General features: G+C 34.7%; 8 protein-coding genes and 1 pseudogene across 15 annotated transcripts in view; 4 read left to right on the forward strand and 5 right to left on the reverse strand.

Moving 5' to 3' along the window:
- Nucleotides 1-10,580, reverse strand: part of LOC127789254 (uncharacterized) — an 18,942-nt gene extending 8,362 nt beyond the window's left edge. The window contains exons 1-3 of the mRNA XM_052318111.1: nt 10,250-10,580; nt 9,542-9,630; nt 7,458-9,359 (exon numbers count right to left, since the gene is read on the reverse strand). Coding sequence (XP_052174071.1) covers nt 7,458-9,359; nt 9,542-9,630; nt 10,250-10,298 — 2,040 coding nt within the window. The 5' untranslated portion in view covers nt 10,299-10,580. The remainder of the gene's footprint in view (nt 1-7,457; nt 9,360-9,541; nt 9,631-10,249) is intronic.
- Nucleotides 10,581-24,542: 13,962 nt separating this feature from the next.
- LOC127788870 (uncharacterized) lies at nt 24,543-25,936 on the reverse strand. The gene is made up of 3 exons (XM_052317523.1): nt 25,626-25,936; nt 25,404-25,509; nt 24,543-25,003 (listed from the first exon to the last, which is right to left on the reverse strand). Exons 1-3 carry the CDS (start codon nt 25,656-25,658, stop codon nt 24,882-24,884), a joined length of 261 nt encoding a protein of 86 aa, XP_052173483.1. The 5' UTR covers nt 25,659-25,936; the 3' UTR covers nt 24,543-24,881.
- Nucleotides 25,937-31,819: 5,883 nt separating this feature from the next.
- On the reverse strand, nt 31,820-68,905 carry LOC127788570 (serine/threonine-protein kinase AFC1). Of its 7 annotated transcripts, none has more exons than XM_052317019.1 (15): nt 68,534-68,905; nt 68,040-68,078; nt 66,380-66,551; nt 65,169-65,195; nt 64,768-64,921; nt 64,637-64,685; nt 64,407-64,521; nt 64,003-64,094; nt 62,834-62,990; nt 62,683-62,747; nt 55,347-55,433; nt 34,698-34,795; nt 34,504-34,609; nt 32,704-32,843; nt 31,820-32,313 (listed from the first exon to the last, which is right to left on the reverse strand). In XM_052317019.1, the coding sequence occupies exons 1-15, from the start codon at nt 68,642-68,644 to the stop codon at nt 32,244-32,246; spliced, it is 1,482 nt and encodes a 493-aa protein (XP_052172979.1). In that variant the 5' UTR covers nt 68,645-68,905; the 3' UTR covers nt 31,820-32,243. The 7 variants fall into 7 exon arrangements, 6 of the variants coding, with proteins under 6 accessions (XP_052172979.1, XP_052172980.1, XP_052172981.1 ...); XM_052317020.1 differs by having other exon boundaries at nt 31,820-32,321; XM_052317021.1 differs by lacking the exon at nt 68,040-68,078.
- A 2,129-nt stretch (nt 68,906-71,034) lies between these two features.
- On the forward strand, nt 71,035-73,470 carry LOC127789180 (60S ribosomal protein L23a). Its single transcript, XM_052317992.1, has 4 exons — nt 71,035-71,094; nt 71,235-71,297; nt 72,602-72,965; nt 73,115-73,470. The coding sequence occupies exons 2-4, from the start codon at nt 71,282-71,284 to the stop codon at nt 73,197-73,199; spliced, it is 465 nt and encodes a 154-aa protein (XP_052173952.1). The 5' UTR covers nt 71,035-71,094; nt 71,235-71,281; the 3' UTR covers nt 73,200-73,470.
- A 1,049-nt stretch (nt 73,471-74,519) lies between these two features.
- On the reverse strand, nt 74,520-76,439 carry LOC127789179 (pentatricopeptide repeat-containing protein At5g42450, mitochondrial). The gene has a single exon (XM_052317990.1). It carries the CDS (start codon nt 76,293-76,295, stop codon nt 74,628-74,630), a length of 1,668 nt encoding a protein of 555 aa, XP_052173950.1. The 5' UTR covers nt 76,296-76,439; the 3' UTR covers nt 74,520-74,627.
- A 10,819-nt stretch (nt 76,440-87,258) lies between these two features.
- On the forward strand, nt 87,259-89,726 carry LOC127788307 (F-box protein At2g39490-like). The gene is made up of 3 exons (XM_052316441.1): nt 87,259-88,293; nt 88,631-88,789; nt 89,216-89,726. The coding sequence occupies exons 1-3, from the start codon at nt 87,493-87,495 to the stop codon at nt 89,573-89,575; spliced, it is 1,320 nt and encodes a 439-aa protein (XP_052172401.1). The 5' UTR covers nt 87,259-87,492; the 3' UTR covers nt 89,576-89,726.
- A 26,944-nt stretch (nt 89,727-116,670) lies between these two features.
- On the forward strand, nt 116,671-118,688 carry LOC127788421 (F-box protein At2g39490-like). Of its 2 annotated transcripts, XM_052316656.1 has the most exons (5): nt 116,671-117,602; nt 117,756-117,914; nt 117,992-118,230; nt 118,399-118,466; nt 118,568-118,688. In XM_052316656.1, exons 1-4 carry the CDS (start codon nt 116,799-116,801, stop codon nt 118,424-118,426), a joined length of 1,230 nt encoding a protein of 409 aa, XP_052172616.1. In that variant the 5' UTR covers nt 116,671-116,798; the 3' UTR covers nt 118,427-118,466; nt 118,568-118,688. The 2 variants fall into 2 exon arrangements, with proteins under 2 accessions (XP_052172616.1, XP_052172614.1); XM_052316654.1 differs by having other exon boundaries at nt 116,672-117,602; nt 118,399-118,688.
- A 900-nt stretch (nt 118,689-119,588) lies between these two features.
- LOC127788834 (granule-bound starch synthase 2, chloroplastic/amyloplastic-like) lies at nt 119,589-121,399 on the reverse strand (annotated as a pseudogene).
- Nucleotides 121,400-123,124: 1,725 nt separating this feature from the next.
- LOC127788420 (kinesin-like protein KIN-5B) lies at nt 123,125-136,763 on the forward strand. Its single transcript, XM_052316653.1, has 24 exons — nt 123,125-123,259; nt 123,358-123,547; nt 124,297-124,426; nt 124,525-124,680; nt 124,779-125,116; nt 125,195-125,333; nt 126,756-126,853; nt 126,942-127,098; nt 127,186-127,255; nt 127,338-127,414; nt 127,941-127,994; nt 128,083-128,163; nt 128,251-128,362; nt 128,456-128,542; nt 128,777-128,952; nt 129,043-129,204; nt 129,305-129,412; nt 129,504-129,662; nt 129,748-129,831; nt 129,918-130,123; nt 135,394-135,495; nt 135,581-135,690; nt 135,778-135,929; nt 136,225-136,763. The coding sequence occupies exons 2-24, from the start codon at nt 123,369-123,371 to the stop codon at nt 136,438-136,440; spliced, it is 3,153 nt and encodes a 1,050-aa protein (XP_052172613.1). The 5' UTR covers nt 123,125-123,259; nt 123,358-123,368; the 3' UTR covers nt 136,441-136,763.
- The last annotated feature ends 7,416 nt before the right edge of the window (nt 136,764-144,179 follow it).

Here is a 144,179-nt window from a genome sequence, read left to right on the forward strand (position 1 = left end):
AAGGCAACCTACGTGCATAGGATCCTATTTGTGGGATATAGGAATAAAGAGATCTACATAGATTTTGCCCTTAATTCAAACCCTCAAAATATCTACACTTGAACTAAAATGATTTTGACCCAAAAAAAAAACGTTGTTCTACATTATTTTCTTTACAACAATAATAATCACAAGCCTTAATCCCATTAGATAGGGTCAAGTACATGAAATCCAAACCTCTAGACATCTCTATCCACGACTATATCCTCAACAAGGCCATTATATCCAATTTCAAATCTAAAGGTCTTTCACTAAGTTTTCCTTGATCTCCCTCCTCATCTTTTACAACAAATTACCTCCACTTCATCCACTTGCTTCATAAATGTTTCTATTAATCCTCTTCTTGTATCTAATCTTTAATAGGGGCCACTCCAACCTACTTACACGTGATCTCATTCCTTATTTTCTTTAAAATGAAATACTCTCATGTGTGCATAAACAATAGGCACATATACCCCATAATGGACTCACTTGCTCTTTAGTGTCCAATTTGTAAAAAAATTAATAAATAATAAGGTTATTTAGTTGTTGAGGAGGATCCAACGAGTGTCCAATTTGTAAAAAAATTAATAAATAATAAGGTTATTTAGTTGTTGAGGAGGATCCAACGAGTGCCATTGTCACGTACATGTCTTACCACAAACACTAAACCTTTCCACAAGTTTATGCTACTTTGCAATGATGGTATATAGTGATCAAGAAACATGCATGGCTTGGTTCTACCTTATTCAGAGGGAACCATACTGGACTAAATGGGGTTTCACATCATGAACACATTTAGTGCAAGGATGACTCGACGATTGACTACTAACTTAGTGCTCAAGATGTTTAGCAAGGACAATTGCCAAATCTACAAAAGAACTAAAGGCTTATAACAGGTTTCGACCTTAGCTAGTTGATGTGGATGAGCATTAAAATATGTGATGCAAAAAAGGGCAAGACAGGATTTATCTAAATGTAATTATAAAGACATGCATAACTAATAATTTTAGTATTTCATACCTTCTAAATTAGAGAAAAATAACAAATTATGCAAAAAAGCTTGTTATAAGAGGAATCCTTCATGTATAGGGAATTGCAAGCTTCAAATCAAAAACAAGGGAGGAAAAGAAATATAGTATAAGAAAATATACATCAATTTAAGGGAAAATCATATAGGCTCACCCATTTACATAAGGTATGTGATGATTAGTTTGCATGCATAGAATCTTCTTCCAAATGTTATTCGGGTTAGAATGTTGGACTATAATTATTGGGATGAGAATTTCAAAGAGTTTACCTTTTTTTAACCCATGTATATAAAATATTTGATTAATCTAGATTAACAGCAAACAACGATTACCACCATTTACACATTTGGATCAAAATGCAATAGATTTTTAGTGAAAAACATCAAATTTAGCAATTAAAAAATATCTAGACCTTTTTTTTATTTAATTTGTTTCCAAGAAACAAAACCCATCATCATTTAGCACCTTATACTAAATAAGTTAGGGTCAATGGCACAACAAATCGGTGAGATCAAGCTTACACACAGTTGCAAAGTTTGAGATTTTGGTTATTAGAGCTTCTAGCTAAAGATCAAGTGATAGGTTAACTCTTGATGATATCTCTTAATTAAGAAGTGAGTGGTGTCAAATATTCCTTGTAACTGAGAATAGGGATTGTGCCACAAAGGACATTTTAGCCATTTTGGGGCAATTATAAATGATAAAATGCATGAAATTTTTTAGCTTAGCCATCCTAGAAATCTCAGGCTCGACTACCAATGAGTAAAAGAAGAAAAGAGGAAAACAAGGGCAAAGAGAGTTAAAGAAGAACGAGAGTGAAGGAGGAGGGGCAAAGGTCACTTGGCTCTCACAAGGCAAGTTAGTCCTTTAGTTACTTAGTTCATTTGATTAGTTTATATCAAGCCAAAGTGAGAAAGAAATAGTCTAAAGTTGGTATGTCTTTCCAATAGGGAAAACAACCAACTTATGATTGTCAAGAAGGAGATCTAGCAACAGTCATAGTACACTACAAGGATAAGGGTTCATTTTCAAGTTTTAAAGGTGCATGAATCTTGCATGTTCCATTGTTTAAGCATGTTACAATGCTTTTTTATACTTGGGCAGAAGCAATAACCCTTATAACAAAAATAAGATAAAGCCACCATATAGGCTAAAGCAGCAACCTCCAGAAAAATAAAAACTTTCCATTCCTGTTGTTTAACTCATCTGTGGCAAGCAAACTTTTTTAAAAACTCTGAGGTTTTCTTGGCTAAGTCCGTGTGAATCACCTTCTCAGGATCTTTGGCGAGGTCGGCAACAACGCAGTGATTGCAAGGGCGATTGCTAGTGCTATCATCGAATGATGACCGTCTGGCCAATGAATCGACCTTCTCTAGTGCGACCATTTTCCTTCTCCGTGAGTTCACCTGCAGCCAACATCTACCATCTTCAATGCCAAAGTGTAGCTCTGTGCTACGTCTTTTTATCTTCTCCGATGACTATTCGGGTTATGTGCTGCAAACCCTTTTGTCTTACCCATCAATCTCCATTTTGCAACCCTTCTTTTTCTTTGATGCATTTTCATGATTGTGGTCGGTTATCCCTTCAATGGTAATGGTTGTGATTGCGATTAAGGGCAACAACGATGGTGACAGTTGTGGCTGGGGCTACGGGCTATGGTAGATGAAGTTAAAGGAGATGACCAAAGATGAAGGAGATGTGTAGTGGCTGACGACGACAAAGAACTTCACCATCTCCTGACGACGACAAAGAACTTCACCATCTCCGTCGCTCTCTCCCTCCCTCTGAACTCTCCATCTCACTACTCTGATACCATGTAGTTATTTGGACAAAAATAACTTCTCTTATTTTATTATTTAGATTGAATAAATTTATACAAAAATGGTAACTGCTCATATAGTGGCAGTTACACAAAAAAAACTGTCACTTAGAAAATAAATAACTGTATAATAAATGAAAAATTGTCCGTATAATTTACCTAACTACTTAACAGTTTCTATTTCTTGTACATGGTTTTCTACAGTAATGAAGAAGGAAAACAAAACTAAGCAGTTTATTTCCTCAAATACTAAGTTCCTAAGATTAAAGGCTTCTCTCTAATGACCCTTATTCTACCATTTACAATAGGTTATAAAGGAAGAAAAACCATTAAACTTAAGCCTACCCTAAACCCACACTTTGATTTCATAGTAAATCGACCCATAGCTAGATCTCAAACTCAGGGTCATATCAAGTTGTCGGTTGCATCATTGTGCATTCCTGATACATTCTACTACATTTCTCTTTTTTTCTTCTAATTTCTTTTTCAATTTAGAAGAAACTAATTCTTTGCTATAATTGTTTTTCGCTACGTGTTCTACTATAATTTCTATTGCAATTTAAAAGAAACTAATTGCCAAAGAAACAAATTGTTTTCTATAATTGCTTTTCACTATGTGCTCTAATCATTTGTTTTCTCTTCTAATTTATTTTGCAATTTAAAAAAAAAAACTAATTGTTTTTGCTTGGTGTTCTGTTATAATTTTTTTCTTTCTTCTAATTGCAAAAGAAAATAGAATAAACTAATTGTTTTTCTGTAATTGTTTTTAGCTATGTGTTTTGTAATTTGTTCTTTCCTTTAATTTCTCTTGCAAATAGAAGAAACTCATTGATTTCAACAATAATATTAGTTGTTATTATAGGGTTGGTTATCTTTCATTTATGATTTTAAGAGTTTGCACCTACCTCTTTGTAAATACATATTGAAACAAACGGTGCATAAGTATTTTGTAAGCATTTTAATAAATGTGTACCTCATGTGCAGGAGGCTTGCACTTCACCTCACACCTCGTCCCCAAGCACTCTTATGTGCCTTAATGCACCTCTAGCAACTATGGTCATCACCTCTTTTTATAATTGTGACTTAAACACCCCCCCCCCCCCCTCCACCACCACCAACACCAAACAAAAAAAAAAAAGAATATAAAAGAAACATTTAAAGAGGATTTAGGATCTTATCGATGGTTAATATAACAATTTTTTGTATTGGTCTAACTAATAACAAAATTTGTTTTAAAATAGATTAATATTCATTAATACAAGATTTGTTAAGAATAGAAAGAAAAATATGAGCAATTGTACAAAAAAAAAAAATAAACATAAACTTTCCAAGTAGGAGAAATGTGCATGATGGGACATTGTTGAGAAATGATTCCTCATCATGCAAATTAAATACAGTTATCAAAACTGCTTCAGAAACACATTGAGTTGGAAGATTAATCAAAACTTGCCAACATCTAACTCAAGACTACAGAATTAACAACTCACTTCCACGCCAAATATCTTGCATTTTCCAAAAGAACTGCAGTCAAATTCACAGGCAGCTACCAATTTATAGCCAAAATGTCATCATGCAACTTAGTGACTTCAAAAGCAAACAAACACCATTAAATCTCTTGTTTCTAATATAACAATCAATAGTTTCATCAATTCACATTCAGAAATACCAATCATATAATAGGTTATTAAGCTCCTATAAACATGGACCAATATGTACAAAACAGTCAAATTTTAAATTAAAACCACCAGAAGCATTTAAGCCTATTTATTAAAATTACAGTTCCAAACGTAATGTGGATTGGATCATCCATCGAAAGTGGTGTTTGCATCTGAAATAGAAGAGCAATTACAGTCACAGACAGCCCCCATAGTCTTATGACTTTGACATGGACAAGCAAGATTACATTCAAGAGAGTACTAATTCCTGCACCAAATTTGAGCAGCACCCAATAACTTACAGTAATTATTTGGTGGCCTAATAAAAGAATCCCAGTCTTACACCAATCTTTATTTTCCAATCCTGCTGTATTATGTGCTACTCAAGTAATTTATCATACCAAGTCTTTCCCAATTTATTTGAACTCCACCATTAAGAATGTGTCATGCTTCCTGGTATAAACCAGTTTCACAGCCTCAGTCAATCTAAGAAGCACAAACTTGAACACAAGACACAGATATCACACACTAGGGCATTCGGCAGGTAAATTTTTGAAAAGATTGTATGAGACAAAACAATATATATAACTCAAAAATTAAAATAACTATGTTTTTTGTTTTTTGAGGGGGGGGGGGGGGCTTTTTTGTTGTCAGTGCCAGCACATGTTTTCTTACATACATCTTTCTCCAAAATAGATTTAGTTTCTCTGTGCAGACACACAAAGTTTTGTCAACATTTTAGTCTATATTGACAATAAACCGTTATGTAGGCACCTCCTCCCTTCCTATGTCTCTCTTGCTTCATTTTGATCACCAATCAACCAAATCTGAAAGTTAGTTGTCCAAGTCAAAGAACATAACCGTATTTTATTTTCCTTCAATTAAGACCTACAAATTCATCATTTTGATCACCAATCAACCAAATCTTAAAGTTAGTTGTCCAAGTAAAAGAACATAACCTTATTTTATTTTCCTTCAATTAAGACCTACAAATTCATTTCTTACACAATGATGCTTTGTTTGTCTCCCTAACTTACTCACTGATGCATGGTTAGAAAAGGAAATAAGAAATAGAACGCAATTATTAATAAGAAAATACAGAGGTATTAGGTTCCAGCATATGTAAGAATCATGTGCATTCCCAAAGAATTCGGCATGCTTCATATATTTTAATATATTAATTAGTTCCCGCTGTCAAACTCTCCCTTTTAAAATAACTACCACCTTAAAATCATCATCTCTTCCCTTACTGACTCAAAATGTTGTCATTATCACCTTCTGTCTTTCAAAATCAAGTTGTTCTCTCCTCAATCTGCTAAATGACTTATGATCAAGCAAGAGTACTGAAACTTAGGGTTTACTTTATAGTTTCTCCATGATTGATACAGGACTTGAAAAGATTTCCAATGTCAGGATCAACAATATACTGAATCTGCCTCAGGTAAAAGGAGGTGTCATCCAACAATGGAAGCGACAGGAGGAGAGTCCCCAACAAAAATCCACCTAGTTTATGTTCTTTCAGTACATCACTTCTTCAATCCAGAATAGATTTTTTTTTTTTTTTCTTGAGCTCAACCTGCATGAACTTTTCTTCCCATGGTTTCTCAGACAATAAAAATTTATCAACATCTGAAAATGACAATTCATGGAAACCACACAAGTAACTTGATTGGTGGTTGCCAACATTTTTCTAAAGAGCAAAAAGTTAGATTTATTTTAATTAGGCTCAAGGTTGACTTTAATACCAAAAAGTCAACACAAAAATGAACAGTGAGATTTCTTTGACCCATTCAGAGGGAACAAAAGTAGTTTCTGTAGATGCGAAAAGCATCAACAACCACTTAAAAGTACCTTCTGTAGGAGAAAAAAAAAAAGGACCATCACCCTAAAGAATAAAGAAATCAGTAAGCAAGCAGGACAACAAATAACACATACATTCAGGGAAAAAAGTCCATGCTAGGTACCATCAGAGTTAAGTAAGGTTGCTATGAGACAAGAATAAAAGTTTCCTGTAGACATGAAAACTATCAACTACCACTTAAAATTACCTTGCGGAACAAAAAGACTAACACCTTAAAGAAAAAACAATTCCCAAAACAAAGAGAACAAAAAATAATATATAAGTTCAGGAAAAGAAATATTTATGCTAGGTTCCATTAGTGTCAAGTGATGCAGTCAATTATCAGCAAGCATTACCTCATCAAATACAGTTTCCTTAAGCAGTTGCATGAACACTCATTTCAAAAATTGATCACATAAACCTAGAAGACTTAAAAATGGCATCCCCAATGCAAGGCACCCGGCTTTGTGAGGGTCAGGAGAGGGTCATCTTTGTAAGCAGCCTTACCATTGCTTTGCAAAGAGACTGCTCCCAAACATCAAACCCATAACCTTTTACAAAGGAGCAATGTTAATAACACATTGAAATATTGTTGATTGTCCCTGAACCCACCCAATATGGTCTGTGTTCAGATTCAGGTTGAATCCTCTCCATCCAAGGGTACCACTGGAAGTGGTGGAACAAGACACCGATGTGGTCTGTGTCTAGATTCAGCCATTCAGGCTGAATCCTTACTATCCAAAGTAACACTGGAGGGGGTGGAGCAACACAAACCTACCCAATTCATTCTCAGAGAGGACAAGAAAAACTTTAAACATTCTCTTCAATATTAACATATATTTTGAAGTTAAAAGAAATAGTAGATTAAATTTCTCAAGCAAAAAGTGAACTCCGGTAAGTAATTATTAAGAGATATTGAAGGCTATATGAAAATTAAATAATAAATAAATAAAGCCATTAAAGGCCACAGTTAAATCAAATCATGTCAGTTCATAGTATATGGAAAAGGAAACTACAGCCACCAAGACCACCATAATTACCAAATTTATGTTATCTAACAAATAGTGAGAGATTATTAAACAAGTGAATCTGACCTGTATGTTTAAATTGTTGGGAACCTGAATAGAGGAACCACCATTTCCTGACAACCAACTTGAAGGATCTGAAAGCAACTCATTAGAAGATTGAGAATACATAATCATATAGTCATGTCCATCACCTTCCTCAGCATCAGTGTTCAAACTTTTGCCAATATCATTATTAGCTGGTGCCTCAGACATCAAATACTTCTGGTCAGATGGTTCTTTCTTTTGAAGAACGATCTCTATTTGAGATTTGCTAGATTGCTTTGCATCTGAACAATACATATCATCACTGCAGGAGTGGAGAGAGGAGTGACATTTCTTATTGTCAGATCTTAAATTTCTGGATAAAGAATCCTTTTTCTTGTTAAAATTACCCTTTATTGACTTATTTCTACCCCTATTCATGGCTTCTCCTGGTATCAGGAAACAGCCCGGTTCAAGCATCTCCCGTTCCATGCTTGCTTTTGGACCACCATAGCCAACAGATGAAGCAGGAATAGATCTTGATCCGGATGATTTCCTGAGACCTCCATCCTTCCAGCCATCCCTACTACTAATACCCAAAGGACTATTTCCCAATGTAGTTCCATTATTGCAAACACATCCATCATCAGACCCATCCAGATTAATCACTGTATCCAAATTCTGTGACCTCATTTCCCAATCAGGAATAGTAAGCATTTCACCAAGAGTACTGCCTTTACCAATTGTTCCAACATCTTTATACCTTTGGGACATCTTCCACCTTTCTGAGAGTCTCTTCTTCGCCTCAATGCTTACATGCAACTCCGCAGAATGCAATGAAGACTTCTGGCGGTTACCACAGCGAAATGACTTTCTAGAAATTGGCCTTGCTACCTCTGATGCACTTCCAGAATCACTTTCAGACACATCACATGAGCTCTCATCCCCATTATATCCCCAAAATATGGAGGATGAACATATTGGCTCTCTGCATGAACTCTCCTTCATTCTCCTGGTAATTTCCTTTGCTATTTCTCTTGGTTCTCCAGACTTTGGCCTTGAAAAACAAGCATCATCATGCATTTTTTTCTTAATCCATGCTCCTGTCTCACCAGTGCCAATACCCTGATATTCCACATACTTCCCACAATCTGACAGATTACCATGTGAGGTACAGGGTGATGAAACAGATTTAGTAGCATTCTGCAACTTTACAATATTTGGTTTCAAGATAACAATCTTTGTTGGGGTGATGTCCTTCTCATGTTTCAGTTCTAAATGAACTTCAGATGTCTTACAAGGTTTCTGGATACCATGATGATTGGAGGACCGGGTAGAAAAACCATCCTGACGCTTCTGAGGATAACCAGATTCACATTGCAAACTCTTTTTCTCTGACTTCCGACTAATTGCATTGCTTTCAAACGCTTCAGAATTTGATGGCTTTGTAACTGCTAGATGCCTGCATCCTGATTCAGAAGCAGAACCTTGGAGGTCAATAAGATGCTTAATAAATAAGGGATCTTGATGCTGAAGCAAATTTATCTCCTTGTTGGTGTCTAGCTTGTCAAGTGTATCAAAGAATTCTTTTGCATTATAAAACTTTTCATCTGTGCCACCGTCAACCACTGTTGCTTCCAAAACTTCATACACATCCTTAAATTCTTGCTGCACTGTTGAGTGTTTTCTGTTCAGCAGGTATTCGTATGGCTGTATTTCCCTTTGACATGCCACTGACGCAGTCCTCAACTGGTACGTTTCTGAGAACCCCTTGTGTTTCCCATGAACAGGCTGCCGAGGTGGCAGCCCATCAAGACCCATCAATCTGGCAATAACATTAGGTGACCTCATGGAGTCTGTTTCCTTTGACATTTCATCTGCTAACAGCTTCCTTATCGGGGTTTCATTAACTCGCCCAGTCAGACTCCTCCCTATCTCAGATGTGAACTACATATGGAAAATAAGTTTTAAGTACACAGATTCAGTATAAACAGAGGGATAAAAATCTACATTGACATATGGCAGCAGCAATTTGTTTTCTCAATGACTATCCAGAACTAGGAGTGAATATTAGGAATAACTCAAAATCATGTAGCTCGAATATAAATACAAACAAGAAATCAGCGCACCAGAATTTCCTTGGAGGTACCGCACAAGCAAGGACTAGAATCTGATGCCAATTTTGATTGACTTCTTTGACCTTGAAGCTGCCTGTTTCCTGAAATGAAAATGCATGACAGGATCATGTGATACAGAGATATTATAAATATGACTCAGTAAACAGATGACTCTAGAAGCTCCAGATCACCTAACAAAGTCACGGATGAGTGACGGAAAACATGTACTAGAAAGAACAAAATTATGAATCTGATCTAAAATGCTAAATTCATTTGCAAGTATTATGCAGCCCAACTCCAAATTCAACACTCAATAAAGACAGATGAAATCGAAAAAGTAGTTTTTTATCTCACGAAAGGAAAAAAAAAAATACAAAGGAAATGCGTTGATACAAAATGGCATCCAGATATAAAAGCAAGATATCAATATTCTCAAAACTTCTAATCAAAATCCCCCGCCTTCCCAAATATATTAAAGATAAAGAACTTCCCAAGCGCTAGAGCCTACAATTATGTTTCTATCCATGATTAACCTTAATCCCGCCATAAATACTAAAGAACAAACGAAGAAAAACAAGTAACGTATTGATACAACTACAGAGAAAGAATTAGTCAATTTCACGCAAAAACAAGGCTTACTTCACGAAAATAACAAGCAAACACGGACTAATTCTGAGATTTATGCTTTAGAGAGAGAGAGAGAGAGAGAGAGAGACTGACCTTCAGCGAGGGCAGGATCCTTGGAATTCTTCTGCCGAACTCTCTTCATTCTCACTCATTCACACACACACACACAAAAAGCAGCAGAAGAAGAAAGAAAGAAATTAGACAGAAAGAAAAACGATGAATTTTCTGAGAAAATCTTCGAAAGAAAAGGAAAGAAAACACGAGACTATTCGAAGCATCACAAAACCCTATAAGATTTTCAGCTCCAAATTCAAATAAAAAAGAAATCCGCCAGAAATCTCCAAAATACACTCATTCAAGTAGAGAGAGAGAGAGAGACCAAAATGTAGGTGGAAGCAGCGAGAGAGAAGAGAGGGAAAGAGCAAGGCAGTAAATGAGGGAGATTTAAATCTATAGGAGGAGACGCTTAAGTTAAGAGGGAAGGGGGCCCCACTGGAGCCGCTGATTTGGAAGCTGATTTTTGAACTGAACTTTCAAAAAACACCGATCAGACTGACAGCGAGACTTCTGTAGCCGCTGTCCAATTGCTTTTTCCTTAAAATAATAATGCTGTTCATACTGCCCCTTTTCTAGAACTATAAAAAGCCTTCCAAATCGTACCTACCCAACACCCATATTGCGTTTATAAACTCTTGTTGGTAACTATACTGTTATAAAACTTTAAATATGAGAAATTGCATATTTTCAAAAAATAAAAAAAGCTCCATAAATTGAAATTATTTTTAAAATGTGTTAATCGATACTGTGTTTTTCCAAAAATAGACATTTCCATTTCAAAAACAAAAATTAGAATATTGAAAAATGTTTAAAGATGGAAAATATTTGAAAAATGTGTTATTTTTGTTACACAAATTTGAAATCTCAAAAACTCCAAAATTGAAATTTTAATTATTGTGTTTTGAATGAATGGAGTGGTTGGATGACACTAGATTCGAGTAAAAGTTTTGTATTTGAGTGTCTTATATCTTACTTAAACCCCTTCAAGTCCCAGTTTAATTCTCTTATGGTGGGTATATCCTAATTTATAGGATTAATTATGAAAATAATTTAATATTTTTGATAAATTTGTATTTTTTTTAATTTTAACAATTAACTTAATTGAATGTAATTTTATCTAACATATAAAATTAATTTAAAGAAAACGTGTTCATATTAATTACGCATGTCAAATGAATAAAATTATACCCAATTAAGTTAATTAGAATATAATTGTTAAAATTAAAACAATTAAATAAAGTTACAAATTCACGAAAATGTTTGAATTTTTTTTTTAATTTCCCTTTCTATTATTGATTACTTTTGTGTGTAGGGACAATTGGCTAATTAGATAAATAATATAACAAAATAAAATTATCCTTAACTTTGGGTCATTTTTTAATTTTATCTCATCTTAAGAATTATTTCAATTTAGTCCTCATACATAGTTTGTAGCAAGAGCAAAACAAAACGATATCATTTTGTTGATGTGTCAATTATTAGACACGTCAGTACACCACCTCGTTGCAACGTTAGTTGGGCCACACGTCTTGTCCATCAAGAATAAAATTGACATCAATCTTAAAATATGATGAACAAATTGAAACAATTATTAAAATGAGATAAAATTAAAAAATGACCCAAAATTAGAAGATAAATCAAGCTATTAACCATTTTTCCTATGAATGATGATGAAAGTCACAACAAAAGTATGCATGAAGGCAACTATGTTTTTCATTTATAAAGCAATTTTAATCTAGTTAGTATTTGTTTTTTATATTTTGTTATTATCACTATTGTAACCTTAATAGTTTAGGAGTGGCAATTCGTTAGATTATCATAAATTCAGTTTCGATAGATTTGTACAGTTAGAGATGTGTATTTTGTTATATTATTTATCTGTTGGGCCAATTGTCCCTACACACATGAGTAATCAATAATAGAAAGGGCAAATACCCCCCCCAAAAAAAAAAAAAAAATCAATCATTTTTATGAATTTATAACTTTATTCAATTATTTTAATTTTAGTAATTATATTCTAATTAACTTAATTAGGTATAATTTTATCCAATACACAAAATTATTTTATGACACATGTGCCATTAGTAACGTGACACATCACATGTCATAAATATAAAAATATGAATGGGACCTATAATTACACATTTGAGGTCTTTTGAAACTCTACCCAATTAACTCTAGTTAGCAATTTTATTTTATTTTTTATTTTTTTTCTAATGTGAATATGTGGGTTCCACTTATATTTTTATTTTTATAACACGTGACGTGCCATGTCAGCATTAACGCACGTCTCTCAAATTAATTTTAAATGTTAAATAAAATTATACTCAATTAAATTAATTATAATATAATTATTAAAATTGAAACAATTGTAAATTCGCAAAAATATTTAATTTTTTTTTACTATTTGAGCTAATAGAAATTATCATGGTTATATACATGAATCTTAGTTATTGTACTTAATATTTTAATTAACTTTTTTAATAATATAAGAGTATATAATCAATTATATTTATTTTGTAGAGAATATTTTAAAAAAGAAATCAACTGTTTTGTATTTTATTTTTAAATATATATATAATATTAATTTCAGAAAACAAAAAACTTTTACTTTGATGAGTTATTAAAAGGTAATATGATCAAATTATTTATCTAATTCCTTTTTCATTTTGTTCCAAACATAAAAATTAGAATTAATTTTTAATTTCGAGAGAATTTGAACTCTAATTATGTTAGAATTTACAAATATTGAATTTTGATTCTCTTAGAATTGATTCAAATGAGCTATGAATTTAACTAAATGTCTTAGTTGTTTTATTAGAATTATACACAATAATAAATCTATTTGGTAGGGAATTCGTCTTCAAGCTTTTAAAATTTTACAAAAAAAAAAAAAACCAACAAAAGATACAAGATAAAATATTTTAATGCTTGACTTTTCCAAACTCTATATGATAAATTAGATAAAAACAGCAATTAGATCGTCTAAATACTACAATAAAACAAAAATTTCAAGTTAATTGGAGTGTGATTTTGTTGGCCCCCTTAACGGATAAACATAACCTCAGTCAAATAATTAACGACACCTCTCCTCTCTCTCTCGTCTTTCCTTTTCTTTTTCAGCAAGTCTTTTGGTGCTTTTCTCTCACCGTCATCGCCTCTTGCATGTCGACTGTATCGGAGAGGGCAAAAAATATGGTATCGAGAAGAAGGCGGCAAGAGGTTTGCTGAAGAAGAAGTGGGAAAGGGAGAGAGAATGAGAAAGAAATTTGGTATTCAAAACATTGAGCCCTACAAAATTGATGGGTGCGTTCACCCTGTTAAAGAAGGTGTGCGCCGCACAAAATTATATGCCTATCTCTGGAAATGGATAGAATAATCTTTATAATTACTCAAATATGAACTTAATTATAAAAAAGAGAAGTATCTTCGACACTAAAATTTACAGAAATGTGAAGATGACACTTTAATTATTCTGGTGGGAAGATACATGGAATCGTGACTTGGATGCACCAGAAAACATATTGTTTGTGGTAACCCAGCAAGTAGACTATATATAGACTCGACAAACAACATCGAGTAATAAATTAAGAGATTAAAACCCTTTCGTAGAAGTTAAAGAAATATGGCACTACGCCAACAAAGTCAAGAATCTTCGCGCTTTTAAATTTCACCTAACGCGGTAGGTTGGTTCAAGTGGCTGGCATCTCTGCGTTTGATTTTGTTTTGGTTTGGTTGACAGCTTAATTAGTTTGATGCCTCTTGTTCTGTAGTGAATTAGAGGACATTTTTTCCATTTTTCACAGATAGAGAAATTAACATGATAGTCTCTATTTTTATAATTGGGAGAGGAAGATTCTCATTCACATGTTGACTAGAGATATAATGACACAAACTTATAAAATCTTAAATTAATCATACTCAACAATAATTAGTTTTAATATATATATATATATACATGCATGATACTTAGTTGATGGGTTGAAAAACATGGATATTATATGATGACTACAATATGTCACTTCAAAAATATTACATATAAAATATGAAATTTAATTTAAGGGTGTATTTGATAGCATTTAGGTGGAAAGAAAAGTATTTTCTAACTCATATAGAAAACAAAAATCACCTTCCCCTGGAAGGAATTTTTCATAAAAAATAAGTAAAAATATGCTTTAATGATTGTATCATGAAATTGAATTTCATAAAAAATATAGTGTGTCAAACACCAACGATGAAATTCAATTTTTTAGATGAGACATTTTTTATACTTTTTTTATATTATCAAACACACCCTAATTGTTGAATGGATACGAATAAAGAGTCGATTTGCAATATAGGTGGATTTTTCCGACTGCTTTTTAAGCTGAATGATGTTAAAAAACAAAGAGAGAGAGGAGTGGAAATAGACATGTACAAGGCCTGCATGCATTGCCATGGCATGGACCCATCACTTTCAAGCCTTAAAAACAGACAAAATTGACAGTGAAAAACTGAGGAATCTTGAATCTGAGGGTAGGCATTCTAATGTTGGCAGCGGCCCTTTTGGCCTATTATAATTAACAACTGGATTAAATGTACAACAGTTAGACGAGATTCTATTTTGACAATGACTTATGATGTATCTAGATTGGTATTGTAAAAAAAATATTAGGACCACTCATCAGGTGAGTCATAGAATTGAAGTGCATATGACATTCATTTTCAGTCATAGTGGACAATCAAGGGTTAGTCTCTCGTCAAATTTATAGTCGAATGCAAGGATAAGAAAGAACTTTCAGAAGATGACACACTTGAATGAAGATTGTTTATGGATGGGGCATTCAACTCACAAGGAAGTGGAGCTAAAGTGGTGTTTATATCTGTTGAAGGAGGGACTTTAGAATAATTGTTGCGCTTTACCATCCCAAGTTTAAACAACATAGCAGAATATGAGACTCTAATTGTGAGAATGAACTTGGCAAGGGAGTTACAAGCAAAAAAGCTAACGGGCCATAGTGACTCACAATTAATAGTACAGCAATTTCAGGGCCAACATGAAGCTAGAGAGTCATTGATGGCACAATACTTGAAAAAGGTACAAGCATTATCAAAATTGCTCAAGAACTTTGTCTATTGTAGATCTACAAATTATTGAACAATCATGCTGATGCTCTATCTAAGTTAGCATCATCAAAAGATATGACAGGAAAAATGGTGCATGTAGAGGTCTTTTAGTGACCAAGTATCAAGAAAAATAAAGTGATCACCATTAACACTCAATTACTGATAATGGGAGAAGTATTCCCACGGATCTAATAAGCCAAGGCAGATGAAGGTTCGACGAGCATGATTTACCCTTGTTGAAATATTATACAAGAAAGCCTTTAACATACCCCTACTCAAATGTTTGAGTCCCTGAGAAGTTGAGTATGCTTTGGCTTTTCCATGAAGGAATTAGTGGAGAGTACTTAGGGTTAAGAGCACTAGTTGCCAAGGTGCTCAAAGCAGGTTTTTATTGGCCAATGCTAAAGCAAGATGTTTTGGAGAAGGTTTAGATGTGTGATAAATGCAAGGGACATGTTTTGATCCAATCAACCAATACCTACCCTCTAAACATTTTTCAACCAACTTAGTTTGCACATTAAGGATTAGATATTTTGGGTCCCTTCCCACAAATGACAAGCCAACGAAACTTTCTTCTCGTAGCTACAAATTACTTCACAAGATAGGTGGAGGCAAAGCCTTTAGCTACTAATATTGATAAGAAAATGGAATCAATGGTATAAAAGGACATTATATGCATATTTGGCTTTCCGAAGGTCCACAACACAAATCATAGGAAGCAATTTGACTATGAAGCCTTCAAATCTTTCTATGAAATTTTGGGGACATAGTTAAGAATCACCTCAATAGCTTACCCTCGGGCTAACAGGCAAGAAGAAGTCAATAATAGAACCATTCTACACGAATTGAAGACTGCCTTAGAAAAAGCTAAAGGAGCTTTCGTAGATGACTTACCCAATACCCTATGGGCATGGAGGACAACTAGCAAAGTTTTTACTACCAAAACACAATTCAACCTAGTTTATGGGACAAAGGCGTTTATTCCCATCAAGATAGGGGCCAAATCCCCTAGATTGGGTGAATTCAATAAGGAAGCAAACTTTGAGGCCCTAAAAGAGAACCTAGACTTATTAAAAGAGTAAAGAGACCAAGCGTGGTAGGTAGAAGAGTGGCAAGTTGTTTTAATTCTAAAGTAGGAAACAAGCCACTAAAAGATGGGGATCTTATCTTGAAAAAGTTAGCGATGACCAACACCCTTAAAGAAGAAGGCAAGCTTCGGGCTAATTGGGAAGGCCTTATAGATTTCATAAGCTAATTGGGCACAACACCTGTATAGTATAGACATTTCAGGCAATGTAGTTAAAATTGAGATTTTAAGTGGGATCGAAAAATGATCCATAAAATTGGATCGTAAAATCGTAAGATTTTAGAGATAATTAAAAATACTTTTTAATTTTTATAAATATATGTTTATAACAACATAATTTCATAAAAAAGAATTAATATTATTTAATAATCTAATTTTTTCTTATTACTTTATCTATTAATTTAAAAAATACTAAATAATATGAAATTTTTAAATATTAAGTCCATCATTTATTATCATTCATCCATCCATAATCAAAACATGGTTAAAGTTATCACAAATCAAATGTTAGTTTGTATAATTTATTCAATTTTAAAGTTATCACAAATCAATTGTTAGTTTACATCAAAACATGGTGTTCAAAATTTAAAGCATAAATAAAATCCTGATTTTATGCAATTTTACTCCAATTCCAATTTTACATGCGATTTGAATCGTTTGGGGATCTTCGACACGTAAAATCGTACTTGTTGAATCGAGATTTTAACAACAATAATTTTAGGGAAGTAAAATAAGCAAAACTTAAAAAACTAATCATTTGAAACTATATTTACCTTCTGATGTATGATGTACTTTCAATTGCCTAAATAAAGTTGTTTTCACTATGTTACAATCTTTTCTTTTCTTTTTTGTATTTTGTTTTTGAAAACAATGAATGCATAAAAAAGATCGAAAAGATGGATGGACAAGAAAACCTAGCATCAAAAGCGAAAAATGTACGAGAATGATCTAGGAACTATCATTCGAGATAGATAGTAAACTAGGGTTTTGAAGGGAAACACTAGGGTTCATTATGGATATAGACAGTAAAAGGCTTGAAGAACTACAAGACCAAGCGTAAAAACCTTGAACAAGTTTAATGTGACTTAGGATTGCTTCTATCTTAGCTAGAAAGAAACACATGAAGAACTCTTAAAACACACAAGGGTCATAAAAACTTGAGTTTTTTTTAAACCAACGGGTCATAGAAACTGAGAACTCATCGTGGATGCACATAGTTGCCTGAAAAACAAACAATACAAGAATCCTTAAGAGATAAAAATAACCTCACGATAGTGCACGCGAACACCCTTAAGATGAGGCACTCAAACCACATGCATCTCCCACTTTTCATCCCAAAACTATTATAGAGGTGCATACCATCTCATCGAAGAATTCACCATGAACCATTTGGCTTCAAAGCCGTCTATTTTGTTATGGAGATCAGGCAAAGAGTTTGCTAACTCTCAGTAAACCTAGGAAAGTGAAAATCTTGATACGCTAATCTAATCCTCAAACTTGGTAGAAACAACTAAATAGCTCAAAAGTGGGCACCACACCTTTCTAGTGGCACAAGATAGAGAATGCAACTAATTAGGCCCATTCGCTTAGGTGAAGTTGGGTCGAGACTAGGCAACTCACCCTTGAGAAGTTTATCCTGAATTTAAGAAAGGGGAATCGAAGGCCAGTTGCTAACGAAGTCTCGTGTACTCTTATACAAGTTCCATCAACATGGGCAGTACACGTATTCTCTCTTCCAAGGAGTTTCATCTCGTAATCCTCTAGGAAAAGGAAACAAGTTTGAACACTCCCAAGATTTGTTGCTGTGTATCAAGACCGACTACCTAAAATGTGAGGAGTGGTGAGTCCTGTTATGTGCTTTATTCTCGCCATTAAAGGTTTAGAAAAAAGAATTTCCTAACTCACCAGACTTACCAAAGACTCAGAAGCCATTGGAAGAGTCTATGAAAGACTAGCTACCACGCGAAAAAGTCTATGGCTGACTAGGTGTCATGTGCAAGAGTCTTTCAAGAACACCAAGAGAGTTTTCTGGGGTTAGAAAGAAAGTTCCTAGGGAGCTATAGGGAAGAGTTTCAAGATTTACAAGCTTTGTAAGAAAGTAAAAGTCAAAAATTGACTGCGGTCCCTTTATATAGGGAAAGCCTCAAAAAACGTAGTGTCATAACATATCTTATCCTAGAGACAATAGCCATCGGATTGCCTAAAAAGGAGAAACAAATCCCACGTGATAGTTTTGACCCTAGACACTTCCTAGGTGAAGAAAGAATACTCTTCCTTTTAGGAAACTTTAAGGTAAGAGTGAAAATGAGGAGTATAGAGCTATTGATATACCCAAATCCGTTAATGATAAAGCCTAGAGGGCCAGCTCACTAATGAGAAAACATGAAGCCCCAAAAGGAAAGAATGCCTCACATAATAGGCTTTGGAAGACCTTCTCGAGGTCTATATAAACCCTTTCGGAAGGCTTTAGCGAGAGAGGCAAAACATCTCTACAAGGGAGGTTTTAGGTATCTAGGAGCGCCCCTAGGGTCTCTTGAAGAAACCCTCAGTAGGTAGGGGTGAGCAAGAGTACGGGTAAATAGAACCGAACTTATCAGTTTGGTTCGATTTTTTACCAGTAGCAGTTCGGTTCAGTTTTTTTCCTCAAGATTTTCGGTTATTTAGTTCAGTTCGATTATTAGTTTCGGTTCAATTTGGTTATTTTTTTCAAGAATTTCGATTATTCAGTTCGATTTTTTTGGCATTATTAACTGAAAAATCGAACTGAACTGACAACCCAACCCTCTTTTATTAGGTTCTGTTCATTTTTTTTTATAAGAATTTTGGTTCAGTTACAACAGTTTAACATTCGGTTAGTTCAATTTCAATAAGTTTAGATGACTTGGTCGGTTCAATTAGTGATTTTTGTTCAATTCAATTCGGTTATAACCGATTGCATATCCCTACCAACAGGGCACTTCTATGGAAGAAACATGCAAATCTATCTTCGTGATTTCTTTTGACGATCGTGTAACTAAGATTAATATCAACCCAAGAAATTAGGAACCTTCCATAACTATAACTTCTTAGCTCAGCTAAGCTCTCATTTTACGAGATACGACACTTCTACCCCCGTCAAGACCTTTGCAATTTTTATGTGGTTTCATCTAAGAACCTAAGTTTAGCATCAAAGTATTTGCATAGCAAATACCATGTGCCTTTTGATAATTTATTTTTTGCAAATTATTTAAAAATTTTAGATAATTTTTTCTAATAAATAAATTCATTATTACGTGTGAGTGACAACAATTCATGTTCTAGATTACCCAAGCTTAATTCAATTCAAGTAACAAAGTTGTGCTGCCCGCATGGGCAGCCCAATTAGTCAAGAAGGGGGCACAAAGTGTCTTCGGTGGTGAATCTTGGACCAAGACCAATGATCGAATCTCACAAGCGGCAGTGTGTGGTACCTCTTTCCAAAGTGAGGGGGGCCCCTTGTGTGCGGTGAGTCCGGGTCTAGCTACTACGTCCGACTGGGTCACCATGATTAATCTCCTCTCACGTTCTATTGTGCTGGGTTGTGGGAGCGCCTGAAACGAACGATTTCACCTCTTGGACCAAGTATCAAAGTTGTGCAAATGAGGAATTTATTCCCCTTAACATTGAATCAACTAATTGATCCATGATTACACAAGGCATCCATTTTCACCAACCCTGCTCGCATGTGATAAGGTACAGGCAGGGAGGGTACTGACTCCTCTCAATTTGAGCAATGGGGCCCATCATTATTATAAGCTAGACTATCTCATTATTGTATAATGGTTACAATCACCTGGCTATTGCTGGGGCGATTCTTATTATATATAAAATTTATGGGTTTTAAGTAAAAAAATCAATAATAATATTATTAAAATTCTTAAAATATAAAATTAACTAATTGCATTTGAAAGACAAAATACAATACTTTTAGGCTGCGTTCTCTTTACTTTTTAATTTTTAATTTTAAGTTTTAAATTTATTTTCAATTTTTTATTTTGGTAGTTTATTTTTAAAAAATTAAAAAAGCATTCTTTTTGTCATTTTGAAAAACTATTGCTCAAAATAGAAAAGTAGAAAACGTGTTCTCTTTTGAAATTTTGAAAATAAGTTTTTAATTATATTTTATTCAATAAATTTGATTATTCAATAAATTAAAAATATTTAATGATAATATATTATTAAAAAATATATACATTTTAAAGTTAATGAATTTTATAATATTTTTTTCCATTGTAATAATAAAATATGAATAAATAAATTTATTTTGAGTTTTAAGTTTATTTTCCTTGAAAACACTCAAAACAACTTTTTTTATTTTGAGTTTTCTTTATATTTTTTTTATTTTTAAAAACAATAAAAAGAACGCGTTTTCATTATTTTAAAAAATTAAAAACTAAAAATGACTTCAAAACAGTAAAGAGAACGCAGCCTTAATTTTTCTAGTTCTTAAATAAAGTAGCCTTTTAAGAGTCAACTTACTTTCTTTTTTTCATCTATGCCAGAGGAATAAATCAATCAACTAAAAAGGCCCTTCATTTTGGAGGGCTAATTAAGTTGATATTATTGTGTTATGTTATGCTTTTTTGTATTCTACTATAGAAGTAATGTTAAAAATTAGTGTTTGATAATTGAGTTTAATATTTTACTTATTAATGTTAAAAGTAAGTAATAAAATATAAGTCCTGTTATAGGTTGAATTAGTTGTTTTAGAGAAGCAACATCGATTTAAGAATAATATTGTACTTATAACAATACAAAATAGAGAGGAATGATATGTTGTCGCATCGAGCAACATAATGATACAGATATACTTTAAATGAAAAGAATCAAAAGAGAGTTAGATTAGTAAGGACATTTGCTACCTTCAATGTTGTTCTTTCTCTAATACGGTTAGAGAGACAAACTCACTTAAAACAGTAATTTTATATTTAAACATCATTTGATTTGACACTCCCTCTACTCTTATCTCTCACGTACAGTTTACAACTCTATAAAAATCTAATATCTTATGCTTGAATAGTGGTTATTTAGGTAAAATGAACATAGGAATATATTCATGATCATATGTTATCATTCTTATATTGTTTTATTGGTTGCTTCTCAAACAAGCCATCCATAATTTGCTCCATTCAAGCACAGAAAAAGGACAAGTCTGAGCTGTGGATGGAGTGGAGCCACTTGGCAAATTTAACCTAAAGCTCACGTCCAGGAAAAAAAAAAATAGAAGACAAAAGCTGTAAACGCAAATTGGCTAAGCTAAAATGACTTGCAGGTCCGAATCCACAATTATGGCTTTTCAACAGCCATAGTTAAAGGGGCGTCTGTTTGTCTGTTGTTTCTAGAAACAATTATTGACATGCTTAAGCTTGAACAAATCTTGCACAGAGCCAAACAAGGAATACCAAATGCTTGGTCTGTCTGTTGTTTATTGAAACAATTATTGACACGCTTAAGCTTGAACAAATCTTGCAGAGAGCCAAACAAGGAATACCACATGCTAGGTCTAGTTGAACCCATCAACAGACAAATCAAGGGTTGGTAATGGACAATGATATAATATAATCAATAAAAATTTGAAAACTTTTACACAGAATGATCTGATTCATTAATGATAAGGGTGTGTTTGGTTATACTTTCACAATTTTTTTTTTATTTCAGAATTAAGCAGTTTAGAAAAATGTATAAAATGAACTTTAATTGCAGGAAAAATTTGAAACATTTTTATCAGTTCTAAAAATTATATATCGTTATCCTTATATATATAAAAATAGCATAGTCTGAAAAAAAAAAAAATCTCCCCAAAACTTGCATTAATAATTTGTATTTAATACTTATTGCATTAATAATTTAAAATTTTCAATTGCTTTAAAATAATAAGTACTAATTATTGTAAAATTAATAATGAATTTAAATACTTAATTTTTCAATATTAATCATGGATTTTTCAATATATTATTATGTGAATATTAAATATTTAATTAACCTGTCAATCAATCAAAAATAAATACTATTTATGAGGAATATGAATAGACATTTAAAATATTAATTAAGTCACAAAAAATTGTCCATTAAATAAAATCTTATCTTTATATAATATAATAATATATAATATATTATATTAAAGTATAATAGTTTGCAATTTTTTTTCCCTCTAAAAATCTACCAAGCTATTTTTGCCTCTAAAATGTATATTAAATTTGCATGGGTTCTCTGAGAAATATTAATAGACAATTTGAATTATTAATTAAATCATAGAAAATTGTCTATTTATTTAAAATCTTATATTTATATCTTTATTCTATATATATAATATTAAAATAGAATAGTCAGGCAAAGTATTTTGTCAAGTGTCAATCAATAGTGAATTTTTTTCCTCAAAAACTTACATTAAATCAAAGGTAGTGATTAATTAATTATTAATTATACTTTAATAATTATATTATAGTCTTGAAAATGTGATATCTTAACAAATTCATAAAAAAATATTTAAGGTTGTCAAATGCTTGAGTTTTTTAATGCTAATTAATATTTAAGATATCACATTTTTAAGATTATGGAAGAAATCAAAATTCATATTTTTAAAGTTTTATTATTATCAAAAAACTTATTCTTACTCACATTTAAGAATTTTAATTTATATTTATAATATAATAAATATAAAATAACGAATGTCGAGCGGATATATTATAAATTTTATAATAAATATAAAATAACGAATGTCGAGTGGATATATTATAAATTTTATAATATTTATTTATAAATAAATATAATATAATAAATAAATAAATTTATAAGTATTTTACCAAGTGACCTATTTAATGTGTTAATTATTCTTTAGCACATAGAATGATGGTACATTGAATTAAGAGGGTTCTCTATTAATATATTGAATAACGAATAATTAATTAAACTTAATTTTTCATAAAACACTGAGTATTAAAAGAAAAAAAAGACTATAATTATCAATTCTCTTAGAATTATTTAAAATAACCAATTTAATAATTCTAGTTATCATATAAAAGCATTTTAAAAACAGTTGTGTTGGGCCTATATATGGGCCCACAAAATACCTTCGTTGGACAAAAGAAATGCGCTGTATATGGGCCTCATTCTTGGGCTTAGAAAGAACTTGGACTCGAGGAAATCATCGATGACAGCAAACGAAGATCTTTGGGTAAGCATCTCAGAAAATATTTATTATAAAGATGGTATCATATAATTTTCTTAAGCTATTATCGCGAATAATTATATTATTATAATACATGTATTATTAATTAAATTATTCAAATACAATACAAGAATTAGGGGTTATAATGCATGTATTATTGGCTCAATATGCAACAACAACTAACTTATTTAATATTTTATATAAAATTTGATTAAAAAATCATTTAATAATTGCTTCCTATGAAAACCATATGGGAAGTTCAAATGACAACTAGCTGCATGTGTTGGAGACAAATTTTAGGGAAGCTGCAGTACTGGAGAGCGATGAATGAACGGAATGGCTCAGATTGAGTCACATGCATGGCTACATGAGCAAGACCCTATGGAGGGGCAGATGGCTGCAGGTCTGATCGATATTGTTATATCAGTATCTATTAGTCTTGTTTCAGATGTTTTTTGTGAAATAGGTTCAGATGAATGAACCCAAATACGTTCAATTTGGGTTTATCATTGTGAAATTTGGCCTCATCGTAGAATCAAAGGGAGGGAAAGAGCGAGAGAAAGAGAGGGACAATAGAACAAATGTTGACACCATCCTTAGAGAGAAGGGACCCCATCGCCATGAACTGTTGTCATCACCGTTACTGTTGCTATATGCCATGGCAAACCAACAGAGAAAGAGAGAATTAATAGATGGAGAGAGAGAGAGAGAGAGAGAGAGAGAGAGTTTAAGGAGAGAGAACGAAAAATGAAAAAGGAGAAAAACAATTTAAAATATAAGAGTGCTCTAATTAATTTCAAATATTTAACCGAGCTTAATTAACGGAAGAGAGAGAAATTGTAACATAATATTAATTTTAAAGGTATTTGTTATATTTTATTAAATATAAAAATGAAAAAGCCAACAAATATATGGAATTGGGAGATAAATATAATTAAGGGGTACAGAAATCTCACAATTGGGCCCTCATCACTTCGCCGTTCCGGCCATATGAATCATGCAAGGCTCCAGAAACACAAAACAACACCAACTATAAGCAGGATCTCAAATTATGTACATGTACACACATATATATACATACAATACACAGCACCTCCCTGCGCCGCCGGAGAGTCTCGCCGCGGGCTCCGCTACGTGTCTGATTCTGTCACCCGGCAGCCGGCGGCTCAGTCCTATTCTTCAAAATTTATTTTATATTTCTTTTTTCTGCTGTTACACGATCAAGTACTAATTCTAGTCGCCCTAGCTAGCTAGCAAGGGCAACGAAAACGCCGCTGTTTGGATTTGATCTAGTGACGGAGGCGGTTGTTGGCGTCATCTTTGTCGCCTCTTCCGGCGGAGCCCCTCTCCTCCCTGCTTTTGGCATAGGCCTCGAAGAACTCCTTGTTTTCCTTCTCCAGCTCCTTCCACACTGTTCCACAATCAAACCAAAATCACCATTATCGCAAATGTCAATGGTTTTTTTTTTCTTTTTAATATATATATATATAGGATTTTAATCTCTTAAACACATACTAAGCAACACTAATTCAAATATAATGATTACATAAGAGTCACCTATTTAATTCGTTTGACACAACAATATTATATTTAATTTATTACATCAACTTACTTAATATAAATTAAGTAACTTTGTTTAAAAAATTAAAATTATATATATATCTATAGAGAGAGAGAGAGAGAGAGAGAGAGAGAGGAAGCCACAGGATAAGAAGCGTGTATTTAACAGGAAAAATATTAATATATGCGTATGGTCAACTTCAAGTTGTTTGTATGATTTCATTCTCTGCTAATTAATAATAGATGATCACCTGTGGAGGTGATGAGAGGCTCAATCTTTGCATGCTTCGAGAGAGCCTCCATGCACTCTTCCCTGCTCATGTTGAAGATGATGCACTCTTCTATAAGGTGGTGAACCTGCATCACCCATAATCATTATCATCATCATCATCATCATATGTCTTGATCGATCAATATATGTATTTATATACATACGACGAAGAATATAGGGGGGGAGAGAGAGAGAGAGATACCATACGGATGTATGAAGCAGAAGATTCACCCATGATCGATCCCGTCTAATGAGAATCGCAGAAGAGCCCAGATCGATGCAGAAGAGACTGGATTTTCCCGAGAAAATCAGAATCAGAAGAGAAAGAAAGCGGGGTACAGAAAAAGGTTAACTAGAGGAGAGGGAAAGCAAGAGAAAAGGGGAGGCGAGGTGTGATATTCAAGAAAGCTAAATTGCTTCTCCGTATATTTTACACGTTTCCAAGATGGGTTGGGTTTGGGAAGGTCGATCCAGATGAGCATACACGAATGTCAAAGGGTCTATCAGCCTATGCCCTTCATACTGATGATATAATTTATTAATGTTTATATATATATATATATTGGAGGAATAGATTATAATCCTTAAAATATTTAAATATTCAATCTTTTATAATCATGTTTGGATACATATATAAATCAGAACATTTGATTTTGTCCCCAAATTACAATTCTTTTTAAAAAAATAAAATATCATTCAAAATATTTCTATCAAAAATGATTTCTTTACTATTAAGTCTCGCAAAATTAGGAATGTCAATAAACAATTCTTTTTTTTTTTTTTGTTCATATATATAAACGCAGCCTCATTAAAACTATATATGTCATTTTCCCATGCCATGCCAACGTGATTATATATTACTGGAATAAAAATAAAAATAAAAAAAGGGGAAAAAGGGAGTGATGGGTGACCTAAGCGGGGGGTGGTGGGGCCAGGAGTCCCACGTGGGAGGAGAAAGATGATTGGCGGGGAGGAGATGAGGACAGATTCTACGGAATTGCCCGAATTTTGTTGGGACGTGGCCACTGCGTCACTCTCCACGTGACAACTGGGCCCCGCCATCCTCCAAGGCGGCATCCCCTCTCGGGTCGGGTCAGCCTGTCCAGCAAATAACGGAGGCAGATGGACCCCGCTGACTGACGGGAGTAACTCCCGGACTACTTGCCGTTTACTTCTCCTGCCGTCAAATGAGACAAAATCTTGAAACGGTTTGCACTTGTGCAGCGGCCTGTCACTCCTTGTATAGCGGACCCAATTCTTTAAACTTAATAAATTATATTATTGTTAAAATTTGAGTTGAATTAATCGAATAAATTAATTAATTTAAAAAATTGAAAAAACTTGAACCCATCGAAAAGAAAAAAAAAAACCAAAGTGCAATAATCAAGTGATCAATACGAATTAACAACAATTACTGAAGACCCTCAATCTAAATTTATTTTAAGCCATTGATCAATATGAATTAACAATAACCAAGCGATCAATACAAATTAAAAAATCAAAATTATTTTAAGCCATTGACCATTATTTTGAAAACCCTCAATCCAAAGGTTGCCATCATTTCCTCCATTTGCGTATAAAGACATCCTAATTGGTAAATCGAGTAGCATACGAACAGAAGAAGAAAAGCGCAAGAACAGTGAAGTTGTTACGAGAGAGAAAGCGAAATAAAGGAAAGATCAAAACCCTAATCCAACAATTAGGTATTGATCTTTCATTGTTTTTATGGATTGAATGTGAGATGTATAGAAGATAGTGGTGAGAGTGTTGTAATTTCTTGGTTGATTAAGCGTTATATTCTTTGTTTCTTCTTACTTCTGTTATTGGTTCTGATTTCGTTGTAATCGTTGTAAATCTCTATAAATTTATTGTCTATTATTGGTGGATTGACTATAATAAAGCCCTGTCGTAAATATAATTGTTTTGATTCGAATACGTAAAGGTTATGTTCATTTTTCTGTTTGCATTGTGTGTGTAATTTTTGTTTCTTTGATTTTGTTTGAAAAATTTGTGGATCTTGGTATTGTCGTGGTTTAGTTGTGTGTGTTTATTTCATATGTATTAACAATCCAAGTTCTAATACAAACTATCTCTAGGGTTTCTTTCTCCAAAAATAACTAGTCCGGAAAAGTTGAGGATTTATGGGAAAGCTAATATAGCAACCAAAGGGCTTAGTTTTGACAATAAGCATCGTACGTCGAGACTCAAAATAATTACAGAGGTGACAGGCCATTTTGTTTGGGCTAAAAAATAAATGAATAAGATCGAATAACAACCAAGAGGTTCAAAATAAATGGGTGAGTTGCTAGTTTTTTTTTTATATATATCTTTTGACTTGAGTTAAATTTATTTTTTTATATTTAAAAATTAAAAATATGTATGAAGTGTCAAGATGATCCTTGTACTTGCATGGGTATTAGATTGATCCTCATAATTTTGAAAGGGTCACATTCACTTTTTATAATGACATTGAGAATCATCTAAATATCTTCAATAGATAAAAGGAATATAAACTTAAAAAAAAAAATGGGGGGTTAACGTGGCTCTTAATTTGTTAGGAAGGTCAATCTAGGACTCATGCCAAACTGTTGGGTGCTACCCCACACTTCACCCTAAACAAATAAATAATGTAAACAAGAAAATGTTTAGTGTAAATTACAATAGGTAGTCTTGAGGTTCAGTGTAAATATAAAAAATGGTACTTTTTAACATCTTGAAAATTATACCCATTTTTCTTGACTTTACAAAACTCCTATAGATCCCCCCCTCCTGCCCCCCTTAATAGAAAACTATTTTTAAAAATAAATACTTTTATAGCTCTATCTCCTTTCTCTTTTTATAAACCCCATGGTTTTTTTTTTCTTTTTTTCTCCGACACCAAAGGTGATGACCCATTTGCTCTACCAATACGCAACCACTCCCAACCACTCTCTAGTTAGATCCTAGCACTCTAGCCAACAATTGCTAATATTTAATTAATGCTACATCTTAGTGATAAGGTTCTTATCTAAAGAGAAATAAAAAAATAAGTGCGATATATATTCGTACAGTTAAATTAGTTTGTTCTTAGATAAACCCAATTATGATCTAATGGTCTCCAAAAAATGAAACAGATGCCATTATCTTAACCAATAAGTGGGGTTCCAAATAGCTAAAATTTGGCAAAAAGAAAGAAGTGAAAAAGAAGGAAAGAAAAATAATATAAAAATAAAATATCTATTTTACTCTATTTTTTTTTTTTTTACAATATACGAGGTTTTTGTCATTTCTAAAAGCACAAAAATACACGACAGATGCTACAATCCAATCATATAATAATTGTGTTGTACGGACTTAGAAACTAAAATTGACTATCATATTTGACAATTTAAACATATAGCATCGTTTAATAAGACTATATAATATCGTATATTCAATAATTTCTGTGGCGATGCAAAGGCCAAGGAAGCCCCAACTCATGGGCAACGTGCGAGTGCCGGCAGCCGTGGAGATGGATAATTCATAGTTGGGAAAAGTCTAGACAGCCTGACGAGCTTATCGATCGAATTATAAAAAAGAGATAAAAAGATAAATTTGTCTCCACGCCTTGCTTTTTTTTCTCATGGATTGCCCCACCCCTACTCTCTCATCTTCCTTCCCCTCCCATGGCCATTGTCTCGTCGCTGCCTTCGCCTCATTGTCGCGTCTCGCTAGCATCACCTCGTCTCGTTGTCATCGCCGCCTCGCCTCGTAGATAGTTGTTACCTCGTCGACAATCATTGCCTCGTCGACAGTCGTTGTATTGACTATTGACGAGGCGAGGGGACAGCAATAGCGAGATAATAGTCATGAGAGGAGAGATGAGAGAGCAAGGGCGGAGACAATGACCTATTTTGTAAATTTACAAAATGGATGGAGACAAATTCATCATTTTATCCCATTGATATATACCCACTGCAGTTAGTTACTCTTTGCACGGCGCTATTCTCAAGTGTCTATGTCTCTCTTGCCGCTTTCTCGTTCGCCTTCGTACCAAAATAGAGAAAGATAAATTTTGTTATCGTGAGAAGATGATTTTAATGTTGATTAATTAAAGACCATTAAAAATACTGCCAAATGGGTACTTAAAAGTGCATGTTTGTCTTAAACCCCACCTTGATAACGTCCTATAACTCTTGCGTTCAGTGGCCTGCAAGAGGACTGCACCATTTGATTATATTTTGGTTAGACTTGTGAATGGTCCAAGGATGAAGGCTTGATGAATCCTACTTAAAAGCGAAAAATGATTTTTCTTATCTGGAAGAGTATGAAAAATGGATGTATAATAGTAAGGGATTATGATATTTTTCTCTTAATAAGAAAGTGAGGTATAAGCTCTAATTTGGTGATTATTGTGACTATGTTTCTCACGGTAGTTGTTAAAGATTTGACCTTATGGGGGGATACGGACTTGTCAAAATTTTGTTGGTTTACCCATCTGCCATCATGTGCACTTGATACTTACGCAGTCTATACTTGAAGAAAGACAATGGTTCTAGGTTTCTTGTGATAAAAAATTGATGTGTGATGGGTTAAATTTCACCAATAAATTAAGGTTTTAAGTCCGTAAAAGAAAATGGGTTAAATTTCACCAATAAATTAAGGTTCTAAGTCCGCAAAAGAAAAGACTCAAAAATGGGCTATCGCACCAGAGCTTGGAAGACCTAAAGTTCTCTTGGAGACTCTTGCAAAGCAATTTTGCAAAAGAGAGAGAAAAAAAAAAAGAGGTCTCCCAAAAACCCTCCCACAGGTATTCCCCTTAAAATAGCACAAACAGGTAACTTCAAAAATTCATCTAGTAATCTTATAAAGGATAACCTTTATCTATATAAAGAGTTCAAATCTTAGTTAATCTCTCAATATCATATATACTTATCTTCAATTCTTAAATTCTTCTATAAATAAACAAGACATCATTACTCAAAATAAGTTAGTTCTACTTGTGAAAAGATTCTACTAACTCTTCTAAATTCGAGAATTTAACTAAGTATCAGAGTGTTTGTACAGAAAATGTCTCACACCTTTTAATCGATTTCTTTCTTATAAAGTCTTGGCAACATGAACACGGATTTCTCAATAAATAAATTTATTGTTGTTTTTAGGAAACAACAAAAACATATATCTATACTATATAAACAAACATCAAATTTTAGTTTTATAAAACTTTATCAAATAACGTGTTCTCAAAAAATACTCTTTTATGTATTTTCAATAAAAAAAAAACAAAAATTTAACAAGATTTCAACTCATCACTTTTAAATAATAATTAATTTCTTAAAACAATTTTATCACTATAGCAAAACTCATTTTGTTTAAAAAAAATAAAATTGAACAATTACTGCAAAACGTGGTCTAATAAATTTTTACTTTAAAATTTTTTATTTTTTTTATATGTACATAACACGAATCATTCTTTCAATACAAGAAAATTTAAGCTCTTAATCAATACATCAAAATTAAGTTTCTTACACAATTCTCCCCAATTTCAATTCTCCCCAATTTAGGAGGAATGGAAAAAAAAAAAGACTTTAAAAAGGAATAATTAAAAATATTTCCATTCTAATCCATTTTACCATAAATATTTTTCCTCTGTAAACGAGTACCCCTTAATATCAATAACACTGTTAGGTTGCATTATTGTAAGGGGGCAAAAGTACAAATATGATAAATTAGATTACCATCATTGTTAGGTCGCATTACCGTCTGAGTGTATGGTTAAAATATTAATTTAGTCATGTCACAATAGTTAATATATTGTTTGCGGGTGCGATTACAGCTAGAGATGATGATGGCAGGGTTCATTGTTACTTACTGCCAATTTTTAAGAATTTTTTAAGGCGACACCCATCCCATGAAGGGCCACCAAGCTTGAGATCGGGTACAAATTTCCAATCGCACGTCTCGACAATTTGTTTGTACCTACCCACACCACACCACACCACAAAAGTTAGTGGTATATTAAATTGGATTTTTTGCACTTTCTTTCTTTCGGTCACGAGTGCCCAACTCTTCCTATTGCACCATCAAGTTTCTTTCACCTAGCTTGTAAGCTATGGTTAAAAACAAAAGAGCAGGAAAATAAAGGTACAGATAATTATGAGTTTAAATTCTGAAAATAATCCCAACAAATTAAGAGAAATGTTGCGTGCAGAAAATAACCTCCTGGCCTTACAAAAGAGCTTCAGCACTAAAAACTACTTGCTGGAAATGTTTTTCTTTTTACTTTTTTAAGAAAAAAGCCAAGGGCAAAGGGTAAGACCTTTTAAGGAACGAAAAGGATGAGGGATGATGAATCTCCAAGGGTTGGTCTAATGATGGTAAGAAATTATAATAACTTCCCCTATGATTATGCTTTAAATTTCTTTGAAAATGAACTCAAAAACACAAATGTCTTGATGCTTACTTGATTTTTAAATTATTATGCGTGCCCGATAAGTTCATTGTGAAAAAAATATATTAAAAAAAAAAAAGTCAAGGACGACTCGGAACATTTTTACATGTACACAAGGCTTTCTTTTACTGCCACGATCCTTGGGCTTTCCCTAAAATTCCTCCTCTTTGAAGGTTCAATGACTCGAATAATGTAACTTGAGCAGGTGAGGATCAACAAAAGCAATGGCCTCAGTACCCCTTCATTTATGTGATTCCAGCAACCTGTACATAGCAACTGCATAACATAGGCTTGAATTGCAAATTGCTTACATTAAAGCCTGTAACTCCAGCACATTGTGTAATGGCAAACTTGATAGCCATCAGCACCAATGAAGTTGGTAAGATTTGGCAGCAGCTTTGGCGACATAACTCAAGCTGTGAAGCCCAGCCCGCCTTTTAAGTGCAGAAAAGGCTCCTCTCCAGTACGATCATTCTCCAATCTGTTATTCTTTTGTTTTGAAATCCAGTTTATAGAGAAAGAGAGGGAGTTAAATAACGAAGAGAGAAGCAATACGCGGGCATAACTTAATTTATCGGCTTCTTCACAAATGCAATGAAATAAGCCGGGACTTGTCAGGTAGGTATTCAACCCCGAATACAACCGACGTAATTGGTAGGGGGAAGAATGGACAAATGCGGAAGAAGGGTGTACAATTCTATACATAACACCTAGGCAAAGTACAGCAGAAGCAATGTTGTCAGTGATAAGTACCCATGGCTTCAATTGTTTTTTTGTCGTTCTTGATTTCTTTAAGACTTTTTTGGCTTGAGATTTATCATATACGCTGATAAAAGCATAGACGAGATCCAGTTACAAGGGATAGCCACACCTTCTCATATCTCTTGTGAAGAACGGATGTCGGAGAGCTTCCCTCGCTTTGAGCCTATCTGCAGGTTCGTACCGCAAGAGCCCTTGCAAGAGATCAATCAGATCACCAGCAGAGTGATCCACATGCTGCATTATCAGGTTCTGCAATTAAAAAAAAAAAAAAAAAAATCCAAGATCAAAATATTAAAGAGAACTGACAGTGGGAAGTAAAAAGTAAGGAGAATTAAGACATGGTCAAAGTCATAACTAAATATCATTTTAATTATGGAAATGCAGAACTGGAAAACATACATGAAACTTCAAGACACATCTAATTGATGGAATAGTTCACAAAACCATATGTTTCTTCTTTCCTATTTTTTCATAAACCCCAACATGTGATTGTTGCCATGTGTACTTCTCCAGACTCCACATGCCACCATCAATTACAAGTGAGAAAGCTTGTTAAGTGTAGATAAGTGCGATTGCATAGGGGGAAGCAGTTTAATGGCAAACTATGAAACCCAGGGAACAGGTCACACCAGTTAACTCAACTATAACTTTCTAAGGATAATGCTGCCTAACATGACCGAGATGCTATTGAATATCTTGTTTGGCACAAATGCAGAAAGAATAAGCTGTAAGAAAACAAAAGTTAAAAGACTTCTGGTAGCATTTTAGAAATCTATTCATTTGCAAAACTAAAATGATGAAAAATCATACACAAAATCCATCTGATTGTAGAATTTTGACCAAAACAAAAACCCAAAAACAAAAATATAAAAACAGCAACAACAAAAAAAACAAATAAAAAAAAAAGCAATAACCCTTCCAAAACCGATAAAAGAGTCATTTCCACAAATTCACTTCAATATTGACTCTTGAAAGAGAGAAGTGGTGACTGAAAATAATCATGTCTTCCATCTTATCGAGAGTTCTAGGGAGCTTAAAAGTGGTCCAGGAGTTCTGTGACCCACAAGATGACAGAAGATGCTGTCACACCTGTGTCTGTCACTCAATACATAACACCACTGGCATCTTGGCGGATAGAAGAAAAAAATAGCAAGTAAAGCAATCGCATACTCAAATCTTAGCCAGAATTGTGAAGAGTGTCAGAAATGATTAAAAGTGGCTCAAGAGATATCTATTACTACAAGCAGTGTACTGTCACCCTTGTGCCTGTCACTTAACATGCCCCCTTCCACCTCCAAGCACTACCAGTTGAAAAGTTTTAACGGAATACAATCACTATTCCCATGAAGAATGGCTAGTGCATCTATCCATGCAAACTATGTTGTAAGAAAACGAAAAACAACAAAAACAGGAAAAAAGAATTAGATATTTAATAAAAGCTGAAAGAGTTATCATTAATTTGACAACTAGAGAAACAAGCATGAATAAAAACTTCAACAATGAAAATACATTTAGTAATTTAATCCAATATCTTTCACAACAGTGGTGCCAGTTTCTCCCTTCTATTGTTTTTTAAGCATATCAAGGGGACTCCATTAAGTATCAATCCAATAAAGAATTTGAAAGCAGGGAAAACCTATAGTAGCCTCATTTTATCTGCCCTATGCTTTTTCCTCTTTTTTTTTTTTTAATTTGGTAGAAATTTTGCATACACATATAAAGCTATTGTTATTATTTTTTTAATTTGGAAGAAATTTTGCATGCAGATAGAAAGCTAGCAGTGAGCTATCAACATAGACTTCAAGTCAAAACAAAACTTTGCCCCATTAAACCAAATAAAACAATGTTACATAAGTAATCAGTGCCATATGGTTCTAGTAATATTTGAAGAACAAGATCTACTAATTACCTGTAGACGGGGCAATTTCCAAACTGCTCTCATACTTTCTCTTGAGGTGGCACCCTCAGGCCAATCCAGTCGTGCACCCCTCCTGAAATATTTCTCAGCGCGGCGGCTTGGGGGAGCGGGGAGAGAGAGAGAGTTATACACAAAATTAATGAGGAGAATTGTGTGGACTGAACTACTAAAATGATTGATCTTACTCTGCTCTAATAATCATATGTTGCGGCAGTGGCCCCAACACTCTCTCCATCATAGCTAGATGTTCCAAGTTCTCATGTGTCTGGAAAAGGGCTTCCCCCTGTTCATGAACAATATAGAAGATCAAGTAAATAAATAAGAATATTCATCATGGCAATTGAATGCATTCAGTGATAAGTGAATAGAACAAACAGGATTTGACATTAAACCCTACACATGGTGATCTCTCACTAATACAAACAATCAGGTATCAAAGTTGTGTCGACAGCTTTCTATGGGTGTGTTCAAAACTTTGTAGTTTCTGTGCTGAGCACACAAAATAAGACATGCTTTGTCTCAAAGCTCCACGTGCTCACTGCTGCTGCTGTTTTCTTTTGATCGGCCGTTGCCTATGTTGATAGGTTTTCTGTAAATGTACAAAAATTCTACTAAATTGAAACAAACAAAAAAAAGCATGTAGCAGAGACCGTGATGCTACTTAAGGTTTCCCTCCTTGCAGATTGCTGTTTGCCTAGGCCAATGGTTTTCTTCCACACTATAAGTCGCATTCTCCACATTACAAACGTCAAGTAGCTTGGCCACACAACTCCCCCTCCTGTCAAACAGTAGGTAGCGGCCAACACACGTATATATGTACGCAGGTATGCATATTACCAAAACATCTATGCCTCTTACGGACGTGAGATATACATTTCATCGACGCATAAGTTCAAATGAAATAAGGCAAGCATTAAAAAAGATGAAAAATCATAAGGCGGTGGGACCGGATAATATACCAATAGAATCATGAAAATGTATGGGAGAAGAGGGCATCTCCTGGCTAACGAAATTATTTAATGCGATCCTTAAAACAAAAAAGATGCCAGATGAGTGGAGGAAAAGTACTTTGGTTCCTATATACAAGAACAAAGGAGATGTTCAAAACTGTGAAAACTACAAAGGAATTAAGTTAATGAGCCATACCATGAAACTTTGGGAGAGAGTAATAGAGCAGAGGCTCAGAAAAGAAACAGAGATATCGGAAAATCAGTTTGGTTTCATGCCTGGTAGGTCAACAATGGAAGCTATATACGTACTGAGGCGCCTAATAGAAAGGTATCGAGATCATCAAAAGGACCTACATATGGTGTTTATAGATCTAGAAAAGGCCTATGATAGGATCCCTAGAGAAGTATTATGGAGGGTTTTAGAGAAGAAAGGAGTCCAAATAGCCTATATACAAGCCCTTAAGGACATGTATCACAGTGCAGAGACAAGGGTCAGAACATGCGGAGGGGATACTAAACCGTTTAAAATTACAATAGGATTGCATCAAGATTCTGCACTAAGTCCATACTTATTTGCCTTTGTAATGGATGAACTCACTAAAGATATCCAGACAGAGGTGCCATGGTGTATGCTATTTGCAGACGACATAGTGTTGGTGGATGAAACAAAAGAAGGAGTGAACACTAAACTTGAGTTGTGGAGAAACAATTTAGAATCTAAGGGATTTAAATTAAGTAGAAAGAAAACAGAATATATGGAATGTAAATTTAGTAAGAATGCAAGAGTGGAGGATATTATAATAAAATTGGAGGACCAAATCTTACAAAGAAAAGACCAATTTCGATATTTGGGATCAATGATTCAAAAAGATGGAGAAATTCACGAGGATGTCACACATAGAATTAAGGCAGGTTGGCTAAAATGGAAAAATGCATCGGGGGTGTTATGTGATGGTAAAATCCCATTAAAACTAAAAGAAAAATTCTATAGGACAGTTATAAGACCAGTCTTGTTATATGGCTCAGAATATTGGGCAGTCAAATACCAGCATGAGCAAAAGACGAGCGTAGCAGAGATGAGGATGTTAAGATGGATGTGCGGCCATACAAGAAAAGATAAAATTAGAAATGAAGTTATTCGTAATAAGGTAGGAGTAGTGCCAATCAAGGAAAAGATGAGAGAGAATAGACTAAGATGGTTTGGTCATGTGAGAAGGAGACCAAGAGACGCTTCTGTGAGGAGAGTTGATGAAATTGAACAATTAGTCAAAAAAAGAGGTAGAGACAGACCCAAGAAGACTTTGAGAGAGACATTAAAGTTTGATATGAAGTGTATGGATCTAAATGAAGATATGACAAAAGACAGAAATACATGGAAGTCTAGAATTCATGTAGTCGATCCCACATAGTGGAATAAAGGCTGGCTATGTTGTTGTTGTTGTATCTATGCCTCTTACCTATAACCAGACACAGCCATGCATATCTGTATATGTATATACATGCCATCTCATACCCGTTCCTTCTCCAGCCAACTGTTCATGCTTGGATATCTTCTCCTCTATGCTTGTGTGTATATACTTTACCTTTTTGATAACCAATCAGATTCCTGTCATAACCCTAGGGTATAATGCTCATTAAAGCATGCTGCAATTACTGCTTTGTATTTTTCTTTTACAACTTGTATTTTTTTCAGTTACATTTCTGTTTTAGAATGGAAAGTTATAATACTTTCAGTTATAAATTATAACTGAAAGCACTAATTGTAAGAGTAGCTATATAAGCTACTCGAGAGGATCTTTTGGAGAATATGGAGTAAGAATTGATTGAATGCTTCTCTCTCTTCAATTCTCTCCCTAATTTCTCTCTCGCATATTTCTACTCCTCTCTCCCTTTCTCTCTGTTCTCCCTGAGCTCCCTCCATTCTTCTCATTTCGCCCTCCCTTTCTATTCTCTCTTCCCCGATTTCTTCCAAATTCCCTTACAAACTCTAGGTTAAGCCTTGGTGCATGACATTTGGTATCAGAGCCAATCGTTCCTCAACTGTGAGCAAAGAACTTTTCGATTAACATTCAAGCAAATTTTGACAATCTAGGCTCAGAATTGAAGGCAAAGTAGGCTAGCAAAGCTAATTCTGTAGACGATTCCAGCGATTCAATGCCGCAAATTCAACATGGTCGATCGAATTCTCAAAGATTGCAAGAGGTTGAGTTTGAAGTTGAAGCAAGAAGTTGCGACAACAGAGTCGGTTCTCAAAAAAGCTCAACAGAGCTGACCAAGTCACAAAAATTGTGGATATAGAGGCAATACAATAATTCTGATCCGACATCACAACCAAGCGAAGTCGTTGATCCTAGTGCAAGCAATTCTCAAAACTGATCTAGGTCACTACATGTGACGAAGGTAAGAAGGAAGGCGCGATCGAAAGCAAAGCCTTGAATGATTGATTAACCAACGGCGATTGCTGATTGATCAAGAGCAATCGATCTTAATCCTAGCTGCATTTGAAGGCGAGTCAGTGACAAACTCAGTAATCTCATATCTCCATGTCAAATCAATTCAGGAAACGATTTCAAATCAGATTGATTCTCAGGTGGTTTTCGAGATTTCCGACTGACTAGATCTAGGTTATTGAATCGAAAACTATTCCAGAAGCGATTTCCGCAAGCTACAATTAAAGCAATCTTGATTGAAGTTGAAAGCAGTAACCAATCCTTTGTTTTAGAGGTTGTTGCATCATGAGATTTAAGGTATAGGCAATCACAGGAGATTGTTATTCACTATTGGTCCTTGTAAGAAGATCAGGAACGATTTTTGAAAGAGGTGACAACAGAAGGCATCCACATGAAGCAGTTAGAGACAAGAATGGATAAGCCGAAATTAGGTTTAAGGCTAATTCAGGCGGAGGTGCGATGCTACCAAGCATAAAGCACTACAACCAGAGAAAGTGTGCAGAGAGGCCTCACGGCAACACGAGAAAGTGTGCAGAGAGAACTTGATACAAATAGAGAAGTCTTGATAATTTTGGCCAAAAGCTAGACGACTTAATGAATATGATTGCAAAGAGGTTTTAGGTCAATCTACCGGTGAAATTTCTTTCAAGATCCACTACAGAGCCAATTCGCGTAGAAGCCGAAATCCTACTGTCAAGTCTCTAGGAAGAGACTTGAAGTTATCGTGAATTAGAAGGGGGGAGAGAGAGAGAATGAGTTAAGAGGGAAAGAGATTATCATTCAAACCAAATAACTCCCATCCTCCAATACATGGCCTTATATAGGCCTTTCCCATGGAATATGATCATGACCGTGAGGCGCGTCTACAACTACTTACAAGTAAGTGGCCATGTGGCTACTTTTATTACAAAAATTTCAATAATACCCTCGGGTCCTAACAATTCCCCACCCCTAGAAACAATTCTTGTCCCCAAGAATCTAAAGTAGCCCTGCAGCTCGTGGGAACTGATTAAGTAACTCACGCAGGTACTCCCATGTTGTGTGGTTGGGGTCCTTCTATGTCCATCCGACCAGCACCTAGGTCAAGGGAACTGAGCCCTAATATACCACCCTTCTATCCAAAATAGCTTGAGGCTCCACTACTCCTCCTTCCTCTTCATTCACCTAGGGTAGGTCTGGGTTGATAGTGGCATGGGGCTCAATGGACTTCTTCAAGAGAGACACGTGGAACACTAGGTGCATGTTGACTCCTTCAGGCAATCTCAATTTGTAGGCCACCTTCCCTACCTTTGACTCCACCTCATAGGGCCCGAAGTATTTGGGGCTTAGTTTAAATGACGGTATGGCTATAAAAGGTTGTTGTAAAAACCTTTTCAACCTTAAGAAAACCCGATCCCCCACCTCAAAGGACCGATCACTCCTTCTCCGATCAGTGTTCTGCTTCATCCAGTTCCTAGCTATGCTCAGTTCCTTCCTGGGTATCCTTAGAACTTCCTACCTCTGCTAGAGATACTGTTCCACCGTGGCCATGGTTGTTGTGGCATTAGATAGGGCAGGAATCAGAGGGGGCTTGTAACCAAATATTGCTTCAAAAGGGCTCTTGTTAATGGCATTGTGGTGGCTTGAATTGTACCATCACTTGGCTAAAGCCATTTATGTCAGCTTTTAGGTTTAGTGTGACACATGCACCTCAAGTAGCCTTCCAAGTATTGGTTGACTCTCTTGGTTTGGCCATCTGTTTGGAAGTAGTAGGCTGTAGACATGTGTAATCCAACTCCCAAGCCTTTAAACAACTCTTGCCATAAAGTACTTCTGAAAATCTTGTCCCTATCAGAGACAATCGACTTTGGCACCCCATGGAACCTCACCACTAAGTCCATAAACACCCTTGCTACCTCCTGTGCTGTAAAATGATGGGTCAGGCTAATGAAGTGTGCGAACTTAGTCAGTCTATCCACCACTACCATAACCACATCCCCCCCCCCCCTTATGATTTTGGCAAACCCTCAACAAAGTCCATAGATACTCCCTCCTACGCTTGCTCTGGAATTTTCGGAGGTTGTAGAAGCCCCGGGTAGGCTACATTCTTATGCTTACACCTCTGACAAATTGAACACAAGAAGACAAAGTTCACTACTTTTTTTTTCTGCCAAAAAAATAGGGGCCTTATTCTCTTTGTTATTTTTAACTCGTTTTCAGTTTTTCAAAATAATGAAAACGTGTTCTCTTTATTGTTTTCAAAAATAAGAAATTTTTTTTGTAAAAGAAATCCAAAATAGCAAAAAAACCGTTTTGGGTGTTTTCAGCCAAAACATGGTCAAAAAATCAAAACGCGCACTTTGCCTCTTCTCTCCCCCTTCTCTGTTCCAGACAAGTCCTCTCTTGCTGCCTCTTCTCTCTCCCTTCTCTCTTCCTTCTTGGCCGGTGACACGCCTGCCACGGCCATCACTGTCGCTCGTCGTCGTCTCTCTCTTCCTTGTTGGGCAACGATGCACCTGCCAAGGCCATCTCCGTCGCGAGCCGTGGTCCCGCTCTTCCTTCTCTCTTCCTGATCAGAGTCCTCTATCTCTTCCTCTCTCTCTCCCTTGTTGGTCGACAACGCACCTGCCATAGCCATCACCGTCATGACTAGCAACCCAGATCCACCGCTTACCTATGTCGTCGATCACTTCCTCCTACAACTCTTCCTCTTTGGGTTGAAGCCTTTGTACTACTTGGAGCATTATGTTTGATTTTGTATTTTTGTAACTTTGTTTCTAATTTAATGGTTAAACCTGGATCTATGAATATGTTCTCGTGAGGAAATAGGTGTGATTTTGTATTTTTGTTTCTAATTTGGTGATTGTTGGTATGATAGATGGGATTCTTATTGGTGGTTCTTTTGAGTGGTTAAGTGGTTCTTTTGAGTGTAATTTTGTGTCTTGTATGGATCCAATTCTAATTTTTTAATTATTTGGAGGAAATATTCTTGTTGCCTTTCAAGTTTTTGGGACAGTACTTTTCACTCCATTCTTTCATTTGGTGCTACCAGCTACCGTTTTAGAGTTTGTGTTCTTGGGTTGTTGTAAGACAAGATTGGGGATTAATCCTCATTGTGTTATTTAATAATATATTAGTATTAAACTATTTTAGTTTAATGAATAATCAAATTTATAGAATAAAATATCATAAAATATTTTTTCTCAAAATTCCAAAGTGAACGCATTTTCTAGTTTTCAGTTTTGCAAAATAGTTTTTTAAAATGACAAAAAGAATGCATTTTCAGTAATCTCAAAACACAAAACTGAAAATGAATTCAAAACTCAAAATTAAAAATTGAAATACGAAAAAAACCCCACCTAAGTGTCTCACCTTGTGGTAGGTTGCCCTAATGCCAGAGTGGCCTCCCACCATTGACTCATGTAAGGTAGTTAGGATCCTCTTCCTCAGTGCTTCATCATCACCAACCACCACTCTTCCCTTGAACCACACCAGCCCATTAGTAATGGTGTACTATGAGGATCTTGATGGTTGCATTGCCAATCTTACCATTAAGTCTCTGACCCATGGTGTCTGCTGATAACTTCCAGCCACCTCCTTCATCCATTCTGGGACTATCGTAGAAATTGCTTGGCATTGTCCAACCTCTTCCTTCCTCGATAGAGCATCTGCCACCACATTCTCCTTTCCTCTTCGATACTCAATGGAGTAGTCCAACCCCATCAGCTTTGAGATCCATTTCCTTTGCAATTGAGTGTGCAATTTTTGCTAGGATAAAAATTGCGAACTCTCGTGGTCAATTTTAATTACAAAAGGGTTGGCCTTAAGGTAGTGCCTCCATTTCTCAATAGCCCCTAATACTGCCAGCAACTCCTTATCACACACTCAAGCCCAAATGCCTGGGAGCTAGTGCTTGACTGATGTAGGCAAGCGGTCTCCCCTCCTGCATTAGCACGACACCTATTCCTTTGTCACTCACATCCGTCTCCACCACAAATGTCTTGGAGAAATCTAGAAGGGCTAGCACAAGGGCCTCTATCATGGCCTGCTTAAGGGTCAAAAAAGCAGCCTCTACCCAGGCTTCCACTCGAAGCTATCTTTTTTTTGGAGCTCTGTAAGGGGCTTACTGATGAGCCCATAATTCTGCAAAAACTTTTGGTAGTAACCAATCAAACCAAGGAACCCTCTTAACTCCCTTACCGACTGTAACCTAGGCAACTCAACCATAGCTGCCACCTTTTGAGGATCAGTCCTCAACCCCTTTTCCGAAATAATGTGGCCTAAGTACTCCACCTCCTTTTGAGCAAATATACACTTTGATAGCTTAACATATAGTTTGTTAGAATTCAAGACCTCAAATGTTGTTCTTAGGTAGGTTAAATGCTAGTCAAAGTCTTGGCTATATACAAGGATATCATCGATGAAAACTAGGAAGAATTTCTTTAGGTAAGGCTAAAAGACTTGGTTCATCAAATCCTGAAAGGTTGCTGGGGCATTGGTGAGCCCAAAGGGCATCACCACAAATTCGTACAGCCCTTAATAAGTACGAAAGGCTGTCATAGGTATATCAAAGGGTGACATCAGAATTTGATGCTATCCAGATCTTAGGTCCAATTTAGAAAAGATTTTGGCCCCATGTAACTCATCTAAAAGGTAATCAATGAGAGGTATAGGGAATTTGTTTTTTATGGTATTGGAGTTGAGTATGATGGTTGAAGAGAGCATGCTAGCCACTTGTTTTTGAATCTCACTTTTTTGTATTGGAGAGTATCTGTAGGCTCTCAAGTTCACTAGGTCAAAGTGGGGTTTAAGGAAGATAGAATGGTCTAAGGTCCTTTGGGGTGGCAGGGTGTGAGGTTCAACAAAGAGATCCTGAAATTCTTTTAACAATAAAGTTAAGCTATTCAAAAGTGATACCTGAGTGGTGGATTAGAGCAATGCCAAGCTTCCTCTCCATAGAAGATCCCTTTATGTATCCCTACCTCCAGTTCATGCCACTCCAATGCGTGGATTGAATACATTTGGGTTATCTGACCCCCTTTACTCTTCATCCATCTCTATAGTTTCCCTCCCCTTATCCACTTGCATTCTCCTTGCTCCATGATTCCTTTAAGAATGAGCTTGGAATTTCCCCTTTCCAACATGACTTCCAGTTTGTTAAAGTCAAAAGTGAGAGGGTTGATAGTCTTCATACAGTCCACACCCAACATTATGTCGCAGCCACTTAATTCCAAGACCCTCAGGTTAGCTTGGAATGCATGCCCTTGCATCTCCCAAGAGAAACCCTCGCACTTGTTGTGGTTGTACATCTTACACCCATTAGCCACTGTGGCCGAGAGGGGAGTTGTAGTCGTTAATCTGCACTTTAAGGCCATGGCAGTAGCTTCATTCAAGAAGCTATGGGTGCTGCCACTATAGATCAATACCAACAGCCTCTTTTGTCCCACCTACATGATTTGACTAGTAGGCCCCCCTCTCAAAGCATGGAAGGAAATTTCTCCTCCCTCATGCTTTGTTTTTTCTTCCATAACGGGTCCAGTTGCCTCTTGCTTCTCCTCCTCTCCTCTTCTTCTAATCCATCAGCCTTATGCTCCTCCTCCCCTTCCATGTTCAGGAACTGCCTCCTGCACTGACGCTCTACATGATACTTCTCCCCATATTTGAAACACAACCCCATAAGTCGCCTCTGCTCCATAGTTGTTGACCAGGGAGGTAGAGGGTTAACTTTAGGACCCCAGATGGCCCTCCCAACAATAATGCCTTGTTATTCCTTCCTGCATGGTAATTGGGGACTGGCATTGGCCTTATAGCCACCCTACTCTTGAATAATGCCTCTAGCATTAATTCTTGCAACCTGGCCTTTTTTTGCCGCCTCCCTAACCATCATCAACATCATCATTTTACCATGGACCTCAACTCTTCCTTGAAGCCACTAATGAAGCTGGATACAAAGTACTCATCAGTGAGGGTTGCTTGAGCATTCCACATCAATGCTCCTAGCTCCTCAAACCTCTTGATATTCGGTCACTAACCCTTCTTGTTTGAGTTTATTAAACTCCTCTATCACATCCACCATATTTCAATCCCCGAAGCGTATACACATTTCCTCCACAAAATCGATCCATCTAATCTCCATTCCGCTTGATCTATACCATCCTTGAAACCAAGCATCAGTCGTGTCATTTAGATAGGTTGTGGCAAGGTTGATCCGTTGATTCTCAGCGATTTGGTACTACTGAAAAGACCTTTCGCACCTCCGAATCCACCACCTAGGCTTAGATCTTTCAATTAAAGGGATCTCCAATCTCGACATAGAGCCTTGATGAGATCAAGGAGAATTGAATTCTCATTCTGGTTCTGTAGTGTCTTTGAATGATGAATTCCCCATTTCTGCCACTTCTTGGGGTTGAGGAAGAATCCCCGCTCCCGCCATACCAGCTTCCAAGACTGACAAGGGAGGAAATTTCGGTAGCAATTGGAATTGAGGGAGAGCGAACAACATGATGACCACACTGCCTAACTGTTGCCCGAACTGATCTAACGTCTCCCTCTACCTTGTCAATTTCCTTTGGACTCTATCTCAGGATGACACCATATCCTCCCTTAATTCATCTTGGATCGCCCTGATCTCTTCTCTACTCGACATCATTGCTTCCTACGTTTGAATCATCCCGCACTCCATTGCTTCCATGCAATTCTCCAGTTGTTTCAATCGAGTTCCTTTCGCCATCCATATCTCCGATCGCTTCGCCTTAATCCAACAGAATGTACTAACTCCTGCACCCAAAACCACAGCCGAGAATCACCGGCTCTTATACCAATTGTCAAGTCTCCGGGAAGAGACTTGAAGTTATCGTGAATTAGAAGGAGAGAGAGAGAGAGAATGAATTAAGAGGGAATGAGATTATCATTCAAACCAGATAACTCCCATCCTCCAATACATGGCCTTATATAGGCCCTTCCCACGGAATATTGGAATATGATCATAACCGTGAGGTGCATCTACAACTACTTACATGCAAGTGGCCATGTGGCTACTTTTATTACAAAAATTTCAATAATACCCTCGGGTCCTAACACCTACCTAATACCTCCAGTTTGCAGGAAGTTGAGGAAACACCTGCCTCGGATCTGGCAAGTCTGATTGAAGTGTCAAGCCCCTGAATTAGGGATGGACAATTAGGGAAATATGGCCCTTGATTAGAATAAAATGAGAGAAAAGAGAGAGAAAGGAAGAAAGACGAGAGAGTGAGAGAGAGAGAGAGAAAAGGAAATGAGAAGGAAGAAATTATGTATTACTCTCCGATGATCCTTCATCTTATTGTCGTAGGTCTCTTATAGAGCCTCTAGCAACCATAAAAGCAAAACAATAAGCTGTTAGCTAACCCCCTAGTTAGTTACAACTAATGGCTACTACCGTCCCGTTTACTGATTAAACCTTAGGGTCATGATAATTCCCTCCTCTTCAAACAATTCTTGTCCCCAAGAATTTACAGTTGCTAACCCTATTCTTCATCCAATTCCAGCCTTAACAATCTGATTTATTATTCTCCTCTTTTTCCTTGCTCTCTTTCTCCTTCTAAGCTTTGTCCCGTCTTCTCTTACATTCTGTTGCTTTTGTTTTTCCTACACAAATAAAATGTAGACTCCAAGGATCACCATGTCAAGGCTCCCTTCTCCAAAGTCAAAACTCCCGAACTAGATGGCAACAACCTCCTCTTCCACAATATCAAAACTACCTAACCAAATGGAAGCACCCTTCTCTTCCTTCATCTTCTGAATCTGGTCTACACCAAGTGACATGACAGCAATATTGTCATATTGCCCAAGATCAAAATTACTTAAAATAGCAAGAAAACTTTCTTCGGCTGGACTTACCTTAACTTGTGACTCCTCAGTCTTTTCCAAAACCAAAGGTAAAGAAGTCATACTCTTAGAGTCTGCTTCCTCAAAACCATTCTTGCCCTCATCTTCCAATTTTTGTCTTTGGTCTAAGCCCTCTTCGGTTGCCTGTCCACCCTCAACAGCTTCAGTATCAGCTTCCTTAGAGCCATTGTAAAATTGTTCCAATCTAGATTGTTCCGTCAAAACTCCTTTAGCAACATGTGGTCCGTTACAAACTTGGTTGCTCTTAAGATAACTTTTAGGCGGCAGCCCATGCTTTTTGCAAATGGCTTCCAGTGCCAATTCTTATCGCCTTGCCTTCTCTACCGCTTGTTCCACCGTAGTAGGACAGAACATTCTCACCAAAGGCCTCGGCGTATCATTAAGACCATTGATGAATCTTAATACAAACTAATGCTCTGTCAGGGCTGGCTGAGAGCTCCATATCAAGGACTTTAGCTCCTCAAATCTAACTTGATAATCCGTCACTGATCCCTCTTGCCTTAATTTGTTAAACTCCTCAGACACCTTAATCATGTTCTTCCCCCCAAATCGATCACTTTGATCCTCCACAAACTTAGTCCAATTATCCTCAGTTTCAATCGAAATACTGACTTGATACATCCTAGCAAGCCGAATTAGCAACTCGTCCATTCAGTCCAACTTTTGATTGAAGTTAGGGCAACTTTTCTCCCACGATTGCACAGTACTTTCCCAAGTTTTCTTAGTTCCTTTGGTCGATGCCATTTCCACACTTCCTCTACTTCAAATTATTGTTTCCGATCACTGCAAGGGATCGCCTCTTAAAGGATAAGGCAACTATTAGCACAATTTTGCCATTATTCCATAAGATGATTTCCACCCTATTTGGATCCATTATTAGAAGATTTTGTAATGATAATACAAGCAATTATTTTAATCAATAACTTCATCGAGTTTTTTAGCAAGTAAGAATTGTGCATAAATCCTCATGCATTGATAGCCCTCAACAAAATAGGGTAGCTGAAAGAAAAATGAGGCATTTACTCAATGTTACCCGATCTCGTCTACATCATCATGTTCCCAAACATTTTTGGGGAGAAGCAGTTTTAACTGTTGCCAACCTCATTAATCGAGTTCCCTCTAAACTCCTTCAAAATCATAGCCCATTATAGTGTCTTTATTCCTATTTTCTAGATGTCGGTCTTCATACCTCTCCTTCCCTCAAAGTGTTTAGTTATGTGTCTTTTGTTCATATTTCTAAGCACCACAAAGACAAGCTTGATCCTCGGGCACTGAAGTGCATCTTTCTTGGCTATTCTCCTACCAAAAGGGATACAGGTGCTATCATCCTCTACCTTGAAAATTGTGTGTGTCTAAGGATGTCACCTTTGTTAAAACTCAATCCTTTTTTGAGTCCACTATTCCTGGTCACCAGGGTAAAACTGTCAGTGGTGGTGACTAAGGTGACCTTTCCACTTTGGATTTGGCCCCTTTGATACAACCAGACACAAAGACAACTACCCCTAAGTCACAACAGGAACCTAGCTCACTTGTCCTTGATTCCTCAAGTTCAGGTGAGCAGCACACACTGGAAAAGGGTTCCCCTCTTACAACACAGCCATTGCCATTGCTACCATCCCCTGTCAGATTTAAAAGCTCTCCTTATGTCTTCAAAAGAAGATCTCAACCTATTCCAAATTCTCAACTCGGTCCAACATCTGTCCCTAGTCCAAGTATTGAACTTTCTCAATCATCTATTCATTCTAATCCTATTCCCAATGATTTGGTCTTACCTATTCCTATTAGAAAAGGGATTAGAAGTTGTACACAACATCCACTAGCCAACTACATCTCTTATCATCGGCTCTCACCAAAGCATAGAAGCTTCCTGTCCTCTCTTGATTCCATTACCATTCCTAAAACAGTTGACGAGGCATTAAAGGATCAAAATTGGACGCATGCAATGCAAGAAGAGATAAGAGCTTTGAAAAAGAATCAAACCTGAAAGATAGTGCCTAAACCAAAGGGAATTGAACTTGTGGACTGCAAATGGTGTTTAACTTGAAATATAATACAGATAGCACACTAGAAAGATATAAGGCTCGACTAGTTGTTAAGAGGTATACCTAAACCTATGGAATTGGTCATTTAGAGACCTTTGCACCAATGGCAAAGATGACAACTATTTGGGTACTCCTATCACTAGTTGTATGTTGTGGTTTGCAGTTGCAGCAACTTGATGTAAAAAAATGCCTTCTTAATGGAGATCTAGAAGAAGAAATTTTTATGGAGCCACCACCAAGGTTTGATAAAGAAGCCTCAGGCAGCGTATGCAAGCTTAAAAAAGGCACTCTATGGGCTTAAGCAGTCACCAAGAGCATGGTTTGACAAATTCTCTAAGGACATGAGACAAATGAGATATCGACAAAGTAGAGGAGATCACTCTCTTTATTAAACATTCAATGGAGGAGAAGGCAACAACCTTGCTTGTGTATGTAGATGATATCATAGTTACTAGAAATGATGATAAGGAGCAACAACAGCTAAAGGAAAGCCTTGCAAGAGCATTTGAGATTAAGAATCTTGATAAACTCAAGTATTTTTTTGGGAATAGAAGTAGGCTGGTCCAAGGCAGAAATCTTTCTTTCCCAAAGAAATTATATCTTGGATTTACTAAAGGGAATTGGGTTGCTAGGAGGAAAAGGAGCTAGCACACCAATAGAACCAAACCTCAAATTAGGTGAAAACCCTAACTGTTAGCCGATAGACAAAGGGAGGTACCAAAGGTTAGTGGGTCGCCTAATTTATCTATCTCATACCAGAACTAACATTGCATTTGTTATCAACTTGGTTAGTTAATTTATGCACAACCCAACAGAAGAACATATGCATACAGTTAGGAGAATTTTGTGTTACCTAAAATCCACACATGGGGAAGGAATTTTGTTCAGATCAAGCGATAACTTGGCTATTAAAGGGTACATAGATGCTGATTATGCAGGTTCCCCAGTTGATAAGCGGTCAAAAACTAGCTATCGTGTGTTTCTAGGAGGGAATCTAGTGTCCTAGAGAAGTAAAAAGTAAAGTATAGTGGTAGGGTCCAGTGTTGAGGCAGAATTTCAAGCTATGGCCCTTGGTCTGTGTGAATTGCTATGGCTGAAGATTGATTTAGATGATCTAAGGATTGCTACAGTGGATCAATCAAGCTATTTTGTAACAACAAATTAGCAATCAGTATTACATACAACCCAATGTAACATGATAGAACAAAACATGTTGAGATAAACCGGCATTTTAAAAAGGAGAAGTTAGAGGCTAGACTGATTTGCATACCCTATGTTCCCTTTGAAAATCAGTTGGTTGATATATTGACAAAGGGGCTGCCTGCTAAAAGATTTGAGGAATTATTGTGCAAGCTAGGAATGACAAACATTTATTCACCGAGGAGAGTATTGATTCCCGGATAAGATACAAGGAAGATTGGCTATAATCTCAAGAGATTCATTAGTCAAATCATCCTTGGTTTAGAAGCTAATCCTATCTTTAGTTTTTTAGAAACTGCTAAGATTATTTTTTGACCAATTTTAGGATACTTTCATATTCTTGTACAGTCAACCTTTCCTATGTTTTTTGTACAGCCTAATCTTTCCTAGTTTTAGCAAGTGTAATCTTTCCTATGATGTAATCTCCAACCCTGTAAATAGGGTTGTATTACTTGTGTAAACATATGAGAAAAACAGTTTATTTCCACAAAAGCTGTTGGATTCTCTCTTCAGTGATATCAGAAAACAAATTTCAGTTTCCAACTTTCTTCTTGCTCTTGAATTTTCTCCCTCCCTCCCTTGAATTCCCAGGGTTGACCACTGGCCTATAGTGAGTTTTTCTTTATAGAATCTTGAACTTTTGAAGGTTCTATCAGTTGGTGCTCTTGTTGAGAGTCTTCATCCTCCAATTAAGTCCCTACTTCCAGTCAAAATTCAATAGCTGAAGGAATCAGGAGCAAAGTTTGCTGAAAACATCAAGCATAGGGACTCCCTTCAGGAAAAAATAATAGTGCAAATGAATGACAACAGGGCTAAGTTGAAGGCTGAACTGATGGCTGACTTTTAAACCTAGCAGCTACAGCAAGAGCAACAATTTCAGCAAATCCAAGAAGGTATTGCAGCACTTACAATTTCTTTCTCTTAGAATAAGGAGAGAACTCCAGTAGCCCCTGAATTCCATGGAGAAAATCCTCTTCCTCTGCAACGAAGTTACGTAACTCTTCTTTTCACCCTACCACTAATGTGAGGCTACTAGGGGTGTTCTTTGGTCAGAAATGGATAATCCACCTGCTATGTCCCAATGGTAGTTTTGTAAATTTTTGCAATTTCTATTGTAATAACTGCAGCCCACATGGGCCACTTGTAGCGGGAGCTAGAAGCTTCTTCTCATGGTTACAATATGAACCGCAGAAGGGCCTATATAAGGCCAATTACTTGAGGATGGGACTTCTATGTTGAATGAGAAGATCTTGCCCTCTTAAAACTCTCTCTCTTCCCTCTCAATTCTCTCATTTTCCCTCCCAATTCTATCTCTATCTCTCTCTCGATCCTTCTAAATTCTGTTCTCTCAAGTCTCATCTCCGAGACTTGACATTTTGGTATCAGAGCCGGTCGTCTTTAGCCGAGATTCCAGTATTAGGAGGTGTGTGATCGGTGAATTGTATCGGGCCAAAAGGAATTCTGAATGGCGGAAGGCACTAGGATGAAGCACTTGGAGAATATGATGGAAGCAACGGAATTCAAAATGAATTAGATGCAGGAGGCCATGGCCCAGAGTAGAGAAGAGATAAGGACAATCCAAGAAGAGTTGTGCGAAGATATGGCAACTTCTCAAGAGGAGTACAACGAGAATTAGTGAGGAACCAGGAGAGCATGGAGCAATTGGGATAAAGAATCAACAGCATGTTCAACATGTTGTCGTCATTACCTCAATTCCAATTGCCACCGGAATTCCCTCCCAGAATGAGTTATGAGCAAGGAATGGCGAGAGCAGGCATCTTCCTGAGGCCACAAGGAATCACGAAAGCGGGAAACTCATCCTACGAGGAGACAGGAAATCAAGTAAGAGAAGCTAATTCCCCTAGATCCAATCAAGGCCCAATGCCGAGATTGGAGATCCCTCTCTTTGAAGGATCCAAACCGAGGTGGTGGATCCGTAGGTGTGAGAGGTTCTTTCAGTTTTATGGGGTAGTGGAGAATCAGAGGATCAATCTAGCTACCGCCTATCTAAATGATACGGCCGATGCTTGGTTTCAAGGTTGGTTTAGATTGAGGGGAATGAATATGAGGTGGATAGATTTTGCTGAAGAATTATGTGTAAGATTTGGTGAGAGAAACATGGCAGATATAATAGAAGAGTTCAACAAGCTTAAACATGAGGGATCAGTGACTAAGTATCAAGAGAGGTTTGAAGAATTGGGGGCACTAATGTGGAATGTGCAGCCTACATTAACGGACCAGTACTTTGTGTTTAGCTTTATTAGCGGCCTCAAAGATGAATTAAGATCAATGGTAAAAATGATGATGCCCACCATAGTTAGACAAGCTGCGGAGAAGGCAAGACTTCAAGAGTTAACATTGGAGGCCATCTACAAGAGGAATCACACACTGATCAGGCCCTTACCACCAAATAATCACACGTCAGGAGGAAATTCCCGAGCCTTAGTGACTAGAGGGACAGTAGGAGGGCCTAAGGCCAATCCCAATCCTCTACGATCTACTACTATGGAGCAGAGGAGACTCATGGGGCTATGTTACAAGTGTGGAGAAAAGTTTGGGCCAGGACATATCTGCAGGAGATAATTGCTAAACATGGAAGGGGAAGAAAAAGACAAAGGTGAAGAAGGGGAGGAGGTAATGGAAGGGGGGACTGGCAAAGATGCAATAGCAACCTATAACGGGGAAGAAACAGAGCAAGAAGGGGTGGAAATCTCATCTCATGATCTCAGAGGAGGCACAACAAGAAAGATCATCAAGGTGCCAAGGAAATGGGGAGAAAGGAAACTGCTAATATTTATTGATAGTGGCAGTATGCATAGCTTCCTAAATGAAGCTACTGCCTTAGAGTTGGGATGTAAGATGATGGCCACTACTCCCTTATCGGTGACAGTGGCTAATGGTAGCAAAATGTACAGCCACAACAAGTGTGAAGGGTTCAAGTGGTTTATGCAAGGACAACAATTCCAAACTTATATGAGAATACTTGAACTGGGAGGGTGTGACATAGTGTTGGGCGTTAATTGGATGCAAACTGTAAGCCCTCTCACATTTGACTTTAAACAATTCTGGTTCCTAAGATTTGGAACTTGAGAACCACAACTGAATTTGTGGAAGTCCAACTCATTAATTGATTTCACGGGAAGACTACTACTTATACAATATTCTATGCTATCTACTCCTAAACTTTAGGAGATAAATACAAACAAGAAGATAACAATAAAACAGAATTTAAGCTATAAATAAGAAAAGATAACAATCATATATATTCCTAATATTCCTCCTGATTTCTAGGATCTTTATATTTAATTAATTATGCTGCCTTTATCTCTTTTAGTACTGGTAGCACTCCTCATTTAATTAGGACTCTCCAACACCCTCTCTCAAGCTAAGAATAGATATCTCTCATTCCTAGCTAGTTGATAAGAGTCTCAAAACCTAATCTGGTCATGGATTTAGTGAGCACATCCGCCACCTGTTCTGCTGTAGGAACATATATCAACTTTATATCTCCTCCTTTAATCTCTCATTGGATGAAACTTCGATCAATCCTGACATGTTTCATTCTATCATACTGAACCGGATTGTTGACAATGCTTATAGCTGATTTACTATCACTATACAGCTTTGTTGGCTTTGTTAATGATAGTTGTAGATCCTCCATTAATCTTACCAACCAAATTAACTCACAAATACCTTGAGCAATGGCCCTAAATTCAGCTTCAGCACTGCTTCTTGCTACTACAGATTGCTTTTTGCTTCTCCATGTGACTAGATTACCCCACAATTTTGTGCAAAAACCAGATGTAGACAGGTTGTCCATCACTGATCCTACCCAATCTGCATTGGAGTATCCTTCAGCCCCCCTTTCATTACTCTTTTGAAATAATAACCCCTTACCTGGTGTTCCTTTTAAGTACCTCAAAATATGATATACGACCGCCATATGTTGTTGAGTTGGAGCATGCATAAATTGGCTTATGATACTCACTGAATAGGCTATGTTTGGACGAGTTAAGGACAAATAAATTAGCCTTCCGACTAACCGTTAATACCTTTCTTTATCCACTTGAGGATCATTATCCCTCTTCACATATTTCCAATTTCTCTTTAGAGGAGTATATCTTGGTTTGCATCCAATCATTCCTGTATCCCTTAAAAGATCAAGAGTATATTTTCTTTGAGATATTATCATACCTTGTTTCCTCCTTGCTACTTCCATCCCCAAAAAATACTTCATTGTTCCCAAGTCCTTTACCACAAATTCTGCCTTTAGCTTCCGTTTTAGGGCTACAATTTCATGAACATCATCCCCTGTGACTATTATATCATCTACATACACAATCAAAATGCATCTCTTTTCATTGGTATGTTTGATAAATAGAGTGTGGTCTGCCTCCCTTGTTTGTACCCAAATTGTATCAAAGTAGAGCTAAATTTCTTAAACCATGCTCTGGGAGATTATTTTAAGCCATAGAGGGATTTATAAAGCTTACATACCTTGCCAATCTTTTCTTCTTTCTCAAAATCGGGTGGAATCTTCATATATACCTCTTCTTCTAATTCTCCATTTAGGAATGCATTCTTGATATCAAACTGAAACAGTTCCCAATCTAAATTCATAGCAATGGATAATAACACTCTAATGGAGTTTAATTTAGCCACTGGAGCAAAGGTTTCTTCATAATCCATCCCATAGGTTTGAGAATAACCTTGGCCATCTAGCACTTATATCTGTCCACACTCCCATCCGAGTTGTATTTAACCGTGAACACCCATTTGCAACCAATAATCTTCTTGTTTTTCGGAAGGTCAACAACTTCCCATGTGTGATTGCCTTTGAGTGCCCTCATTTCTTCCATTATTGCCTCCTTCCATTTAGGATCAGCTAACGCTTCTTGAATGTTTTGGGGTATAACCACTCCATCCGAAGTGGTAATGAAGGCCTTGAATTTGGGAGACAACCTGGAATATGTCAAGAAATTTGATATATGATGCTTCACACATAATCTTATTCCTTTCCTAATAGCAATAGGAAGATTCAACTCACTGCTAGCAGCAGCATTTTTAGCAGTATTTTCTCCCTCGGTTGTTGGACCTTCTCTCGGTTCCAACAGTTGGCTGAGTTGAGGAGTTGGATTTTTTCCTCTCCTTGAATAGACTTTTACTGGTTTTTCCGAGCCCAAGTCTTCTCCTATATCAGTCTCCATAGGTCTTGCTGGATTTTGGGATTCTTGAGAGGGAGGAATACTCGGACAATGAGGCTCAAAGAAAGCTGGCTGAGGATGATCAGGTGTAGTAGTTTGATTTGAATCATAATAAGGAATGGGTTGAAGGATTGGGAATGGAATGAGCATAGTTACAGTAGGATCCCAATGGTTGTCCTTCATTTGGGATGTGGTATTTGAGTAGTATGACTCATTCTCCACAAAGATTACATCACATAAGATAAGAATTTTCTGTGATGTAGGACAAAAACACTTATAACCTTTTTGGGTAGGAGGATACCCAATGAATATACATTTTAATGCTCTTGGTTCAAGTTTGTGTCGATTTGGACTGGTTTGATAGACATATACCACACATCCAAATACTTTGGGTGGAAGAGTATTTAGGATCCGAACGTGATGAAAATTGGATGTGAGGTTGTGCAAGGGGGTTTGGTAGTTTAGGACCTTGGAAGGCAGCCTATTGATTAAATACGCAGCTGTTAGGACTGCCTCCCCCTAATATCTATTAGGAATAGAGCTAGTGAACATAAGGGACCTAGCCATTTCAAGCAAGTGTCGATTTTTTCTTTCAGTTATCCCATTTTGCTGAGGAGTATAAGGACAAGTACTTTGATGGAAGATCCCATTGGTAGTTAGATATTGGGTGAATGGATAGGAAAAGTATTCTCGGCCATTGTCAGTCCTAAGGATACAAATAGAGGACTCAAAGACATTCAAGATGAGTTTATGGAAATTCTGAAAAATGGCACATGCCTCGGACTTTTCTTTCATTAGTTATACCCAACACACTCTTGTATGGTCATCAATGAAAGTTATGAACCATCTTGCACCATTCAGGTTTGGAACTCTAGCCGGTCCCCATATATCACTATGAATTAAGTAGAAAGGTTTAGAAGGAGTATATGGGTTCAGTTGATGAGTGCTATGGGTTTGCTTGGCAAGAATGCAATGATCACACTTAAGTACCAACTTTTCTTTATTGATAAATAAGTTAGGGTACAAGTGTTTCAAATATGAAAAACTAGGATGACCAAGACGTCTATACCATAATAAAATTTCAAAATCCAAACTAACAGTTAGAGAAAACCTATGTGGTACTTGACTAAGAGAATTCTTGTTATTGGAAAACCAATATAGTCCATCTTTCTCCTCAGCACTGCCAATCATCTTCCCCGAGGATCGGTCCTGAAAAATACAATATGAGAGAAAGAATGTCACAATGCAATCCAAATCATTTGTTAATTTACTCACTAATAACAAACTATATTTCAGATTTGGCACATATAACACTGATTTAAGTAATAAACCAGCCACATAGACACTTCCCTTTCCTTTTACCAAAGATTGTGTTCCATCAGCCATCAAAACAGTTGGATCTTTTTTTCCCATCTGAAAGACATTAAGAGTGGTAGTAGATCCGGTCATATGATCGGATGCCCCGGTATCTACCACCCAATAATTCTTATTCATTCTCCTAGTAGTCAAGGACAAATGCTGATTACCTTTTTGTGCCATAGATGCTGAGTAACTTGGTGCTGCATCCTCTGATTCCTTTGCAATATGAGAGTTTTGCAACAGTTTCTGTAGAAACTCAATCTGATCATGAGTTAAACCCATACCTGTTCCTTTCTCACTTGTAGGGGCACTTGTTGCTGCATAGGCTGATCTCTCTTTCTCCTTCTTAGGCCTAGGTTTCCAGTTTGGGGGTTTCCCATGCAACTTCCAGCAAGTACTCTTGGTGTGATAGGGTCGGTTGCAATGTTCACACCATTGCTTCTCCTTAGGAATTTCTTCCCTTTTTGCAGTAATGAGGGTTGATCCTGAATTGGGTTCAGTTTGAGTTGGCATCATAACTCTTGTCCTGCTTTCTTCCCGCCTTACCTCTGCAAACGCCTCTCAGAGGGATGGTAAGGGCTTTGTGCCTAAGAGTCTTCCTCTTACCTCATCCAAATCCTCATTGAGCCCTTGGAGGAAGTCAAAAATCCCCTCTTTTTCCAGCATCTTGCCATACTTTTGGCTGTCTTCTGCACACTTCCAGTTAGGATCATAAAACAAATCCATCTCTTGCCATAGCTCCATCAGATTATTGTAGTATTCAGTTACACCAAGACTGCCTTGCTTGGTGGTTCGAATTTCAGCTCTAATCTCAAGCATTGAGCTGTATTTTCAAGGTCTGAATAAATCTCCTAAACAACCTCCCAAACCTCTTTTGTCGTTTGGTAAAACAGATAGTGTCGGCCTATCTTTGGCTCCATTGAATTGATAATCCAAGCCATCAAGATTGAGTTCTCTACCTCCCACCTTTGATAATCTGCTGAATTCTCCGGTGGTGTTGAAGTTTCCCCGATTAGGTAGCCATATTTCCCTTTGCCTTTGATCACCAAGGTCACGAATTGAAACCATTCTCTAAAGTTTCTTCCGTTCAACCTATGTTGTGTGATCTGTAAGATATTGCTATCCAAAGATAAGATGTTGTTAGACATCACAGTCGTTGGATTTGCGGGTTGTTGAAGGGCGGAACTGACGGATGAATCCGCTGTTGTTGGAGCTGCATTCCCATGGCCTTGCAGATCCATATGTTCTAGATTTTTAGGCTAGACAAAGCCAAGCTCTAATATCATGAACAATTCTGGTTCCTAAGATTTGGAACCTGAGAGCCACAACTGAATTTGTGGAAATCCAACTCATTAATTGATTTCACGGGAAGCCTACTACTTATACAATATTCTATGCTATCTACTCCTAAACTTTAGGAGATAAATACAAACGAGAAGATAACAATAAAACAGAATTTTAGCTATAAATAAGAAAAGATAACAATCATATCTATTCCTAATATTCCTCCTGATTTCTAGGATCTTTATCTTTAATTAATTATGTTGCCTTTATCTCTTTTAGTACCGGTAGCACTCCTCATTTATTTAGGACTCTCCAACAGACTTCAACAAACTGAAAGTCACCGTGGATATGGGAGGTACCAAATTAACACTGAGGGGCATCACAAAACGAGAGTGTAAAATGATAAAGGGGGGGCAAATTGCAGAGGCTAATGCAGAAGAAGAAAGGGCAGATTGTCGAATTATATTCTATTCATGTGTTGGAATGGGACGAACAAGAAGGAAGAGAAGAGGCGAATGAACAGAGGAGGGAGAGCAGCTTGGCCACCCTACAATCCCCTACTAAGGTACTACTTCCTGATAGCTTAAACTTACTCTTGCAAGAATTTCAAGACCTCTTTTCTGAACCCCCCTCACTGCCACCCAAAAGAGCCCTTGACCACTCTATACACCAAACTCACTACCCGTAACCATACGTGCCTATAGATATTCACCCATCCAAAAAGTCGAGATAGAGAAGCAAATCTCTAATATTCTCTCTACCTCTATCATCAGACCCTCTCAAAGCCCATTTGCCTCTCCCGTGTTACTTGTTACAAAAAAAAGATGGATCATGGAGGTTTTGTGTTGACTATTGCCAACTCAATACTAACACTATAAAAACAAGTACCCTATACCCCTAATTGATGACATTTTAGATGAATTGAATGAAGCACGAATTTTTTCTAAACTAGACCTAAGATCTGGCTACCACCAAATCCGGATGACCCCTAATGACATACCCAAAACTGCATTTACTACTCATCCAGGGTTGTATGAATTTGTAGGTGATGCCCTTTGAGCTCACCAATGCCCCAACCACTTTCTAGGACCTAATGAACCAAGTTTTCTAGCCTTACTTGAGGAAATTCATCCTAGTTTTCTGTGATGACATCCTCATATACAACCCAAACTATGAACAATACCTAGACCACCTTCGTACCACCTTTGAGGTCTTGACTTCTAACGAGTTGTATGTTAAACTATCAAAGTGTACTTTTGCTGAAAAGGAAGTGGAATATCTAGGCCATATTATATCAGGAAAAGGAGTGAAGACTGATCCAAATAAGATCACAGCCATGCTAGAGTGGCCCAAGCAGGGGCGGATGCATGCGTGAGCTGCCCTGGGCTGAATCCCAGGGCAGCTCACAATTAAAAAAAAATAATAATATTAAAATTATTTTTTATTATTAAAAAAATATTTTTTAATGTAAAAAATAATAAATTTTACTAATAATTCAGTCAAAAAAAATTCCAGCCCACCCCAAAATTTGTGATGTGTAATTTTATACCTCAAAAAAAAATTTTAGCCTCCCCCTACATAGATTTCTGGATCCGCCCCTAGGCTCAGGCTGCAAACAGTAAAAGAACTAAGGGGTTTCTTAGGGCTAACAGGTTACTATCGAAGTTCATATAGAGTTATGGCCCCTGTTAGCAACCCCTTAACTGAACTTCTCAAGGACAGTTTCCAATGGAATCCAAGAGCAGAGATAGCCTTCTTAACACTCAAGAATGCCATGATAGAGGCACCGGTGCTAGCTCTCCCAGATTTTTCTAAGAAGTTTGTGGTCGAAACAGATGCATGTCACAATGGGATAGGGGCGGTGTTAATGCAAGAGGGAAGGCCCTTATCCTACATCAGCCAAGCTTTGGCCCCTAGGCACCTAGGCCTAAGTGTGTATGATAAGGAACTACTGGCCGTATTAGGAGCTGTTGATAAATGGAGACATTACCTGGAAGTAGGGCCCTTCATTATCAAAACGGACCACGAGAGCTTGCAATTCCTGGACCAACAAAGGTTGCACACCCAATTACAGAGGAAGGGAGTGTCCAAGCTAATGGGGATGGATTATATTATTGTATATCGCAAGGGTAAGGAAAACGTGGTAGCCGATGCCCTCTCAAGAAGGGAAGAAAAAGGAGAGTGCAAATCGATAATGGCTGTGGTTCCGAAGTTGGTTAAGGAGGTAATAGGAAGCTATGACCAAACACCATGGGTGCAAGACCTAATAACCCAGCTTGCAGTAGAACCCACGAGTAAACCAAGGTATACTCTTTCCAATGGTCTACTAAGGTTCAATGGCAGGGTAGTAGTGGGTGAGGATGAATCAGACAAAAGAAAGATCATAACCTCTCTACATGCTTCACCCATAGGAGGTCACTCAGGAATACGGGCCACTTATCAGAAGGTGAGACAAATGTTCTACTGGCCAGGGCAAAAGAAGGTTTTGGTAAGTTTTGTGTTGTCATGTGAAGTTTGCCGAAGATGCAAGCATGAGAATGTGGCTTACCCGGGTTTGCCGCAACCCTTGGCAGTGCTCGATCAAGCATGGGAAGGGATCTTTATGGACTTCATAGAAGGGCTACCCAAATCAGAGGGTAAGGATGTGGTGTTAGTGGTGGTAGATAGGCCGACTAAGTTCTCCCATTTCATCAGTCTAACCCACCCCTTTTCAGCACAAGAAGTAGCAAGAAAATTCATGGATTCTATAGTTAAATTACACAAGGTTCTGAAGTCAATTGTCTCAGATAGAGATAAGATCTTCACAAGCATGTTTTGGCAAGAATTGTTCATAAGTATGGGGGTAGGGCTGCACATGTCCACAGCCTACCACCCCCAAATGGATGATCAAACCGAGAGAGTTAACCAGTGTTTGGAAGCTTACTTGAGATGCATGTGTTTCAACAAGCTAAGGAGTTGGAATAGATAGTTGTCATTAGCTCAGTGCTGGTACAACTCAAGCCACCATAGTGCCATCAACAGGAGTCCTTTTGGAGTATTGTTTGGCCATAAACCACCCCTCTTACCAGCCCTATCGAGTTCTACAGCCACCTTGGCTTCGATGGAGCAGTACTTACAATAACAGCAGTGAGTTTTGAAGGAATTGAAGAGAGAATTGGCCATAGCCCAGAACAGAATGAAGCAAAATGCTAATAAGAAGAGGAGTGACAGAACCTTTGAAGTGGGGGACCAGGTCTATTTGAGAGTGAAGAGATCTATGGAGCAACCATTCACTGCTACCCCAGCATCCAAGCTAAGTCCAAAGTACTTTGGGCTATATACTGTCGAGACTAAAGTGGGACGGATTGCCTACAAGCTTAAACTACCGCCACAGGTCCACATGCACCCTGTATTTCATGTGTCTCTGCTTAAGAAATTCATAAGTCCCTAGGCGGCAGTTAGTCTAGAGTTCCCTACGATGGATGAGGAAGAGGAAGTGCTTGTGAAGCCACAGGCTATTTTGGACAGTCTACCAGGGGTCGTTGCCCTTAACTCAAGTACTGGTCAGGTGGTCTCATATGGATCCTCATCACACCACTTGGGAGTACTTACCGGAACTACTAACCCAATTTTTGCGAGCTACCGGACTCCTACAGATTCTTGAGGACGAGAATGTTTTCCAGGGGTGAGGAATGTTATGTCCCAATGGTAGTTTTGTAAATTTTTGCAATTTCTATTGTAATAACCGCAGCCCACATGGGCCACTTGTAGCGGGAGCTAGAAGCTTCTTCCCACAGTTACAATATGAACCGTGGAAGGGCCTATATAAGGCCGATTACTTGAGGATAGGACTTCTATGTTGAATGAGAAGATCTTTCTCTCTTAAAACTCTCTCTCTTCCCTCTCAATTCTCTCATTTTCCCTCCCAATTCTATCTCTATCTCTCTCTCAATCCTTCTAAATTCTGTTCTCTCAAGTCTCATCTCCGAGACTGGACACCACCTTACCCAACCAATATCCTAGAAAATTCTAAGTTGAATTTCTCTGGCTGCACAGGGAGATCCTACTGAGTGGCTATTCAAAGTACAACAGTACTTAAAATACCATCAGATTCCTAAAACTCTCAAAATCACCTTGGTTTCCTTCCACCTTGGACTTGACTCATATGCTGCTTTCAGTGTACAAGAACCAGCCACCCAATTAAAACCAGGGAAGAATTTGAACAGGTTGTAAAGTTGAGGTTTGGCCCCTCTCCCTTCGAAGAGCCACGAGATGGAGTTTGTCTTCAGAGCATAAAGAATCCTGGTTGTGCTTGGGATGTCAAATTCGCAGAAAATGGTGATGTTGTGACTGCATATTATGATGGAGTAGTGCCTATTTGGACAGTAAGCCAAGACAACAATAAAAACCCAACTGAGTTTGCATTATTTGCTTCTCAACTCTATCATTAAGAAAGTAGCAAGAAAAGGGTTGCAGGATTAAAATTGGAAGATTTACCCAAGTTGGAGGCATTACAGGTCCCAAGAACAAGTGATGGTCAGATGAAAGTTGTCAAAGAAGGAGGGGGGGGGGGGGGGGGGGCACAACAGTGTGGAGATGATTAAAAATGATATGATCATGGAGGTGAGTAGCAGTGTTACCATGAGTTCCATTTCAGAAAATCTTTTGACCAACATTTTTGCTGTAACTAGCCTCCTCAAAGACTTCGTCCTACTACCAGTGGTTACAAAGGCGTCACATGGAGATTCTTGATGCAATTTCAACTTGTTATTCATCTCCAAATATGAATGTATAAGTGTCTTATACTGTGCTAATCCCCTATTATGCCATGCTATTGATTAAAAATAAGGACAAAGAGAGCCAATCCCAAGTTCCCTTGGCAGCTCTTGCAATAGCAAAAGAGGAAAACCTTGAGACTCAAAATTAAGGGCTTTGATGTCAATTGGAACTGTGATGCTTGAGGTCCAGATCCAGAAAATAGCATTGGATTTTGGATTTTGATGAGGAGAACATAGGCAAGACAGTGAAGGCTTCTTAAAGAGACTAAGATTGCCTACAAGTTGGAGCCTCTACAAAACACAAAAGTACATCAGAGATTAAAGGGGGCTCACAAAAGCAAGAATTGGTTCAATGAAAGGGCTTACTTGGGAAAATGTCCAACACTTTATTCAAACTTTATCGTAACTCACACCTAGGGGATGAGGTAAATCTTGAAGGGCAGGACAGTGATATGAATTCTAGCTACAATAATAGCTGCTGACACATGGCAGCAAGAGAATGGGGCATGTGGCAATTAGCTATTGCAGGAATGTTTTAGTTGTTGGTTAAGCAGTTTGATTCAGTTGGCAGTTATTGGCAGTTAGTTGGTTAGAGGGCTGTTATTAGTCGGTTAGTAGGATGTTGGCTGATAGAAATAGTTGAAGAGATGGTTAGAGAATTCTCTCCATAAGAGAACTCTTCTCCCTTATAAAAGTTCCTGTATTCTTCTCCTCAGGGATATCAGAGAGCAATTTTAGCTTTCATCTTTCTTTCTGCCTCTCAAGTTCTCTCTCCCCCTCATATTACCAGGGCTGATTCTTACCCCATAGTGAGTTTTTCTTGATAGAACCTTAAACTTTTGAAGGTTCTATTAAAATACCTAAATGGTGAAGGGTAAAATCATTAGTTGTAGTAGCAAGAGGGGTATCTGCAATTTATCATAGCTCAAGGAGTTTATAACTTGTAGCAGTAAGAAACTAAGAAATGCCAGGCATCTAGACGTAATTTTCCCAATTAAGAACATGCATAGCCAACCAAGCAATGTTTATAAATGTAATTTACCAAATTAAGAACTTACCACACAAAGTTCGACAAGTATGCAGCCCACGCTCCATATGTCACATGGATAATTCCATCCAAGGCCTGGAGAAAAGGGAGGAGCAAATAAAATTAAGACTTAAACATCCAATGACAAATACAAGTATATAAGCTGCTAACAAGGCAATTACCAAGAATTACTTCCGGGGCACGATAATGGCGTGTTGATACCACGTAGGTGTGGTCCTGATGTTCAAATGTAGTACTCCCAAAATCAATTAGTTTAATAGCACTTGACTTTGGCAGATTCTTGAAATAGGAACCATCTTTGGTGGACCGTGTGATAAACTAGAATGCAGGCAAAATGGTACCATATTAGCAATGAAAAGTTAAAAGGAAGAGTATCAAACCCATGAGTGCCACCTTAACAGCCATATTACACAGCTAAACATATACATACCATCTATACTCAATTACAATGCCAACTTAGATTAAATAAAAGACTACACAAGAGCAGTCTCCAGATTATCATTAGGGTGAGCAAGAAAAAACCAAATCACTCAAACCAACGAAACCAGACTGTGATTTCACAAAAGAAGTGGGCGGTAATGGTTAGACAATTTTAAGCCCAAAGCGGTTTGCTTTGGGTTTTGAGCTTCAGTAAACCACAAAACCAACCGTACACCCCAATAAAACTAAGTTTTTTATGATTTAGATTTTCTATTTAGTCACAAAGCTATGAATTTTAATTGATTGTCAAGTAACAAATTCACGATATAAGATTATAGATGTACAAGATTCTTTACAAATACAAACTATTATTGATAAATTCCAATGCTTTTAAGAATTGAAGTGTCCTTGTATATTGGCGTACTTCCTACACATGCCTGAATAATTTTTTAATTGTTTTCTATTTTTCTTGTACATTGACAATTAATTATCATATGTCTTTATGTCTATCTATGATATATATGCACATTAATTACCATTATATTATATTTCTTCAAACCGCCCAAACCACTAAGTTATGGTTTGGGTGGTTTCCAGCACATAGTGATTTAGTTATGGTTTGGAAGTTAGCCAAACCGCCCAACCCAATCAACTATTGTAGACCCCTAATTATCATTTGTAAAAATTCAGGAAGAATGCCGTAATCCATATCCAGGAAAAATCACTCACAGACCCCAAACAGCAAGGCCAAAATATCAGTTGGTTTCAACTATTGAACCCTTGCTGAAAGGGATTCAAACACCCCAAATCTGGGAGAATCCGATTTCACATCCATGCACACATGGGCAAAGCATTATCTAGGATGAACTGAAACAAGCAAATAAATGAGAACACAACAAATGAGAAATACCTTGTAATCTGGCACTTTAACATATTCTGCTGAGACAAGAAGAACGTTTTCTGGTTTCAGATCTGTATGAATTAGGCGTAAATCGTGCATAACTGCAAAATAAGAAAGTAAAAAATAACTAAGAACAAGAAGTAGAGTCCATTATTAGTACTAAATTACCAATCATGTTCCTGAAAACAAAGGTTGCTCTAGTTTCTAAGTCCAATACTAAGCATATTGAGAACAGATGAACAGAGTCCCAATGGAGCCCAAATCTGAGCTCTAACATTGAAAAAGTGAAGAGAGCAGATGAACAGAGTCCCAATGGAGCCCAAATCTGAGCTCTAACATTGAAAAACTGAAGAGAGTTGAGAGCATTAAGGTGAAGCATTTATATAAAAGTGATGCAAGAATTGTGCACACACATGCTACAGATTCCAAAAGTTGTCTGCCAAACTCCCGAACAAGATCAATGGGAAATGAACGGTAGCTGTTTTTGCGGAGAAAATCATATAAACTTGGTCCAAGCTTCTCAAATACCTGTTAAGACCATTTAAATCCATCCGCAAGTTTTCAACTCACAGAATATTCAGGCATGAAGGAACATCATTGTCCTTTTAAATTAATCAAACCACAAGTACCAATAAATACTTACAATACAAATATGATTACGATAGTCAAACCAATTCCGTATTTGCACACAACTGCAAAGAATAAAACAACTTATACCAATCACTTTAAACTTTAAAATTGAAAAGGGGAGGCAGATGGGAACTGGAAGCCTACCGTGTGCCGCCCATATCATGCCTGGCAAGCTTCTGCAAGACATCAATTTCGATCATGGCAGCTTCACGGTACTTGTGTATTGAACGGACAATTTTGATTGCCACTATTTCTTTCCTTTCATTGTCTAAACATTCTAATACTTGCCCAAAAGTCCCTGAAATTTCATGGCACCAGAAAAATGATTCTTTCACAATAATATCACTGATTAGAAGGGCATCCCCCTCCTAGCCTGGCAGTTCTCCCACAAGGCAGAAAAGGAGAAAAAAAAAAAAAAGCAAAGGAGAAAGCGAGTAATATAGGAAGGATATAGAAAGGGAGGAAAACATTTTAACCGAGACTGAATAGCCACAATGGTAAAGCCAACAGATCCAAAGATATCAGAAGCTGCAGGAAAAACTGACCTTCACCCATTTTGCTCAGAATCCTGTCTGCAAATAAGATTAAAAAAAAAAAAAAAAACTGGTATCCATGAGCAGGATAATATCACCATTGGATGAAGAAAAGGAGGAGCAGAGAGCATAAATCCACAAACTATAAAACATATCAATATATCACAGGCCAAATAATCTATTAAAATGTAGGCACTTAATTTTGTGATGTCCAATCTCAGTGGTCAAAGTCAAAAAAGTCCAATCTCACTTAATTGGTTCACCATATCACACCTTTGATTGTTGGTGCCAATGAACCAACAATCAAACCAGGAATTACAGTTCCTGGTTCCTTGTGGGACCACACTGTTAACCATTTTTTATATTGCCTAATCTGTCCTTTTTGCAATCTCTTAAGATGCTGAACAGCAATTTGACAGTAAAACCAGGAATTACAGTTCTAAAAGTGTCTTATCTTTTCTAGAAAATCATTCAGATTGTCAACATTATAGTCAATCCATGGAACTATTCACAAGTTTCAAAACTGGGCCCTCCAAGTATCTTTCTTAAATAACTTAAAGGACTTAGTGGGCATTGGGCATATCAGAAATATGAATGGGGCCTATAGAACAAAATAACAAAGAGAGCACCAGTTCAAACCTGATCCCAGCCCATAAACCAGCAGAAACTAGCTAACAAACAAATTAAGAATCCTACACCAGCTCATATAGCCTGAAATCTGTTCATAAATTTTTTTTTATAATGTTTAAAACCAAAAGCATAGGTTGTTTCAATGGTTCAGATCCTGTTTCTCAAATTTGAAGTCGAGTTAAAGTGTTACAACTTACAGGCTGCTTAACAGAGCTTTCAATTTTCAGTTTTAATTTTTTGTATTCAGTTTTCACCAAATGGCATTTTCTATTTTGTTTTTAAAATTATGAGAACAGACAATGAAAGCCCTAAAATGGGTCCTAATTCTTTCCTGGAACAAGTACACACATTTTGTTTATGGAAAAATAAATAAAAGAAAAAACAAAATATGACTTTTAGAAGTCAATTGACATTATGATTTTTTGTGCCACCAACCCTAAAACGGTTAGGATAAAGTGCAGTTAATGATGAAAACAAAATATGACAGATAAAGTCACGTAGGCTCAGGCTTCAAGTATTCACTCCCATTCACTAAAAAATGTGTAAAAAGATCTCAACAGTATAAAAATTAAATACTATCAATGCATACTTACAGCGAGGGGTTAAGTTCTCCCCAACGGCAAAGACATAATGACCATCTTTATCATCAGGTCTCCAAGGAGGAGATCCAGCACGCGGCACTCCCCTGGAATACATAGAAGAATAAGCATAATTGGGAACTGTCACATCGGCAAGTTCTTGCCCATAATATATTGCTGGAAGGACCTGCATAAAGATTAAAAAAAACACATGTAAATTAAACATAAAAACTCAAATGGAGTGAATTTTAATCAGAACTTGGCACTATTTCCAAGAATTGCAGATCAAGAACCGGATTTATGAAATGATGTGCAGATACTGAGGAAGGAAAGTAAGATTGCCACAAAATATGGAAAACGAGATATGGGCCACCTTGTGGCTCCAAATGCAGACTAATCAAGTGTGGCCCAAATGAAAATTTTGTAACTTGCAAGAGAAGAGACTTTGCTGAGGGAAACCAACTCAATCTATGGACAGGTGGGGCATAAGACAGATTGTAGCACCAATTGCACACTATAGTCAAGTGAAGCGCAAAACCAAATTTGAGGACTTCATAAGAGATGAGAGCTAATGAGGATCTAACTAGGAACAAAAACCACATTACATGGGACAATGTTACCATCTATCTTTTAACCAACTTTCATTTTGTATATGGGTTTGTGCCCATTTAAGTACCTTGCACCTTATCTAATATATATCTTACTTACCAGAAGGGGCAAAAATCTTTTCCACAACTAATATAGAATTCCCAGACAAGTATTTATATACTAAAAAGAACCTGTATAATGCATCTAAACATGCGATACAGAAAAAATACATAGGTACACAATGGATCTTAAAGAGAACATATCCATCAATAAGAAAGGCATTATATTAACATTTGTTGGAGACTCAATGACAATTTGTAATTTTAGAAGGATTACATTTATATACTAAAAAAATTTGATAGCTTTTTTTAACATGTTACAAAAAAAAAAAAAAGGAATCCAAGACAAAGAGAGGTGTATATGATGGATTATACAAGTGTACGCGTGTATCATCCTTCCCCCACCTTACAGCCCATCCCCCCAGCAGAAGTTGCCAAATTTACACCATGTCTGGAGACATAGTCAAACTTTGAATAAAGAGCACAGCAAGAAATTGTTTGTCCAAGGAAGCCAAAACACTAGTGCTCTCTCTCTCTCATTTTCATTGTCACAAATTCCATAATGTTAATCTTAGTCCTTAGGCTTCCTACTATTGATTTCTTTTCTGTGCCTTTGGACTTTTGTGGCCCTGCATCAGAAAAATTACCAATATGGTAGTGTGTTAAATACAGTGTTTCTCACCCCAACATGGTGGTGGATAAGAATCAGATGGAGAACCAACCTGTACACCAAAGGGTCAGATAAGATCACGTACATGCTAATTTGTAGACCAAACCATAGGCAGGATGTTTGTAGCTTGATACAAGATGTGTCAATTTTGTAGTTATAGATTCTTCCTTCAATTAATACCATAAATTGCATCATGCAGATGAGTTATGCCAGTTGGCATTATTCATTTTCGTCCTTGATTTATGATGGTGAAGTGGAAATTGTTTGGTTACAAGGGCTGTCATAAGAACCAGAAGCCTAAAATATTGCAACCAAAAGATAATGAAAAAGAAGTGGATAAAACAAAGCAGAATAATACAGTGACAATTTTCCGTAGTTTCTTCCTTTCCAGTTGTTTCTGCACAAACAAATGCATATACGGAAAGAAGAATTACATTGATTGAGAAGCAGCTGTTTTTAAGTATCAAAGCATAGAAATGTCAATCTGGAAAAATTATCAGAAAAATACAATGGTTAAAATTTTTTGCTTAAACACATAAATTACACAATAAAGATATCAGATTTTGTACACTTTGCACTAAAATACACGTAACTGCAGCCAATTTGAAGTTAGATCCCAAAAGTTCAACTTATCAAGTAACGAAGAATTCAAGAGAGAAACAAAAGATGTTAGTTAAGACATTGATTGGAGCAAACTTCATGAAATTACATTTTATAAGTTTATGATTAAACGACTTCTGTGTCATACAACCAAAAAGATACACAAAACAGATGAACATAATTACATAAAGATCACAACAGATAGCAGCATGGCAATGTTAACTTCAAATAAAAGATCAGCTTTTATATTACCTTGGGAGGTGGTGGAACGGGAGGGGGCATGTCCCAAGTCAGTCGAGCTCTCTTTCTGGGACGTTTATCCATGTTTTTGAGAGGAAAATCCATGATTGTCTGAGTCTCCATTTGGAGAATTCCACAGACACGATTGTCGACGACAAGGGATCAAAACGAGCAAAGAGAAAGGTCGAAGATACAAGCGAGATTCACATAATTTGGCCAGGAAATCAAAGGAGATTCCATCTCCGAAGCCCTGGTTTATGCAGATCCGCGAAGAGGCTCGGGGCTAACCAGAGCCCTGTGGTGGAACTGACCATGGTTCGCAGGGGTTCCTAACCATGGTTAAGTGGTTAAGCAAAGGGAAAGACGGTAAGCATTTGGAACGCGAGCGGATAAACAGACCCGGCGGGAGTCGGTCGGAATAAATAAAGGCCACTGCCACGTGTTAAGTACGATAAAATATCTAATTTAATAATAAATATTATAATTTAATTTTAAATTTTAAATACGTGGCATTGGTCGAGCACATGTTTTTTAAAACAATTTTAATTAAAAAACTTTATATTATATAGTTAAGTGTCGGTTTGATGGTTTAAATTTGATCCGATTTAAACTTAAATCAAACTTAAAAAAAAATTAGAATCAAAGCCAAACTATAATACAAAAAATAAAAGATATGTAAACCAATCTAATTATATTAATTTTATTATTGTTCAAATATAATAATAAATTTATTTATTAAAAATATCATTCTTAATCCACTTAGAATTTGTAAATAAAATAGCGATCATGTGGCATAGGACATTCGATGCTTGAGATAGTCACTTGAATTTATTAAAAATTTTAATGCATAATTGAAATCAGTATCAAATGTGTATTTTTCTAGAAATCAGGGCTCATGTATTTATAAAAAAAAAAATCGAAGTTTGTGATAAGCATATATAGTATTCTGAAATCAATTAAAATTGGAATTTTGGTTAATTGTGTCTATATTTTACAAAATTATTGAATAAATTTTTAAATATTAGAGTTATCACGTTTGTGTTTTACTTGGCACTTTCTTGATAAAGGTTAATATACTAATTTTTTAAAGACTGAAGACTCTCGAAACCAAATAGGTTTCCAGAATATTGGAATCTTTCCAATACCACTTATGATCTTTGAGATATGAGTTTAGTGGAGCGAGTGCACGTCTCAAACATCTTTTGAAAATTGTTATAGGTTGCATTTGAGATTGCTTTTGGTTTGGGCATTTACCAATATCAAGTTTCATTAAACAATATTTGGATGATTGTCCTTACATAACTCATTGTACTCGTGCTCTCGATTAAGTAAGAAAAATTAAATCACAAATTGAGCCTTTAGTCATTGCATAAGGAAATAATCGAACTCATTATCTACTAAACTATACCAACATATCACTTACTCTTTTATCATCCGACCTATGCTATGGGTGTAACATCCCGTATCGAGCAATAAGAAGGATCGGAACAATTTATCCTGATGGGCTTACGTGAACTTCTCAGAGAGTCACCAATCCTTAAGCTTTCTTAATTCAAGCACACTTAATCCCGTAATTCCTTGCTAACATTCAGCTCAAAAGATATTCAGTTAGTGTTGTTTATTTCCTTACTTATTCTCAATATATATTACTCTTTTCTGGACTCTTGGGGTATTACAATGGGGGCTTCATTAAACAATCTTAATATTTAGATGCATGTATTTTAATTAAGATGAAATTAAATGAATTTGATTAAATAAAAGTATTTGATAAATTGGTTAAGTTAATCAAAGTTTAATTATAATTGTTTAGTAAAATAATTAAACTCACCTCGTGAACCAAAATATTTAAGTTAAGTTAAAAAATATTGTAATTTTATTAAATGCTTAATTTATTATGTTCAATGTTAAAATCATCCTAACATATATGGAAACTCAACGTGAAATAGAGTCTTGAACGATAAAATTGAAAAATATCGAAGTCACAAACTCTCAGTGACCCCTAACTTATATGTTTGGACGCGAGGTACGAACTGGGAAAGGAAAAAAAGACATTTTGTCTTGTTTAAGTAAATATTTCATAATAAAAGAAAAGAAAGGCAATTGTGATAGACACATTATAATTCCATTTCATATTCTTGATTTTGGGTGTAAAGAAGGAAGAGAAAATATATCTAAAATCATGATTATTAATTTTATTATATATATCATACATATAAATAAAATAAAATAATATTACATTAATTTATAATTTTATTTTTTAAATAATAAAAAACAACAAAATTTGGATAACTTTATTTTTATTTATTCTGTTCGATTATATAGTTACATTGTCCACGGCATGTCTCCCTAACATAGCACGAGTCCTTAGGCATATACATTCGGGCCTCTGTTGGAGATTTTGAGTGGGCCTTGAGGGATTGGATGAGGCCTTGAACCCATAAACATTTGGGCTTAGCCAGGTCCATTGCTATGAAATCTGGCACGCGAGTGGCACGTGCTCTGTCTCGGTATAAGATGCCGCAATCGTCTTCTTCCTCTTTGGAAACCCTAGGGCTTGGCAGCAGCTGCAGGAGGTACTCTCTCTCTATCTTTGGAGTCCGTTCGATTAACATTCGTTGAGCCTGAATTCGACTGATCGACTATTAGATTGTCCGTTATCGCATTCTCCAGCTACATTGATCAGCTGATATCATTGTTTGATTCATCTGTGCAGGGGAACAGGTAGGGCTTGTTAGGGTTTAGGGTTGCTTCCTCTCAAAAATGGCTCCTGCTAAAGGTATGCTGTTATTCCTTTTGTAGTATGTTTATTTGAGGCTTGCGCTTCATTTGGAGGAATAACTTCGTTTGTAATTTTTCAGAACCCGTTAGTTGTACGTACATGGGGATATGACTGTTCTCTGTTACCCAAACATTATTATTTTTGTTCAAAATGTAATATATACCACGGGGAGTGGCAGCACAATAATTTAAGCTGCCCTTTGGTCTGTGGTAACTGTTGTTGCTTCTATGCTTGGCTGTGTTGAAACGCATCCTGATGGAAGTTTATGCAATCTATTGCCAATTACAATATATTTTTCTCAATGTATTCATGCGGGAGTTTGACCAGGTCAAGGAGGTTTTATTTAATTTTATCCCTCTCGCGGATGTTAAATGGGAAATTATTGACGACGTGAAAAAAGGGTGAAACCAATCAAATGAGTGAAAGCTTATTTTTGAGTAAATCATGTTGAACATGATTTCCTAGAATGTTTTGTATCTGTTCTGCATATCGATGTAAAAATGTTCAATTTCATAAGTTTCCCCTTCTGAGCTCAATTAGAAAAAACACACTCTTAACACCGGTAGGAACAGAAATGTGATAAAAAGTATGGAACTTGCTAAGCTCTGATTCAATCTTCTCTGAAGATATGAGTTAAGAAAGTCCAAGAGCAATTTTTTTGGTGGCATTGCCAGCATAAGAAGTTGGCTCAGGCTGGCTTGGTTGAGATGCCTATGTTGAATGTGATTTTATAGATGGATGTTGCGAATATTGGACACCATTTCCTGTCAATCAGATCCCCATTGAAGAAGTTGAGTGCTTGGGTAAATAAAAATGCAAGTTGCTGGTAGTCTGGTATTAATAAAATATGAGGCAAAGAGTAAATATTACATAATATTGCATCCGGCAATCAGATTACCATTAAAGAAGTTGAGTGCTTGGGTAAATAAAAATGCAAGTTACTGAACACCCAAAAGTTTGACTTCTTTTGTTTTGTGTTTTTATCTTTTTGCTACCAATAAGAATTTGCAACCACTACCATTTGGGAGTGTACTACTTAAACGCATTGGGCATGTTCAATAGCCTAGATATTTTGTGCGTGCTACGTAACTTGATGTGCAATAACCCTAAACAAACTATGTATGGGACACATGGAAGAGGGAGGGTAGAGCATATATTGAGTAAATGAAATGTTTTAGTTTGCATAGTTTGTTTTGTTGGCTTGCATTTATTTGTTTGAAACTGAACATGAAGTTACCAGGATTTGTGTTTTATGAATGCTATTATGTTGTGTTTATTAAGAGAATGTGTATTTTGTGCAGCTGACCCTACTAAAAGGTCTGACTCAAAGGCCCAGGCCTTGAAAGTTGCCAAGGCTGTGAAATCTGGTTCAACATTTAAGAAGAAGGCCAAGAAGATACGTACATCAGTTACCTTCCATCGGCCGAGGACATTGAAGAAGGATAGAAACCCAAAGTATCCTCGCATTAGTGCACCTCCAAGGAACAAGCTTGATCAGTACCAAATCCTAAAATATCCACTCACCACTGAATCTGCAATGAAAAAGATTGAAGATAACAACACCTTGGTTTTCATTGTTGATATCCGCGCTGACAAGAAGAAGATCAAGGATGCAGTTAAGAAGATGTATGACATTCAGACCAAGAAAGTAAATACCTTGATTAGGTAAGGCTACCCATTGTGGGTGTCTCCCTGCAAAAGATATTATTGTTTTTGTTGTTACTTGCACAATCTTGTATATGTTGATTATGTTTTATATCTCAAGAGAATTCTACATTCAGTAAGAAACTCATTCCAATTTATCATTGTTTCAGGCCTGATGGGACAAAGAAAGCATATGTGAGGTTGACCCCAGACTATGATGCTTTGGATGTGGCAAACAAGATTGGCATAATCTAAGACATTTCATTTTCCAGTTGTATGATTCTAGTTAGTATTTTGGTTGTGGACAACTGAGGCAGGGTCTGGATTCCAATTTCTGTCAAGAAATTGGGCCTGAGATTTGAGTCTCTTCCTTTTTTATTTCTATATGCCTTTGAAGTGCTGTTTGGTTTTATTTCCAGTTATACTTTGACCCTCTCATTCTCGTACCATAGCAACTGTTGATACTTTGAGCTTCTGGGCCCATTATATCAACTTATTTGACATATACTACGACTTTTAGTGGTTAGCTTTCTGCATTCAAATAACATGTTGGTCGTGCTGCATTTGTTTTCAATGCCATTCATTGCAGTGGTTGTTCACCTTTGAAGATGCCATTTTCAATGTCAAAATGAACATTTGCTCCAGCCAGGATATGTGATACACACGTGAATATGGTTTTTCAGAAAATGTGATTAGAGTAGGCAATGGTGATTCAGAGAATCGTGTATCCGCATTTCATTTGAAAGGCTCGATCTTAAATTCGACTTCTTGCCGCTCCATGGACTGATAGAATGTGGTCTTGGATTGCTTGCCTAGTTATGTCGCAGGCACTAATGGGTTGCAGAGATTCACTCAGCAAAGGTAAAGATCAGGGTGGTCGTGGTATAGCCGCCCCTCACAGCACCCAACCAACTTTAATCGATTAGAGTTCCCATGGCGTACGTACTGTGTACGACTGGCACATAGAATACCCTCTGTTAATTTTTGATATTCATCTTTTTGATTTGCAAGGGCCATAGATCCCTGAAAGTTACAAACACGAGTTTTGAACTTCGATATGGCAATAGGTCTGCTATGAGGTTAGCTTATTCTGAATTTTAACCAAATTGTTTTTTATTTTTTGGGTCATAATGAATTCATTCCGGTATTGGGGGTTTTGTCTAAAATTTCGTGCTTGTATTTGACTGGAATTTTTACTTCTCCCATTTAACGTAAACGGGGTTGGACATAAAACTAACAAAGTTGCACGAAGCTTTAATCCCGTATAAATGGGGGTATTTTGCTCTTATAAATCAATATTTCATCAGGCTAAGGTAGCGAAAACACTTCCATCATATTCAAACAGAGACATTGGCCAATTCAAGGAACAATCAATCGTAAAGACACATGCATATTCAGTGCAACCGAAATATTACACCGCATGATGTTGAAGGGTGTGTTCGCATTTCCAGATCCGAAAGATCAAATTGTGAGGGCGGCTCACAAACATAAGGCTAATAGATGCAATTAGCACTGGACGCTGTATGTTCCAATTTGACAAATTTTTTGACGAATGCAGGACAATATCCGGAAGTGTGAAAGGAAGAACATGGCTGGGTGGTGTCCACTAAGCTTATATTTGCGTTTGCCTTTCCAGATGAAAACAAGAGTGACATACGCCAATTCACACACAGCTGATCCATTCTAAACCAGAGCCTCTTGGATCAATTCTTCATTATAAAGCTGGATGTAATAATCTGTCAAAAAATTGAGAGCTTGGTCATCAGATACATGTTCAAGAAACAACCTGAGAACCAAATAAATCTCATCCCTCTTGCTGTCTCTCCTATCTGCAGTAACAAAGACATGAACATGGTTTTTGATTTCAATCCAACTGCATCCGGGAACTCTTTTCATCCCTTTCTCTTTCATCTCTTGTCTGATCATCGCTACGCTCTTCCATCTTTCAGCTGCAGAATGTGTATTCGATAGCATTACATATGAAGAAACATCTCCAGGATCTAAATCCAAAACTTTTCTGGCTGCAAGCTCGCCCAATTCAATGTTAGAGTGGATTTGGCATCCACTTAGCAGGGCTTTCCAAAACCCAATTCCCGGCTCAAAGGGCAAATCACCGATAAACCTCTTCGCTTCCTGGAGGCGTCCAGCACGAGAAAGTAGATCAACCATACAAGCATAGTGCTCCGGTTTCAGAAAGCTAGGGTCCTCAAGTCTTGCCCGATTGAAATACAAATAACCCTCATCAACAAGGCCTGCATAGTTACAAGCCTGTAGTACACCAAGTAGAGTTATGCTATTAGGTTGAAGACCCGCGTGTTGCATTTTCTGGAACAAATCCAAGGCTTCATTTCCTCTTCCATTTTGAGCAAAACCACATATCAAAGCATTCCAAGAAACTGTATTTCTTTCAGGAAGTTTACTAAATACCAGGAGACTATCTTCCATACTTCCACATTTTGCATAAAAGCTGGCCAGAGAATTGCCAAGAAACACATCAAGATTGCCCAAAAACTTGACTGCACAGGCATGCAAACTTCTTCCCATTCCAAGGGCTGCTATATTGGAAGCTGCACTAATGGCACAAGGAAAAGTAGACTGGTTAGGGACTAATCCTTCTCTCAACATCTGAATGAAAAGATTCACAGCCTCCTCATTGTGACCCATTTGACTATATCCACCAATCATTGCATTCCACGAAACAACGTTCCTCTCAGGCATTGCCTGGAAAAGGTTGAGAGCATCATCAAACCTCTCTTTCTTGAGGTACCCATAGATCAAAGTTGAGTAAGAAACCACATTTGGCTCATGGATATCTTCAAAGGCTCTCTGAGCTTCCTCAACACTGCTCAACTTGGCATAGAGGTCCAAAATTGCACTGCCCACAAAGACATTTGAATCGAGTCCAATCTTTGCTGCAAAACCATGAAGTTGCCTCCCTGAATAGAGGTCCTGCAGAGCAGTGGATGAATGGATTACAGTGCTGAAAGTGAACTCATTAGGGCTGATATTCATCATAGCCATTCTTGAAAAGAGATAAAACGCTCCGCTGTGACAACGGTGTCGAGCAAAGCGGCTAATTGTTGCCGTGGCCGACACAACATCCCAGTCGGGCGTTTCGTCGAACAACTGGCGGGCGTCCAAGAATGCGCTGGATTCACAATAAGACTTGACAATGCCTGATTCTACAGTTGAAATTCCTAGTTTAAGGACTCGTCCATGGGCTATTCGGGTTTGAATAAGATGGTCGTGAGCCGAAGTATGAGCTTGTCTGCGAAGCTTGAAAATGGGTTGAGATGGGAAGAGCCCACGTATTCTGGATTTCACGTGTGCCCAGAACTGGTTTTTCAGCATCGCCAGACGCCAATCATCAATTTTGGATTGCTAAATGGCGATCTGATTGCTAATTGGGGTTCGCATTGGAATTTAAATTAAGGGTTGAGAGTAAGGAAAGAAAAAGAGTATTCTTTTGTTCATTTTCGTATTTAGGGTAAATGATCAACGCTTTGGCAATTTGGTTAGACATCTATTATAACTTTATAATAATTTATTTAATTAGTTTATAATTTTTTTTAGATTTAATCATATTATCTTCTGAATTAATTAAGATGTTCCTAAATTTCGTTTAGAATTTAGAATTTAGAAATTGATTAAATGAATATTAAAATTTAAAAGCTGTATAAGCTCGAAAAAATTAAAATTGAAGTGATGTATGACGATTTTACTTATTAATTTATTACAAAGACATTTTTAAACTAATTAAAAAACATTCTAAGAAAAAAAAAAGAATTATAGTAATCTTTAATGACATTCTTAAGTTACATAACACAAAATTTAAATGTAATTCATACAATTTTTTTATAAACATCACGAAACATAATTAAGTTTTAATTTTTAATTTTGAGTTTTGAATTCATTTTTAATTTTATATTTTAAAATTATTAAAAATATATTTTTTTTATCTATAATATTATTCGTATTTTAAAAATTTTGAGCGTATTTGTTATGAAAATAGTTAAAATAATTTTTTATTATTTTATTTTTTATAATTTTTTTTCTTATTTTTAAAATATAAAAATAAATATATTTTTACTACTTTGAAAAATTAAAAACTGAAAAGTATAAAAATAGTAAAGAAAACATGACCTAAATAGTTAAGAGTGGATTGTTTTAGATCCATGTGATTTGAGTTATTTGTATAAAAATTCTCTGCTATTTAAATTCTGGATTATTAATACTGTTAACTAAATTTAATTAAGATTTAGTTAATTAAACTCTAACTTAATCATAATATATTAATTTTAAAAAATATAAAATAAAAAAAATATGAAGTAAAAGATGCCGAATGTGGATTCCAAACTTTTCAGTCCACGACGATAGAGTTGCAGTCGTTGCCATTTCAACCCCTCCTCTCTCCTTCATCGATATCTTTATCTCTACCATTGGACGTTTTATCGATCTCTGTTTCTTATTTGTCTTTCTTTTGTCTCATTCTCTTTCGTTGAGACCTTTACCTATTTCATGACATTTTAGTTTTGCTTAAATTTAATTTAATATAATTAAATTATGGATTAATTAATTGAATTTAGATTAAAGAGAGTTTAATTAACCGTTTTTGTAAGAAAATTAAATCATGTGGATTTCCAAAACAATTTTTAAATTATAAAAAAAATTCATATAAATAAATTAAACTACACATGTCAAATAGATCACCTTAAACTGATCTTTTAACTCTTATTCAATGAATTAGGACGGTTTGAATTAATAACACAACCAAGAGCCAGACTCTTAACCAAACCAAAAGTCTAACTTGGCTCACGAACCCACCTTAAGCTAGGTAAGTGGAGTTAGGCTCACGAGTATTAATGAGTTGAATATGATAGAAATTACTAGGTCGATTTATTTTAAAAATAATTTAAATAAAATATATTTATTTAATTAATATCTAACATATAAAAACATTTTTGAGAAATTGCAATTTCCACTTGTAAAATAAAAGTTTAAAACATAAAAATTAAAACTTTAAATAGTTTATAATTCCACTTTTTAAAGAAGTCTTAAATTTCATAAATATTCAAAAATTATAAAAAAATTATTTCATATTTTAAATTCAAACTTCAAATATGAGATATATATTTATTATATATTTATTTTTTTTAAAGTGGCAACGGCTTTTTATGTATGATATATAATTTTCTTATTAAAAGTGTAAAATTGTATATAAGATATTAATTGAGATTTATTAATTGTCATTACAAGTTTGTGAGATTATCTATATAATATTTAAAATGTTAAGAGTTATTTCAGAAATTTAAATTTAAAATTAAAATATTTACACTTTTATAATTTATTTAAAATTAAAATTTGACCAAACTTAACGGGCCAAGTAGGGCTAAGGGCCCAAAAGTACTGGGCTTGAGTTGACACTATAATAGATAAGAGCCTAACTAGATTGTTGCCTCTTAAGTACGAGTGTTTAAAAAACTTGTTAGATTGCGGTTTTGGCCAAATCAAATCAGACCAGATTAAATCAGCCGATTTTTTTGAACTGGTGGTCCAATTTGGTTTGGAAAACTGTTAAATCGTGCGGTTCGTGGTTTGGTAGACCGGCAGTTCAGTTCAAAACTGAACCGCCCGCATATATAATATATAATTTCAAAAAATATAATTTATATATTATAAATATAAAAAGAGGCATCCGGACCCTCTTTGGCTTTTCCTCTCTTATTTCTCTCTCATTTCCCCCCAACCAAACCCTAACCTTAAGCTATTTACCCACGACCTCATCCCTCATTACTTTCATATTGAAGTGTGCTAAGGAGATTGACGAGCGACAGAGTGAGAGAGGCAACAAGCGAGAGACTGAGGGGAGAGCTAATGGCTCGTGAAAGGGAGCAATGACCGGGGGAGAGGGGAATGAGCTGGGGAGCGACGGAGCCAGAGAGAGGCACTGAGCTCACAATTGAGCAAGGCAAGCGACCGAGGAGGACAAGCGAGACAGCGACCTCAGGTCCTCAACAACAATCCGAGTTGTTCGACGAAGGCATAGAGGCTGCAGTGAGTGAGAGCGAGAGACGGGTTACCCGCAGCCAGCAACGAGCGAAGCACGAGAGAGAAAAAAGGGTAGGGGGTGGGAGGCGAGCGTTTGAGCAAGAGAAGGACTAAGTATTTGTTGTTCTTTCTTTCTTTATGATCTATTAGAGCATGCTGAGCAGCCCCTGTGATCGACATGAACTCATCCGATGCAATGTTAAGCAAGTATGTTTTTATTACAGATTTTTTTATTTCACTCTCTACATTCTTTTGCTCAATTATTTTTGTTTTATTGTCTGCAAATCATGAGAGGTGTGAATTTGGAATTGATGTTTCAGTTTATTTGCTTTGTTTGTAGAGCAGCCGGTATATCTTGGTTTAGATATGTGCTTGTTGCTCTATTTTTGATTAATATTATATTAGACAACAAAAATTGCACTGGACCGCACCACAATTTACGGTGTGATCTGATGTGATTTTCGCAGACCAAATCAAACCATGCGGTTTGGTTTAATGCCAAACCACATATACGATTTGGCATGTTGAAAATAACTTAAATTGTCTAAATTGCACTGTGAATATCCCTACTCTTAAGAGATAATTTGGATGATAAATGATGAGTTGTTATATGTCAGTATCATCTCAATAAATAACATATTCGAACCTTAATCTTTTAAAAATATATCTTATAATTAATCTCTTTCAACAAAATTAAAAAATTGAATGTTGACGCGCTCGTAGTGGAGGGTCATCCCAAGAGCCTAACCAAATTGGCCTGACTTATCACAAGCCCACATAGTCCATTTGACGTGTCCGTAAGACAGTAACCGTTGAGATATATTTCAATAGATATAAATAAAACTGAATGTATTTAGGTTCCTGCGAAGAATTGGGTGTTATGTGGTGGGGCTGAGTCTCACAGAAAAAGAAATAAATTTTAAAATAAATTAAAATTATTAAACAATAAATGAAAATCAGAAGTACTGTAAAAAATAGGCTAGAGTAGACCCAACTGTCAACTGCTCTGAATTGAAGAGAGTAAAGTGACCGTATAGTTGGTTGAATGTACCTTTCTGGATTGACTCTGAGTCCAAGGCATAAACAAAGTTGTGCCGGTCAATCTTAAAAGTTCTAGAGATCGAACATGAGTTAATTTTAAAAATTAAAAAATAATAATTTTTAATTATTATTTTAAGAGTAAGGGTTAAATACTAATAAATGTATTTTTAAATAAAATTATATTTATTGTATATTAATTTTAATATATAAATAATTTTATTAGTTGATGATAAATATATTATTTTTAAAATTATTTAAATAATTACTAAAATATCAATTTAATATATAAATAATTTTATTAGTTGATGATAAATATAGTATCATCCCAAGTCCATTATGTTTTGTGAGCTTTTAGTCTAAATTTATCTTTAATGCCTATCTCTTATTAGGGTAATTAATTTATGTGGTATTAACTATTAACTATTTTTGGCTTGAAATAAAAAAAAATAAAAAAACAAAATCCGAGTGTGTTATACACAAGCTTTGTAAGATAATTAAGAATTAAAATATTTATTAAAATAGTTTATAATAATAAAAAATTAATACTAATAATTATCTCAAGGGCAATAGTTAAAAACATTAAATACACTTAAATATTTCTCAGTTAATGCGTACTTATTATATTTTGTTTTTGGGCCTAAATACTTTCTATTGGTTTGTTTTATTATGATGAATGCATTTGTTTAAGTGATAGGTTAATAAAAAAATATTTAAAAATTTAACTTTAATGAGATATTAAGTAATAACTATATCGGAAAAAAAGACTTAAAAAGTATCTGAAGCCTAAGAATAGGTTAAAAATGATTTGAAAATAGTATAAATTAATAAAGTCATTAAAATTCAATTTAAGCACATTTAGATAATTAAAATTATAATTATCACTCTTAATCATGGTTTTAAAATGAATAGTTATTTTTTAAAAATAAATTAAGAATGAGAATATTAATGACCGTTATGTGAGCTTGCTTACTCAACTAAAAAAAAGTTAATTATTAGAGGAGTCGAGAGAGAAAAAAGTTAATTTAATAATGAAAGTTAAATTATAATTATTTTTTTTAAATTATCTTAATTTTTAGTTTTATAACACATGAGAAAATGAATTATTACAAGTTGCCCCAAAGTAAAACTGTTCATAGGTGATGGAAAGGGTAAATCACATCAAATGTCACCTAAATTTGGTGTTTTTTTATAATGCGGTCACTAAATTTGAATTCCTTGTAAAGTAATCATAAAAGTTTGAAATATTTTGTAATTTGATCATATTTGAGATTTTATGAGGTATATCGTTGGAGCTCCTGCCATGGCAAACAATCAAAGTCAAATGCTGGGTATACAAAATTGCCAATGACAATGCGCCATGTGGCATAGCTCTCATATCCCCACCAAACCTATTCTCCTCCCTCTTCCCATTATCTCTCTTTCTTTCCCGCCTACATCTGCTACCCTTCATTTTTGGCCGCTGATCACTGATGTTCGCCTTTGCTGTGCCTCAATCGTTATTCGTCGCCGCCGCTCTCAACGCTTCTACTTCGCTAGTCACTACTTCACGCGTCGGTCACCGCTGCTTCCCTGCCGTCTTCATTTCTTACTACTTCGGTCACACATAAAGAAAAAAGAGAGAATGGGTGTCATTGTTTGCCACTGTTGTCGCCTCTATCCCCGTTTGTCATCGCTGCCATCAACGTTTCTATTTCACCTGTCGGTCACCACTGTTTCGTTGTCGCCTTTGGTTTCTCGTTGCTTCGCCACTGTCTCTGGTTGCTTCGATCATGCATGGAAAAGAAAGAGAAAGAGCAAGAATAATAGGTTTGGTGAGGATTGGGGGGAGAGGGGCTGTGCCACATGGCGTATTTTCATTAACAATTTTATACACTCCACATTTGACATTAATTGTTTGCCACGTCAAAACCACATCATCATCACGGCAGGAGCTCCACACGGTAAAAAATCTTAAATATGATCAAATTACAAAACATTTCAAACTTTTGTGATCACTTTACAAAAAATTAAAATTTAATGATTACATTACAAAATACACCAAAATTTGGTAATTTTAGGATTATCATTCTTGCGCGATCCCTTGTCGCTCGTATTTTTTATTTCGACAAAGCAAGCAAATCGCAGGTAGAGGCTTTGCTTCACTGTGCAAAGTAATCAATCGAACCCACGACTTACTGATACGAATCCTAATTTATCATAATTCAATCACTTGACCTGCACCCAAGGGATCAAAATTTGATAACCTTTGGTGTGATCTATCGTCAGTGTAGACCCTCATCGAGTTGAACCATTTCATGAACCTTTTTTCAGGGGCGGAGTTACGTATAGTGAAGGGTGGTTGCCTATCCTTCAATTTGAAAAATTATTACTGTATATATATAATTTATTTTTTTAAATTTTTTCCTGAGCATTAAGCCACCAATGGTTGTAATTGCTCACCCCTCAATTTTAAAACTTGAAAAATGCTGCTTTCCCCCTCCAGGCTACTTTCTGGGCTACCCATACAATTTTTTAATATTTTTTTACAATCCGTTTTCCCTTACTAGTCTACTGCTTCCCTTACCCCCCACATTCTCTCAAAGACTTTCTCTCTCTCTCACGACTCTCCCCCCTTCCCTTTCTCTTTCACATGACTCTCTCTTCCTCTTGGCTCTAGAAAATGCTATTTCCCCCTATCTCCCTTTCTTGCTCTAACGGACACTCCCACTCTGTTTCATTAATTAACACATCCAATTAACTCTCCCTCATCTCTTTATCTCATTAATTAAACGTGTTAAATTAATTAAATATTTAAATTATAAAGTAAATAATAATATATTTATAGTACATTTTCTCTCGTAGTAATATTAAATTTTTGTGACTTAATAAATTAAATTATTTAATCATTAACATTAAGTTTTCATTAAATATATTATTATTTAGTTCAAATTATTTGAAAAGAACAAATTTTAGGTTTTCATTAATATTTATTTCACTCCACTGCTAATTGAATTATAAATCCAAAGTGTTATAATTCTCAAGACTATAGCCAATGAAGGAGAATTACATGCTAACCATTTCAATTACAGATCTAAAATTACACAACATCTAAGAAAGCAATCATAGAATATTCAATGTTACAATATCATTATAGAATTTACAAAACAAAAATCTAATTCACCCATGTTGATACTTTTGGATTTCACTGACGCTCAATGTTGATGATGGTTGCAGAACACGATGGATCCAAATTCATCGACATCACCTGAGAATGGCAATTGCCTACTACTAGTTTCGATTGAGTAATGTTGTGACCTAGTCTCTTGGAAACAAGGAAACAACACATTTTCTTCTTGGATGACTGGATTTTCAAAATTACATATAGGGTTTGGATCATTCACGGGGAAAGATCCATTGTCACAATATGGGTTTGAATTAGTTTCTAGGTGAAACCGATTTTGAATATTGTGAGGGTTTCCATAAGAGTTTACAAATAGTAATTCCTCTAATAAAGATAGATAAAATTGCAGATTGATAACTTGTTATTGGAAGGCAAAAATATAGGAGATGCATCCGTAAATAGGATCTTGAAGCCTAGTTTGAGCTTCATACAATAGTATAGTGGCAACCCCATAACGGTCATTTACTGGAAGTTGAGCCAGGAGTTTGGAGGCATTATTGGCATCAAAAATCTTGTGGATGGCTACAAAATCAGTAGGTCATTCTTCATGGTAGAAGTAAGGGGCAAAGTCGCACAATTGAGTATATTTTCTTCTTAATACTTTGCAGGCACTGCATGGAGAACCGATTTCTGACATGTTCTTCTAGTTGTTTTGAATTTTTTTTAATCAGTGACTTATCACTATTTTCAGGGTTTTGATCAACAGGGGCGAGAGGGCACGAGCGAGAGCAAGAGGGCGAGGATGAGAGCAAGACAGAGTAGTGAGATGAGAGAGAGGCAGCAAGAGATAGAGTAGTGAGAGGCGAGAGTGAGGGCTAGGGAGAAACTATGAGTAACGGAGTAAGTGAGGTAGGGCAACGAGAGATAGGGGATTTGAGGGATGGTGAGCAGGCCGTGGACGACAGCAAGGATGTAGATGGTTGTAGATGCGATGGACGCTGTGGGAGACAGAACAAACAAACAAACACAAATACAAAGACAAACAAAAATGAACAACGAATAACTGTGAAATCCTAACAAGAACAATTAATTACAAAGACAAAAAAAAATGAAAAAAAATGCAAATGAAATGGAGCTCATCGTGAAGTCGAATGAGGGAGACTTAAGACACGTGGATCCGATTGGCGTCATGGATCTGATCGGCTGCACAACGAAGAGGCAGTGATGAAAGAGGGAGATACTAGAGGCGGCGACGAACAAGGGAGATGCCAAAGATGAAAATATTTGAGAGAGAAGGTTGCTTTCACGGTGAAAATTCGGTTGGTGATTTACAACAATGTTTTTGGAAGAGAATGAGATAGAGATAAAGAGAAAGAGATGAAAATAAACAAGGGTTTTGAAGGAGAGAGGCCAACAGTCACACTAAACATGAGTCGTTCTTTGAAGTTGGAGAAGTCAACAGTCGCGCCGAATAGGGTTCGTGTTGACAGTTGGGTTGTTATTTTAATTTTATTAAAAATGATTTTATATTTTTTAATATTATATTATATTATTATTTTTTATTATTTTATTTTTGTTCACTCTGCTTAAAATTCCTAGCCTCGCCCCCACCTTTTGTTATTGTCTCTACGATTGTCCCTCGTAGATCTATTAATGTAGATCTTCATTGTCAACTTATGGATCTAACCATCTCCAACCACACTCCCTATTTCACTCTTTATTATATTATAAATAATTCACCCTATATTCTGATTTTGCTTAGAAAACTTTGCATGTTCCAACCACACTCTTTATTCTCCTTCCTATCACACTTCCTATCCAACTTATTTATTAATAAATTTCAATTTTATTTATTTGACCTATTTTATAATTTTTATTATTATAAAAATTTATTATTTATTTGATAATTTAATAATAAATATGATGGTATTGGAATTTTATAATATTTAATATATTTATAAATAAATTTACTAATAGTTTTTAAAAATAATTATTTAACAAAATTATTTAAAATATTTCCATAATTCGAAATTTAATTGGTCAAATTTTGTAAAAAATCAAAAAAATAAATACTATGTAATATAATAATAATTATCTTAAATACAACATTAAATAATCTAATTGAGTAACTTTGACTTTCGTTTTTAGGATCAATTTCAAAACATTAAATCAAAACATATAGAAAAATTATGTAATGCATAAAATGAATCAAATATACATAATCAATAATAAAATACACACATACACATATAAATAAATACACACATACACATTACATTAAAATAATAAGATACACACATATACATAATTAATAATTAAATACACAAAATAATCAAATACCCACAAAATGAATAATCAAGTACATAAAATAATTAAATACATACATATACAAAATATATAATTAAATACACAAAATAATTAAAGACATATATAAAAAATAATAATCAAATATATAAAATATAATTCAATTAACACTTCAATACATACAAAAAATATATAAAATGAAATAAGGAGCAAATTTTAGCTCCTCATCTATAGAGAGTCATTTTAATCTCAGCCAAATTTTGAGGAGTGATAAAGAAATATAAAGAGTTGGATTGGAGATGAATTTAAGTACTTTTCTAACATATAAAAAGCAGAATTGAAGATGAATTTAAGCACTTTCCTCCTCATTTTGTTCGCCCGGCAAGAATTCTGGCCATGCCTTCCAGATGGCCTAAGAAGTCGTTTTAAATCTAATGAAATTAAAGCTTTTTGGGGACGTCAAGTCAGATCAAACAATCCACCAGCCTGCTGACTCTTGTTTATCTAATAGCATTTAGGAAAATATATTATGCTTTAACATTTTACTGAATGATTTAATCTCTAATTAAAAATAAAAAATTTACCTTTTCAGTTTCAACTTTATTTTCTAAATTATAAAATATCAATTTTTTTATTTTCTAAAAATAAATACTATTACTTTTTAAAATAAATAATATTAAGGCATGATTAGGTGTAAAATTTAAGTTAAAAAAATTAAAAAACAATGAAGCCCTTAAGTTTGTAAGGAATAATTGATTTTGATGTTATTTTTAGATGAAATATTAAATAAGTCATTATATTTTAAAAAAATTTAAATAAACTATTGTACTTTTTAGACTTAGGGTAGTTTATATATTATACTTTAGAAAATATAAAAATAAAATATTATACTCTCAAACTTTAAGCTACATTAACTATTATTATAAATGTTTTTTTTTTAATATCACCTAATGACGTTTTAATTTTATAAATAACATTGATTTTGTAATCTCACACAATTACAATTTATGTCCTTAATAGCAATTTAGTCACGTGTCTTAAAAATACAATGATATATTTAATTATTTTAAAAGTATAATAGCCAATTTAATTTTAAAATTAAAATATGATGACTTATTTCACACTTTCCCCTTCGTTTATAGCATATATTGGCCCGTTTGTTGCAACTTAATTAAAGAAATTATAGTTTCTAGTTTCTTAAATTATAGCTTCTAAAACTTAGAATAAGTTGTGAACCTGTTTGCTACAGTTTCTTAGAAGTTGTAGTTAAGTAGTTGTGGTGTTTGATACCATAAGCTGTAAAATAACTTATTTTTGTATAATTGTCCATAATACCCTTAGTAGTTATAGAATGATAATTTAAAAATTAATTAGTATATATGTATAAGTTTCAAGTGTTATAAAAAAATTAATTAAAGTATAGAGAGAGAGGAAGATGACGAGAGAGAGGAAGAGATCTGAAAATGGAGATGGCGGTGGAGAAGAAAAACCCATGATTGCGTAGACAAGAGGGTAATTCTTTGTTAAAAATAAGGGTAAAATTATCATAAAAATGTAATTATTTAAGCAGAAGTTGTAAAAGCTAGGGTATCCTAGTTTTGAAAAAACCAGCTTCTACTCCTTCTAAAAGCTAGTAGAAGCTATAAGTTAGAATTCTATAAACTAAAACAAACACTACATTCTAACTTTTTTTAAGATAAAAATTAAAAATTACAGCTTTTAAGCTGCAACAAAACAAACAGCTCATTCTATGCCACAAACTTACAGAAATATAAAGGGCTGCATTGAAAGAGCCGGAAGGACAGATGAAGACTCACCTTGTCTGGTTGGCATTAGGTTGAGGGTGCAGCAGACAACTTTCCGAATCTCTTGGTTAGATTACTACACTTGTGGTGCCGTGGCGATGAGTTCAAAATCCAAACACTGAAGAAATCAATTAATTTCAGCCTTCTTCTCCAATTCTCGCTGCACTCTTGTTTTGATGCGATCCATCATTACTTCTAATATCATGCTCTTTTGAGCTACGAGTTTGGTTCTACTGCAAGAGGACAATCCATGGAAACGGAAAGGGTTGATTTGATCAGTGGGTTACCGTTTGAAGTTCTGCGGCGAATCGTTTCGTTTCTTCCGTTGAAAGAAGCAGTTAGAACCAGCGTTCTTTCGACACTGTGGAGCGGCCTCTGGAAACCAGTTCAAGTAAACATGGAAGCTGATTCAAATGAAAACCTAGCCCGTGAAATGGCTCGATTCCTGAGATCTCGGGAAGGTCCTCAGCAATGGAAGTTCCATCTCAAAATCCGCGAAAAGGACGGTTTAAAGATGGAGGATGACCTAATGTTCGCGGCCACCATGGGAGCAGAGGAGGAGCTCCATCTTGATTTCTTTGGAGGGATCCGAACGAGAGACAATTTCGATTTGACGTTAGAATCAAGCTGTTTGAGCCCTTCCAAATATTCGTGTCTCAAGACTCTGCACCTAAGATCAGCAAACAGGTTCTTTCAACGCCTGGTTTCTAACTTGTTCTCCAATTTTCAGTTTCTCGAAAGCTTGAGGCTAGAAAATTGCTGCGGCCTAGAGAATGTCGATATCAAAGCAAATGGCTATCTCCAGAGATTCGCGATGGTAGATTGCCCAGAAACAGCCAGTATCACACTCTCTGCGTTGAATCTAAAATCCTTCAGGTACAGAGGAGCTCTTCCGCTGATTCAGCTGAAGAACTCGCCCGATTTGGTTGATGTGATACTGGATTTGAGAGAAGGTCCTGGCCAGATTGAGTTTGATTGCGAGGATGTTCTACCACTTCTTGAATCTCTTCGAGACATCGAGACTCTCACGATAAGCAGTTGGCTCCTTGAGGTAATCCGTAGTTTTGGTGTCACTTATTGAACTTAGCTGGCGCCCAATTACACTCAGAAATCAGTAGAAATAGAAAAATACAAATTTAGCATGGTTTCGCTTCAATACTTACTTTACAATCAGATTGAGTTTTATGTAAGAAGTTCTGTCTTGATCAAATATGAATTTGAGAAATTATCTAACAAACACCAACAACATAAGCTTCTATCGAAACCAATGTCCATTTCTTTTTCCAGTTTCATCAAGGAAAATGGTAATTTGCTAAATTTTTACAGACAATAATTGTCAAACAAGCTTCCATTTCTGAAAGCTGCTAGTTGATTTGCTGGTCTTGAAGTGGCTGTGCACAGGTGGGGTGATATTCGGCAGGCTTCAATTCCAATTCAACAGGCTGAAAGAACTCCGCTGGGTCGGCCCCCAGATCGACCAACCAAAGAGGGATTCATTGGCTTGTTTCTTGGACATCTTGCCTGTCTTGGAAAGATTGCTTTTAACAGTGGGTATTACCAGCTTTTTTATTTTCACTAGTAATTTATTAATGGAAAATTGAATAAAATTACAATTATACGTTTTTTTTTTTTTTTTTTTTTTATGACACTCCATAAACGCTCTTGCTGCCTCGCCCTTTAATTCCGACAAAAGAGGTAAATCATGAGAGGTTGCACACCCAAAGAATTGAATCCATGCACAAATAGTTTGACGGTGGCCAACAAGCACTTACGTTTCATCCTTGGACCACGGAGCTGGGCCCGGGGGCTATATGTTTTTTTTTTATTCATTAAAAACATGTGTAGACAAAATGAATGATAATTTTATTCCACCGACGCAGGGCACACCTCATTAGAAAAACCACTGTCCATTTACAATTTCTTCCTCGTCTAATTAACATGTTTCTCTTCATTTCCGTAACTCAAACGCGCAGATTGACCAAAGCTGCAGGCAATTTCAACGGCCCTTTTTCATTCAGTACTGGCACGAGCCCCACTTATGGACTGAAAATTCAACTGCCGAATCGAATGCTTCGCAGCTGAATCACCTTGAAGTTGTTCGGTTGGTGGGGTTCACGGATACAGAAGATGAGTTGCTGCTGATGGATCACTTGCTTAAGAGGGCGTTTACTGCGAAATCGATGATTCTTACCTCGCCGGGGAACCGATCATGGTGGGTGGCTAAAATCCCTTGCAGTCAGATGAAGCAGACATCGAGGTGTCATTCAAAACACATAGGGATTTCATTTCCAGACAAGAGGTATTTCTTTGGCTTAAGAGAACAAAGAGAATGACTGACGGCTCGCTTGTAGCAATTAATTGGCAAATGCCTGGTGTTGGTACTTTAGCATGAACTACTTACTTTTGGTCTTTGTGATGGGTAAAATTGTGGTGAAAATCGAATCGTTATTTTATTTATTTAAACCCTAGACCTTAAAGGCCAAACCACAGAAAATTTGAATAATTTATTTTCTTGAATTAGAATTTGTTTGGTTTGAATTATTTCAAAGAGTAATAGTAATCTTGTTGTAAATTATTCGAACGAAGAGTGGCTATCGGGAGTGATGGGTGACTCTCTTAGGGTGGAGCGACAACGATAAATGACTTTCCCGGGGTAGCGACAACAATGGATGAGTTTCCCAGATGGATTGATAGCGATGGATGACTTGTCTAAAAAGAAAATTAGTTAAGGATGCAGGTGAAAATCTCCACACAGACCCTTCAATATTTAAGTTAGCATCTCGAAGATATAGAGTAGTCAAATGAAAGAAAGAAATGTGAGTATGGAGATAACATATCAAATATGAATGATGACTCCCTTATTTATAGCGATGAAAGAGGCAACTAGGGTCGTGCATGGTTACGTGGGGCCGCACATGGCGACTCGGGCTCGGGGCACCCCTGGGTGACGTCACTTGGGGGTGCTGGTCATGCGAGTGCTCGCGCGAGGGGTTGTTGTAGTGCCTGCGTGGCGGGTTGAGGCCATGTGCTCGCAGGCTCCTTGCCTAGTCACATGGCGCTGTCTCTTTCCTCTGATTCTTTTGTTTATTTTGGTTAATTCACTTTGTCCAGTAAGGCATATCAAATGTTAATAATTATTTTTAGGATAATGATTAATTTATAATAAATAAATTTTATTTTTAACCAGGTGGTGGAAGAGAGACATGCTACATGCAAATTTGGCCCTAATAGATATAATGAGATTCACCGGTCGTTATAAAGAAGCTAGCTAATGAAATATGAGTTATCCAACAATCGCCTAAATACGACATTACGACAATAATCGAGCTAACCTAGAAGTGGATTATTTTAGTCTTTAGAATTAGTGTGAGTTACAAGAAAAATAATCTTTAAATTAATTTCTATATAAAAAATAGAATAAATTAGATTTTACTTTAAAATGCTTCAAATTATTTTTCTAGATATCTAAATTTTAGTTTTTAAACATTTGGATTGCATATGAATTCACACATAGAGAAAATGATTTAAACTCATCTCAGCCTCAAAGTCCGTGGTAATTGATCGAAGTTGGGTTCAAGTTAGGGCAAGAATTGTATTTAGCATCTTGCCCTAAATCGGGCCCAATGCCGCGCGCACGCACACACACATATTGTCTATTTTGTTAATTCAACAAATATGTTATTTTGAGGTTGTAAAATTTTGTCATTAAGATGAATCACATTGCTATTTTACTTAAAAAAACAAAATTTACACGTGTTGTTGACTGACTATAATAATATATATATTTTTTTCTATTACGAGACCATCTTGTTGAAGTATGCGTGTGACCCTCTATCATATGACTTAGTGATGTGAGGTGTCTTGGTGGCAAGGGAGTCTCAGGAAGACTTGTGTCTTTTAGAATGGCACGATGGTTGTGACTCTCAATATGGTATATGAGTTGTGACTCTCAAGATATCATGTGGGAGTTTGAAAGTGTCGTGGGAGTGAGTCTTTTGAACTGAATGACTCTCAGGGAAACACACGAGTCCTGGGATGATGAATGACTCACAAAGTGACAAATAACCTCTTGAGAAAATAGCAAGTTAGGGGCACGGGTGAGATAACTCGTGATCCCTTCAATACTTAAGTCAGTTTTAATTTTTAAAAAAATTAAATTTAAATGGCATAGTGAGTATACTTGGACCACCTATTTATAGAGCAGGAGACTAACATGGGATGTGCTGCCCAGATTTTTAGGCGAGTATTTAAGAGATATCTTTGGTGCATCTTGGATCGGGTCTCTTGGAGTTTGAGTCCTCCTGAGTCATTCAATCATGCACTTATTCAGCCATAAGGCCATGGCTCGGGGCATCACCCATTCGACCATGGGGCTAAGGCGTGAGACTTGAACCATTCGATTATGACTCATCCACACACTCGCATGAGGTTTGCCACTTATTTGGTTCCTTCGTGTCTTCAATCGCATGAGGCTTCCACTCATTCGTCATAGGCTTGCAATTATTCGGCCTTCAATCGTTTCCAAGACTTGAGAGACTAAGACTGCGTTCTCTTTGATATTTTCAAGTCATTTTTAGTTTTCAATTTTTTAAAATAATGAAAACGCGTTCTCTTTACTGTTTTTAAAAATGCATTTTTGAAAATAAAAAAAAATTATAAAGAAAATTCAAAACAACAAAAAATTATTTTGAATGTTTTCATCCAAAACAAACTCTAAACTAAAAATACATTTATACATTTATTTATTCATATTTTATTATTGTAATGAGAAAAAATATTACAAAATTCATTAACTTTAAAATGTATATATTTTTTAATAATATATTAATATTAAATATTTATAATTTACTGGATAATCAAACTTAGTGAATAAAATATTATTAAAAATTTATTTTCAAAATTTCAAAGAGAACACGTTTTCTAATTTTCTGTTTTAAGAAATAATTTTTTAAAATGACAAAGAGAACGCGTTTTTAATTTTCTAAAAACATATTATCAAAATAGAAAACTAAAAATGAATTTAAAACTAAAAACTGAAAATTAAAAAGTAAAGAGAACGCAGCCTAAATTATTTTCAATACTCAATCCAAGATTCGAGGTCCCCAATGTTTAATCCCTAAGCTTATTCATTCGCTGATGACTTCTCTGTTGGCTACTCATTCTGCCAAGGCTTCAATTGGCTTTCTCACTCCACCCCACCGTCATTTCTTTTAATTAATTCCACTCACTTATTAATTCTAAGGCCCTCCTTGCTTCCACCTTCTTCTTTTTTTTTTTTTTTAAGCAGTATTTATTAATTAAAGTATAAACTAAAAAAAAGATATAAAAAGTATTATAAATAAAAATATTTTTTATTATATCTATTAAATCGATCTGATAATTCTTAAAAAAAAAGTTATGTGATTTTTTATAAGTTGTTCACATAAATTTATCTCATTTTCTCTAAATAAATTTAATTTGAACCTTATAGATAAGAAAAAATAACTCATATGTCTCCCAATATATTCTAAAAAATTTAATGAACAATCTAATAAAAAATCTAAAATACTTCACAACCTTATGTTGATCATTCCATATCTTGATTAAAAAAAATTATAATCATATTTTGATACAATCTTATCTTATTTATTTTAACTAACACTATATCGATATATATATATATATATATGCAAGGCTTTCTTACAGCCTTCACATGCATATCTCAATTGTTACTGTTGTTGTCAAAATATAACAATTTATTTTTAATCATGGGAGAATATAATGTGTATAGTTGATCACGAGAATCTCGAGAATGTAGAGTCTTATGAGTCTCGGGGGCTTTGAGAGTCTTGTGAGTCTCATCACCAAGTGTCTTGAGAGTCTCGGGGGTCTTAAGAGTCACAAGGGTCCTAAGAGTGTTCATCAAGTGTCTTGTGAGTCTCGTTACCAAGTGTTTTGAGAGTCTCGTGCTTGCTGAGTGGTGGGAGACTTTCAGGATCTTTTGAATATGAGACCTGATGAATGAGAGACTTGGATCTTATGGGAGACTTTCTGATGATCGAGTGACCTTTAAGACGAATGCACGGTTAGGAGAGTGGGTGAGTGTCCACGCACAAATCCTCCAATGCTTAAGTTATTCCTCGAGAGCAGAGCACAATAGTGTATTCAAAATGCCAGAGATAGCGTACTTGAGGTTAGAGGCGTGGCTCATATTTATAGAGGAGGGAGATGGGGACACGTTGTGGCCATCTCAAGAGTCTCGCGGCCCATCTAGAAAGTCTCGCGGCCCATTTAGAAAGTCTTGCAGCCCATCCCGAGAGTCTCACGGTCGTCCTTAGAGTCTCGGGATGGCGTATACGAGGGATATTCTTGGTGGCGAGAGAATGACGAGGTTTAGACATGAGGCAATCGGGTGAGTGACATGAGATAGCCGAATGAGTGAGGGGAAATCACACTTGGCTGCACTCTCACCCTACAACTAAAACACAAAATAAAACACAATAAAAATTTTATATTTTTCTTTTTCTTTATTTTGGTGACAGGTTTATACTCATCAGTGTACGAGTGCAGTTGTAGTCCAAATTTGAATTTATATTTTCTGGATGAGTTCAGGAGATTTATTTATTGAAAAAGAAAAAGAATGTCACACACACGCACACCCATTTGGACAAATTGACAACAAGATTTTTTATGATTTTTTAGACAACATATACTAGGAAATAAAACAAGGCAGAAATTGAAATAAATACTGAATGTAAGAATATGAAATTGAACAGCACTTGAGTTAAGACAATTTCAGCACCAACCCGTTGATTCCCAAACTTTAGCATAAATGATTAGCAACATTAGTTTAATTTTAGATATGAGGGTTTGTTATTAAATGCAATTAGAGATGATGATAGTTCTAGTTTAAGCAATCCTCATACATTATATGCGGGATTCTAATTTAAGCAACTACCATAAATCCAACTGCAATTAATACACAAAACAACTAAATTAATTATTCAGGTTTGGGTATGATAGCGTTTCCAGTTCTAGTAACTCTTATGCATGACATGAAAGCTCTAAGTTAGGCTTACGCTCAAATCCAAACCTAGTAATTTCTCAATAATCAAGACACACTCATACTGAAATTTAAATTAATGTTACTTATTTAAAGTACAGCTTTCTTTGAAAATTATTAGCATTGGACACTGTCCTTGCCTTAACCCAAGATTAGATTTAGCTACTCATCTCTATTTAAAAGTTGATTGACAAGAATTTAAATGACGTAATTTAAATAACAGAATTTAAATGGCAGAAATTAAAATAGCAGAAACTAACCGGCGGTAGATAATTAAAAGACAAGAATTAAAATTGCAGAAATTTAAAGGCATAAATTAACTGGCCATTTAGGCAGTGGATGATAAAGTAACAATAAATGACATAAGAATTTAAAAGAAGAAAGAAAGGAAGTAAGATCACAAGAGAAAATAATAAAGAAAATGAGAAAGAATAAGAACAATTCTCAAAGAGAGAATTATAAGGAAACAACTAAACTTTGATTCAAGAATAATAATCACCCTTACAAATGCAATTAAGTAAGCTATTTATAGCCCACAAGATGCAATACAAACCACACAATTTCAATTATTCAACTAGACATAATTATATCTAATGGGCACTTACACACTTAAAGTTAAATGGATTTTAGTTATAAAACACACCTAATATTAAATAAATTTTAGCTAAAATACATACCTAATAAAGCACTCATAAAGTTAAATGAATTTTAGCTATAATACACATCTAATAGTTAAAATGGATTTTAGCTAAAAAATACACCTAATAAAGCACTCACAAAAAAATAAAAAAATAAAAATTTCTACAATTGAGTTTTTAATCTTCATTAGGATTAAAAATAATGCTTGGGTCTTCTCCAAATGATATATTTCATGGATTGTTTAAGTTGGCCCTTAATTTTTCATGGGCTTTTAATTCTTCATGGACTTTAATTCTTCATGAGTTTTGATTCTTCATGGGATTTAATTCTTCATGGGATTTAATTCTTCATGAGTCTCCAAACCCACATTCTTCATGCCTACAAAAAAGAATAATTTAATATTATTAATAAATTATATATTATATATATATGTATTACACATGACACACATATATATTAGATTATATTATATATATATTACATGCACGCATATAATGATGTGTATATATTATATTTATATATTATTATTATTATTATTATTATTATTATTTTTAAATTTTACTTTAGAACTTCATTTCATTCATTTTTCAATTTAAACTTGTATATAACCATAAAATATATATTAATATCTAATAATTTAAACCATTTTTAATATCAAAGAAATGTGTAATTATAACAAAATTTTTATAAAATTAACCACTAATCAACACTCTCAGTCAAATGATCGAGAGAATCTCCATTTCTCGGTCGTGTGGCCGAGAAAGTATGGGTTGCTCCTTTCTACCACTTGGATACTTATTTACGATCCTGCCACTCAATCTTCTATGAACCTTTTCTCATTTGCAAGGCATATCAATTGCTCCTTACTATTTCGGTCGAGAATCTCGGGCGGAAGAGTTCCTTATCCTATAAACTTTTGGATATTTGTTCTTTTGAGTTGTTTCATCTTTTTTATGTTCTTTCGAATCTATTTGTGCATCGTGCATTTGAATTTTTAAGCTCTCATGCTTTCCAATTTCCTTACAAAGGTACACAAAAAGTTTGCTTTCCATAGATGTCGAGTTATGTACTAGACAATGCGTTTGATTTTACTTGTTGACGAGCAATGTACCATATACTAGGCTTGATTCTGCTCCCAATTATCACGTTATGCGTAGGGCAATAGGTTTGCAATTATTTTTCTCTTGTTGTCGGGCTATGAGCAAGACATCATGCTTGAGTTCATTTTTCCTTCATTGCTATTCTTGAGCAGGACAATGGATTTTGGATTTACCCTTCATTGTCGGGCCATGTACGAGATAGTGAGTTTGGATTTTTTTTCCAGTTGTCGGGCTGTGAGCAGAACAATGGGTTAGGATTTATCCCTCATTGCCGGGTCATGCGCGGGGCAATGAGTTTGGATTTTTCCCTTAATTGTCGGGCTATGAGTGGGGCAATGAGCCCAAATTCATTTTTTCCCTTATTGTTTCGTTATAAGCGAGGCAACAAGCTTGAATTTTTTTTCCCTCGTTGCTGGACTGTAAGTGGGGCAACAAGCTTGAATTTGTTTTTTCCTTGTTGTCAAGTTGTAAGTAGGGCAACGGGATTGAATTTATCTTTTCGTCGTTGCCGGGTTATAAGCGGGGTAGCGGGTTTGAATTTGTTTTTTCCATGTTGTTGGGCTATAAGTAGGGCAAGGAGCTCAAATTTATTTTTCCCATGTTGCCGGATTGTAAGCGGGACAACGAGCTTGAATTTATTTTTTCCTCATTACTGGGCTATAAGCGGGGTAACGGGCTTGAATTTGTTTTCCCCTAATTGCCGGGCTATAAACGGGGCAAAGGGCTTGAATTTGTTTTTATTTCCTGGAAGCAAAACATGACAAACACACTTTCATAAAGCAATGTGCAAGTAATGAAAACGCCAACATTTTTTGTATGGTATAACAAATAAGCGAGTACATCAACTGTTTCATTTTGAGGTCTTATCACTACCATTAATCACAAGATACACAGGTCACACATAATTTCAAATAGTTTAGTTTCTCGATCTTTCATATAATCCCTCTTGAATGTGTTTGAAGTTTGCTCCTAATTTTATCTCTGGGGGCGTTAATAATAGCTGGATGCCTTCTTCAAAAGGCATGTCCATTCGTGGCTTATCTTGGCAATGGATAGTCTCTTATTTCTTTTTCCTTTTTGTGGATGCCACATAACAGGTGCATGGTTTTCGTTGATCCCCTAGAACTTATTCCACTTCCCCGGGTGTAGGAAATTTCATTAACAAATAACAAAAAGAAACCACTGCTTCCATATCGTTGAGCAAATGATGACCTAAAATTACGTTGTATGCCGATGAGGAGGTCTTAACTACCATGAAATTGGCTTGTCGTGTTGCAGTTTGAGGTTCAGAGCCTAGTGTGACTAGCAATTGAATAGCTCCCATCACGGGGGTAGCTTCTCCAGTGAAGCCATATAAGGGGGAAGAAACATTTTTTAATTGATTATGAGATATATTCATTTTTTCAAAACAATTCTCGTAAATAAGATTAACTGAACTGCCACTATCAACCAGTATTTTGCTGATGAGATGCTTTGTAATAACAGCTAAAATAACCGGTGGGTCGTCGTGCAGAATGATTATGTCTCCTCTATTAGCCGGCGTGAACGTAATAGGCTTTTCATTTTCCCTAACTTCTATTATTGAGTTAATCTGATATGCTTGATAGGCGTAAGCTTTTTAGGAATAAAAGGAGTACCCTGCCATAGTTTCCCCACCTAAGATGACATGTATGGGCTGATGAACTGGTTCATTGTCTAGAGGAGGATTCTCTCCGTAATCCCTTCCTCTCTCTTGCTGTCTCTGATTTGATCTTTCCCGCTTTTCTTGTCTCTCTTATCCTCTATGAGGCTTCTTGTCTCTCCCCTCTACATACCTTCGAAGATGTCCTTCACAAACTATTTACGATCTTACCACTCAGTCTTCTATGAACCTTTCCTTGTTTGCAAGGCATATAAGTTACTTTTGTATATATTAATTATATATATTCATCTAGCATGCATGGAGGTCATTCACTCAAGGCTTGGTATTCGGTCATAGCCACAAGTCCTTCGACCAAGGTAGTCAGGCGGTGGATGCAAGGGAAACTCATTCGGTCATCACGTACGCGATGGGTCAAGTAGGCAGGTATATGTATGGGGTATTAAGCTTATGGTTGCACAACCTTATGCGTGGCCTTAGTTGGCCTTCGCATGATCATGCTGCCTCACCCAGCCTTCACATGCGCTTGCTCCTGCACCCTTTGTTGCCTTCTATCTTATGAAAATATAGAAAATGTTACTTCTACAAAAAATCGAATGATCAAGATGATGATCGAAGGCGATAAATAACAAAAATATATTTATCCAATTTGTTGTTGCCTCCTCTAGATAAAGCCCAATCGAGCTTCATTCAGGCCCGATTAAGCTTTATGAAACCATGTCTGCAGTGCTTTGATGATTGATGATAAAGTCCAATTTGGTCATTGAGCCTGACATCTTGTCGATACATGTAGCATAATCCAGAAAATATAAACATAACACCTCTTTGCCCTGCAGCTTGCAACATATGTTGGGCCCACCACTTGCTACCTTATTGCTATTTGTTTTTTTAATTAATTTATACATGTGCTTGCACCACTTCCTTCAATTTTTATTAATTTAAATATACATATATATATATATGTATGAAAAATTATTGAAAGAGTATATTTTGTATGTATCATTTGAACAAGGCAATAGTTAAATTTATATACAAGGTATATACAAACTAGACAAAACAAAAGCACAGAAGTAAAAACAACTTTCCTAGAAATCATTTTGAGGATTTTGGTTCCTTATTTTGAGGATCTTGGTTCTTAACACTCCCCCTCAAGTTGGAATAGATGTTGATTATTCCTAACTTGTTGATAAGATATGAAAACTGTGGTATGCTCAATGATTTAGTGAAGATGTCGGCCAGTTGTTTTGATGTCGATATATGGTAAGTCTTGACTACACCAGCTTGAACCTTTTCTCGAACATGGTGACAATCAATTTCTATGTGTTTTGTCCGTTCATGAAATACCAGATTGGAAGCTATGTGTAGAGTGGCTTGATTATCACAAAATCACTTCATCGGCTTTGAATGCTTTATTCCAACATCATGTAAAATGTTTTGGAACCAAATGACCTCACAATAAACAAATGCCATGGACTGATATTCTGCCTCCACACTTGATTGGGAGACGGTAACTTATTTTTTAGTTTTCCAAGAAATGAGGGAACTCCTAATAAATACACAGTAGCTTGTGATTGACTTTTGTGTGTCTCAACATCGAGCCCAACCCGCATCACAAAATCATTCAACTGCAATGAACTTGTGGATGGGAATAAAATACCTTGTCCAGGTGTTTTCTTGATGTAGTGTAGAACTCTTTATGCCGCTTCTAGATGTGGAACTCAGGGCTTGTTCATAAATTGACTGAGAATGTGAATGGAATAAACCAAGTCTGACCTTGTGATGGTTAAGTATATCAATCGCCCAACAAGTCTTCGATAAGATGAGGGATTTTCAATACAATCGTCATTTTCCTTACTAAGAGATAAATTCTGCTCCATTGGAGAATTGGCGGGTTTTACTGCTAAGTACCCCATGTCTTCTAATATTTCAAGTGCATATTTTCTTTGTGAAATAACAATTCCTTGTTTTGACTGAGATATCTATATGCCTAGAAAATACTTCAAGTTACCAAGATCTTTTAGCTTAAACTGCTGCATGAGATGATCTTTAATTTGTTCAATTTCTTGGAGATCATTACCTGTAAGAATGATATCATCCACATAAACAATGAGAGCAATAAAGGAAGTACCATGGTGTCAGACGAATAAGGAGCGATCTAATTTGAATTGTATGAATTCCACAAGGGTGAGGACTTTGGATAGTTTGATGAACCACTGGCTGGAAGCTTGCTTAAGCCCATACAAAGATTTGTGAAGCTTGCATACTCGAGTCTCCCCCTTTTGTCTGAAACCATGAGGTAATGACATGTAGACATCTTCTGCCAGATCGTCATGGAGAAAGGCATTGTTGACGTCTAGTTGCCGAAGGTGTAAATTCATGGAAGATGCAATAGTAAGAAGTAAGCAAACGATAACAAACTTGGCAATAGGGGCAAAGGTCTCACGGTAATCAAAACCTTCAATCTGACTATAACCTTTTGCAACCAAGCGTGCTTTATAATGCTCGACAATACCATCAGGATTAAATTTGATCTTGTAGACCCATTTGCAACCCACGTGTTTCTTGTTTAAAGGCAAAGGTTGGAGAGACTAAGTGCCACTATCATGGAGAGCACGAAGTTCTTCAGTCATGGCAAGACGCTATTTAGGATCTTTGACGGCCTGGGTAAAGGAAGTAGGTTCTTTGATTGCTAAAATGGAAGTGGTGAAAGCACGATGGATGGGAGACAATGATAGAGAACGAGCAAGCAATGAAGCTTCTACATGGTACTGTTGAAGAAAACTAGGTGCTCGTGTGGGTTATCGGAGCCTAGTGTCAGGTGGGGAAGAATTATGTGGGGCATTAGGCAATGTTGCAAGGGTAGGTTCGAAAGTCGCAACATTTGGAATCTGCAAGGAAAAATAGAGGATTAGGTTGAAAGGCGTGGTAGTGGGTAAAGCTGGCGTCCTATCGAGTACGATTAGGCGAGAATCAGATTGTACTAAAGGCGTTGTGGCTATCAACTCAAAACAAGATTTTGTGTTAATAGAACTGGAAGAAAAAGATTGCTTGGTTTGTTTGGCAAGTGGACAAATAGAACAATCATTAACAAAATTGACTTTGATAAAGTCTGAACATAAAGAAGTAGCTTGTAGGTTTTTATTGGATGGATGACCAATACGTTGGTGCCAAAGACAAGGATTGATGGAAGTGGTGGTGGTATGAAAAACATGATACTTAGCATGCTTCGACTCGTCCAAGTGGTAGAGTCCAGCTTGTTCAATTCCCGTCCCAATCGTCTTTCCCGAGTGTTGGTCCTGTACAAAACAAAGGTTGTTGGTAAATATTGTGTAACATGAAAAGGTTTGAGTCAATTTCACCACAGATATCAAGTTGAGTTTGAAGGAAGGAACACAAAGAACATTATAAAAAACCAATGAACTTGAAAATTGAATTGTCCCTATATGTGTGACTTGAGCAAGAGCATAGTTTGGTAAATGAACATAACAATTAGTGACAGGTATACTACTGGAGAAGAAATGAGGGGAACAAACCATGTGATTAATGGCTCATGTGTTAAAAATCCATCGAATGCCTTTATCATATGTGAGAAAGTTAGGAAAGATACCTGAAAGTTTACTCACTGTTGATACTTGATTGGCAACACTAACAGATTTTGTTCGAGTAGTGAGTTCAAAGAGATCATGATATTGTTCAGTAGTGAGACTGTATGACGAAAAAGTTGTTTCAATCTTGTTGGAATTGAAATCTGCATAATAAGCTATGGGAAAACCGTTTGAGGGACCTTTCGTATCTCTTTGAGCATTTGCTCGCTTGATCTTGCGACAAACATCGATGGTATGGCCTTTATAACCACAATGATCACACTTAAGGTGTTGGTGGCAATTTGCAGTGGTATGCTCAACAAAGTTACAACAATCACATTTGAGGTGTGGATTTCTTGGTGAGTAATTCTGGTCGGAATTTGGTGGTCCATTTTTTATAGTAAAAGCAGATGCATCTGTTGTTTTACTTTTATATATTTAGTTTTGATGATAAAAATAATATTTTATTTAATCCCTAAGTCATGAATCAAGGTTGTGGTTTTTAACATAAATCAATTTCAATATTAAATATTATTTTGTGAGAATGAAAACCAAATGAATTTCAAGTATCGAGATTTCAAAGTCATATTTTTCTAAGTCTGGAAGGTTAGCACCTTATAAGGAGACATATATGAAAATATTTTCTTTTTAGAAAACTAACTCTCGGTATTTCAATAGCTAATATTCATTAGTGATAAAATAATTTTTAATGAATTTTTCAAGAAATATAAAGTGTATATCTTGGAGGTGGTAAAATCACAAAATTCTAAATTTGTACTAAAATCCAAATTCTACTTTCTTATTCTTATGGATTTTGATTTTTTAGATATTTTTATTGAATGCAAATGAGGGTACTTTCTTATTTACATTTATGTATTAAAGTAAATGGAAGGTAAAATATAAATTAAACAAAATGAAGATATTTACTTAAACTAAAAAAATGTAAATATCTTGCGATGTTTTGTATCAATCAAGTGTGTTTCTTCATGTTACCAGTTAAGTGTTCAGATTTTTTATAATGAATAGTCGACTATGCGTTTTAGAACTAGTCTAAGGATAGTCGACTATATGCTTGTATAATCTGTCAACTATATATGGTTTATGTCGACTATTTTTCATTCTGTAGACTATCATGTAAGGATAGTCAACTATGGATTTTGTTCTATCAACTATGTTTGTATATGATATTTAATTTTTTTTCATATTTTTTAATCTGTCGACTATGTGAATGTGATAATTGACTATCAGTAGATTTTGTTCAACAATAGTCGACTATGTTTTTTTGTCTGTCGACTATGCTTAGTTTTATTTATGAATCTGTCGACTATGCATTTTCTTCTATCGACTATCTTTTTTCGCAGAAAGCTCAAACGGCTAGTTTCTCATTCTCCAATGGCTCAATAACGGTTAGTTTTGAGCAAGACTCTTGGGATGCTTATATATACATATTAAGGAGAAGGCAAATGGACGGAAATGAGATGATCTAAATATTACAAATTATTTTATTCGAGCTTACAGTGTTCTTTGTGATTTCAGTGTTATATTTTTCTCTCCAAGGCTTCGTTCTATTATTGTTAATATATTCTTAAGTCTTGTTTTTATTGTGAGAGATCTTGTAACTAAGAGTGTTAACTCTTAGCTTTTCTCTTTGATTTGTATCATTTTTATTTTCCTAGCTTGTGTAGTTAGAGGGCCCATTTGAGTAGGAGATTTTGTAATTTTCCTAGTCTCGGACTAGAGAACCTACTTGGTTTAAGTAGGAGGTTTTAGTGGATGGTTTGAAAAAAATCTTTAGTGAGGAGCTAAGGTAGTGGATTAGGTTTGGGTTAAGTCGAACTACTATAAATCTTTGTGTTCTCTCTTGTTTATGTTATTTGATTTGTTTATCATTGATAGCATTTCATTATCCCCACTTGCATTGAATTTTTATTTTCAATCAAAAGGATTTTAAAGTTCTATCAAGTTTTTAAAATAACCAATTCACCCTCATTTTCGGTGTGTGCCATAGCACCTCCCGATCTAACAGCATCTGGTGTTTTCCTAATCACATGTGAAGAGACATCTCATTGTTTTTCATCTTGAATGATAAGGGAAAATACATTGTTCATGAGCGGCAAAGGATCCATGAGTAATATCTGCCCTCTAGCTTCATCATAAATGGGGTTGAGTTTCATGAGGAATTGAATAGTATGTTGTGTTTGTTGGTATTCTTGGAATTGTTTTGCCATGTCGCCATCAGTAGATGGAAAAAGGCTTAGAGTATCACGTGCGTCCCACATGCCCTTTAATTTGGTGTAATATTCACCAATGCTCATGTCTCCTTAAATGCATTCATGGATCTATTGGTCAACTTGAAAAAGATGCACACTATTCGCATAAGAAAAATGCTCTTTCAATTCCAACCAGATCTTGGATGCGTTGTCATTATACATCAGACTTTGAGTAATGTTAGGTGAAATAGTGTTGAGGATCCAACCTTTGACAAGGAGATTACAAGAAGTCCATTGCTTGTGTTCTTTGGTGGATGTCGTTGAGGGCTTCGTGATGGATCCGTCTATAAAGCCACCCTTGTTCTTGGTGATGAGAGCCATGAGCATGGCATGGCTCCAAAAGGGATAGTTGTTTTTTGTCAATTGTTGAGGCATAAGAACCAAATCTAGTTGATCAGAGTGATGGAGATAAAAGAGGTCGCTTGGATCATCATACGTATTGGAAGAGGACATAGTTGTCTTTGAAGTTTCATCAATCTTTGTTATGAAAGTTGGAAGGAATTGATGCTTGGAGTTTAGTGGATCTAGACAAATCTAATGGGTTAGATCTGGTTGGATGGGTCAAATCTGAGCTAAATAGATTTGAACGGGTTTGAGTCAAACCATATCTCATTTGAGATTTGGATTGTAATTTTACAAACTAATTAAAGGCTGAAAATGTGTATGGTAGACTTGAAGAAGGAGAACAACAAGGAAGAGGCCAGATCTGGGCGTGTGAGCGCAGAGGAAACCATGAGCAGTGATCACGATGCTGGGCAACGGTAACAGAGGCGGTGGGCACAAATTTAGGCTGCAACGGCGGTGGTGCGGATGGATCTAAAGGTAGTGGCAGGCGTGGACTTAGGCGACGACAACAAGAGGGCTATGGACGACGGCGGTGCAAGGTGACGGTGAAGATGATAGCAAAAGCTGCGGGCAGCAGTGACCGTTAGTTGAGCATGCGATGGCCGGCGATTGGTGAAGGTAGATCTGACGACGGTGTGCGAAGCTTCAATGGTGGTTTGCAACAGATATGGTGAGCGTGCGGTGATTGGTAGTAGATCGATGGCGGATTTGGTAACAGCGTGAAGCGACGATGTCTGCAGCAACGACAACGACGGTCGATGCGGTTGGGTGCGACGACAGGTAGCGTTTCTTGGGTTCAATGATGGTTGGGTGCAGTAACGACAGTCGATGCGGTTAAGCGTGGCGATGGTCAGTGTGGTGGATCTGATAGCTGCGTTGCAAGTGGTTGTGTACACAGTTAGTAAAGAGATGGGCACCCTAGAAGATCACAAGGATAATTGCTTTGATACCATGAAAAATTCTTGAAAGAGAATATTTTGTATGTATCATTTGAACAAGGCAATAGCTAAATTTATATACAAGGTAGAGACAAACCAGACAAAATAAAAGTACAAAAGTAAAAAACAACTTTCTTAAAAAACATCCTCATTATAAGGATTTTGGTTCTTAATAATATATATATATATATATATATGGTTTGGCTTGTTGCCTTGACTTTTATTCTTAAGTTGCAAAGTGACTTTCTTACACCGGACTAATTATTTGTCACAACAATATGGATACACTTGTAGGCCATTTTAAAAATTTATTTAAATTATTTTTAACATAATAGATCTACGTAGGAATGTAAATAGGTTTTCAATCAACACTATATAAAATCAAATAAGTAGGAAAATTTACAATGGGCATAGGGACTACTTAAATATATATTTATTAAAACAAGTATATAAAAGGAGTTAATACTTAATTGTTGATTCATTTATATTGATTGCTAGACCTACCTAAGGTCCGGATCATTATGGAAGAAATTTTATAAAAATAATTTATATATTTTTATGCTAAAAAAAAAAAAATCATTAGATGGGCTTTTAGGTATTAAGGGAATTAAGGTCTATAAGGAATAATTAATGCAAATTTTTTTGCTCTATTATGAAATATTATATTGTGCTTAATTTGAATTCCGAGGGATGATAATTTGATAGACATTATATATTATTTGTTTGTTCAATTTGAAGTTTAATTTTAAATATAATTATGAGAAAATAGTATAATTTTTATACTTTTAACATATGTTTAATTTTAAAAGATAATTGTACGTGTATATTTTCAAATTATACAAATATATCAAAAATATAATTATATATATATGACTAAATTATACACATATTGTGTTAATAAACTATTTTAAATTTAATTACATGAGTTCGGGGGTGGCCCGACTCCACCACATCGTGTGCCCTAATTTGGCACCCAATGGGTTGGGCTTCAGAATTAGGGTCTAAAAATCCTAATTCAAGTCTAGGCTTTTTTATTCGGAGGCTTGAATGGGTTGAGCTCCAATGCCCAGAAATGAATAGTTATGGGATTATTGGGGGTTCTTATTTGGTGGTTTCTCTTTAGGATAATGATTTACTCATAGACGAGTGAAGTGAGACGAATCGGTTTGTTGAGCGAGTGAGTGAATTTATCTTTTTATTTTAATTATTTTAAAAAAGAAAAAAAAGGGTAAAATGGTAAATTCACTCACCATTGATAATTTGGCTAAGGAAAATTCTATTCACAGCGAGAGTTTTACTCTTCGCAGCTTTTTCCAGATAAATTTTTTTATTATTTTTCAAAAATCATATTTTACCCCTCTGTCATCCCATCATATTTTCCTTCTCTTTTTACTGTGCACAGTCACTCCATCTCTCTTTCTCTCTCATTATACTCATTTCTTTCTTTTTCACACCCATCTCTCCATCTCTCTCTCCCAATAAACACACACACAAATATATATATATATATAAACACACACAGAGATAATTTATTATAATAAAATAAAATTAAAAAATATAAATAAGTAAATTATTTTTAAATATCTATATTTTAAATAATTATAAATTAACTAATTATAAATTTTTTAACTAATTTTAAATTTTAAATTATCGTGAGTTAAATTTTTGATACACAAAAAAATTTAAAATTAGTTAATTTACCTTATTAAATTACTTAAAGATACATATACTTAAAATTAGTTATTCAATCAACTAATTTAATAAGATATATATCTTTAAAAATTAGTTGAATTTATTTAAAGATATATGTATCTTTTTAAAAATAATTTATTAAATAAATTCAACTAATTTATTTTTAAAAAGAATTAACTAATTTAATTTATTTAAAGATAGATGTATCTTTTTAAAAGAATTAACTAATTTATTTATTAAATAAATTCAACTAATAAGATATATGTATCTTTTTAAAAAGAATTTATTTATTTATATTTTATATTTTTTTATTTTATTATAATAAAAAAATTAATTAAAAAAAAACTTCCCCAAAAGCCAACTTTCGAGAAACACTAGATTCCTCGAAAGCTAGCTTTTGAGGAACATTTTGATAGTCAAATTTTTTTTAAAAATTAGTTATTTTATTTTATTAAATTACTTAAAAATATATATACTTAAAATTAGTTATTCAATTAACTAATTTAATAAGATATATATCTTTAAAAATTAATTGAATTTATTTAAATATATATGTATCTTTTTAAAAATAATTTATTAAATAAATTCAAATAATTTATTTTTAAAAAAAGTTAACTAATTTAATTTATTTAAAGATGGATGTATCTTTTTAAAAGAATTAACTAATTTATTTATTAAATAAATTCAACTAATAAGATATATGTATCTTTTTAAAAATAATTTATTTATTTATATTTATTTATTTTATTTTATTATAATAAAAAAATTAATTAAAATAAAAAAAAACTTCTCCAAAAGCCAGCTTTCAGAGAACCTAGCATTCCCCGAAAGCTGGCCCCCAGCTTTCGGGGCACGTTGGGTTCCCCGAAAGCCAGCTTTCGGGGAATGTTTTTTTTTTAATTATTATTTTTATTATAATAAAATAAAATAAAAAAATACAAATAAATAAATTCTTTTTAAAAAGATACATATATCTTATTAGTTGAATTTATTTAATAAATAAATTAGTTAAATCTTTTAAAAAGATACAACCATCTTTAAATTAGTTAATTTTTTTTAAAATAAATTAGTTGAATTTATTTAATAAATTATTTTTAAAAAGATACATATATCTTTAAATAAATTTAATTAATTTTTAAAGATATATATCTTATTAAATTAGTTGATTGAATAACTAATTTTAAGTATATGTATTTTTAAGTAATTTAATAAAATAAAATAACTAATTTTAACTATCAAAATGTTCCGAAAGTTGGCTTTTGGGAAAAAAAATTATTTTAATTAATTTTTTTATTATAATAAAATAAAATAAAAAATAAAAATAAAAATAAAAAAAATTCTTTTTAAAAAGATACATATATCTTATTAGTTGAATTTATTTAATAAATAAATTAGTTAATTCTTTTAAAAAGATATATCTATCTTTAAATAAATTTAATTAATTAATTCTTTTTAAAAATAAATTAGTTGAATTTATTTAATAAATTATTTTTAAAAAGATACATATATTTTTGAATAAATTCAATTAATTTTTAAAGATATATATCTTATTAAATTAGTTGATTGAATAACTAATTTTAATTATATTTATTTTTAAGTAATTTAATCAAATAAAATAATTTATTTTAATTTATTTTTTATTATCAAATGTTCCCGAAAGCCAGCTTTCGGGAACTCACTGCTTTTGGGAAGTTTTTTTTTTTTAATTAATTTTTGTATATAATAAAATAAAATAAAAAAATAAATAAATATAAATAAATAAATTCTTTTTAAAAAGATCCATATATCTTATTAGTTGAATTTATTTAATAAATAAATTAATTAATTCTTTTAAAAAGATACATCCATCTTTAAATAAATTAAATTAGTTAATTTTTTTAAAAATAAATTAGTTGAATTTATTTAATAAATTATTTTTGAAAAGATACATATATCTTTAAATAAATTTAATTAATTTTTAAAAATATATATATCTTATTAAATTAGTTGATTGAATAACTAATTTTAAGTATATGTATTTTTAAGTAATTTAATCAAATAAAATAACTAATTTTAATTTGTTTTTGACTATCAAAATGTTTCCCGAAAGCCAGCTTTCGGGGAACCCAGTGTTTCCCGAAAGTTGGCTTTGGGGAAAGTTTTTTTTTTTTTAATTATTTTTTATTATAATAAAATAAAATTAAGAATTAAAAAATATAAATAAATAAATTCTTTTTAAAAAGATACATATATCTTATTAGTTGAATTTATTTAATAAATAAATTAGTTAATTCTTTTAAAAGATACATCTATCTTTAAATAATTTAAATTAGTTAATTCTTTTAAAAAATAAATTAGTTGAATTTATTTAATAAATTATTTTTAAAAAGATACATATATCTTTAAATAAATTCAATTAATTTTTAAAGATATATATCTTATTAAATTAGTTGATTGAATAACTAATTTTAAGTATATGTATCTTTAAGTAATTTAATAAGATAAATTAACTAATTTTAAATTTTTTTAAATATCAAAAATTTAACTCACGATAATTTAAAATTTAAAATTAGTTAAAAAAATTATAATTAGTTAATTTATAATTATTTAAAATATAGCTATTTAAAAATAATTTATTTATTTATATTTTTTTAATTTTATTTTATTATAATAAATTATTTGTGTGTGTGCTCATTGGGAGAGAGAAATTGAGAGATGGGTGTGAGAGAGAAAAAATGGGTATAATGAGAGAGAAAGAGAGATGGAGTGACTGTGCAGAGTAAAAAGGGAAGGAAGATAATATGATGGGATGACAGAAGGGTAAAATATGATTTTTGAAAAATGATGAAAAATTTTGGTGGGGAAAGGCTGCGAAGAGTAAAACCCTCGCTGTAAATAGAATTTTCCTTGGCTAAATTAGTAGGCAGAATAGGTGAAAAGACACGTACCCTTACATTGGACCTGTTTGTTGCAGCTTAAAAGCTACAACTTTTAGCTTTTAGCTTCAAAAAAGTTGAGATGCAATGTTTGTTTTAGCTTATAGAATTCTAACTTATAGCTTTTACTAGCTTTTAGAAGGAGTAGAAGCTGGCTTTTTCAAAGATAGGGTACCCCAACTTTTACAACTTCTGCTTAAATGATTACAGTTTTATGACAATTTTGTCCTTATTTTTAACAAAAAATTATCCTCTTGTCTACGCAATCATGGGTTTTTCTTCTCCACCGCCATCTCCATTTTCAAATCTCTTCCTCTCTCTCGCCATCTTTCTCTCTCTCTATACTTTAATTAATTTTTTTATAACATTTGAAACTTATACATATACACTAATTAATTTTTAAATTATCATTCTATAACTATTAAGGGTATTATGGATAATTATACAAAAATAAGTTATTTTACAGCTTATAGTATCAAACACCACAACTATTTAATTACAACTTATAAGAAACTACAGCAAACAAGTTCACAACTTATTCTAAGTTTTAGAAACTATAATCTAAGAAGTTAGAAACTATAATTTCTTTAATTAAACTGCAACAAACGGGGCCATTAACACTCGTCCAAAAGCTCAAATGAATCATCATTACTCAAAAGAAAAACGGTTTTGCTCATTCAAAAGTTCATCAAAATAACCCGTTCAATGGACTTTCGATCTCTCTCTTTTTAATGACCCAGGTATCCAAACTTCACCTACCTAGTCTTGAAAAAGATCGATTTTCCTCTTTAATTCGATTTTCGAAAAAATTGAATATAATTACAAATTTATACACTTTTAAGCGAATATGCAATCAATCCCCATTTAATAGATGTATCTACTTTTATTAAGAGTTAATTCCCGACAACTTTCAAAAAATTTAAAAACTTTACCACTAGCGTCATTAGAAAATGACGAATGCATGAGAAAATGCTATCTAGTCTCAGTCTTGTTGACATTAGGCTGAAGGTGCAGTAGACAACTTCCCCAACCATTTGATTAGATTACACTTACTGTTGTGGCAATGAGTTCAAAAGCATAAGAATAATGATGGGAGTTGCAAAATAAGTGATTCGTGAATATTGTTCGTTTACATAAAAATCTAAACAAAATTGTGTTTGAATATCATCGTCGTATCTCTCTCATAATCTAAATCAAAATTATATATGTTACCAACTCAATTAACAACTATGTTACACGGAAACAAAAACGAGAACGTGAAAATAAATATTTTTCTAAAAAAATAAGCATAAATAGGGTCCGAAACGAAAATAGAAAACGTTTCAAAACGTTTTCGAAACGTAGAAACGACTCCTGTGAGATGTTTCCGTGTAATATAAATTTGCACATAAATTGACAATACGTGCACTGATAGGACAATTTACTTTTTTGTGTGACTTCTTATTAGATGCATTCGGCTGCTTCTCTAGCATCCTATCTTATCTTAGAATATCATAGGGAGCAACAACTCATTCATTTGGGGACGGTATTTAATTGAAAATTATGAAATTATTATAGTAAAGCCCATAACTTTTTAGAAATTATAATTTGACCCTTAACCGCAACACCCTATCTTTAAACTCAACTTCTACCTTGTCTTTACTTGGATCAACACATGCAAGACCTCCCATGCATATGCTAGACCTCTCATGCATATTAGAGGTTTTATAGAATCAAATTATTGCTTTAAATTTTTGAAATCTTAAAACGAGTCTTACCAAAATTAGCTTAAAAAATAGTGGTGTGTTGGTCAAACAAGTTGTCCAAATTTCAACTTTGATTTGCTCAACACCTCTTTCTCTCCTAAGACACATGCAAAGCCATACCAAGATTTTTGAAGGTGTAAAAAAGATGATTATAGCTTTGTATTGGAGGAAAAATGAACCAAAACATAGGGTTGCGTTCTCTTTACTGTTTTCAAGTCATTTTTAGTTTTTAATTTTCTAAAATAATGAAAACGCGTTCTCTTTACTGTTTTTAAAAATATATTTTTGAAAACAAAAAACATATTTATAAAGAAAACTCAAAACAACAAACACCAGGTCGAATAATCTTCTATAGTACATTGCATTTTCTTTTTCCAATGACTTTTCTTCTTTCTTTGGTGACTTTTGACAATCTTTTCTTTTTCTTTTTCTTTTTCTTCTTCTTATTTTTTTGCTTCATTTTTTATCTTTTTTTGTTGTAATAGCCGAAAATGTGTGTGTAATAGACACATACACATAAATTTTTGATAATTACACATTTACGCCATTAGTTCAACACACATACATGCATATACCCCATTAGTTTTTTTTTCCACCTAACTTGAAAAAAATATCATTTAAACCCTATTTGATTCCATTTATCTCACTTGGTCCACATCTTATTTCCATAATTCTATAAAATGCCCTTATTACACATCTAGTATTTATTAATTTTCTACATCGACCCTAATTTTTAATCTTTAAGTTTCTTCAGCTCTTGAAATTTCTTAAAATATTCAAAATCCACCCTCCAAAGTCCACTCATGCTTGTCAAGCTCTTCTAAAATAATTTTTACCCTCGTTATTCCTTAAATATAAAAAAATATGTAAGATGGGTTATTACACTCTTCTCGTAATAAGTATCATTATCTAATTCAAAATTATTATGCAATTCCATTACAAAAATTATGTGTCCATTTTACCTCTATGCTTTTAAAGCACATGATTGATGTAAAAACTAAAGTCCAATTCCAACTAAGTGATTTTGACCCTATTCGGGTACTACATTTTCCTCGTAATACGCTATTAAATATTATAAAAAATACCAAAATTGACCTATTATTTATTTTAATAAAAAATTATTTAAATACAATATTTAGATAAAAAAATAACCAATTGTATAATAAACTTTATGATAATATTTTTAAATTTATATTTGATCAATTGATATACATATTTAAACATATATATAGCCATAAATAAAAAATTAACAAAAAAATAAAATCACATGGGTTCCATCAAAACCTAAAAAAAGAAAAGATAGATACTGAGGGAAAAAGAGATAAAATGAAAAACAACATGCAAAAATCACCTTTTGTTATTCATGATCTAGAATCCGATCGTCGTTCTGGCCATCACAATGGGATCCAAATCATGAAAGTTGTAATGTCACATTTTTTTGATGCATTATTTCTCTAAAAATTTAGGAAATTAATTTTTTTTTAAATTTACCTTTATGCCCAATAATTTCCTTGAATTCTCTTTGTTAGAACAGGTAGATTCTATGACACACACCAAGAGGGGGTGAATTGGTGATTTTAAAAACTTGATTTAAAACTTTGAAATCCTTTTGATTGAAAATAAACATTCAATGCAAGTGAAGATAATGAAATGCTAGCAATGATAAATAAATTAAAAAACATAAGCAAGAGAGAACACAAAGATTTATAGTGGTTCGGTTTAACCCAAGCCTAATCTACTACCTTAACTCCTCACTAAGGATTTTTCAAACCATCCACTATCAACCCCCTACTCAACCCGAGTAGGTCCTCTAGTCCAAGATTAGAAATTACAACCTCCCACTCAAATTGGCCCTCTAGTTACACAAGCTAGAAAAAATAACAACGATACAAATGAAAGAGATAAGCTAAGAGTTAACACTCTTAGTTACAAGTTCTCTCACAATGAAAACAAGACTTGAATGAATTAATACAAGTTAAAATCAAAGCCTTGAAGAGAGAAAAAATTGAAGCCCAATCACTGTAAGTACAAACGAAAGTAACAGTAAGCTCAAATTATTTCATTCCCATCCATTAGCCTGCTCTTGATCATCTATGACTTGTATTTATAAGTTTCCCACAAGATTGAAGAGAAATGTAGTCGTTTGTAACCGTTGGAGTTGAAAAACTAGTCGTTGGAAGCTTTCTGTAAAAGATATAGTCGACAGAAGAAAATGCATAGTTGACTATTTTTATAAATAAAATAAGACATAGTCGACAGACAAAAAGGCATAGTCGACTATCTTCTAACACAAAAATTCCATAGTTGACAGATACATATGCACAGTCGACTATTGCAAAAATGTGAAGAGAATTTTGAATTTTATGAATAAAAATAGTCGACAGATGAAAAGCCATAGTCGACTATCTTTACTTAATAGTCGACAGATGAAAAAATAGTGGACAGAAGTCTTAAATAGTCGACAGATCAAATCAGTATAGTCGACTATTCTTATGCATAGTCGATTATCCTTAACAGCATAGTCGACTATTTTCAGGCATAGTCAACAGAATGAACCACATAGTCGACTATCCATTTTGAAAAAATGAAAACTTAACAAATCCTCATTTCGATTCTTTTGAAAGCGAGTTGAGATTATTAAAAACATATTTATTTTGAATCTAAATACACTCAACCACACTTCAACATTTCTCCTATATAAATTTTCATAACTTTGCTCAAAGAGATTTAAAGATTGCTTTTCTCATTCATATAGATTGATTAAAAAAACTTTGTCCATATATATTTACTTACTCATAAAGATTTAGAGATTGATTTTCATATAATCATTATCAAAACCATTATTTTATTTTTTAAGAGTAAAATATCACTCTTATTTGCCCTTTAACTAGCATTAAGGCAACTAATCAAAGTTTTGCACAGATCATGGTCTAGTCAAACCTATATAATCATGCACTTATCGAAAAGATTCATCAAATTAAATTTGTTACATTCCCCATAAATAGGGTCCATTTAAATTTTAAGAAAGTCCACTCAAGGATTCCAAGAATACTATTTGTACAATCAAAATAAAATTCAACGTTTCCTTTTTTATCCAATCACCTTATCTTTCCCTTTTAATGTGCTCGAATCACTTGTTAATACATATAGTGATATCTCAAGGATTTCAAGAATTTGCTGTTAAGTGATGAACTAACTAGTGATACTTCCAAAATATATATATATATATATTATATACAAACAAGCATGATATGCAACACTTTCTACATCTATTATGATGAATGAGGAATGATCATTATTTATTGATTATTAAGTGAATCTATGTTCTTTGATAAAGAAAAAATGCTAATCACCCTTTTGCCAATCCATGCCTTTGTTATCCATCAAGTCATAAGGGTAATGATATGCATGCATGCCATTACATATTGGTTTTTGTACAATAAACCATGACTTTTACATTATTTGAGAATATGCATGAATCTCATGTCATCAATGCAACTTCTACAGTGTTAATAGGCATAATTGCAATAATAAACAACTAGAAGGGTACTCATGAAGTTTAAAAGAAAATAGAAGAAGCATGCATAAATTATAGAAAATATTAAGTCTTAAGTGTAATAACCCACAAATTTGATGTATAAGTCTTTAAGTGTAATAACTTTTTAGAAAATTCCAGTCACGTAGTCCTTCTTTGATGCTAAACTTTGTCATTGTCCAATAGCTTCTTGTCACACCAAAGTCATTTCTTGAGATTTTGTCATTATTGCTGACTTTCTTGAATCCTGAAAATCATTAAAATTATTAATTATCGATGTTGAATCCCAAGCACTAATTTCACTACATTTATCGTCGGAATTAAGAGACCATAGTCACGAAAAAGCCTATTGTTTTTCTTCTTCTTGTCTGCCCTCAGTCAATGCACAAGGGAAGGTCTAAAAACCTTTTTTTATAGCCTAAAAACTTTCATTTTTCATTCTCCATTTTCTTGTACATTTTAGCCATTTCTTTGCTAGAATTCCTATCAATTTCTATCATCCCTTCCAATTTTCAACATAGTTTGCGTCCTTGATTGATTTCCTGCAAATCTTGGAGTTATTTTTTTTTTTTGGCAAATCTAATAGATATTGAGGGACTCTTGCGAATGAGTTGGTGCCAATCATCGATTTTGCAATATTATTATTATTATTTTTAATTCTTTTCACTTGGAATGTATTTTTAGTTAGGGGTTGAAAATATGCATTGCACGTGTCGTTTTGCCTTTTTACGTGTGATTTCTAAAGCTTGTCAAATGGTATGTTCCATTTTAAATTTATTTGTTTAAGTTCGAGTTTTAAGTTATTTTTCTAAACTGTTCATCGTGGCTCGACATTTAATTTCTATAATCTTTTGAGTTCAATTATTTATGATCTAACCATCGATATTAGTATTCGAAGACAATATTAGTATTCGAGGCCATTGTCATGTTTTGAATTATGTCTACTTTGACATTTACTATTTGGTTTGTCATAATTCAAATTTGTTTGAATTTTTATATGTGTTCGGGGCAAGTTATCTAATCATACCAATTGAGTTGATATTTTAATCAACTTTGAATACATATAACTTTTAATTGATTTGATAATTTTTGACAAAATTGGATCTAATGAGGTGGTTTTTATGTCATATTGGAAGTTCAATATTGGGATTTACTCAATTCAATCTAGTTTAATTAAATTTCAAGCTCGAAGTTAATTCCTTAGTTTCACGAAATTGACCTATCTTATAATTTATTTTTTAAAAGTCATACTCACATTTTATTTCTTTACAAGTTCTCAGTCCTCCTAGATTCCTCCTGAGACTCGATAATTTTCTAAACTATCGTTAAGACTATTTGCAATTTAATTTCAATTAATTCAAACTAATTTTCATATATTATAAGGATATATAGTATGGTGGATGACTATAATGGTAGTTGCAATTTATGTTGTACGAAAATGGAAATGGAAAACGTTTTCGATAAGAAACAGAAACGTGGAAACGAACATTCTTTTAAAAAATTAGGCATAAATAGGGTCTAAAACGAAAATAAGAAACGTTTCGAAAATATTTCAGAAACGGAAAAACGACTCCTATGAGGTATTTTCGTATAACATAAGTTGTAATGGCAAGGATGGAATGGCAAACGAATTAAGATGGTGCTCGTGCAATGGGAGCAGATATAAGGTAGTGCAACAGTGAGACAGTTAGCAACGACAACAATCGGAAAATCTAGGAATTGGTGTTGGGTTTTTGGGGAAGAAGTTAGGAATTTAGGGACTTGGATGAAAATTGTGTATTTATTAAGAGTATAATGGTATTTTTTTCCACGAACTAAAACGTATTTTAGCCACTTTAAAGGTTTTTATATAAAAAAGTTGGTCTCTATGATTTTTTTTTTAAAAATACTAATAAAATAACATTCAAAATATATAGCGTTTAAATTATTTAAATTAACCAAACGCATCCCTCAGTCAAAAATACCGATCAGCATTTTAACCGAGAGTGAGCTCTTTAGCGGACAAGCCCAGCCAAACATGCCCTTCATCTTTCCTTCTTCAAGTCTCATTTTCATGCCGGATTGTTTTGAGCTGCGAGTTTCGTTTGTTCTTCTACTGCATGACAAGAATCCATGGAAGGGGAAAGGATTCATTTAATCGGTCCCTTACCGATTGATGTTTTGCCACGAATCCTTTGGTTTCTTCCGGTGAAAGATGCAATACGAACCAGGGTTCTCTCGACTCTCTGGAGAAGCGTCTGGGAACCAGTTCATGTAACCTTGGAAGTCAATTCAAATGAAGAGGTCGTCCCGGACCAGGTAATCGATGAATTTCTGAAATCTCGTAAAGATCTGCAGCAATGGAAGTTCCATTTCAGAATCCCCAAAACGACGGGTTTGAAGATGAAGGATGACGTAATTTTAACGGCCACCACAAAGAGAGAGGAGGACCTTTATCTTCATTTTAATGTAGGAATCGGGATGGGAAGGGATTTCGATTTGTCGTTACGATCAAGCCGTTTGAGTTCTTCAGAATACTTGTCTCTCAAGACTCTTCATCTCCGATCAGTAAGCAGTTTCTCTGGACCCCTAGTTTCGAACTTGTTCTCCAATATTCAATTTCTCGAAAGCTTGAGTCTAGAAAATTGCAGAGGGCTCAAAACTGTTTATATCCATGCTAATGGCCATCTCCGGCAATTCGCGATTGTAGACTGCCCAGAAATAGTTTGTGTCACACTTTTTGCGGTGAATCTCAAATCCTTCAGGTACAGAGGAGCTCTTTGTCTAATTCGGCTGAATGACTCTCCGAGCCTGGCTGATATGGTGCTGGATTTGAGAGAAGGTCCCGGCGAGATTGAGTTTGATCGCTTGGGTCTATCACTTCTCCTGTCTCTTCAAGGCATCAAGACTCTCACAATAAGCAGTTGGCTTGTCGAGGTAATCTTGATTTTAAACGTCTACTTGAAACCAATATCCACTTCTCTCTCTGGTTTTGTCTAGGAAAACGATCATTTTCAAGAAATTTTTATAGAGAATTATCGAACAAGCTTCCGTTTCTGAGAGCTGCTATTTGATTTTCTGTTCTTGAAGCGGCTGTGCACCTCAGGGGTGATACCTCGCCGGCTTCAATCCCAATTCGACAGCCTGAAAGAACTCTGCTGGGTTAGCCCTAGTCTCGACCAGCAAAATATGAATTCATTGGCTTGTTTCTTGAACTTCGTGCCTTTCCTGGAAACGTTGCTCTTGACAGTGAGTATTACTGGCTTTCTCTCTTCCCTATTTTCTTCCACCTCCTAACATCTTCCCCTTCATTTCCATAAATGAAGACGCGGATTGACCAAGGCTGCTGTCAACTTCCAAGGCCATTTTTCCTTGAGTACTCACACGAGCCTCAACCTTGGATGGCTAATGCTTCGAAGCTCAATCATCTTGAAGTTGTTCAGCTGGTGGGGTTTACAGAAACAAAAGATGAATTGTTGTTGCTGGATCTTTTGCTTAAGAAGGCAGGGAACCGATCATGGCGGGTTGCAAAAATTCCCTTACAGTCAGATGAAACAAATATGAGGTGTAATTCTAAACAGATAGGGAATTTGTTTCTGAACAGTAGTACTTCTTTGGATTAAGAAAATTATTATTATTTTCATTCTCATGATCTCTTATAATTGGTTTCTTTTTATACAATAGACTATTCTACATTTGCTCAGAAACTCATTCAAATTTGTCATTGTTTCAGGCCTGATAGGACGAAGAAAGATATGTAAGGTTGACCTAGGCTATGATGCTTGGATGTGGCAAACAAGAGTGGGATAATCTAAGTTGACGTTTTGTTTTCCAGTTGTATGTTTTGAGTTAGTATTTTAGTTGTGGACTACTGAAGTGATGTTTGGTTTTTTTCTTTCCAGTTATCTTACGAACTTGCCATATTCATACCATAGCAAATGTTGATGCTTTTAGCTTCCTGGAGCTGGCCTAATGTTGAAGGACACTCAATGAAGGACCCATTATATGAACTTATTCCATATATACTTTATTAGCATTCATGGTTAGCTGTTTATATCCAATCCATAGCAAGTTGGAATGTTGGATCATCCTGCATGTGTTCTCCATGCCCAGTCATTGCAGTGGTTTTCCACCTTTGAAGATGCCTTTTTCAATGTCAATCTCAACATTTTTTTCAGGTATGATATGATTATGATTTCAAAAAATAGGATAGAATAGGCGATGATGACTAATGAAATCTTTTATCCCCATTTCTTATGATATGCTTGGTCTTAACTTCAACTTATAGAGAGCAATGCATGCATGGACCCTGCATGTTGCATAATTACCGTGTGAATGGAAGACTTATCCATAGAAACTGCATGGATACAGAGCACGTCCCCGTGTACTGAAATAATTGGTTATTGGATTGCTAACCTAGGTGTGGCTGCAAGCTCTAGTCCTAGAGATTCACCTTCCAAAAATAAAATCAGAATGGCCATGGTAATGGTATATGTGTACTTGACAGGCTCATAGAATGTCCTCTGTGTTAATTTTAATATTAATTTTTCTTTATGTAGAAAACCATCCTGGGTTGTGTGTACCCACAAAATTACTTATTAATGAGGGACATTCTTTAATAAAATCAACTTGGTGTAGATGGAGAATAACCTGGAATCTTAGGTGTTGATGCAGTATGGGAGCAAGGATCAGCAAAAACAAGTGCAAAAATTGGGTGAAAATATTGTAAGATCAATTCTGGAACAGAGATCTTAGAATTAGGGTTCAAGAAATCCTCAAAGTTGAAATAGAATAAAAAGGCTGCCTACTAAGTCTCTTAAGAGACTATTTATACTAGGTTACAGCTATAATAGATCCTAATCCTTGATAACAAAGGAATCCATCTAATCTTAGGAATCTATTATTTTAAAAGCCACATGCTAGTCACATGACTACTTAATTAAAACTAATAAATAAAAAAGTATTTAAAAACTAATAACTTAAATACGAAGCATAATTAAATGAATAAATATAAAATAAAAACACTAATTACTGAAAAACTGCTCCTGCATCAATCTCCCCAGATTGAAAAGGGTCTTGGCTCCAACGAGAATACTTTGTTATATTGATCATAAATGATTTGATCAATTTTCTGCAACTCTTCATATATTTTTGATATGTAAGCAAGCAATTCCCCGTTGCATGGATTAGCTCACTGGACTCTGCCCTATCAAATGTCCACCACCCAAGGCTTGACTCATTATAAGGATCAAAAGGTTGCCCATTATCTTGTAGTCCACCCACAGCATGAACAACTGAAACAATCCCATAACTCATTGCATAGAGCTGGTTCAGTCCACCAGCCTCAAATTTGGAAGGCAGCAACAGAACATCAGGACAAGTAGTTATCAGATGAGTTGTCTTCCCTGGAATCCAACCCATCCTTGATGTTTTTCATGATGTTGAGTATCGAATTGCCTGAGCATCTGTTGCAGGCTAGGCCTTCTTGTGCTCAACACCTTTTTGGTGATCCAGCCTCCCGATGGAACCAATTCATGGGACATCATCATAAGAAAGTAGACCAAGTTCCTTCTGCAATGCTGTATAGCGCTGGACCTTGCCTTTCTAAATGATCTCTTGGGAATAATTAGTGTAACCATTAGATATTAAGTGAATATTGAACTGCGAATTCCGCTCTTTGGCATCTATGTCATTGACAATCCTTTTCAGTTTCCAGTCATTCACATTAATTATCCCATGCAGACCCCAACTACCTTCAAGAGTTTTCAACTCCCAAGAATATCCTGCCTTTAGACCAGCTGCAAAGATATTGAAGTACTCACCTCGCCCGAGATTGTACAGTTTACAAAGGTCCAAATAGTTTGGAGGAAGATCCACATGAGAAAAATCATCCACTTTCGGCGACGTTTTTCCATGACACACATTCCTTTCAGCTTGTTTTGCATCTTTCTCATAAATTACATCAAACAGATCCAACATTCCTTCCCACGTGAAAGACTTAATCTCTTCCATCATACCAAAGTCATAATAGATGAGCGATTGATCTACATCAATAACTAAATTTCTATGATGAGGATCAGCATGAAAGAACCCAGCTTTCAGAATCTGAATTAAGTAGGCTACAATGGCATGGGGGGGAATTTGAGATCGATAACAAACCCAAGCATCTATTGGTAAGATTTCACACCATACCTAATCCTTGTTGACACCGCCATGTTAAATTGAACCAAACATCTTGAAGTGACTGGTATGCTGTTATCCTTCCGGATCTTTGAGATTTTGTGAGGTTGGGGATGTTTTTCCGTGGCAAGTGCTTCCTTCAGTATAGGATTCTCCATAATACCATTATCAGTAATAGCATCAGAAACTTTTTCTTCACAAGTCATCTTAGTGCAAAATATGCCATGTCTGCTCAACTCAAATCTTCTTGTTCTACCACCTCAGGAGTAGATAGTACTTATTGGATAACAAGACTTTCACCTTGTACAGGTAATAAGTCAATTTGCTCCTCCTCATCTTCATCATAAACAGGTTCTCTGACGTCTTCTCCATGCTCAGCTTCAGCCTCTACTTTGATTCCACCACCCAACAAATCAAGTGCATGTCCGAACTACTCTTCCAATCAGCCGCTCTTCCAATCTGCCTCGTGCCATAAAAGCTAAGGTTCCATCATCATGGAAAGGGTTCTCATCTTCTCCATCATCAAGTTCTCCCTCAGGATCACCTTCTGGCATGTCGGAGGGCTGTGGTCACCTTCCAGAATCTCCATACAGGTTCCCATGCGTTCTTGTGGCTGTAAAGCATGCACAGCTTGCAACAAATCTTTAATCATACATCAACCATCACAGCCAATTCTGTTTCTTGGCCTTGATTGCGTCTTCTACATCCAACAATGGCTCAAAACTGAAAATCCTAACACAACTATACGATCTTTTCGCTCTAATACCAATTTGATGCAGTATGGGAGGAAAATGGGCAAAAAACAAGTGCAAAAATTGGGGAAAAAACAGCGTAAGATTAATTCTGGAACAGAGATCTTAAAATTATGATATAAGAAATCCTCAAAGTTGAAATAAAATAAAAGGGTTGCCCACAAAAGTCTCTTAAAAGACTATTTGTGCTAGGTTACAACTGTAATAGATCATAATCCTTAATCACAAAGGAATCCATCTAATCTTACAAATCTATTTATTTTAAAAGTCACATGCTAGTCACATGACTAATTAAAACTAATAAGTAAAAAAGTATTTAAATTAATTAAATCTTTAGTGTATAACTTTTAAATTTAACATTCGATACAATAATTTCATAGGGGATTATGTTATGGATAGCGACGTTAGATGTTTAGAATTTATTTAATTAATTACGCATAGTTGGATTAAGGTATGGAATTTTTATTATTATATATTTTCCTTAGATAATATAATAATAATAATCTTTGTAAAGTGAATGAATTAAGGGCAAGTTTGACAGCAACAATAAAATTGCCCTTTCAAGATTGAGATTATAAGGGTTTGAATTATAAAAATAGTTTATAAAAGGACACTTTTTAATTTGTATGTAGCTTTTTATTATTATTATTTTTTATAAATTAAAAATACTCTGTTCGTTATTGTCATCGAGATGTTCATCCTTTTTTAACTATAAAAGTTTTATTAAAAAAAAGAAAAGAAAAGAAAAAAAAAGTAATAATAACAGCAATCGTAACAACAAAAAAGAAAGAAAGTATCAAAGCAAAGGTTAGGCATAAATAGAATATCTCCTTCCCTTCCCAAATAAAGACTCCCTTTATGTTAAGGAGGTGAATTTGTATTAATATTGTCATCTCTAATTTTTTTACCCTAATAGTATAAGGTAATTGAAAAAAAAAATATTTCATATAGTTATTGTATGTAAAATATCATTATTTTAATTAATAAAAAAGTGTAAAATATATTATTGCTTCTTGCGAGAATTAGAGAGAGCAATTTTTATACGTAAATTTATTTTTACTTTGTAATTAAATTATTTTTTTAAGTCAAAAATGGATTTATCTTTTGAAGTTGGTATTAAAATTCAGTTTTATATTTAAATAATATAATATTAACATTTTTATATTTATGCAAGTTCTTGCTATCTAATGCATGCATGCTTATACATATATCCTTTCAAAATATATTTATTACTACATGATAATTATCTTATTTTATTTTACGAATAAGAAGTCATGCAAGGAATTTGACATTAATTTGAAAAGAAAGGCTTTTAAGTCCAGAATTACGAGCCTTTTGCAAAATCCCCTTTTCCTTCAAAAGTTTTTGCACATCCAGGACCTTTACTCTGGGAATTTTCTTTTTAGGCCCCCCGGCCCAAATGTGAACGCGCCCCTCGTTTGAATTTTTACAAAAAGAACGGGGCCCCACTATCGAGAAAGCGACAGTGCGCTCTCGTCCTCAACCGCTATCTTCTTCTTCTACAAATACCTCCACTAGCCGTTGCAAAACCCAATACTCAAATCTCTGGAGAGACAGAGAGAAGCGAAGAGCTAGCAATTCTTATAGGGTTTCGCTTTCTTCCCAATCAAGAACGCCATCGACAAGATCGATTCCATTTATGTACGTACGTTCAATTTGATCTTACTGATATTTTGCATCTCAATTGGTGCGGGATCGAGAGAGGATCTTTCGGCTGGTTTTCACTGTTTCGAGTTCAGGTAGAGAAAAGATGATGTCTCTTACTCCTGATCAGTTCCGAAAGGTGGGGTTGGGAGTTTCGCCATCTCCATCGCCATTTTATACTCCTAGGCCTGAACGGCGTCGGGCGGACTCCAGAGCATTTGAGGTGAACTCGAATCGGCAGGAGAAAGATCGGGAGGTCAACATTCAAGTTTTGCTCAGATGCAGGTGAGTTTCTGATGCGTGTGTATGTGCTGCAGGATAATGTGCTTATTGTCTGTTATGATTGTGTTTACTTATTACTGTGTATGTATGAACTTGAGCTTCTCATTTGTTTATGCAAATGCAGTATGTACGACGTAGGTTATGTAGATCTTCATATGTACTTAGATTTTATTGTCTAGTCTAGCAAAGTTTTCAGATGGTGATTTTTTTTTTAATAGCGCGTTCTCTGATTAGGTCGACATGAGAGATACTTCTTTTCTTTTTTTTTTTTTTTGTATTTCTACACAACTGATTGATAGAATCCCGCCCCCCCAGAAGTTAGGTCCAATTACTTGTATAATGGCCTTTTCTACATGTCGGAATAACATTTAGAAATTAACCACTCGCGTTATTGTTCATATAATTCTATTGGTATCAATTTGGCAATTTCCACACGGTATTTTTAGTAAATGAGGGGCTATTTCAGCTTGGGCGGTAGTGGTTTTTAATGGATGCTGCTTATTTATTAGAACCATTGGTCTAGTACCCTACATGTTCTGCCATCGAAAATTTTGCTTACATCCTTCTATGCTACCTTCAGAGTTTTGAAATTAAAGCAGTATCAGACAAATTGACATACAAACCATACGCACAAAGGCACTGGCAATAATGTATTAATTTCTTGTTCCAATAATGTTGAACCATGAGAATGCTTTGTCAAGGATCAATGTTGTATTTTTTTCAGAATTTTCTCACTTGATTTCGATTTTTAGGCCATTAAGTGATGATGAGCAAAGGTTGAACATCCCAAAGGTCGTAACATGTTACGAGCATAAAAGAGAAGTCACTGTTCTGCAAAATGTAGCTAATAAACAAGTGGATAGAGTTTTCACCTTTGATAAGGTATGCTTCTTTTGCTTATGGGTAGCAAAATCCAGCATTCTTTGAGACACTATGTGTTGCTACATCATAACAAATTTTGATTGAATAAATATTCAAAGGTTTTTGGGCCAAAAGCCCAGCAGCGATCAATATATGACCAAGCCATTGTCCCCATTGTAAACGAAGTTCTTGAAGGCTTCAACTGCACTGTCTTTGCATATGGGCAGACAGGCACTGGCAAAACATATACAATGGAAGGGGGCATGAGAAACAAGGTATTATTAAATGGTTTTATGAGTTCATACTTGCTTCATGAACCATATCAACATACTGATTTTTCTCTGGGCAACCAAAATGATGCTGTAATATATAGAGTGGTGAATTGCCTGCTGAGGCTGGTGTTATCCCTAGAGCAGTTCGACAAATTTTTGATACACTGGAGGCACAAAATGCAGATTACAGTATGAAAGTGACATTCTTGGAACTTTACAATGAAGAAATTACAGATCTTTTGGCTCCTGAAGACTACTCTAGGACTCTGGAAGATAGGCAAAAAAAACCAATTACCCTGATGGAGGATGGGAAGGGTTGTGTGATTGTAAGAGGCCTTGAAGAAGAAGCTGTATATAGTGCAAACGAAATTTATAATCTCTTGGAACGAGGAGCAGCTAAAAGGCGAACTGCAGATACCTTGTTAAACAAGCGTAGCAGGTAGACCTTTTCCACCAATAGTGCTATTCAATTTGGAAAATCATGTGTAAAAAAAAATGGAATTTGTTTCTGTTGCAGCCGTTCTCATTCTGTATTTACCATTACAATCTACGTTAAAGAAGCAACTGTAGGAGATGAGGATCTCATCAAATGTGGAAAGCTTAATCTTGTTGACTTGGCAGGGTCAGAGAATATTTCTCGTTCAGGTGCACGAGAGGTATGACAACAGATCAGCTTTTTCTGTTTGGCATAGGTTTCGTCAAGGATTTTTTTAGCTAATTTTTCCTGGAATGTGCTTGTGTGGTTCATAAAATCTCAAGCTATTAGTAGAAGATGGAAAAGATAGCTATGCAAAAGGTTTAAAATGCAATGCAGAAACTCGATTGAAGTTTTGTGAGATGAAAAGAAAGTATTTTTAGCTTCATAATTATCTTGATGAAATTGGAAGTCAACCATTTTATTTCGTTTGGGATGGAATTAGCAAAATAATTTAAACTTGCTTCTACTCTGTTTTTCTTTCCCATAATTCTTAAAAGCTTAAAGTTGATTCTAGTGAAAATTAACATGACTTGGAAACAACCAACTGTGCTTGAGTAAGGTCTCTCTGAATGCACTGTTCTTACTTCTAATGCTCCTCATAAATTTCAAGGTTTAAGCTTTTGATAGAAGTTCTAGTAAATATTTGCAAGATGAAATGAAAAACAGAGAAACCACACTGTTTTTACTCTGTTTTTCTTTCCCATAATTCTTAAAAGCTTAAAGTTGATTCTAGTGAAAATTAACATGACTTGGAAACAACCAACTGTGCTTGAGTAAGGTCTCTCTGAATGCACTGTTCTTACTTCTAATGCTCCTCATAAATTTCAAGGTTTAAGCTTTTGATAGAAGTTCTAGTAAATATTTGCAAGATGAAATGAAACAGAGAAACCACACTGTGGTCACAATGAGCTGAAAATAACGTTTTTAATCTCTTCAGGATGATGGAAAAATATTTTAAAAATTGTTTCTTGTTAACACTACCATAGTTGCACAAAGTTGAAATTGCTGGCAAAACTTTAGTTATGACATCATCAAGGATCATGCTTGATGATGTTATGACACAGCTGCATCTGGCTGAGGTTCTTCCCAGTGCCAATCTTGACTTCATAATTTATTGCATTGGTGTGAAGAAATTTTCCAAGATGATGACTAGCACTTCTGGCGTGATCCTTGACTTCAATAGTTTAGGAAACATATAATTTCACCTGCAACGTTAGTGCATATTATTTATCAAACTTCAACGATTTTTTCTCCTCCTATTCCACGATACCAATGCATACATAAAATGCAGATATGATAGAGACAACAAGGCATTCCTTGGGTACCATGGTCCCCAAACCCTCCATCCCATTGAAAGGCAGTGTGTGTGTGTCTTCAAACAGAAGTCTTTTATGCGATAAATGAATTTAATATATTCTTCTTCTGTTTACATGGGGCTGTCATTTTTCTATTATTGCAAGTCTTGGCCTAAAACCTAAATTTGATATTTTAATGTATTTCACAACACCTGCAGTTGATGTCGAAGAATTCTCACCATGCTTCATGCAATTATTGGTCTATTCTACATCTCTAATTTAATGAACTTTCTGATTTAATGAAGGGTCGTGCAAGAGAAGCCGGAGAAATAAACAAGAGCTTACTTACCTTGGGCAGAGTCATAAATGCCCTTGTGGAACGCTCTGCTCATACACCTTACAGGTAGATGTGTGATAGCACATACTTCCAATCCTTTAAAAATGGTCTTTTATTTTTCTTTAATATCTGGGTTTGAACCAAACTGATTCAGGGACAGTAAGCTAACAAGGCTGCTAAGAGATTCACTGGGAGGGAAAACAAAAACTTGCATTATTGCGACAATTTCTCCATCTGCTTATTGTTTGGAGGAAACTTTAAGCACACTAGATTATGCCTACCGTGCTAAAAACATAAAGAACAAGCCAGAGGTTTGCTTGGCTGTTGCTTTGGCCTATTTCTTTATTTCTTCTGTGTACCTAATTTCTTTTGTGTTAATTGTGAGACTCATTTTACAGGCAAACCAAAAAATGTCCAAGGCAGTATTGCTCAAGGACTTGTACTTGGAAATTGATAGGATGAGACAAGGTTTGACAACCAACTTGCAGTTTACGATGGTTGTTTGACAAATATAATCCAGAATAATATGTTTCTTTTGTTAACCAAACAGATGTTCGAGCAGCCAGGGAAAAGAATGGCGTCTATATTCCACATGAAAGATATGCTCAGGACGAAGCTGAAAAGAAGGTAATTAAATTACCTTATGTGTCCTACTTGTGAGTTAGATCAATGAGTTAGAGAGTAACAGAGGAGGTGAATCATTAATAATGTGGTAGTATTATAGGGTTTGATGGTTAATAACTTCTATCTACATGATAACAGAATTGTGAACCATTATAATATGCGGCAATACATTAGGGTTTGATGGTTAATAACTTCTACCTGCATGATAACAGAAGAGACTGATTAATATGTTGGACATTGTTTTGGAATCTGAATAATTTCAGTGGAGTACATGCTTACTTCAACATCTTATAGTAGGAGTTTCACGCTTTCAGTTGGAGTACTGTTTTTCTTCACCATCAGATCGTTTAAATTGAATGGCATAGTTCTATTTTATTTGTTATCCGTTGCCTTTTTGTGAATACGAGTTACATTTCTTATTAGTTCCATTTTAGACTGTAACCTTAAGCTGTCAAATCTGTTCAAGCGATATGCTTGTCTAGCTTGAACATTTTGAAACTCAATTGAGAAATTGTATCCTCCTGGACAGGCAAAGAATGAGAAGATAGAGCAATTAGAGATTGATTTCAACCTATGTGAGAAGGTATGGCTTTGTTTGGTTGTTCTATTATTTTGTTAAACTATTAGGGTTTTGGTATTTGCATAAATGAATGTTTGTATAACTGTTGCAGAAAGTTGATGAATTTCGTGAGCTCTATCTTACAGAGCAAGAAGAGAAATTAGAGTTAGACAGTGAACTCAAACACTGCAAGGTATAAATCACAGCTTTGCCCTGGAATTTTTGGTTCTGCTACTAAATATCTTATGATCATATGTCTGATGACAATATATTGCTTAAGATAAATCTGGAAAACACTAACAAGGCATTGGAGCATATTCAAGAGAACCACAAGATAGCCATAACAAAACTCAAGGAAAAGGAATTTTTCATCTCCCAACTTCTCCACTCAGGTAAATTTACCAAATTCTGAGTTCTTGAATATCATGAACCCAGTATTTGCTTACAAACTAATGTAATGCATAATTTATCTATCTATAAAACAGAAAATTCTTTAATTGACCATGCAAAGGAGTTGCGGACCAATTTGCAAGATGCATCAGAGGACATATCTGTTTTATTTACCAAATTAGGTACTTACAATATTCTTGTTTCTGCTTCATTTCGGAACACTGAATCAGTAGGATACCTTTCTCTTTTTATTTCTTTTTTTGACTGCTGTTGTAACTACAGGACCATATAAAGGAGATGATTTGTGTCCTTGAATAATGAAAAATTATTCTGAGGGATTATTTTGGATAGCTTTTTGTGCCAAGTGAAAAAAATATGCAGCTTAACCTATTGCCCCCTTATGTTTTTATTTGCAGATCAGAAAAATCAATTGGAAGTAGAAAACCAAGGACTGCTTCTGACTTTTGGTTCGCAGCTTGATCAGAGTCTGAAAGACCTGCACAAGACCCTCCTGGGTTCAGTTTCTCAACAACAGCAACAAATGAGATGCATGGAGGAGCATGTTGCTTCATTTCTTGCTAGTAAATATGATGTATGTTGAAAGCCTCATCTCTTTCATATGTCAAACTTCCCCAGGTTCACTAATCAGTTAATTACTAATCTCACATGTCACTACCTCCAGGCAACCCAGGCGCTGGAATTTAGGATCAAAAAGATGTCAGAGATATATACTTCTGGAGTCACAACCCTGAAGGAGCTTGCTAATTCATTACAAACTAATGCTTCTTCAGACCTAGACCAGATCAAGTCTACAATGGAATGCAAAATTAGTGCACTTGATAATGTATGAAAAGGCAATGAACATCGTTCAAGGCCATGTGATTGTTGCTGTTTCTGTTGCTATGAAATTATTTTAACTTTAAATGTTTTGCTTTTATCTGCAGTTCTTTAAAAATGCAGTTTTGGAGGCCAAGGATGTAATTTGTGATATCCAAAATTCTCTTAATGAGCAAAAACAGCTATTGGCTTTCTCTGCCCGACAGCAACAAGATGTATGTGCACTTGCATTTTGTATCTCTTGACACAAAAATTCTTTCCTCTGTTTTGTCTGTAAATAGTGGTTAAATCTTGTGGAAAATGTAGGGATTGCATCAAAGTATGGCTTCTGCAGAAGTGATTTCAAAAGCAACAACAGGTTTCTTTAATGACCTTAGCCAACGTGCTTCTGAACTGATGACACTTCTTAAACAAAGCCAGGTTGATAAATCTCACCAACTGGCAACTTTTGAGGGAATGTTTAAGGTAAAGTTGTGTTGAGAATAAGTACATACTAAAACTTTGCAATTGGAGGTTGAAGTCTTAGGATGGTGTTTTTGATGCAAAATAGGAAAAAGCTGCTAAAGAAGAGAAGCAGGCAATGGAGAAAATCGCAGCAATATTAGCTTCTTTGACAGCTAATAAAACAGCTATGGTAAAGGCACTCATTTTCACTACATTTCTTGACAAAACAATATGTAAAATTGTTGGCTTGATTTATAAGAACCATCTATTAATCAGGTTTCAGGGGCCTCAAGAGATTTGGAGGAATGCAATACACAAGAGAATAGGAGGTTGCTGCAAGAACTATCCAGTATGCAGAAAGTTTCAGATGATGCAAGGAACGAGTTGAAAGAATACTTAGAGAAGGTGAAAGGCCATTTCTTGGAAGACACATTTACATCTGCAGAAACCAGAGCTACAATAGAAAGTTGCCTCCAGGAGTGGTAAGATATTCTTTATGTTTTCTGTTTGAATTTTATTATAGATTATTAAATTCTAAAGGTAAAAGGGGGAACCATGAGAATTTTATTATAGATTCCAGGAAGATTAGATTTTTGGACTGGAAGAGAAACTGCATTGGAAAATAAGTAGAATAAATTAAAAAAAAAGTTGATTAACAGGTATATTTAGATATATATAAGAAACTGCATTGGAAAATAGCGATGTAGTTTCCTTAACAACTACATCAAGGAAAGAAAAATAGTGACATAGCAAGGAAAAGTGGAACTATTGAAAGAAGTAAGAGTTGGGGGGGGGGGGGGGGGAGGAAGAGAATGAATTTGCATTTTTGAAAGGCACCCAGGGAAATAATTGAACTAGTGAAGTGTGAGAAAAAAAAAAAAAAGGCTATAAAAGCATTTGAAAAGGTTTAACTTACACTGGAGGTGGAAATAAGCTTGCTATTGTGATGCAGCTAGAGAATAGCAGAAAGTAGGGAAGAAATAAGAAATTAAGAAGAATAAGAAGTTTGAGAAGAATTAAACCCAAGAGAGTTTAGCAGAAAGTATAAGAAGAATAAAGAAGTTTGAGAAGAAATAAACCCAAGAGAGTGTTAGAACAATGAAAGGAGCAAGAGTAGAGAGTCAAACGTACAGAAAAATAAACCAGCTAAAGAAAACAAGAGAGAACGCATTGATATAACATGGTTTGGTAATTTGCCTACATCCACAGGCAACACCTCCACACAAGCTTGTATATTGATGCAAACAAGTACAAAGAAGAATAAATTTACAATCTCTAAAGTCCCACCTCTATTTGTAGGAAAAAGGAGATACCAATAAACCTTCCAAGATAGAGATAGAGAGTACTACTAGATACATTAGATAATCATCCAATTCTATCATATCTTAGTCACAAACCATGATTATCTCAATCACATCATAGCTATCTATCTTAGAGTGAGTTAATTGTGATTATCCTTGTGATGATCTCAATTACAATTTTACCACTATTAACTAAAAGAGAATAAATCATGTAATTTATCTTGATAAAATCTTAATCACCATTATTATCTAAAAAAAGAGTTAAGACTCCTCTTAGAATTACAAAACGTGGCCTTAGATAAATATGGCTGAAGATATGGATTAATCTCCTAACTATTCTCCCAATTGAAGATGTGTTTCCATCAGCATAAAATCAACCATGGGATAGGTATCTTGCCATCAAGCTAATCATCATGCAAATTTGAGCCTAAGTTTTGAATCCATTGGACTTCTCTTCTGAGCCACATGCTTCATTAACATGTCTGCTAGATTAGAGCATTTGTGTGGACGTTGTTCAAAATAATCTTTCTATTTTCTACTACATTTTGAACAAAGTGATAATGAACAACAATATGCTTTGTGTGAGAGTTAAAAGTCGGTTTCCTTGCTAAGTGCAAGGCACTCTGACAGTTGCAATCTACACAAATCACATCCCATCTTAACTCTTCGAGAAGTCTTTCCAACCAAATAGCTTTCGTGCAAGCATGTGAAATAGCTATCGTGAAATAGCATGTATTCAGCCTCAGTAGTTAGCAATGCCACAATAGATTGGAACTTTGATTCCCAGCTAATTGCACCACTTGCTATTTTGATCTCTATCACTAGCAAAATATGCATCGATGTAGCCAATATAATAATTTTTTCACATGCTTAAAGCACAAAGAAAAATTAGAAGTACCTCTCAATATGTAAGAATGCACTTCTTAACTTCCCAATGATCACGACCAAGATTTACAATGTGTTCACAGTTCCCACTGAGATATTATTGATGAAAACGGTACTTAAAACATTCTTACCTTTTGTGTCAACCAAATCTTACTATTCCCTGCAACAATTATATTATCCACATACAATAACAATTGCAATTGCAACTATCACAAAAAGTAATAAAAGTAAGCTCAATGGTCCACTTCACATCTACGATAACTCAAGCTCATAATGAAGGAATCAAATCACTTATACCAACGTCTAAGCACCTGTTTTAGATCATAAACCAATTTGTTTAGCTAACAAACCAAATTTCTTTTACCTTCTTCAACAAAGCTTTTAGGCTATCATATATCTCGAGATTTAAGTCACCATGCAAGAAAGCAGTTTTCACATCTAATTACTTCAACTCAAGATTGAGGAACAACAATAAGAGTTGAAACAACTTTGATAGTAGTTAGACGAACAACAAGTGAAATATGTATCACCAAAGTCAATACCAGTTTTTGTGCATACCCTTGTGCTACCAATTAGGCCTTAAATCTTTCTATATTCCCCTTTGAGTCTTCCTTCCACTTGTAAACTCAACGACATCCAATAGCTTTCCTCCCTTTTGGTAGTTGTTCGATCACAAATTTTGTTTTTGTGAAAGAGCTCCATAACATATCTCCATTTATCTAATTGAACAGACTCACCAACCTCTTTGAACGATGAAGTTAGCTCATGCTTCTCCGATAAAGCAACATAAACACTAACATAATTAGCATGAAACTCAAAATAAATGATGAAATCGTCATACCTCGTTTGGAGGTTTGGTAATCCTTTTAGGACGACTTGGATCAACATCAATATCAACAAGAGGATTCTTCTCGTGAGATGGGTTCAGACTTATCTTCACTTTGAACTACCTCCTCCTAAACCACATCATTATTAGGTTGATCATGGTCAATCTACACATCTTGTTCAATTGAAAATTTACCCTTTTCTTGCTTTTGAAATGTGGCTTGAAATGAATCTTCTTTGAAAACAATATATTTGTTAATTGTGAGGGTTCCCACAATTTTTACCCTTTAGTACTTGTCTCGTAGCCAAGAAAAACACAATTTTGAATTCTTTCCGATTTTGATTCTCTTCTCCTTAGGACAACAAACATAAGCATCATAGCTAAATAACAACAAAAATAGTAATCAACAAGTTTAATGGACCAAACATGCTGAGGAGTCTTTATGTCAAGAGATATTGTGGGCGATGTATTAACCAGTAATGCACATTATTCACGCACATTAATTTAAAGTGCTCAACATGCATCTAGCACGTTCCATGAGAATACGATTCATTCTCTAAACAACAACACCATTCTACTATGGTGTTCTAGGAACAGTCAAGTGACATTACCATGCTCACTACAAAAATAATTAAACTCCTTTGATCAAAACTCTCCTCCATTGTTAGTTTGAAGACTCTCCTCCATTTTCAAACCTTATTGATTTTTCACTAATGCTTTAAATGTTTTGAATTTTTAAATACATTAGATTTTCTTCTTAGCATGAAAACCCACACCTTTTGTGATAAAGCATTAATGAAATTCACAAAGTAAGTACAATTGTTTGAAGAAACAAGTCTAGATAAGCATGACTCAAGTCTAGATAATTGACTTCTACTAGTGTAGACAAAGAGAAGGCTAGTCTATCAGCTTACCAAAACAAACAATCTTCATAGGAATCAAGATAAGTGGACTTAAAACCAGAAAGAATATTGTGATTGGATAATACCTGAAGCCCACGCTCACTCACGTGTCCCAAACGCTTATGCTAGATGGTAGACGATTTTGACTTACAACTGCAATAACTTCTTCCTCTACCCAAAGCCTCACCAATCAATCTATAAAGTTTATCAACTCTGCCTTTGCTACTACCATGATACCTTTTACCACCTTTACTTAGTGATCCCCACCAGTGAATTTCAAACCATGTTCATCAAACTTTTCCAAAAAATAGAATACTCTTTCACAATGCTGGAACATGGAAAACATTGGAGATTATATGAATGCATCTGCGGAACACCTTGATCCTTACATCTCCAACTCCCACTACATAACATTCCCCATTCTTTCACATGTAAACAACACTGCCCTCACAAGGCCTTGTAAGTTCTAACCACCCCCTATCAAGAATCCATTCATACTAAATTTTTTACCTTTGCCTTTGAATTGGACCTTGACGTTTACTTTGTCTCCACATTCCCTTTTGTTGGATCTACCATGTGCAACCATAACATCACCTAAACTGGGTTGGCTAGACTTTCGTCTCAACTCCTTCATTAAAAGCGATGCTACAGCAAGATCCATCTCAAGATTTGACAAGGCTAAGATTATCCCAATCAGGCATAGAACAAAGTAAAATACTACCCTTCCCCTCATTATTAATTTTAACTTCACAAACTATAAGCTTACTAGTAAGGGAATTAAATTATATAACTATGCCCTAGGAAGATTTTGTTTATAAGCAATGAGGACACTCTTGAGTTCCCACAATCCCGTCATGGTTGTCTCAAACTCAACGTTGAACAAAAATAAAGTAGAGAGTAACCGTCCTTTACGAGAATTGTATCTTTAATTTCCAAAATTCATAGTTCATCCCATCAAAACAAGGGATCTCAAATTGGTTGTTGCCAATTACGATCATGGTTAGAACAATACAAATGAAAACTTCCCTACAACTTGGCACTGATAGGAATTGTTAAAACAATAAAAGGATCAAGAGTAGAGAGTTGAATATATGTGCAACTAATAGAAAAATAAAGTAGTCAAAGAAGAACTCTTCAATATAACATGGTTCAACAATTTGCCTACATCGACGGGTGAACCCTCCAAGCCAGCCTATATATTGATATTAGCACAAGTACAAAGAAGAATAAAATTTACAATCTCTCAAATCCCACTCAATTTATAGAAAAAAAGGAGATAACAATAAACCCTCCAAGATAGAGATAGAGGAGTCCCAAGTTAACTAGATAATTACTCAATCACAAATCATGATTATCTCAATCACGCATCTTAGGCATTGTTATCTCAAAATGAGTTAATTGTGATTATGTCAATCACAATTTGACCTGTATTATCTCAGAGAATAAATCATAATTATCTTGATCATATCACCATTATTATCTGAAAAAAAGATTTAAGACTCCCTTTAGAATTACAATAAGATTCTTCATAGCTTAAGAAATGGATTAACATCTCCTAACAAAGAGAAGAGCAAAGAATAGCCAAAAGAGAAATTCAATACCAACGTATTCAATATCTAGTACTTAATAAAAAGTTACATCACCTTATTATAATAGGCCAACAAAATCCTATAATATGATCCAATCGAAAACCTATAACAAAAATGGAAACGAGATAACAAAGTAAATCCTAATCTTAATATAAGTTCTAAAACTAAATATAAAATCAAAATAGGAAACATATCCCTATCATATTGAATACAGTTAACAGTGCAGTTATTCTCCCAACCATTTTGCAGCTCAAATAGGGTCAACTACTCTAGACAGCAGTGGGAAAATGCACAGCTATCCATCAACCATCTCAATAAGAGCAGTATTGCAGAGATGGAATCGACTATAATGTAAGTCTTATGCTCCCTCATTTTCTGTATCTATTTCTGCGCCTATTTGTATCATATGTTATAATGTTCTTATCTTCCTGAACAGGGCAAAAGTTAACTTGAATCAGGCTGCATATGAGAAGATGGTCTCTACATCTGCATCCATTAATGAAGAATTTGAAGCGAAAGCCTGTGACATGCTGGCAGCAGTTCAAAGTAATAAAACTTGAGTTTAAAAAAAAATTCTATCTATCAAAGAATGATATCTAATCCCTCAATACTACTATATTCTGGAATTTGCAGATTCACTGATGCTGGACCAGGAAGCTAAGAAGGAGATAGATTTTATGTCTACCATGTGCCTGGATGAACTCAAGAATGTTAGAGAGAACCATACTGAGGGCATAACAAATATCAGAAACCGAGCAGAGCAGTGTCTGAGGAAAGATTATTTGGTAAAGCTTGTTTGCAAATGACTTCCTCCCCAGATTGGCATAAGCTTCTATTATCAAGAAAATGACTTAAAATATTTTTGGCAAGGGTGTCAAAAGTAAAAATAATGGTTCCTTTACCTAGGTTAGAGAAAACTAGATATGAAAATAAGTTAGAACGGTGTACTAATTGATTGTTCCTTACTGAGGAAGTTAAACAAACAGCCTTGGATTCGTCTTCTTCCCTTTTATATACAGGTGTAACGTAGTATGATTTTTCCAGCAGCAATAATTTATTGAATGGTTCAATTCTTCACAGGTTGATCAACATACAACTCCTAAGATGAAAGTAATAGCAGTCCCTAGCTTGGAGTCTATTGAGGAAATGAGAACACCTGCCATCGAAGATCTTATGGGAAAATTTGCCCCAGAGAACAGACCAAATTTGGCTGGCACAGAAAGCAAGATCCAACTGCAACATCGGCCATTTGTTGGAGTATCACCGAATAGGACTCCTTTTGCAGATGTCAACTGATGTTGATCAGCATTGCCAAATAAACTAGCTTCAGATGTCATCTTGTGGTAAGCATGTTTAAAAGTGTTAGCAGGCATTTGGATTAAAGGAAAGCTTGAGCAGCTTTGCCTGTTGTATATTATGCGATGAGTACTAAATTAAACTGCAAAACACTCATCAACTGATGAGTAACATTCCATTTCAGGTAGACAGTTAGAAGAATCCATGAACACACTGAATTGCAACATTCTTTGTCATGATTTGTATCTTACTGTTAAATGTTAAATTTTCTCATAGTATTAGTATTTGATAATAGCAATCTCAAAGTGTTTTATGATCAGCAAGTCACTTTGCATAAATTGAAGGGGCCTTTAATACTTTGTTATTGACATGAAGTAAATCTTGAAAAAATGTCATACTCATTTACTTTTCAATTTTGGCTCAAAATTTGTCCCTTGACTTTTGAAATGGTTCACTTTGCCCTTGAAATACTTTGTTTCTAGCTTGCTTTACCTTTAAAATGTTATTTTTTTTTTCTATATTCATTCTTTAATAAACCATTCAAAAAGTTTATGAATTAAGTAAAAAAAGTTGAGGGACTAAATTGGCCAAAATCCCCCTAAATCTTACATTTAAATCATTAAAGCTCAAATTGAGGATCAAATTACTGGCTACTAATGGAAACAACTAATTTATGATTGTTTTTAGAAGAAAACTTGCCACCACATAAGTTGTTCTACCAAAAACCAATGAGAACTTGCATTATTTTTGTTGAAACCCTAAGTTGATCACTTTATTCGCTCCCTAAGCCGAAGCTTCTTGAACCCTCAATTAGTTAAGTGCACAACGTGCTATATTCTCCTCCAAAGTTGGAGGTTTTCTTCTTGAGCCTTCGATAGAGTCCTCTTTGGATTATCCATTTCTCCATCAAGTGTGTGCTTATTGAGTCACAATAATTCAAATTCCAAAATAGAGTGTTCAAATACAAATTCCAAACAATGTTATGTAGATCCACAACTAACCATCATGAAGGCCAATGTTGCTATCACCCTAGGATAACCACTAGCTATTGCTTGGATTGTCGATTTTAAGTAGTCAAGAAACAATCCAGGTGTAAACCATTATCAATGATGCCACTCAACCCCATTTCATCCAGCCCTACTGAAACCCCTCAAAGTCATCGAATGCATATGATACTCAAACCACATAGCTGTTATCCTCTGAGAAAATGGTTCACATCTCAACAATTATAAGAGCTTTTAGTACATTGCATATAAACATAAATACCAAGAACCTGACCAAGGTTAAAAGGGTGGGGCTTGTTGCCTGAACACTATCCTCAACCCCAAATGGTCCCCAATGAATTTCATTAACACTGTCAAAACCCCCTAAATCTCATCACCACGTCAAACACTTTAAGCACTAGTGAACAAAATTTTCATATTTATCATGATAGAAAGATTACTATTTGAGTCACTATGAAGACGTGTAATTCTTTATTTTGAGAAAACACATATATCATGATTGAATAATATTCGTCAGTGTCTTTAAATCAATGGATAATAATTTAAGTATAATAAATATATTTTATTTTTAAATAAAAAACAATAAGATAGGTATACAAAATTGTTGATGAGATATGCTCAAATGCCTATTTACATAGAAGTTTGATTCGAGCATTAGACCATTTATTATTTTTCAATAAAATTATGGTATTTGAGCTTACAACTTAATAATATTATTCTTGAATAAACTCCAATGCTGCTTTTTCTTTTTCAAAATGCTGCCAACTGGAGCTGGACTCCATTATTTATTTTTAAATTAATTAATATTAAACATTATATACACATATATTTATACATGTATATATTTAAAAATCAATTAGTATTGAATATGAGTGAACTTTAAAACCTAAACTCACCCTGTCAATTGATATATATTGATTTGCTTTATTGTTGCTAAGGTAGGCCCCTCAAAAGTAAATAGGCATGAATGGATCCCTTTATTTATCCATTATCAATGAGACTAATTAAACACAGTATGGGCAACAATTGTCACAGGCAATTCATAAACATAAAATTTGGGTAACGTATACGTGAAATAGACGATAGATTCATTCCTTTTTAAAAGAATCAATACATTATGTAGTCCAATAAAGGGTAAATTATATTAATTTTGGCAGTTTTGTAATAAATTAGTTATTATATTTTAATTTCTATTATTATAGTTATTACATTTTGATTTTTATTAAAATTTATAATTTTTATTTTTATTATCTTATTATGTTAATTAAAATTGACGTTACATCCGTTAGCATACATCCCCAAACACCTTATATTAAACTAATTTAAATCTTGCAATTAAATAATTCTGAGATTTATAAAAATTATAGTTTAGTGGTTCTGATGACAAAAATTAAAGTATAACAATTAATTTGTTGTTGAGTACAAAATTCGAGAACTAACAAAACAATTTGCCCAGCAAATAAATTATAATAATCCAAAATTCCTTTTTACATATTTTGGTTATGATAAGGGTATTTGAGATCGAGCACTATAATTTTACCTTGATACGATCACTTGTAAGAAATGGTGGGGCTAGTTCTCCCAGTACAACTTCCAACACTCAAGTTAGTATAGTAAATGAGGAATAAATGCGTAATAAGCAATAAGAGTCTATTGATTTACCTGAATGATAGGGGGTTCCAGTTTTATATAGGTAAAACAAGTCGAGATATTTAGAATTATTTTTGAGATTTATAGGCTTGATTACCTTGAGTTGGAGACAAATTCATCTGACTAGATAGTGATAGAGTTTAACTTGAATTCTCTAAAGATGAGGTGAGTTGATATATTCAAAGTCATCTTTAATACTTTCATGCTCGATTATATTGGGCTAGCAATGAAAGCTAGGATTCTTAGAATTATCTCCAAGGTCATTTGTTTCAACTATGATCATTGGGGTGGGTTATTTAGAATGAGAATTCGAGAGTTAGATTTTATAAATTTATCTTTTAAATTTGAAGGGATTCAAGGATAGATGTCATCTTCCTGTTCCTTATAAATATAGACATTGGTAAGATGAAATTGGTTGGTTTTTATAAATAGTTAGTACTTTTATCATTTTTTAGTGTCTTTTATCAGGTTACCAAAAAATAAAAATGAAATAGCGCGCACACACATAATGATAGTGTAATAATTTTCTTAAGTAGATATCCAGAATAAAGTTGGGGATGAAGGAATCTGTAAGATTTAAAGGGTTGCGAATAAATTAAAATTTTGACAAGAGTGTGAGTGTATAATTTAGGGATTAAGTGAATAAACTAAAAAGAAGGGAGTGATCTAGGCATAATCCTCTACAATTCTATTGAGGTTTACATGAAGACTCCAAAAAAAAAAAGGCGCCAATGTAAGAATTCAAATTTTCAAATGGTCAATTCTCTTTAAATCAATAGATGATGATGCAACCTTCCATGGTAAGATATGGTGAAGGTGCTCAAATACGCTACTACCTCTAGAAGGTTTTGGCTTTCCATTGATCGATTTGGGAAGTTGGGTGGTTGAGAAAACCCTATAAATAGGGTCACTACCATGACCAAATAGATAAAGATTTTTTAGAAGAAATTGAATAGGTTTGAAAGTGTTTTGATCGGATCTAGGATATAGGCCTTTTGGTCAAGTGTCATCGACGATTGATTGGTATTAGAAATAAGGTGTTTAAATTGGATTTGAGAGGAAAATCAAAGGCAATCAATGGAGTTTGTAAGTTACTGGAATTAAAGGAATTTTATTCTAGTCTAATATTTAAAGTTACTACCAATTTCATGATAATTCAAAAGGTAGTGAAAGATAGATGAAAAAGGGAGAGAAAAAAAAAGAAAAAAGACTCAAAATAGGAAGATTTGGATTTTTTAAAAGACCAAATGTCGAACAAAAAAAAAAAAAAAAATTAAGACTGGTGTGTGGTGTGATAAAGCATGCAGTGGCGATAGGTGCGTGACATAGGCGCACGAGGGCGTATGGTAAGTCTAGAAATTTTGGAGAAAAAAATGAGAAGAAAAAAAAGAAAAAAATTATATGATAACAATAATAAATATACATAAATATATAATAATCACAAATAAGACAAAATAAAATAAAATTTTATTGCTTTTACCTATTTTTGATCATGAGACAATAGAATTTATGATATACGGATTTGGAATATCCTCTACCTGAAAAATAAAACATAAATCCTAAAAATAAGTGTGGGATTCACCCCCTAAATGTTATTTTAAAATATCTGCCTCTGTTATTTTAATTTTTTTTTTCTCAAGTTCATATTCAACAAATCTAAATGTTTCTAACATTAAACATAGATTTAAAATTTAAAATGATAAATAAAAAAAGTCAAATGACTATATTTAAATGTGATAAAAAATTGATGAAAAAAATAAGATTATATAAATATCTAATATTATCATCTCATGCTAAAATATCCTTCTTTTTGTTTTTTAGGTGCAAATGACCCAAACACATATATCTCACCAAAATGGTGTGGCTCAGTATAGACAGCAAATGGGGCAATTTCAACCCATTTGATTTTATTGTTAATTTTTAATTTTTTTCTTTTAATTTTTTAAAGAATATAAAAAGTTGAATGATTGAGTGTTTTTGTTCTTGAAATAATTAACTCATTTTATAAAAAATTAAATTTGGCAACTGACAGGGGCAAGTGAATTTGAGACGGATCCATGCTGCGATCTCTATTGAATACTGCATGTTTTATTTATGTAACATCTTGATATTTTAAAAAATAAATTAATTTTATATTTAAAAAATTATTTATTATTTATTAGTTAATTGTGAGTTTGAGGAATTTAATGGTGAAATTAAATTTATTATATTTTTAAATGAGAAAGTAATTGAAAATTCATGATATTTTCAGGGTTTAAATTGTCATCAAGTGCTTACAGTAAATAAAATATTATAATAATTGATGTGTGTCAAGTAATATATAAATATAAAAAATTAATAAAATAATAGAATAATAAAGGAAGAAAAGTGAAGGTATATACATATATTAATGTGATACATATTAAATTATTAATAAATTTAACAAATATTAAAATAATCTCATACACCTATCTACACTCATGAAGTCAATAATAGCGGGCTAAGTGGGAAAAGATAAGACTAAGTAAGTGGGCTAAGTGTAAAAATGTGAAGCTAAGTAAGTAGACTAAGTGAAAGAATAATTTATTAAGTGAGAAAATAAATAATTAAAAGGAGATTAGGTAGACAATTAAGTAAATAAAGAAGATTAGGTGGGAGAATAAATAATTAAAATAAAATTAAGTAGGCAATTAAGTAAATATAAAATATTATGTGGGAGAATAATTAATTAAATGGATATTAGGTAAGCAATTAAGTAAATAAAGAATACTAGGTTGGAGAATAATTAATTAAAAGGAGATTAGGTAGGAAATTAAGTAAATAAAGAATATTATGTGAGAGAATAGTTAATTAAAAGAAGATTAGAGAGGCAATTAAATAAATAAAGAAGATTATGTGGGAGAATAAATAATTAAAAGAAAATTAGGTAGACAATTAAGTAAATAAAAAAAATTATGTGAAAATTACTATACTTATACCACCTTCAGTTAAATTCCCTATAAACGGGGAGATTAAAAGGAGATTTGGATTTTTAGGAAGCTTTAAGAGAGATTAAAATTGAGGGTAGATTGAAAATTGAGTCTTGAGAAGGAATAAATGATTTTAGAAAAAAGAAAAAATAATCAAAGTGAGCTTAAACAACAATTAAGTTCTCAAGATTCTTTTCCAATATTGAGGCAAGTTCTTACTTTTCTTTTTCCTTTTATATGTAAGTTCTTATTTTTTTTTTTCCTTTCATATGCAAGTTCTTTAACTTTCTTTGTAAGTTCTTTTTTCTATTCTTGCCGATTTACAAGCTTTCGATCTCTTTCTTCTTATTTGGGATGCAAGTTTTTATTTCTCTTTCACTTTAATCTTGTTTAAAAGTCTAAATAGGGTTTCGATTCTCCTTATAATTTTTAAAGGAATGATGTTTTTCTTTCGATAATTCATGCTTTTTTAACTGCTGGTTCTTTGATAAATCATATTTATTTCATGATATTTTGTCCAAACATTATATATAACTTCATAATGCATGTTATACTGATAATTTATTTCATTAATATCATTAGTGACACTAGCATTACGGTGACTTTAGATTATTTTTTTCGTTATTATAAAAATTATACATAGATAAAATTATTTATTGTAATTTAAAATATGCACAAAATACAAGCTATTATATTGTATGTTATTATTGGAAAAAAAAGGAATTACGAGCCAGTAAGGCATAACAAATGAAAAAGAAAGGTTAGTGCATGATATAATATATATATATATGTGATATTATATTAATAAAAATGAAATAAAAGAGCAATTGAGGTGGAAGACTAAGTGAGACCTTGAAGGGAATTATGAAGGGATGTGGGGAGAAAAGTTCTACCTTTCTATCGAGAAGCAATATATATAATAATATTATTATTATTCTTATTGATTTAAATTTTTGATTTCAGAAGTACGCATTTTCAAGCGACCTCTATTCTGTCTCTTTCCTTATTCTTTCATTTTGTTAGATAAATCCACCCATATAAAATATATGTAGATATGTAGCAACAGACGCACAAGGCTCCCTCTACCTTTATCATTGTTGTAAAAGTTATGCATGTGTAATATAAGATCATGTATGAATATATGTTTTGAATTAATATTTTGTATTGTCAAGTATGAATTGTTATGCTTTGAAATAGTTAAATGTTGCATGGTGACTAATGTGTGCGACAAATTATGTTTGCGAGATACGGTCATAAGCTCGGTAGGCGAAAAGCTAACGTGATGAAGTTAATGGTTATTATGTCATAAGCTTGGTAGGCGATGGCCTGACGCGAGAATTATGTTGATAGTTTTATGCTATAAGTTTAGTAGACGAAAGTTTGATGAGATGGAGCTTCGGCTTGTATTAGACGACTATTATGCCATAAGCACGATAAACGAAAGTCTGACGTGAGAGAGTTTTGTCTCGTATTGGACCATTATTATGACAAAAGCTCAGTAAACATAAGTTTGACGTGAGGAAGGACTTTAGTTCACAATTTAATATTTAATGTGTATGTTTATAGGTATATGACCATAAGTCATGGATGTATTTTTAGGCTTTGGGTGCCGATATGACTTATGTGAGCCCCAAGGGCCATAATATGCATTTATGTATGTATATAATTTTATATGATGTTGTGAAATATAGCACGAGTGTATTTAATGTAAATAAGTAATTTCTTCACTTGTTTCGATTCTTATTGATTTCATTTGTTTTAAAATTATACTTGTTGAGTCTTACGATTCATACTTATTTTTACATTATTTCAAACAAGAGAAAAACGAAAGTTGAATGTGAGCCTAATGAACCTTGATCCTTATGAGATAGATTTGTATACAGAACAATCCCAACTAAAAAGGTCTTTGGGAATATTTTGGGTGCATGGCAAAATTATGACATCATGTTTAGTTGAACATTTTGGGAATTATGGCAAAAATAAGTTTTCATTAAATAAACTTATAATTTGTATTATTTATTTAGCTTCTATTGTGTGTAAATTTTTTATTTTTATTTTTTAAATATGGATCGTTACAATATGCGTGTTACACTTCTATAAGTGCTAAATTTATCAGTGTATTTGTATTAAATTTACC

Source organism: Diospyros lotus, chromosome 13, assembly GCF_014633365.1.
Source record: "Diospyros lotus cultivar Yz01 chromosome 13, ASM1463336v1, whole genome shotgun sequence".
NCBI lineage: Eukaryota > Viridiplantae > Streptophyta > Magnoliopsida > Ericales > Ebenaceae > Diospyros > Diospyros lotus.

What these genes read in the sequence shown, in the direction of transcription:
- LOC127788870 (XM_052317523.1), bottom strand. Translation starts at nt 25,658, where the DNA reads ATGGGTGAATCTTCTGCTTCATACATCCGTATG. An exon ending in CTGCTTCATACATCCGTATG is followed by an intron (nt 25,510 to 25,625) that starts GTATCTCTCTCT and finishes TGGGTGATGCAG; the next exon opens with GTTCACCACCTTATAGAAGA. An exon ending in GCCTCTCATCACCTCCACAG is followed by an intron (nt 25,004 to 25,403) that starts GTGATCATCTAT and finishes ATTGTGGAACAG; the next exon opens with TGTGGAAGGAGCTGGAGAAG.
- LOC127788570 (XM_052317019.1), bottom strand. Translation starts at nt 68,644, where the DNA reads ATGGAGACTCAGACAATCATGGATTTTCCTCTCAAAAACATGGATAAA. An exon ending in TCTGAGCAAAATGGGTGAAG is followed by an intron (nt 64,922 to 65,168) that starts GTCAGTTTTTCC and finishes ATGAAATTTCAG; the next exon opens with GGACTTTTGGGCAAGTATTA. An exon ending in TGCCCCGGAAGTAATTCTTG is followed by an intron (nt 62,748 to 62,833) that starts GTAATTGCCTTG and finishes CCTTTTCTCCAG; the next exon opens with GCCTTGGATGGAATTATCCA.
- LOC127789180 (XM_052317992.1), top strand. An exon ending in AAAGTAAATACCTTGATTAG is followed by an intron (nt 72,966 to 73,114) that starts GTAAGGCTACCC and finishes TCATTGTTTCAG; the next exon opens with GCCTGATGGGACAAAGAAAG.
- LOC127789179 (XM_052317990.1), bottom strand. Translation starts at nt 76,295, where the DNA reads ATGCTGAAAAACCAGTTCTGGGCACACGTGAAATCCAGAATACGTGGG.
- LOC127788307 (XM_052316441.1), top strand. Translation starts at nt 87,493, where the DNA reads ATGGAAACGGAAAGGGTTGATTTGATCAGTGGGTTACCGTTTGAAGTT. An exon ending in TAAGCAGTTGGCTCCTTGAG is followed by an intron (nt 88,294 to 88,630) that starts GTAATCCGTAGT and finishes CTGGTCTTGAAG; the next exon opens with TGGCTGTGCACAGGTGGGGT. An exon ending in TGGAAAGATTGCTTTTAACA is followed by an intron (nt 88,790 to 89,215) that starts GTGGGTATTACC and finishes TCAAACGCGCAG; the next exon opens with ATTGACCAAAGCTGCAGGCA.
- LOC127788421 (XM_052316656.1), top strand. Translation starts at nt 116,799, where the DNA reads ATGGAAGGGGAAAGGATTCATTTAATCGGTCCCTTACCGATTGATGTT. An exon ending in TAAGCAGTTGGCTTGTCGAG is followed by an intron (nt 117,603 to 117,755) that starts GTAATCTTGATT and finishes CTGTTCTTGAAG; the next exon opens with CGGCTGTGCACCTCAGGGGT. An exon ending in TGGAAACGTTGCTCTTGACA is followed by an intron (nt 117,915 to 117,991) that starts GTGAGTATTACT and finishes CCATAAATGAAG; the next exon opens with ACGCGGATTGACCAAGGCTG.
- LOC127788420 (XM_052316653.1), top strand. Translation starts at nt 123,369, where the DNA reads ATGATGTCTCTTACTCCTGATCAGTTCCGAAAGGTGGGGTTGGGAGTT. An exon ending in GAGTTTTCACCTTTGATAAG is followed by an intron (nt 124,427 to 124,524) that starts GTATGCTTCTTT and finishes AAATATTCAAAG; the next exon opens with GTTTTTGGGCCAAAAGCCCA. An exon ending in TCTGCTCATACACCTTACAG is followed by an intron (nt 126,854 to 126,941) that starts GTAGATGTGTGA and finishes AAACTGATTCAG; the next exon opens with GGACAGTAAGCTAACAAGGC.